The sequence below is a fragment of the Xenopus laevis genome, chromosome 2L (assembly GCF_017654675.1).
Source record: "Xenopus laevis strain J_2021 chromosome 2L, Xenopus_laevis_v10.1, whole genome shotgun sequence".
In the NCBI taxonomy this organism is placed as follows: domain Eukaryota; kingdom Metazoa; phylum Chordata; class Amphibia; order Anura; family Pipidae; genus Xenopus; species Xenopus laevis.
In genome coordinates, this window is record NC_054373.1 from 182,219,574 (window position 1) to 182,363,752 (window position 144,179).

At 42.1% G+C, this 144,179-nt stretch overlaps 4 protein-coding genes across 6 annotated transcripts; all 4 read left to right on the forward strand.

Moving 5' to 3' along the window:
• Window positions 1-2,752: 2,752 nt before the first annotated feature.
• LOC108705143 (putative gustatory receptor clone PTE03) lies at window positions 2,753-3,881 on the forward strand. The gene has a single exon (XM_018241942.2). It carries the CDS (start codon window positions 2,949-2,951, stop codon window positions 3,879-3,881), a length of 933 nt encoding a protein of 310 aa, XP_018097431.2. The 5' UTR covers window positions 2,753-2,948.
• Window positions 3,882-12,658: 8,777 nt separating this feature from the next.
• Window positions 12,659-13,633, forward strand: LOC108705144 (olfactory receptor 142-like). Its single transcript, XM_041581340.1, has one exon. The coding sequence runs from the start codon at window positions 12,659-12,661 to the stop codon at window positions 13,631-13,633; it is 975 nt and encodes a 324-aa protein (XP_041437274.1).
• Window positions 13,634-19,958: 6,325 nt separating this feature from the next.
• On the forward strand, window positions 19,959-20,891 carry LOC108705145 (olfactory receptor 52D1-like). The gene has a single exon (XM_018241945.2). The coding sequence runs from the start codon at window positions 19,959-19,961 to the stop codon at window positions 20,889-20,891; it is 933 nt and encodes a 310-aa protein (XP_018097434.2).
• Window positions 20,892-36,023: 15,132 nt separating this feature from the next.
• slco2b1.L (solute carrier organic anion transporter family member 2B1 L homeolog) lies at window positions 36,024-96,121 on the forward strand. 3 transcript variants are annotated; one of them, XM_041581118.1, is made up of 16 exons: window positions 36,024-36,503; window positions 41,389-41,537; window positions 52,611-52,711; window positions 66,690-66,827; window positions 68,731-68,893; window positions 71,407-71,628; window positions 72,170-72,268; window positions 74,229-74,359; window positions 82,915-83,017; window positions 86,075-86,239; window positions 87,039-87,237; window positions 88,091-88,250; window positions 90,808-90,968; window positions 91,055-91,119; window positions 93,923-94,043; window positions 95,609-96,120. In XM_041581118.1, exons 2-16 carry the CDS (start codon window positions 41,534-41,536, stop codon window positions 95,763-95,765), a joined length of 1,989 nt encoding a protein of 662 aa, XP_041437052.1. In that variant the 5' UTR covers window positions 36,024-36,503; window positions 41,389-41,533; the 3' UTR covers window positions 95,766-96,120.
• Window positions 96,122-144,179: the final 48,058 nt, after the last annotated feature.

The window sequence follows — 144,179 nt, forward strand, 5'->3', positions numbered from 1 at the left end:
AATCTCTGCAAATCGCTAGAGTGAAATTCCACCACTCTCCATTAATTTCTATGGGATTTTTAAAAGAGTATTTAACAATGGGCGAAAGTGAAAGTTCAGTGTTTGATAAATATGCCTTTCGAAATGAATGGAGAGTGGCAGAATTTCACTCTAGCGATTTGTGGAGATTTCTAACTTCACTCTTTCATAAATATACCCCCATGTGTCAAGTTTGGTATCCCAAAGCCCGGAACAAACGCCAAGGTCCTGGTAATGGCTCATGCTTCTGCCTATAACATATACCTTTAACGTCAGGAAGACTCCTGCGCTACTGGGATGCCGCCAGGTCTTAAAGTGAGAGAACCAAGGTCTGGGCAGATAAGGGAACCAGAATGTGTGACAGTAGGAACGGGGTAAGTAAGTAAGCGTAGTCATGAAATACACCAAGGTCAATAACCAGTCAGCACAGTACAGAATCTGAATCCAAAAGAGTAGTCAGTAACAGGCAAAGGTCAGTTCAGGCATTGATAAAGTGGTGGTCAAGGACAGGCAGAGGCCAAGGAACAAAGGGGCAAATTCACTAAGACGCGAAGCGCCGAACGCTAGCGTTAGTTCGCTAGCATTTGGCATTTTCGTTACTGCGCAAATTCACTAACGCACGCTGGCGTAGTTTCGCTAGTGTTACTTCGCACCCTTACGCCTGGCGAATTTTCGCTAGCGAAGTAACTACGCAAATTCACTAACGCGCGCAGTGTAGTGAACGCTACCTTTTACGCTAGACTTCCTTCGCCACCTCAGACCTGGCGAAGCGCAATAGAGTAGATAGGGATTGCTTCAAAAAAAGTCAAAATTTTTTCTAAGTCCCAAAAAACGCTGGCGTGTTTTCTACATGATGGGTGATAGGCTGAAAAAGATCGAAAAAATTTTTGGGGCTCCCCTCCTTCCCCCCTACATTTCCTGACTCATGGCAACTTACCTAGACAGTGGGCACATGTGTAGGGCAAAATCAAATTTTTATTTGATGTTTTGAAGCTTTTCTAGCCATTTGTAGTGCTGATACGTGTTCCTCCATTGAAATTTGAATTTCGCGCCGTATGCAAATTAGCCTTCGCTAGCGTAACTTCGCTTTACATAGCGAATCAACGCTAGCGCAACTTTGCAAACTTACGCTACCCCTGTGCGCAACTTCAGATTTTAGTGAATTTGCGGAGCGCTGGCGACAATTCGCCTGGCGAAGTGCGGCGAAGTTGCGCCTGGCGCAACTTCGATTCTTAGTGAATTTGCCCCAAAGAATCCGATTAGAAGGGCATCCAAGAACGATCTAGAATAGACTTACATTGGGCAATGAAAAAATGGACAAGGTGCCTTTAACTAATTGAATTTCATGCCAAGCAGAATGACATCAGACGCCACAAGCCGAATAAAAGGACAAATGCACCAAAACACGATCTCGACTAAATGGAAGAATGCGTGTGTCCCGCGAGCAGAGCAGCAGGCATCCCTGCCGCCCCACTAGATCACCAGGTATCGTTGCAGCATGTCTTCTTTATAACTCAACAATGCCTCCATAGAACCCATAACACCCCCCCCATACCATTCATCATTCCTTGCAGAGACCTGTAGCTAACATGAAGCATTGGTTTGCTCTACAGGGAATTATAGAAAGTAAAGTGGTACGTCCTCCTCATACAGCATAATAGAGGGATATTGGAGCTGACTCCAGGGACAGGGAAATATACATAGAAGTAGATTGGCAGAAACAATGATATTACATAAAAATGTAAGGACTAAGCTAAGAGGTGATAGTGGTGCACACGTGAGAACATTATAAGGGAAAACACCTCTCGGGTCTTAGGACTTGGGTGACCATCCCTGTTCCACTTTTAAGCAATGAGGATTTATCCTCTCTGTTCCACACATTTGCTAAATATATCTTTTTAGGATCAGTCTCCTTAACCCCAACACTGATAAGCCCAATGCCAAATGTCTTTTTCGGGCACATATTTAACAAAATTACATGAGTGCTACATAGAATAGAGCCTTTTTGTGCTCCGTGACATCATGTCTAAAATGATATGTCTGAATCAAACAGCAGAAATAACATTTAAATAATGAGGCAAATGATTCCCTGAAGATTAAAATAAACAAACAACATCATAATGATACTAATCATTGCAGGTGATGGACTCCCATGGCATAATCAAGATTGGTATAAAAAGAGTCCTACAATGCTACAAACATCAGCAGTAAGAACGGATTCCCAGGGTGAGTAGGTGACCTTTGCAGATGGAATACAATTATTGTTTTGTCTCGTTCCTTATCTCCTGGAAGCATAGCTGCTAACAGGTTCCAGGGAAGAGAGCCTTGTGCCATGTGAATCCACATCATGGACACAGAGACTTGGAAAATCATGCCGGGATTAATATCAGTGCCACATTCATGAATTCATTGTTTGATGTTTTAATTGGGTGGTAAAGGGATAAAATGTTACCCAATAGTTTAGGCAAGAACAAGTATCCAGGAGAGATAAGTCTAAAGCAACTGGACTTGTTGAGTCATCTTGACAAGGGTTCACCACTCATCCAAGTGGCTTTACCACCTACATGTCTCCCGCAACCTTAAACATAATCTAAACTTTATGTGATCAGAGGCAGCATCATGGATATACAAATGGGTGGAAGAGATAGCAGGCTGTCTAAGTTTTACATGGGACACTACAAACTATATTACTATGCAAAGCATGTCTGTGCATGTGTCTCTGGTTTGATAAGTCTTCTTCGCCATTATCAAGAGGTTCAGGGGACTGTTGTTGAATGATACGTTTTGAGCACCTGTTTGTCACCTATGAAGGAGCCTAAAAACTTTGAGTGAAGCTGGTATCAGCTCCGTAGGATCCAATGTGTGGCAGAACTCTTATGAGTGATAAACTCTAAACTGATTTATATTTTTTCCTCAACACAGAAACAATTATGCAAAATTCCACATACTTCAGCCCTTCTGTGATGACCCTTGGTTTTGGAGAATTGACCTCAATGAGATATATGTACTTGACCTTGGTGGTATGGGGATACCTCTCAACTGTACTATCCAACGTTTCAGTCATTGTTTTGATCATTTTACATAAGGAATTACAGGAGCCCATGTATATCTTCATATGTGCTTTGTGTTTCAATGGACTTTATGGCAGCCTTGCCTTCTACCCCAGTCTTTTCATAAATCTACTTCAGAAAGTCCAAACCATTTCCTACAGCAGCTGCATACTACAAGTGTTTGCCATTCATACCTATGGAGGGTGCGAGATGACCTTGCTGGCTGTCATGGCGTTGGATCGCTATGTTTGCATCTGTAATCCTCTGAGATATAACAGTATCATGTCTTCAGCCATGGTGTATAAACTCATTTTAGCTGCATGGTCCTACTCATTCATCCATATGACTATATCTATTATGCTCACAGTCAGGCTTCCACTCTGTGACTCGGCCATTCTGAAGATCTACTGTGACAACTGGTCAGTGGTGAGACTCTCCTGCATAGATACCACCTTGAACAACATATTTGGCATGGTGGGTATAATTACATTGATGGGGGTGATGCCATCCCTCGTCTTTATCTCCTACATAGCAATTCTGAGAGCATGTGTGAAGTCTTCAAAGGACTTCAGAGCCAAAGCCTTAAAGACCTGCGCCCCTCACCTCATTACTATTACAAACTTCATCATTGACGTGCTCTTTGAGCTATTCCTCTACCGTTTCACACCGACTGCCATACCTTATGCGCTGAGGGTCTTCATGTCGGTGCATTTTCTTGTGGCGCCACCACTTCTTAACCCTCTGATTTACGGTTTAAAATTAACGGAAATTAGGATCAAAATAATCCAGCAGGTTAAAGGGCATTTTAGATAATATAAAGGCAATAGGTCATGAGAATTCCAGTGCAGAAAAATAACAAGGACAGTGGAACTTTTTATATAATCAGTTCTCCATAGGAAACCTTCTGAAATGTTTCACCACTTTCCATCTGCCTAGTATAGATTGTTACCAATATATAAAATTTCAAGGACAAATACAGACTAATCCATATGAGAACCTGCCATCCCCTCAGTTACACATTGCCCCTGTTTGAAAGACCTAAAAATATGTCAGTTAGATGGGTCCTTGATCCACCTCCCCTATAGATGTAGGGTTGTCCATTTTTAATGATTCACTAAACATGTTGAGGTTCTCATTGCAGGTTGAGGAGGTTCCATGATTTCAACAACCTGTCTAAGTTATATATTTGTTTCCACCCTCATTCTAGTGTATCATATCTTCCAAGACTGCCCTACGAAGAAACTGGTAGAAGGAGTTTCTGTGGATACGTTAAAGGAGTTTAGCACTTAGAGTTGCCAAATGTTAGGCACCCCCAAGTGAATGTATTTACTTACCTGAACACCCGGGCCGGTGCTCCTATCAGCAGAGAACTGCACCGGCACGGGGTTATTCCGGGGAGCACCACAGATCGCTCTGCTTCCAGTTTCTTCTTTCTTCGTGAGGCTACGCACATGCATTAAAGTGAAAAACTTTAACTAAAAAGTTGACTTTTTCATTCTACTGCGCATGCGTTGGCACCTGGAAATTTGAAGAAAGAAGAAGCCAGAAGAGGATCGCTCCGTGGTGCTCGCTGGTGCAGGTGCAGTTTTCTGCTGATAGTAGCACCGCCTTGGGTTTCAGGTAAGTAAATACATTCACTTGGATGTGCCTTACATTTGGCACCCGCAAGTGCTAAACGAATTTCCTTTTCCTTTAAGGCCTTCCACCCTCACTCACTGCTACCTCATGTTGAACTATAAATACTTATTGCTGATTGGTTACTATAGGCCACTTCTTTTTCAGCTTGGGATAGCAGGAGGAAACAATATACCCCACAAGACATAGACACACCTTGACCCACCAGATTTGAAAAGGCTCATCTATTATTACGCAAGAGATGAATCTTGTTTTCTCACATCAGCAGCTGAATTAATTGGGGGGATTTTTTACTTTTACTAAACCAACATTAATATGAATTGCTTTCTGTGTTTCAGCTTGTTGCTTTAGCCAAAGGTAACCAAGAAACTAATGAATTTTGTGGGAATTTCCTGCAATTAATAAGGTGCTACGTACTAGTCAATAACAGTAAATGTAAAATGTAAATAAGCAAGGTCCATATTTGTCTGTTTTATATTCTGCTTGGAATTTTGGAATCACACGATGGATCTTTCCCATGTGGGCTTCTATAAAATGTGTTTCATAAATTCAACACCTCTTAAAAGTTAAAAGACCTGTAAAACACGTGTCTATCAAGTTCAACTTTTGCCCAAGTGTTTAGTCTACACCATGGATAATACTGGATGGTGCTTTTTAGAGCTTCCCTTTCTGTCTGCTTAAAAGGCATTTTCGTTTGCTCTATAAATGGCCAGGGTCCTTATAGCAGGATCAGTATAACTTAAGGCTAAAACAGGGATACTGGCTGGTCCATTCATTGGTCCCTAAGCCTTTTGATTACAATGGAAACCTGTGGAAATCAGTTGGGATAGGATCAATGCTTCAGTGAGTCGCCTTACAGGGTTCTAACCTCCCAGATTTATTTTATGAAAAGCAAGCGAGACTGGCTATATATCAAGAGAGGAAACACACGTTTTTATACAGGTGTGTGTATACAACAAGTGATTGAGAATAACAATTAAAAAAACAATGAATGAATAAATGTTTCATTATGACACATTATAGACAGTAGCCTGGAGGGGCATGGCACTGACCCAAACACATTGCCGCCATCCAGGCTCCTGATAAAGCATGGACTGTCCATGTGTCATGTTCCGTATCCCAAAGCCCATAACAAACGCCATGGTCCCGGTAATGGCTCACGCTTCTGCCCATAACAGCCACCTTTCACGTCAGGAGAAGCCCTACACTACTGGGATGCCTCCAGGCCTTCAAGTGAGAGAACCAAGGTGAGAGTTCTGGGCAGGTCATGGAACACACCAAAGTTAATAACCATTCAGCGCAGTACAGAATCAGAATCCAGAAGAGTAGCCAGTAAGGGGCAAAGGCAAGTTCAGGGGAGCCGAATAAAAAGATATGTGCGATATGAATGAGAGTAAACAGTAGAGATGTCGCGAACTGTTCGCCGGCGAACTTGTTCGCGCGAACATCGGGTGTTCGCGCTCGCCGGAAGTTCGCGAACGTCGCGCGACGTTCGCCATTTTGGGTTCGCCATTGTTGGCGCTTTTTTTTGCCCTCTCACCCCAGACCAGCAGGTACATGGCAGCCAATCAGGAAGCTCTCCCCTGGACCACTCCCCTTCCCTATAAAAACCGAAGCCCTGCAGCGTTTTTTCACTCTGCCTGTGTGTGCTGAAGAGATAGTGTAGGGAGAGAGCTGCTGCCTGTTAGTGATTTCAGGGACAGTTGAAAGTTTGCTGGCTAGTAATCGTTTTGATACTGCTCTGTTATTGGAGGGACAGAAGTCTGCAGGGGTTTGAGGGACATTTAAGCTTAGGTAGCTTTGCTGGCTAGTAATCTACCTTCTACTGCAGTGCTCTGTATGTAGCTGCAGTGGGCAGCTGTCCTGCTTCTGATCTCATCTGCTGACTGCTGCAATAACAGTAGTCCTTGTAAGGACTGCTTTTATTTATTTTTTTGTTGTTTTACTACTACTACTACTACTACTACTATAAGAGCCCAGTGCTATTAGTCTAGCAGTGTTGGGGAGTGGGACTGGTGTGCTAATCTGCTGCTCCTAGTAGTTCAGCAGCACCAACTTTAATTTTTTTTTTTTAATATTCATTTTTTTTTTATTTTACTTTTTTTTATTTTACTACCGCTGTAGTAGTGTATAAGTTGACCTTTTAGGCATTATTTGCCCTGTAGGCATTATTTGCACACTGTTTTCTTCAACCCGCCATCGAGCTGTGTGACCTTGTTCACATTCTGTCTAAATATCCATAATATTACCGTCTCCAGAAAAAACACCGGAGTCACTTTTTTCAAGCAGCCATAATATATTTTACGTAATCCGTATCCACCGCTGTAGTAGTGTATACGTTGGCCTTGTAGGCATTATTTGCACACTGTTTTCTTCAACCCGCCATCGAGCTGTGTGACCTTGTTCCCATTCTGTCTAAATATCCATAATATTACCGTCTCCAGAAAAAACACCGGAGTCACTTTTTTCAAGCAGCATTCATATATTTTACGTAATCCGTATCCACCGCTGTAGTAGTGTATACGTTGGCCTTGTAGGCATTATTTGCACACTGTTTTCTTCAACCCGCCATCGAGCTGTGTGACCTTGTTCCCATTCTGTCTAAATATCCATAATATTACCGTCTCCAGAAAAAACACCGGAGTCACTTTTTTCAAGCAGCCATAATATATTTTACGTAATGGCGAAAAATGACTATTTTCAGCATTTATATGGCATATTTTTTCTGGCAACTGTGCTTCAGTGGCTGCGTCCAAAAAAACTGGGCAAACAATGCCTACAAGGTCAACGTATGGCAGTTGTTTAAAGAGAACAGTAGATTACTAGCCAGCAAAGCTACCTAAGCTAAAATGTCCCTCAAATCCCTGCAGACTTCTGTCCCTCCAATACAGAGCAGTATCAAGCAGATTACTAGCCAGCAAACTTACTATCATCTGTCCCTGAAATCACTAACAGCTCTCCCCCTACACTATCTCTTCCAAGCACACACAGGCAGATTTTTCAGATACATTTTTGCCCTTGATCCCCCTCTGGCATGCCACTGTCCAGGTCGTTGCACCCTTTAAACAACTTTAAAATCATTTTTCTGGCCAGAAATGTCTTTTCTAGATGTTAAAGTTCGCCTTCCCATTGAAGTCTATGGGGTTCGCGAACCGTTCGCGAACCGCTCGCGTTTTTGCGCAAGTTCGCGAATATGTTCGCGAACTTTTTTTCCGACGTTCGCTACATCCCTAGTAAACAGAAGGACCCATGAGGAGAGCAGCAGGTGTCCTCGCCGCCCCACTAGACCACCAGGTATTGTGTATTCGACCATTGTGGAGTCCACTGTGGACTCCACAATGGGTCCGTAGAAGCCATCACACACCCATTCCATTCATCATTTCTTTCAGAGAATCATTGGTTTGCACTACAAGGAATTATAGAAACTAAACATAAAGCACCTTATTCCCATAAAATTGCCTTTATTTCGAACACATGGCAAGACATAGTCTGAAGTCTGACATAGTAAGTTAGGTTGAAAAAAGACACACGTCCTTCAAGTTCAACCTTTTAACTTTCTTTAACCTGCCTAACTGTCAGTTGATCCAGAGGAAGGCAAATAAAACCCCATCTGAAGCCTCTCCAATTTGCCTCAGAGGGGGGAAAAATTCCTTTCAGACTCCAAAATGGCAATGGGACCAGTCCCTGGATCAACTTGTACTATGAGCTATCTCCCATATCCCTGTATTCCCTCACTTGCTAAACACCATCCAACCCCTTCTTATACCTATCTAATGTATCAGCCTGTACCACTGATTCAGGGAGACAATTCCACATCTTCACAGCTCTCACTGTAACAAACCCCTTCCCAATATTTAGGCGGAACTTCTTTTCTTCTAATCGGAATGGGTGACCTTGTGTCAGCTGGAAAGACCTACTGGTAAATAAATCATTAGAGAGATTATTATATGATCCCCTTATATATTTATACATAGTTATCATATCACCCATTAGGCACCTCTTCTCCCCAATTTGGCCAGTCTTTAATAACTTTCATAGATTTTCAATACCTTTTACCAGCTTAGTTGCCCTTCTCTGTACCCTCTCTAATACAATAATGTCCTGTTTGAGTGATGGAGACCAAAACTGTACGGCATATTCTAGATGAGGCCTTACCAGTGCTCTATACAGTGGAAGAATGACCCCCTCCTCCCGTGAATCTCTGCCCCTTTTAAAGCAGCTCAAGACCTTGTTTGGCCTTGATGCTGCTGACTGGCATTGGCATTGCTGTCCATTATCACAAGGACTCCATAATGGATTTGCCTAGTGCAGTCCCATTAAGGGTATAAGTGGATATTTTTACATCCCAATTTATCAACATTGAATCTCATTTGCCACTTAGCTGCCCAGATTGCCAGTTTGTCAAGATCGTGTTGCAAGTGTCACATCCTGGATGGAAATTATTGGGCTGATAATTTTGTGTCATCTGCAAACACTGATACATTACTTAAAATACCCTCCCCTGAGTCATTAATGAACAAGTTAAATAAAAGTGGACCCAATACTGAGCCCTGGGGGACCCCACTAAGAACCTTACTCCAAGTAGAGAATGTCCCATTAACAACCACCCTCTGTACCCGATCCTGTAGCCAGTTTCCTATCCACGTGCAAACAACTTCATTAAGCCCAACAGACCTTTGTTTAGAAAGCAGTCGTTTGTGGGGCACAGTATCAAACGCTTTGGCAAAATCCAAATAGATCACATCTACTGCCCCCCACTGTCCAGCATCTTACTTACCTCATCATAAAAAACAATCAAATATGTCTGACATGACCTATACTTCATAAAGCCATGCTGATTGCTGCTCATAATGCCATTCACTAGGACAACATTTTGAATGTGATCCCTTAACAAGCCTTCAAATAATTTGCCCACCATGGATGTCAAATGTATAGGCCTATAATTGCCAGGCTGAGATCATAATCCCTTTTTAAATATTGGAATAACATCAGCTTTTCTCCAATCCATAGTTACCATACCAGATGAAAGCGAATCTGAGAAAATCAGAAATATGGGCTGGTCTAAAACTGAACTAAGTTCTTTTAGAACCCGGGGGTGTATGCCATCAGGCACTGGAGCTTTGTTTACATTAATTTTTATTAAAGATTTATGGATCATATCCTGAGTCAGCCACTGTCTAGATTGAGCTGAGCAATCAGTGCAGCTATGAAGTGAACCTGGGAACTGAGACTCCTCTATTGTATACACCAAAAAAAAGAACTGTCCTTAAGAGGGATATAAATGAGTTGGAGAGAGTGCAGAGACGTGCAACTAAATTGGTTAGAGGGAGGGAAGAGTTAAATTATGAGGGTAGACTGTCAAGGTTGGGGTTGTTTTCTCTGGAAAAAAGGTGCTTGTGAGGGGACATGATTACACTTTACAAGTACATTAGAGGACATTATAGACAAATAGCAGGGGACCTTTTTACCCATAAAGAGAATCACGTACCAGAGGCCTCCCCTTCAGACTAGAAGAAAAGAACTTTCATTTAAAGGAACAGAGTAGGGGGTTCATCACAGTCAGGACAGTGAGGTTGTGGAATGCACTGCCGGGTGATGTTGTGATGCTGATTCAGTTAATGACTATAAGAGGGACTTGGATGATTTTTTGGACAGACATAATATCAAAGGCTATTGTGATACTAAGCTCTATAGTTAGTATAGATATGGGTATATATAATTTAATTAAAAGTAGGGAGGGGTGTGTGTATGGATGCTGGGTTTTCATTTGGAGGGTTGAACTTGATGAACTTTGTCTTTTTTCAACCCAATTTAACTACAGTATGTAACTATGTAACATTTGCCTTTTCTCATTTGCCTTTTCAGGAGCAACACTCTCAACCTGCATCTTTTTACTATTAATATATTTAAAAAAAACTTTTTTGGGGTTAGTCTTAGCCTCCACCGCAAATCACTCTTCATTTCCTTTCTTTGCCTTCCAAATTGCTGTTTTATGACATTTATTATAGTGTTTATATTCATTAAATGCAGCTTCTTTCCCAACAGACTTGTAGTTTTTAAATGCCTTTTCCCTTCTTTGCCCACTATCTCATCTAACTTGTTTTCCACTGAATCTTTTACTGAACCCACCCCCCATGCCTAGTTTAAAATCTCCTCCAACCCTTTTTTGCCATCTTCTCCCCCAATACAGCTGCACCATCCTCATTGAGGTGCAGCCCATCCCTAGCAAAGAGCCTGTAGCCGACTGAAAATTCACCCCAGTTCTCCAAAAACCTCAAACCCTCCTCCCTACATCTCTCAGCCACACATTAATCTCCCTAAGCTGCCGCTGTCTTCTTAGCGTTGCTTGTGGCACAGGTAAGGTCTCTGAGAAAATTACCTTGGAAGTCCTTGCCCTCAACTTTACAAGTTTTTAAAATTGTTCTTGAGGACTTCACCACCTCCTCTAACTTTGTCATTTGTACCTCCCAATAATCTGTCCACTCGTTCAACCACATGCCGAACCCTAGTACCAGGCAAGCAGCAGACTGTACAGCATGAAGGGTCTTTACGGCAGATTACCCTTTCCACCTTTCTAATAATTAAATCCCGAATAACTAGAACCTGCCTTTCCTTCTTTGCACTCCCCCCACCACCCGTATTAGAGACACTGCCCCCCCCAGGGTGCTCTTGGAGTCAGTCTGCTCCATACACTCCAGTTCAGAGTTTTCCTCCCAACATCTTCAGCCGAAATGGTGAATTTGTTAATTTGGACAATCTGTGGACCAGCCCCCTACCCTTCTTCCCCTCCTGACTGTAACAAACCTTCCTTTATTAGCCTCCACTGCTCCTTCTCCAAGAGCAGACTGAAACATTGCTGTAATCCAAGGTTTTGTCATGTGTTCGAAATAAAGGCAATTTATGGGAATAAGGTGCTAAATGTTTACTTTCTACGGTCACTGGAATGGATCATGGCCATTAGTGGTAATTACTCCTCATACAGCATAATAGAGGAATATTGAAGCTGACTCCAGGGACACGGAATTATAGAAGTTTATTGGTAGAAACTATGATGATAAATAAAAATGTAAGGACTAAGCTAAGAGGTGATATTGGTGCACACATGAGCAAATTATATGGGAATATGACTCTCAGGTCTTGGGTGCAATTGTGACCATCCTTGAAGTTCCACTTCTGAGCACTGAGGATATACCATCCCTGTTCCAAACTTTTTGTAAATGTATCTTTTTAGCATCGGTCTCTTTAACCCCAACACTGATTTTCTCAATGCCAAATGTCTTTTTCAGGCACATATTTAACAAAATTACATGAGTGCTACATAGCATAGAGCTTTTTATGCTCTGTGACATCATGCCTAAAATGATATGTCTGAATCAAACATCAGAAATAACATTCAAATAATGAGGCAAATTATTCCCTGAAGAGTAAAATAAACAAAAAACATCATAATGATACTAATCAATGCCGGTGATGGACTCCCATGGCATAACCATGGCTGGTATAAAAAGAGTCCTGCAGTGCCACATACATCAGCAGTAAGAACTGATTCCAGGGTGAGTAGGTGACCTTTGCAGATGGAATACACTTATTGTATTGTCTCCTTCCTTATCTTCTGGAAGGATAGCTGCTAACAGATCCCAGAGCAGGGCAGCTTTTTATTTGGGACACTACAAACTATTTGTGTGTGTGTGTGTGTGTCTCTGGTTTTATAAGTCTTCTTCACCATTATCAAGAGGTTATGGGGACTATTGTTAAATGATAAGTTTTGAGCACCCTGTTTGTTATATATGGATAAGCCTAAAAACTGTAAAGTAACAGTAAAACTGGTATCAACTCCGTAGAATCCAAGGTGTGTTAGAAATCTTATAAAGAAAAGGTTGACAGTGACAATTTCCATGCTTACAAGTGATAGATCTAAACTGATTTACATTGTTTTCTCCAACACAGACACAATTATGAAAAATTCTTCATATCTCAGCCCTTCTGTGATGACCCTTGGTTTTGGAGAATTGACCTCAATGAGATATATGTACTTGGCCTTGGTGGTATGGGGATACCTCTCAACTGTACTATCCAACGTCTCAGTCATTCTTGTGATCATCATACATAAGGAATTACAGGAGCCCATGTATATCTTCATATGTGCTTTGTGTTTCAATGGACTCTATGGCAGCCTTGCCTTCTACCCCAGTCTCTTCATAAATCTACTTCAGAAAGTCCAAACCATTTCCTACAGCAGCTGCATACTACAAGTGTTTGCCATTCATACCTATGGAGGGTGCGAGATGACCTTGCTGGCTGTCATGGCGTTGGATCGCTATGTTTGCATCTGTAATCCTCTGAGATATAACAGTATCATGTCTTCAGCCATGGTGTATAAACTCATTTTAGCTGCATGGTCCTACCCATTCATCCTTAACACTATACATATTATGCTTACAGTCAGGCTTCCGCTGTGCGACTCGGCAATTCTGAAGATCTACTGTGACAACTGGTCAGTGGTCAGACTCTCCTGCATAGATACCACCTTGAACAATACATTTGGCATGGTGGCTATAATTGCACTGTTGGTGGTGATGCCATCCCTCATCTTTATCTCCTACATAGCAATTCTGAGAGCATGTGTGAAGTCTTCAAAGGACTTCAGAGCCAAAGCCTTAAAGACCTGCGCCCCTCACCTCATTACTATTACAATCTTCATTGTTGGCGTGCTCTTTGAGCTATTCCTCTACCGTTTCACACCGACTGCCATACCTTATGCGCTGAGGGTCTTCATGTCAGTGCATTTTCTTGTGGCGCCACCACTTCTTAACCCTCTGATTTATGGTTTAAAATTAACGGAAATTAGGATCAAAATAATCCAGCAGGTAAAGGGACATTTCAGAGAAAATATTAAGGCAATAGATCATGAGAATTCCAGTGCAAAATAACAGCAAGGGCAGTGAACCTTTTAATATAATCTGTTCTCCAGAGGAAAGTCTTCTGAAATGTTTCACCACTTTCCATCTGTTACCAATATATAACATTTCAAGGATAAATACAGACTATTCCATATAAAAACCTGCCATCCCCTCAGTTGCACATAACCCCTGTTTGAAAGACCTAGAAATATGTCAGTTAAATGGGTCCTTAACCCACCTCCCCTATAGATGTAGGGTTGTCTATTTTTAATGATTCACTAAGCATGTTGAGGTTCTCATTGCAGGTTGAGGAGGTTCCATGATTTCAACAAACTGTCTGAGTTATACATTTGTTTCCACCCTCATTCTGCTGTATCATATCTTCCAAGACTGCCCTAAGAAGAAACTGGTAGAATATTTATTTATTTAAATATGGTAAGGGCCCTATGGAGTTTCTGTGGATACGTTAAAGGAGAAGGAAAGTTGTTTATCACTTGGGGTTGGCAAATGTTAGGCACCCCCAAGTGAATGTAGTTACTTACCTGAAACCCCTGGCCAGCATGCATGGTTCTTTGTAGAGCTTCCCTTTCTGTCTGCTTATAAGGCATTTTGGTTTGCTCTATAAAAGGCCGGGGTCCAAATAGCAGGATCAGTATAACTTAAGGCTAAAACAGGGATACTGGCTGGTCCATTCATTGGTCCATAAGCCTTTTGATTGCAATGGGAAACTGTAATTAGCAGTAGTGATATGGAGCACATGGTGATTAGGAAAAGTAAAGCCTTCTTTATTGAAAATCCTTAAAATCATCAGTACATCAGTACATTATGTGGATATGACTTCTACCCCACACTTGCGCGTTTCGTGGCGTCTCGCCATCCGAGGAAGTGGCGAGACGCCACGAAACGCGTCAAGTGTGGGGTAGAAGTCATATCCACATAATGTACTGATGTACTGATGATTTTAAGGATTTTCAATAAAGAAGGATTTTCTTTTCCTAATCACCATGTGCTCCATATCACTACTGCTAATTACATATCTAATACGTCTGGATCCGCGGACGTTTTTTATGTTGCCGCACAGGTGTTGTTATGGACCCGTGGGACAGAAGTGGGTGAGTGCAAGCAATTTGAGTTCCTACAATGGGATAGGATCAATGCTTAAAATAAACATAAAGCACCTTAAAATAGCCTTTGTTTCGAACACATGGCAAGACATAGTCTGAAGTCTGACATAGAAAGTAAGGTTGAAAAAAGACACACGTCCATCAAGTTACACCTTTTAAGTTTTTTTAACCTGCCTAACTGCCAGTTGATCCAGAGGAAGGCAAAAACCCTTAGCTGAAGCCTCACCAATTTGCCTCAGAGGGGGAAAAAAATCATTCCTGACTCCAAAATGGCAATGGGACCAGTCCCTGGATCAACTTATACTATGAGCTATCTCCCATAACCCTGTATTCCCTCACTTGCTAAACACCATCCAACCCCTTCTTATACCTATCTAATGTATCAGCCTGTACCACTGATTCAGGGAGACAATTCCACATCTTCACAGCTCTCACTGTCACTTCCCAATATTTAGCTGGAACCTCTTTTCCTCACGTGTCAGCAGTAAAGACCTACTGTTAAATAAAGCATTAGAGAGATTATTATATGATCCCCTTATATATTTATACATAGTTATATCACCAATTAAGCGCCTCTTCTCCAGCGTGAACATCCACAACTTGGCCAGTCTTTCCTCATAGCTAAGATTTTCGCTTTACCAGCTTAGTTGCCATTCTCTGTATCCTCTCTAATACAGTAATGTCCTGTTTGAGTGATGGAGACCAAAACTGTACGGCATATTCTAGATGGGGCCTTACCAGTGCTCTATACAGTGGGAGAATGAGCCCCTCCTCCTGTGACTCTCTGCCCCTTTTAATACAGCTCAAGACCTTATTTGCCCTTGATGCTGCTGACTGGCATTGCTTGCTACAGACAAGTTTATCATCTTCAAGGACTCCAAGCTCCGTCTCCATTATGGATTTGCCTAGTACAGTCCCATTAAGGGTATAAGTGACTTAGCTGCCCAGATTGCCAGTTAGTCAAGATCCTGTTGCAAGTGCCAAATCCTGGATGGAATTAATTGGGCTGGATAGTCATCTGCAAACACTGATACATTACTATCCATGTGCAAACGACTTCATTAAGCCCAACAGACCTTAGTTTAGAAAGCAGCCGTATGTATGAGAAAATCAGAAATAGGGGCTGGTCTAAAACTGAACTAAACTCTCTTAGAACCTGGGAGTGTATGCCATCAGGCCCTGGAGCTTTGTTTACATAAATTTTTATTAAAGCTTTATTGATCATATTCTGAGTCAACCACTGACTAGATTGAGCTGAGCAGCTGTAAAGTGAGCCTGGGAACTCAGACTCCTCTATTGTATACACTGAAGAAAAGAACTGATTACAACACCCTCCCCTAAGTCATTAATGAACAAGTTAAATAAAAGTGGACCTAATACTGAGCCCTGGGGGACCCGACTAAGAACCTTACTCCAAGTAGAGAATGTCCCATTAACAACCACCCTCTGTACCCGATCCTGTAGCCAGTTTCCTATCCACGTGCAAACGACTTCATTAAGCCCAACAGACCTTAGTTTAGAAAGCAGCCGTATGTGGGGCACAGTGTCAAACGCTTTGGCAAAATCGAAATAGATCACATCTACTGCCCCCCACTGTCCAGCATCTTACTTACCTCATCATAAAAATCAATCAAATTAGTCTGACATGACCTATCCTTCATAAAGCCATGCTGATTGCTGCTCATAATGCCATTCAATAGGACAACATTTTGAATGTGATCCCTTAACAAGCCTTAAATTATTTGCCCACCACAGATGTCAGATTTACTGGCCTATAATTGCCAGGCTGAGATCGTAATCCCTTTTTAAATATTGGAATGACATCAGCTTTACTCCAATCCATAGGTACCATACCAGATGAAAGCAATTCTGAGAAAATCAGAAATAGGGACTGGTCTAAAACTGAACTAAACTCTCTTAGAACCCGGGAGTGTATGCCATCAGGCCCTGGAGCTTTGTTTACATAAATTTTTATTAAAGCTTTATTCATCATATTCTGAGTCAACCACTGACTAGATTGAGCTGAGCAGCTGTAAAGTGAGCCTGGGAACTCAGACTCCTCTATTGTATACACTGAAGAAAATAACTGATTTAGCACATTTGCCTTTTCTGTATCTGTTACAACCACACTGGTACCATTATTTAATGGAGCAACACTCTAAACTTGCATCTTTTTACTATTAATATATTTAAAAAACTTTTTGGGGTTAGTCTTAGCCTCAGCCTCAATGCACTCTTCATTTCTTTTCTTTGCCTTCTGGATTGCTGTTTTACAACATTTATTATAGTGTTTATATTCATTAAATGCAGCTTCTTTCCCAACAGACTTGCAGTTTTTAAATGCCTTTCTCTTCTTTCCTATTCTTCTTCTTTACTTCTATATTAAGCCACATAGGATGATTCTCAGAGCTTCTACATTTACTCCTTAAGGAAATAAATTGAAAACAGTAATGATTTAATATAATTTTAATTGACAACCATTTCTGTATTTTTAGCTGAAAACTTAATGACCCAATCAATGCTCTGAAGGGCAGCCCTCAAGGCACTAAAATTAGCTTTTCTGAAATTCATGGTTTTTGTTGCCCCAGTGTATAATTGTTTTTTGCACCAGACAATAAATGATATAACATTATGGTCACTATTACCCAAGGGTTCAATGACATTTAATATAAGTTCTGGGTCATTAGAGATCACTAAATCCAGAATAGCATTTTTTCTGGTTGGCTCCTCAACAACCTGTGCCATAAAATTGTCATGTAACAGTTTATAAACTTGTTCCCATTAACTGATCTGGCAGTACTGTTGCTCCAGTCAATTTCTGGGTAATTAAAATCCCCCATTATCATTACTTTACCCAAACTAGCAGCCTTTTCTATTTGCATCAGGAGCTTCGCCTCCTGCTCCTCACTTACATTAGGGGGTCTATAGCATACGCCTACAATTAATTTGCTGGACTCTTTACAATTGGTGAAGAACTCCACCCATAAGACTTCTGCCCCCTCATTTTCTAACATAACCTCCTCCTTTATATAAGCTTTTAAATCCTGCCTAAGTCTCTAGGAAACAAAGTATAGCCACTGATATTAACTGCCCAGTCATGCGACTCATTCAGCCATGTTTTGGCCACACCAATCACATCATATTTACCTCCACCACCAGCACCTCCAGCTCTCCCAGGCTCCTTGCATTTGCAAACATACATTTAATACTGGTACCACACTGAATAAATGACATGTGCTCCTCCCTATCCTTAACAGTACCCCCAACCAAATCCCCTCCCCTATTTTCCCTTCCTTTGCCCACTATCTCATCTAACCTGTCTTCCACTGAATCTTTTACTGAACCCATCCCCCCATGCCCATTTTAAAATCCAACCCAATCCTCCAACCCTTTTTGCCATCTTCTCCCCCTAAACAGCCCATCCCTAGCAAAGAGCCTGTAGCAAACTGAGAGATCAGCCCAGTTCTCCAAAAACCCAAAACCCTCCTCCCTACACCAATCTCCCAGCCACTCGTTAATCTCCCTAAGCTCCCGCTGTCTTCATAGCGTTGCTCGTGGCACAGGTAATATCTCTGAGAAAATTACCTTGGAAGTCCTCGCCCTCAACTTTACAAGTTTTTTAAAATTGTTCCTGAGGACTTCACCACCTCCTCTAACTTGGTCATTGGTACCTATGTGTACCAAGACTCCCGGGTCTTCCCCAGCCCCTCCCAATAATTTATGGGAATAAGGTGCTAAATGTTTACTTTCTACGGTCACTGGAATGGATCATGGCCATTAGTGGTAATTACTCCTCATACAGCATAATAGAGGGATATTGAAGCTGACTCCATGGACATGGAATTATAGACGTTTATTGGCAGAAACTATGATGATAAATAAAAATGTAAGGACTAAGCTAAGAGGTGATATTGGTGCACACATGAGCACATTATATGGGAATATGCCTTTCAGGTCTGGGGTGCAATTACGACCATCCTTGAAGTTCCACTTCTGAGCACTGAGGATTTAGCATCCCTGTTCCACACTTTTTGTAAATGTATCTTTTTAGCATCGGTCTCTTTAACCCCAACACTGATTTTCTCAGTCTTTTTCAGGCACATATTCAACAAAATGACATAAGTACTACAGATGAAGCCACTTGGATTTGTGAGATAAATGCGTTATGACTCATGGTTAATTGAAGAAACTGCGTTATCTAAAGTCATCTTAACTCATTTAATGCATTTAACCTTTCCATTAGCATACCAAAGCACCATTGTGAACAATGGTGAATGCTTTAATTAGATGGGATGTTGTGACTCAGTTTTCTGTGTTAAATGAGATAAATGGGATATCTGTGTTTAGATATTCTGTGTCAAACAGACAAACCAAAGTGGCTGCATCTGTACATAGCATAGAGCCTTTTTGTGCACTGTGTCATTATATCTAATATGATATCTCTGATTCAAACATCAGAAATAACACTATGAGGCAAATTATTCCCTGAAGAGTAAAATAAACAAAAAACATCATAATGATACTAATCATTGCCGGTGATGGACTCCCATGGCATAACCAAGGCTGGTATAAAAAGAGTCCTGCAGTGCCACATACATCAGCAGTAAGAACTGATTCCAGGGTGAGTAGGTGACCTTTGCAGATGGAATACACGTATTGTATTGTCTCCTTCCTTATCTCCTGGAAGGATAGCTGCTAACAGATGCCAAAGCAGAGAGCCTTGTGCCGTGTGAATCCATTTCGTGGACACATCATTCCAGGATTACTATCTGTGCCATATTCATTAATTCATTGTTTAATGTTTTAATTGGGTGGTAAATGGATATAATGTGACCCAATAGAATAGACAAGAGCAAGTGTCGAGCAGATAAAAGTCTAAAGCAACTAGACTTGTTGAGTCATTAGGGTTTCACCACTTGGCTTAACCACTTACATCTCTCCCATAATCTTAAACATTATCTAAACTTTATGTGATCAGAGGCAGCATTATGGATATACAAGATGAGTGGAGATAGCAGGGCAGCTTTTTATTTGGGACACTACAAACTATGTGCACCCTGTTTGTTATATATGGAGAAGCCTAAAAACTGTGAGTAAAGCTGGTATCAGCTCTGTAGAATCCAAGGTGTGGTAGAAATCTTATAAAGAAAAGGTTGATAGTGACAATTTCCATGCTTACAAGTGATAGATCTAAACTGATTTACATGTTTTTCTCCAACACAGACACAATTATGAAAAATTCTTCATATCTCAGCCCTTCTGTGATGACCCTTGGTTTTGGAGAACTGACCTCAATGAGATATATGTACTTGACCTTGGTGGTATGGGGATACCTCTCAACTGTACTATCCAATGTCTCCGTCATTATTGTGATCATTTTACATAAGGAATTACAGGAGCCCATGTATATCTTCATATGTGCTTTGTGTTTCAATGGACTCTATGGCAGCCTTGCCTTCTACCCCAGTCTCTTCATAAATCTACTTCAGAAAGTCCAAACCATTTCCTACAGCAGCTGCATACTACAAGTGCTTGCCATTCATACCTATGGAGGGTGCGAGATAACCTTGCTGGCTGTCATGGCGTTGGATCGCTATGTTTGCATCTGTAATCCTCTGAGATATAACAGTATCATGTCTTCAGCCATGGTGTATAAACTCATTGTAGCTGCATGGTCCTACTCATTCATCCTTAACACTATACCTATTATGCTTACAGTCAGGCTTCCGCTGTGTGACTCAACAATTCTGAAGATCTACTGTGACAACTGGTCAGTGGTGAGACTCTCCTGCATAGATACCACCTTGAACAACATATTTGGCATGGTGGCTATAATTGCATTGATGGTGGTGATGCCATCCCTCATCTTTATCTCCTACATAGCAATTCTGAGAGCATGTGTGAAGTCTTCAAAGGACTTCAGAGCCAAAGCCTTAAAGACCTGCGCCCCTCACCTCATTACTATTACAAACTTCATCATTGACGTGCTCTTTGAGCTATTCCTCTACCGTTTCACACCGACTGCCATACCTTATGCGCTGAGGGTCTTCATGTCGTTGCATTTTCTTGTGGCGCCACCACTTCTTAACCCTCTGATTTACGGTTTTAAATTAACGGAAATTAGGATCAAAATAATCCAACAGGTTAAAGGGCATTTTAGATAATATTAAGGCAATAGGTTATGAGAATTCCAGTGCAGAAAAAGAGCAAGGGCAGTGAACCTTTTTATATAATCAGTTCTCCAGAGGAAACCTGAAATGTTTCACCACTTTCCATCTGACTAGTATAGATTGTTAACAATATATAACATTTCACGGACAAATACAGACTGTCCCACATAAAAACCTGCCATTCCCTTTAGTTGAACATAGCCCTTGTTTAAAAGACCTAAAAATATGGGTCCTTGACCCACCTCCCTCATAGATGTAGGGTTGTCCATTTTTAATGATTCACTAAACATGTTGAGGTGAACCTTGTTTTCTCACATTGGCAGCTCTATTAATTGGGGGGATTTTTTACTTTTACTAAACCACCAGTAATATGAATTGCTTCTTGTCTTTCAGCTGGTTGCTTTAGCCAAAGGGAACCAAGAAACTAATGAATTTCGTGGGAATTTCCTGCAAATAATAAGGCAAAGCACCAACCCAGCCATTATTGAGGTGCTACTTACCTGACAAGAACAGTAAAAATTACATAAGCATGGAACAAGATCCATATTTGTCTGCCCCCCCTCCCAGTTCTATAATTATTAGAGATGCACCAAATCCAGGATTAGGTTCGGGATTTGGCCTTTTTTTCAGGAGGATTCAGATTTCCCCGAATCCAAGTGCCTGGCTGAACCAAATCCAAAAAGTCATGTGACTTTCCTTCACACAAACAAAAAAACAAAAAAAATTTTTTTAACCATATGTGCAGTTCCCGGTTTCCCCTTCATCTCCCTAATTTAGTATTCATCCAAATCTTTCACCAAGGATTTTGGATTTGGATGAATCTTTCACAAGGGATTTGGGATTTGCCAACATCTTAAAATAGTGGATTCGGTGCATCCCTAATAATTATTAACAATAACAGTGATCTACCGTTTTGTGTAAATATTGCATCAGTTGAGGCTGCAGATATTTAGATGTTTGGAAAAGAACTACATTGTTCATTAAAGTAGAGCAGAAAGGATATAAGATTGAGCAAAAGATAAGGAAATTGGAGCGCTTAGAAACATGTGGATCTTATAGTTAATTCTAAAGACCAACAGGGAACTGGTTTCTTCTCTAGCACTACAACCCATCCTATTGGAATGACTAACCCCCCATCTTTGTCAACATATATTTGGGTTTGTGGCACCAAAAATCTATTTAGAAGCAAAATATCCTTTTCTATAAATCCATTGATGCTTCTGCCTTGTTGTGATGTCATTCTTGTCTTTGTTTTTGTTAGGCAGAGACCTGCCCTGGGATATCTTGTCAATAGTTTGTTCAACTTGCCCATAAAACCATAATAACTCTACTATACCAGGACCCAGTTGTGAGGTATCCATCATAAAGTGAGTTTGTCAGCAGAAAATGCCACCTTAGTGATGTCCTAACCATTGACATCACACCCTACTCTCCAACATTGACTAGGCCCTACTGTTTTCTGCACAGTGTAATGGCTTACTGGAAGCTGATGCATGTCCCTTCATTACGTTCAGGTGAATTGAGCCTAGTTTGGGTCATGGTTATAAATTGTTTTTGTGTTCCTTATTGGGCAGAGGTCATGATATGGAGAGCAGAAACACAAGATCATCTCTTCTTAGCCCTTGTCATGTTATGTAGACGCTAATCCAAATTTAGTCCAGCTACTGTATGCCCAACTACACCACTTTAATGAGTCAGAAACCTCTCTTTTATAGAGGGATAACCCTACTATCCTTCACTTTGTCCTCTATGTATTCAGTAAAGGGGATCTAGACACTGTTGATCAATCACACACAACATATTTTCAAGGGTCAACCCATTCTGGGAGCTGTAGTTCAGAATAAAGCTCAATGAAACTTTTCACCAGTTCTCCAGTTCCAGGGACCGCATTAAATGGAAAAGAACTGGGATTCTCCAATGTGAATTCCAGTAGATCTGTTTCATCTGTAGAAATAAGTCAAATCAACCGGACATTCTGCGTTTTCCTTGAAGACATTTCACCAGTCATCCAACTGGCTTTCTCAGTTCAGAATGACTAGTAGCATAATTTGTTTATCATAATCAGCCAGGATATCATGAAGTTAGGTGTTGATTGTATTAGCATAATTGGAGCTTTGACCATCCAGGGAGATTTGCCAAAACAGCATTGTATGTGGCAGACAATCGGTGTCGCAACTCCCCCCCCCCCGCCTCTATTAAAAGTTTTTTCATATATGGCTTCTTTAACTACTCTCCCGGTCTAGAATCTGGACTTGCCAGTTTTGGCAGAGGAGCTGACTCTTCTGTGCTGTGCCATACGCTGGTGTAACTGTTGTATGGTTTCCCCCACATACAAATCAGAGCACGCCTCACTGCACTCCATACACTATGTTACTCTTCTTGTGCTTTGGGGTTGGGTGAACCAGTTGCTGCCTCCAACACCCCAGCTACATACAGTATGGGAGAACCAAGTTCTTTTTCCTGTCCTGTTTTCAACCTTCACCGGTACTCTTGGTCTTATTGCTTCTATTTCTAACGGTTTTAAAAAAGGCCCAATCTGGATACCCATACATCTTCAGGGCCCCTCTGAGATGTTCCATAACTTTAAACTTAGGGGATCTTGTCTGCTCTGTGATGTAGAGTTCTCATAACCGACATCTATTATCTGCCACATACAATGCTGTTTTGGCACGTCTCCCTGGAAGGTTTAATAACACATCAAAGCTCCAATCTTGCTAATAGGATCAACACCTAATGACCTAATTTAATGACATCATTGCTGATTATGATAAACAGATTATGCTGATTGGAGCATGACTTAACTTTCCTGGGTGAGTATTTATTCCAGAAAAGATCTTATTTACAAGTCATTCTGAATTGAGAAAGCCAGTTGGATGACTGGTGAAACCTCTTCAAGAAAAATGCAGCAAGTCCAGTTGATTTGACTTATTTCTACAGATATACCGTGACCTGGATGAACGAGAATCTTCACAAACACAGATCTGTTTAAATCTGGCTCCATGTTCCTGCAACTGGAGCTGGAAGGCTTGAACCCCTCCTAATGTTTCATTCCAATGTCATAACAATAACAATAATCTCCCTATGTAACAGCAAAGCTGCCTGACATAGTAACAGCATTCTCATTGGCCAATTCTCTTGCATTTATAATTATAATTTGTTCATCTACTACGGGGTGCAGTGGGAGGGTTTTTTAGAGGGTTCACTTCCCCTTTAATATATCAGAGCACCATTGGGAACAAACTGTACATTTACTGCCATTCATTATTGTACAGATCGTGATATGGTTTATAAATAGTGATGGGCGAATTTGCGCGTTTCGCCGGAAAATTTGGGAATTTCGCGCGAAATTCGCGGAATGGCAAAAAATTATCGAAACTGCGTCGGCGTCTCGTTTTTGACGCTGGCAAATTTTTTCGGGCGAATTTTCGTGGGCGTTTCAAGAATTTATTCGTTGGTGGCGAATCGTGCAAATTCGCCGCGAATTCGCATCTGGCGAATAAATTCGCCCATCACTATTTATAAAACCTTTTATAAAATGTTACATATCTCATTTAAATTTTGGAGTCCAGTAAATAAATATCTGGGAGGTCGAGCAGTGGGAAATGGGGTGTAATGTCTGATGTTCAGAAATCCTTTCTGGATTATAAGAACTTTAGTAATGCAGCACGGCTGAACTATTCCCCAAATCATTCTTTCTGCCTCGCCATCCGGGAGGAAATAATTGAGCTATAAAGCTGGAGAAACGCTGAGAGAGGCGCATAACTTTGCCTTTATTTCTGCAGAACTCAGCAGAACATAAATCCTGCCAACGAATGTAAGTGGGAAATGGTCTGTTCTTGTCGAGCAGCTCATTTGCCAAGAATCCGGCACAGGCAGAAAGCAAAAGGCTGTAATTTAGCCATTCCGGGTGCAGAACAGTGAGCTCGAAACTTATTGTTCATAAAGTCCATTAGAGTCTGACTGATACAATCCCGACACTGGACATTTTTCCGTAGCTGTGTTTGTTTTTACTGCTGATTATTGCAGCTTTCTGAGGCATAAAATACATTTGAAAGAAACTAGAGACAAAATATTGGGTGATTTTCTACAACATTCAGTCATTTTTATTTCAGTCCTACTCTACATTTCGTTGTTTGTTTTACCTCATTGATTTGGATAGGATTTTTTTTTTCTTCGGTTTAAAAGGGGAACAAATAGTTTCCAAAAAATACATGCGACTGTCTGATCATTTTAATGAAAAGCCTCATTAGATCTGCTCTTTCCGGCTCAAGTCAACAATGGGGGGGGGGGGGATTTCCCCTTTAAGAAGAATTCAATTTGGAGGCACAAGATCATTAAATCAGAAAATTCACTTGACTTCCATCTCTCAAAGTGGAATCTTCATTTCATTCACCCCTAAGAGTTATTTGGAGTTTCTAGTCTTTTCTGACTTAAATACCAGCCTCAATGGCAGCCATTGCTCCAGGAATGGGGCTTCTGTATGTTCTCCCTTTTATAAGTTTCCTCCTACTTCTCTGACCCAGAACATACAGTACCTATAGGGCAGGGGTTGCCCAGAGTTCTTTAACGAGGGATAGACTTTAAAGGATAGTTGATATCCCATTAAGATCTACCAGTGTAATGTCAGGCTGCTATTACTGCTCTATGGAAATCAAGCAAATACACATGTTTAAAGGACAAGTAAATTGGATTCACTGGTCTGGTGCTCCGTTCAGGAATATAAAATCAGGGGGGAATAACTATAAGAGGGCTGTCTTATGACTTACCTTTCCTGTGGGAGCTTATCCAAGCCACATGCCCGAGAATAGAGTGAGATGGAAGTGTAACAACAAGTGTAACTTTTGGGCAGGGTGGCAATGGGCTAGCGGGACACCAGGAAAAAGCCCAGTAGACCCCAGCCCTCTTGTGCTCCACTGACCCAGACCCACCTGAAACTATGGGTGACCAGGGCCACCATCAGGGGGGCAGAGGGGTTACATTTGTACCAGGCCTAAAGGGGAGCACGGCTGTGCTGCACTTTTTAATTAGCCGGGTCCCCCTTGACTGTGCCAAACACTCGAAAAGCTGAAGTCCCGATAACCCAAAGCGATGAAGACCCAAAGCCGTGAAGGGAGCTGAAGCCGTGAAAAGACCCTAAGTTGAAGTCCTGAAGTTGTGAAAAAACCAGAGTGGGCTGGGAACTGGGGCCTAGAATATGTTATTGTACGGGGCCCTGTGATTTCTGATGGCAGCCCTGTTGGTGACTGCCCCTCCTAATTGCAGCTGAAACACAAAACAGGTGCTCGTGTGTGTGTGTGGGAGGGGGTGCAGCATCAGAGAAGGACCTGGTGACTCTGGCCGAGGCCCCGGGGTTGGTGTGGGGGCCCCTGACTTTTCCTTCCGATTGCAGCTGCAACACAGAATAGATACATGCAGGGGAGGAAGATGCAGCAATGGAGGAGAACCTGATGATTGCGACAGGGGGGATTTGTATGGGAGCCCCTGAGGTGGCAGCCCCAGTGGGCCCTGGACCCTCTCCAGTTTAATGCTGCTTTTCGGTGCCCTCGATCTACAGAGCCAAACCAAGAGATATGGGTGCCCAAGACCAACTGGCACTAACCTCCCACCACAACTGTCCACCCACAACCCTCTGCCCACTTGTTCACTGCCACCACCCCTTTATTCTCTGCAACCCAATGTAACGGTTGGCACCCTAAATCTAGAACCAATGCCAAGCACCCTGGTCTCGGCTCGTGCGTCTGCCTTGGCCTTGGGAGGAGCCCTCAGCTACTCAGATGCGCCAGGTCTTAAACCGAGAGGTCCAAGTCGTGGGGTTCTATATAAGCAGAGGGGCACAACTGTTTTGGGCTGAAGGTCACAGTACAAGGCGTTAGACAGAATCAAAGTCAGAACAGGCCAGGTCGAGGCAGGCAGAGATCAAACGTAATCAGGCAGGCAAGGGTCAAACCAGGTAGTCAATCAAAGGGTTAAGCAGGATCTGAGTCGAATATCAGGCAAGGGTCAGGATTCAGAAGTCAGGATTGTCAAATAGCCAGGCAGGGTCACAACAGGGATTCAAAAACAGATCAGGAAACAGGAATCAAATAGCACAAGGCTCAGGAGCACCAGGAAACAAGATCCTATCACGGACACTGACAAACACAATCTGCCACTATTAATATGTTTTTATTAATTTTTGCACCACTGTGCGCCGGCGTCATCACGCCAGCGTGAGTGCGTCTACAAACCCAAAAGGAAATTTGTGCTGAGGAAGATTGAGGACGCGGTGGGTGTCCCCGCCGACCCCCTTGAACCACTGGACCACCAGGGAGGTGAGACCTCACACCCACCCATTTGTTACCAGCCCCCCATCCCCAGTGCTACATACAGGGGGCTAAGACTGAATAACTGTGTTTTATTGGAATCAAGCACATCGCCCTGTTGCACCCCTCAATCAGTAACTGTCTCTCTGTTTGGACTGTGGGCTAAATGATAACCCAAGTCTAAATATTGGTGCCATTGCCAGACTGAGAAACCAACAAACTGAGATGCGTGAGAAGCCGCTGGTGTAACTAAAACACTCAGGGATAAAATAAATTAGGGAAACCAGTATAACCAGATCTCTATTTTGTTTCCAGCCCAGGAACCATTGCCAAATTTGAGAAACCAGTTTGACCAGTGGGAAATGATTGTACGGAAATGGCACATGAACGTGAGACATTAGTCTCTTTCACCGATAAATCAACTGATGGTTTGATTCAGTGTCAGACTCATTAGTGGTGCTTCTAATTCTCTCCCATTCCTTTGAATGTTTTTTTACTTACAGCACCAACAGCACCAACAGCACCTACAGCACCTACAGCACCTACAGCACCCCATTCTAACACCCTCAGTACTGTTTGGCCACCGTGACTTTGGGTGAGGAGCTTCCCTTAGTAACAGATGTAATTAGAATGGAAAGAGGAAAACAAGGAAGGGATCAGTGATCATCAATAGGACAAAACAGAAGATGAGGGTGGGCAGTGGTGGATCAGACCCTTTATACCTGTTTTGTTACCACGTGTGTCACAACTTTGTCCTGATTTGTCATAGTGACAATAGTGGAAGGGAGTCATCTGGAGTGGCCCTGTGACATTATCACACACATTGGGGAGTTGGCCAAAGTCTTTTGGGAGGAGAAGGTAGATCTTCTAGAAATAACCCCTGCAAACTGCCCAATCAACTAATATGGAAATCTTCCCATCTTCCTTTAGTTTTCTGGTTAAACCTGGTTTAAACTCACCCTTCTAAATTGAAAGGTTTAATTTAGGAAAAGTGTTTTTTAAACGTTGCACCTTTTGTACAATTACATTGGGTACAATAACATAGGGTACAATTACATTGGGTACAATTACATTGGGTACAATAACATTGGGTACAATTACATTGGGTACAATAACATTGAGTACAATTACATTGAGTACAATTACATTGGGTACAATAACATTGGGTACAATTACATTGGGCACAATAACATTGGGTACAATAACATAGGGTACAATTACATTGGGTACAATTACATTGGGTACAATAACATAGGGTACAATTACATTGGGTACAATTACATTGGGTACAATAACATAGGGCACAATTACATTGGGCACAATAACATTGGGTACAATAACATAGGGTACAATTACATTGGGTACAATTACATTGGGTACAATAACATTGGGTACAATTACATTGGGTACAATAACATTGGGTACAATTACATTGGGTACAATTACATTGGGTACACTGGGTGGGCGATGTGTCCCTTGACATGTCCCTAGTTTTTAAGTTATTCACAGTGTTGGACTGGGCTGGTAGGCCCTGGCCTTAAAGGGCCCCACCAAAAAAGTATTGCCTCCCCCACCCAGATAGTCCCCTCTCTCTCAACTATAGCCACAAAGTCCCCCAGCTCTCCCCACAATAACCAAGGTGAGACTGGGGCATCGTCGGACTCGGTCGGTGGGACACCAGAAAAAAAAACGGTGGACCCCAGCCCTCGTGGGCCCTGCTGGCCCAGACCAATTCCACATAGTGTGACCTCCACCCCCTCCGCTCCTGACCTCCACCCAACTCCTCCTGGTTGCCCCGTCCCTCTGCATCTTGCCCCGCCCACTCCGCCCTCTTGCTCCACCTGCTCCACCCACTTGTCCCGCCCACAAATGAGCCCAACGTAGGTATGCACCGCAAGGGGGGCGGGAGAGGGCAGAGGGGGCCTGCTACTGGTGAGGCAATGGTGGACCCTGACCCCCCCCCCAGTCCGACCCTGGATTGAGGCTTCCGGAGCCATTAGGACTGAAAATTCAAGGGTCCTCCACAGGGTAGGACTGGGTAAAAACCCAGAGGACTAAGGCCCTTGTGCTCCCTGCCAGCCAGACCTGCACCTGTTTTCATCCCACACTGACCCCTGATCTCCCCCCTTCAGCCCCAATCATGCTGCAACTATAGGACAGGTATGAGCGGGGGTCTGAGGGGGGTTGTGCTTGAGGCGGGAAGTCTGTTACAGCAGAGGCAGGGAGCCCAGTTGGGGCCCCTGTGGTGGAAGCCCCAGCAGTTTGACACTGGTCCTCCTCCCAACATCCAACCTTGCACAGCTACTCCCTGCACCATGTGAGCTACTCCCTGCATCATGTGAGCTACTCCCTGCATCATGTGAGCTACTCCCTGCATCATGTGAGCTACTCCCTGCACCATGTGAGCTACTCCCTGCATCATGTTAGCTACTCCCTGCACCATGTGAGCTACTCCCTGCACCTAGCAATGCTACAGGCACAGTACCAAGTACATCTGGAACAGTAAATACATGTTCACTCCAATGGACTCCAACTGACCCAAAACTTAGAGCCCATATATTAAGTATGTGCGTCATAAAGGGGTGCAAGCCATAATGTGCCAGTAACAGAGAAAATGAGAAATAAAGGGCTCTGGGAGTCCAATGAGTCAGATGTGCCTATATATTGGTATTGCAGGAGTTAACAATGACACCAATAGTGGGAGTGATGCTGCAGAGTAATAACAGGGAGTCCCCCATATACACACACATATATATTCTATACATTTATCTTCTTTTCTCTTTACTTGTTGACGTTGGAAAGCAAAGGGCTGAATAAGAGTCCTGAGTGTAATAACCTGTGTATAATCTAATAACTGTGTATAATCTAATAGCTGTGTATAGTCTAATAACTGTGTATAATATAATAAATGTGACGCCAAGGAGAAGCTGGAGGAAAGAAGTTAAAGGAGGATAAGGAAGATAAATGAATTTGGGAATGAGGGAGGAGGAGGATTAGGAGAAAAGGACAGGTACAAATGAGAGGGGTTCAGGCTTCCCCCAGTAATGGGGATACAGGTGCTATTTAAGGAAGTCTATGAATCATGAGTGAAACGGCAGAGGACTCCGATGAGACGTCATTAAGGGAAAAGAGAATAATCCAACAAGGTCACAATGTGTAGAAATCTAATAGAGAAGCCCCTTGGGATCCACTGTATTCTGGAAAAAGTTACCTTGTCTCATAGTTACATAGTTACATAGTTACATAGTTAAATTGGGTTGAAAAAAGACAAAGTCCATCAAGTTCAACCCCTCCAAATGAAAACCCAGCATCCCTACACACACCCCTCCCTACTTTTAATTAAAATTCTATATACCCATACCTATATTAACTATAGAGTTTAGTATCACAATAGCCTTTAATATTATGTCTGTCCAAAAAATCATCCAAGCCATTCTTAAAGGCATTAACTGAATCAGCCATCACAACATCACCCGGCAGTGCATTCCACAACCTCACTGTCCTGACTGTGAAGAACCCTCTACGTTGCTTCAAATGAAAGTTCTTTTCTTCTAGTCTAAAGGGGTGGCCTCTGGTACGGTGATCCACTTTATGGGTAAAAAGGTCCCCTGCCTATTTGTCTATAATGTCCTCTAATGTACTTGTAAAGTGTAATCATGTCCCCTCGCAAGCGCCTTTTTTCCAGAGAAAACAACCCCAACCTTGACAGTCTACCCTCATAATTTAAGTCTTCCGTCCCTCTAACCAATTTAGTTGCACGTCTCTGCACTCTCTCCAGCTCATTTATATCCCTCTTAAGGACTGGAGTCCAAAACTGAACTGCATACTCCAGATGAGGCCTTACCAGGGACCTATAAAGAGGCATAATTATGTTTTCATCCCTTGAGTTAATGCCCTTTTTTATGCAAGACAGAACTTTATTTGCTTTAGTAGCCACAGAATGACACTGCCCAGAATTAGACAACGTGTTATCTACAAAGACCCCTAGATCCTTTTCATTTAAGGAAACTCCCAACACATTGCCATTTAGTGTATAACTTGCATTTATATTATTTTTGCCAAAGTGCATAACCTTGCATTTATCAACATTGAACCTCATTTTCCAGTTTGCTGCCCAGTTTTCCAGTTTAGACAGATCACTTTGCAAAGTGGCAGCATCCTGCATGGAACCTATAGTTCTGCACAATTTAGTATCATCTGCAAAAATAGAAACAGTACTTTCAATGGCCACCTCCAGGTCATTAATAAACAAGTTGAAAAGCAAGGGACCTAGTACAGAGCCCTGCGGTACTCCACTAACAACACTGGTCCAATTAGAAAATGTTCCATTTACCACCACTCTTTGTAGTCTATCTTTTAGCCAGTTCGCTATCCAGGTACAAATACTATGTTCCAGGCCAACATTCCTTAATTTAACCAGTAACCTTTTGTGTGGCACTGTATCAAATGCTTTAGCAAAGTCTAAGTAAATCACATCCACTGCCATCCCAGAATCGAGGTCTCTACTTACATTCTCGTAAAAAGAAATTAAGTTAGTCTGGCAAGATCTATTACGCATAAAACCATGCTGGCACAAACTCATAGTATTATGATTTGCTATGAAGTCCAGTATCTTATCCTTTATTAACCCTTCGAAAAGCTTTCCTAATACTGACGTCAGACTAACTGGCCTATAGTTTTGAGGCTGAGAACGGGATCCTTTTTTGAATAGAGGCACCACATTAGCAATTCGCCAGTCTCTTGGCACAATACCAGATCTCAATGAATCCTGAAAAATTAAGTAAAGAGGTTTGGCAATCACAGAGCTAAGCTCGCTAATTACCCTGGGATGAATACCATCTGGCCCTGGACCTTTGTTAATCTTAACCTGTTCAAGTCTCTTTTGAATTTCTTCTTGTGTGAACCATGCATCATTAGTTGTATTACTAGAATTGGGAGTGTTAAGAAGGAAACCTTCACTTACTGGTTCTTCATTTGTGTAAACAGATGAAAAATACGAGTTCAGAATCTGCGCTTTTATTTTGTCTTCATCAACCAGCTGATCCCCCTCTGATAGTAAGGGTCCCACCCCTTCCTGCTTCATTTTTTTACTATTGACATATTTAAAAAATAATTTGGGATTTTTTTTACTGCTTGCTGCAATATCCTTTTCTATAGCAATTTTAGCTTGCCTTATAGCTTCTTTGCATGATTTATTGGCCTCCTTGTACCTTATAAATGTTTCGGCTGTACCAGCTAACTTGAAAGCCTTAAAAGCACGTCTTTTCTTACCCACCTCAACACCAACGCTTCTATTGAACCAAACAGGTTTTGCTTTGCAACGACGTTCCTTGCTTACAAGTGGAATATACTGACAAGTATATTTATTAAGCAGCATTTTAAAGACTTCCCATTTTTGTTCTGTGTTTAACCCTGTGAAAAGCATTTCCCACTTAATATGTTGCAGAGATGCCCTTATACTGTCAAAGTTTGCACGTCTGAAATTTAGTGTTTTAGTTACTCCCTTATAGAATTGCTTCTGCAACAGAATCTCAAAGGAGACCATGTTATGATCACTATTCCCTAAATGCTCACCCACACAAATGTTAGAGATGAGTTCAGTATTGTTAGTTATTACAAGGTCCAAAAGAGAGTTATTCCTAGTAGGTTCTTGAACGAGCTGGAATAAAAAGTTGTCATGTTCTGCTGAGAGATTCCCTCTCCTTAAAGGAGAATGAAAGGCTTAGTGCAATTGGGGTTGATAAATGTTAAGCACCCCGAAGTGCACCAAGCCTTTCCTTCTCCCTTTAAAGGGCACCTATTCCATTAAATGTATTTCCCCCACCAGAGCTTCAAGCTAAAAGTATTATTTAATTGCACCCCACACCGGGAGGGAATGATGGCCATGTTGGGGACACACATGCACCTAAGGCTCTGCTAGTCTGCTCCTTTTAAATGATAGTTGCCCTTTAACTAGGAATTGTGCAGAGAAATAAATCCACATTATGTAACTTCCACTACAAGTTGCACAAGAGGCACTGACATCAGCACATTTGTTTTTGGTAAAATCATGTTTATGTTGTGGAGACATTCCTCCTGTAGTTGTGTCAGAGAGAGGGGGGTCACTTCCAGCATGCAGCTTAAATAACAGCATCAGCATTAATTCATTTTGTGCAAGTCAGTTCCACTATTGATGTAAACCACAAAGGGACTGATCATAACAAGGTTACAGAGATATAGAAACATTGGGGTGTCACCCTGCTATAGTTCCAGGGGTACCCAGGGTACAAATAAGCACTCACCCCAAATCTCCCCCTAACTGAACTTCAGGCTGGCCCCCTCAGCTCATAACAAGGTTACAGATATATAGAAACATTGGGGTGTCACCCTGCTATAGTTCCAGGGGTACCCAGGGTACAAATAAGCACTCACCCCAAATCTCCCCCTAACTGACCTTCAGACTGGGCCCCCTTAGCTCATAACAAGGTTACAGATATATAGAAACATTGGGGTGTCACCCTGCTATAGTTCCAGGGGTACCCAGGGTACAAATAAGCACTCACCCCAAATCTCCTCCTAACTGACCTTCAGACTGGGCCCCCTTAGCTCATAACAAGGTTACAGATATATAGAAACATTGGGGTGTCACCCTGCTATAGTTCCAGGGGTACCCAGGGCACAAATAATCACTCACCCCAAATCTCCTCCTAACTGACCTTCAGACTGTGCCCCTTTAGCTCATAACAAGGTTACAGATATATAGAAACATTGGGGTGTCACCCTGCTATAGTTCCAGGGGTACCCAGGTCACAAATAAGCACTCACCCCAAATCTCCCCCTAACTGACCTTCAGACTGTGCCCCTTTAGCTCATAACAAGGTTACAGATATATAGAAACATTGGGGTGTCACCCTGCTATAGTTCCAGGGGTACCCAGGGTACAAAAAAAACACTCACCCCAAATCTCCCCCTAACTGACCTTCAGACTGGGCCCCCTTAGCTCATAACAAGGTTACAGATATATAGAAACATTGCGGGTGTCACCCTGCTATAGTTCCAGGGGTACCCAGGGTACAAATAAAGCACTCACCCCAAATCTCCCCCTAACTGACCTTCAGACTGGGCCCCCTTAGCTCATAACAAGGTTACAGATATATAGAAACATTGGGGTGTCACCCTGCTATAGTTCCAGGGGTACCCAGGGTACAAATAAGCACTCACCCCAAATCTCCCCCTAACTGACCTTCAGACTGGGCCCCCTTAGCTCATAACAAGGTTACAGATATATAGAAACATTGGGGTGTCACCCTGCTATAGTTCCAGGGGTACCCAGGGTACAAATAAGCACTCACCCCAAATCTCCCCCTAACTGACCTTCAGACTGGGCCCCCTTAGCCCATAACAAGGTTACAGATATATAGAAACATTGGGGGGTGTTTGTGCTAGGCTGCACTCTATAATAAAGGGGCAGGTGGGGGGACTCTCTGCAGGGACTGCTGGATTGTCATTGTGGGGCTCCATACAGAAGGCAACAAGCCCGGCAGGCACCAGTGATTAATTAAATTAACTCTTCCATCTCCCTATTATCTTCCTGCTCTGGATCTGTCTCTTTTACAGTGAGTGACGGTGGGTTGCAATACCTCTCTTATTCACCAGATGGCGCTCTCTTTCTCTCTCTGTTTCTGATTACATATGTCTGTATATTGTATTATATAGTACCATCAGATTGCCACAGCACTTAATTGAGATTCATATTAGTATTTTCCCTCTCTTCTAGGGTCCATTTTAGCAGGAGCCAATTAACTTGCCGGTATATAATTAGGGTGCTGGAGGAACCCATAGAAAACCCAGACAGACACGAGGAGAACATACACAGATAGTGCCCAAGCTGGAATTGAACTCAGGACACCAGTGATGAGAGGTAGAAATGCTAATGACAGAACCATTGTGCTACTTAGTGTTGGCCTCTGATATATGTGAATCTTAATAACTACATATAATTCTCATCCCAGTTTAATAATGTTCCCTGTATTTTGAGGGGACATAGGGGCTGGATTAGCCACTGGGCACTTGCCTTGGGTTCACCTATTTTTAGGGGCCCAGTCCGGTTGCTTTGCCTTCTTGCTAAGATGTTCCAAATGTCGGAGCAACACTACTTGCCCAGGTTGCTCCTCAGTCGGCTCCTATTGTCTGTGCCACCTGTGGCCTTTCCGTTGCCCCATCTGTTCCTCCAAGGCTGCCTGTCTATGTTGCTAAATTGCTAAAGCTTAACAAAATGTTCATTCTCATTTGGCTGCAAAAAAAAAGGGTCTGGGACTCTCTGACTGGGTCTGGGAGGGAGTGAGGACAGGCTGCAGGACCAAAACAGTATCTACTACACTCTAGTCATCTCATCATTTCTCCAGTAATCTTACCGGCATGTCTGGGGTTAATGGGGTGCTCATCTGCCATTAATGCAGTGATCTTACTGGCAACTCTGGGGTTAATGGAATGCTTGTGGGCAATTAATTCACACAGACACACAGACACACACACACACACACACACAGACACACACACACACACACACACACACACACACACACACACACACAGACACAGACACACACACAGACACACACACAGACTCACACACACACAGACACACACACAGACACACACACAGACTCACAGACTCACAGACACACAGACACACACACACACACAGACACACACACACACAGACACACAGACACACAGACACACACACAGACTCACAGACACACACACACACACACAGACTCACAGACACACACACACACACACACAGACACACACACAGACTCACAGACACACACAGACACACACACACAGACTCACAGACACACACACACATGTATATTATTGCACCTATAATATGAGTGCTTTTAAAGTTTGTGCACTAATGAAAGGAGAGATTTGATTCGCTGTCATGAGGTAACACTCCAGTTTAGCCCCAGATAATAATACTAATACTAATAGTAATAATACTGCCCACAGGGACAGTATTAAGCCCATGTTTATGTGGTTTGGTGCCAGTCACCGGACTCACAAAGTGTCGGCTTGTTCCATATTGAGTCGCACACAAAGCACAAATAGACACACACAGCAGCCTGGGGAGGATATAAAAGAAAAAAGCTCCAGTCTGTATCACACCCACGGGTGCCGTGTAATGATCTGCTCCACTCCTGCACTGCCGGCTCCTCCTCACTCAATGAAAAGGGAAACTTAACTTTCACTTCAGAGTTCAGGGCAGCAGGGAGTTAGTGACGGGAGATCCCGGGAGTCTCTAAGGAAACCGCAGACTGTGAGTATCACTGACACTGAGACTTGAACCATCACATGTGGATCCCCAGTAGATCCTGGGCCCTGTGTATGGAGTCATCTCAATACATTTTGTCAGTCTTGTATTTGTCTGACTGTTTTTTTATATTCTCTGCACTCCTGAAACAAGAGCTGCTACATTGTTTCAGTAGTCAAAACCAGTGACAGACAATAGCAATGAGAGTTACACATAACTATAAACCCACTGAGGAATAAATGGATATTGTGCATAGAATGAGATTTTCTATTACTCCCCTTTAAAAAATGTTACTTATCTATTTTTACCTTTTAATTAATATGTGTGTGTCTTCCTGCTATTCTGCTTATTCTACTTTCATGCAATCTGACAATTAAAGGGGAAGTATAGTATCTTTTTACAATTAATAAACTTTTTTGCAGTTAGTCTTAGCCTCAGCTGCAATGCGCTCCTCATTTCCTATCTTTGCCTTCCGGATTGCTGTTTTACAACATTCTGTCCCTTTTTAAATGCCTTTCTCTTCTTTCCTATTAAAGGAACAGTAACACCAAAAAATGTTTTAAAGTAATGAAAATATCATATATTTTTGCCCTGCACTGGTAAAACAGATTTGTTTGCTTCAGAAACACTACATTAGTTAATATAAACAAGCTGCTGTGTAGCAATGGCAGAAATTGAAAAAAGTCTATATGGCACAGGTTAAATAGTGGATAACAGATAACATTATGTTCTGCAGAGTTTATCTGCTCTGTAACTTGAGTCTTTTCTCTTTTGAATAGCTACACAGCAGCTTGTTTATATAAACTATAGTAGTACTTATCTGTTATCTACTGTGTATCCTGTGCTTGAATGGCTGCCCCCATGGCTACACAGCAGCTTGTTTATATAAACTATAGTAGTACTTATCTGTTATCTACTGTGTATCCTGTGCTTGAATGGCTGCCCCCATGGCTACACAGCAGCTTGTTTATATAAACTGTAGTAGTACTTATCTGTTATCTACTGTGTATCCTGTGCTTGAACCGCTGCCCCCATGGCTACACAGCAGCTTGTTTATATAAACTATAGTAGTATTTATCTGTTATCTACTGTATATACTGTGCTTGAATAGCTGCACCCATGGCTACACAGCAGCTTGTTTATATAAACTATAGTAGTACTTATCTGTTATCTATTGTGTATTCTGTGCTTGAATGGCTGCCCCCATTGCTACACAGCAGCTTGTTTATATAAACTATAGTAGTACTTATCTGTTATCTACTGTGTATCCTGTGCTTGAATGGCTGCCCCCATGGCTACCCACAGCTTGTTTATATAAACTATAGTAGTACTTATCTGTTATCTACTGTGTATCCTGTGCTTGAATGGCTGTCCCCATGGCTACACAGCAGCTTGTTTATATAAACTATAGTAGTACTTATCTGTTATCTACTGTGTATCCTGTGCTTGAATGGCTGCCCCCATGGCTACACAGCAGCTTGTTTATATAAACTATAGTAGTACTTATCTGTTATCTACTGTGTATCCTCTGCTTGAATGGCTGCCCCCATGGCTACACAGCAGCTTGTTTGTGTAAACAATAGAGTTTTTGCACACTGCATTATATTTCTATTACTTTAAAACAATTTCACTTTTTGATGTTACTGGTTCTTTAAATTCTTTACTTTAAGCCTCATAGGGGGATTCTTAGTACTTTTAGATTTACTCCTTAAGGGAATAAATTGAGAACAGTAACAATTTAATATCAGTTTAAATGACAACCATTGCTGTTCTGTGTTTTAGCAGAAAACATAATGCCCAATCCACAGTATGCTCTGAAGTGCAAATGTTCTGTAAGACTAAATATGTATTATTATTGCTACTTTTTATTACTCTTCTTTCTATTGAGGCCTCTCCTATTCATGTTCCAGTCTCTTATTTAAATTGATGCATGGTTGCTAGGGGAATTTGGACTTGAAATTGCAAACTATAGAACCGGTCAAAAAGCACAAATAATAAAAAATGAAAACGAATTGCAAATTATCTCAAAGCTGAACGATCCATTTAAATCCCTGCCATAAAGCAAGGTGGGGATGCAGCTCGAAAGAATACAGACACAAACATATGAGTAATTAGTAACTACAATTATTTGGAACCAATCTTTTTTTAGCCGTTTTCTACATTGTTGTCTACATACATTGTTACAGCTCAGAGTCAATGTGATTCGTACCCCTCTGTCACCCTGAGGCAGCTTTTGTGCTGCCCCCCATCTCACCTTGGGGTCCACATTGCTGGTGCAGAGAGTACATGTGATCTCTGCATTAAAAGTGCTGAATATCCGGTTCAAAATTTGGCATGTAAAGGGATCCTGTCATCGGAAAACATGTTTTTTTCAAAATGAATCAGTTAATAGTGCTACTCCAGCAGAATTCTGCACTGAATCCATTTCTCAAAAGAGTAAACAGATTTTTTTATATTCAATTTTGAAATCTGACATGGGGCTAGACATATTGTCAATTTCCCAGCTGCCCCTGGTCATGTGACTTGTGCCTGCACTTTAGGAGAGAAATGCTTTCTGGCAGGCTGCTGTTTTTCCTTCTCAATGTAACTGAATGTGTCTCAGTGGGACATGGGGTTTTTACTATTGAGTGTTGTTCTTAGATCTACCAGGCAGCTGTTATCTTGTGTTAGGGAGCTGTTATCTGGTTACCTTCCCATTGTTCTTTTGTTTGGCTGCTGGGGGGGAGGGAGGGGGTGATATCACTCCAACTTGCAGTAAAGCAGTAAAGAGTGACTGAAGTTTATCAGAGCACAAGTCACATGACTTGGGCAGCTGGGAAATTGACAATATGTCTAGTCTCATGTCAGATTTCAAAACTGAATATAAAAAAACCTGTTTGCTCTTTTGAGAAATGGATTTCAGTGCAGAATTCTGCTGGAGCAGCACTATTAACTGATTCATTTTAAAAACATTTTTTTTCCCATGACAGTATCCCTTTAAAGTTACCAAGAGCAGCTTTCTGGCCACTACTTTCCACCCTCCCTCTCTAAGGGCTCTTACTCACGCGCGTTTTTACCTGCGCTCCCCTGCAGCATGTTGCGTCTCAACCTGCGTTCAGCGCCTACACGCGCCTGTGTGAGTACAGCCCCATTTGAAATAATGAAATGCGTCTATTCCTGAACGCCGAAAAACGGAACGCAGGGGAGCGCAGGTAAAAACGCGCGTGAGTAAGAGCCCTAATTGCCCCACCTCAATTGCCCCAAATGCACCTGACTCCCCCCCTAGTCCCAGTCTTGTCACAAAGTTTCCTCTGGTTCTGGTCAATATTTCCCCAAACTCTGTTGCGCTTCCCGTTTCAGTATCATTATCCAAGCCTTTGTAGCAAACATCAAACAGTAGGATTTTCTGGTAGACTAACTATGGTCCAATCGGATCACCCTGAAAATGGTCTGCCATGGCTCTCCCGTGTGGCGCAATAGTAAATCACAGTTTGGCAAATGATCAGCCACACAGGTCGTTACACAATGTAGGGCTACACTGAATCCTCTTTTTTGGAATCCTGATTCTTTAACGCAGGATTGGGCCAAATATGAATCCCAATTTGCATATGTAAATTAGCTTTCTGGTTGAATTTGAAATTGTTGTATCCAGCTCGTGCAACAATTTTTGTGCTCTTTAAAGGGTTTGGATTCAGTCCGGCTGGGCACTTGGATTCGCCCAAATCGGAATCCTGTTGATAAACTGTCAGATTAAATCCCAAACTGAATCCTGGATTGGCTAATAGATTGAGCTGTAAGTGCACATTGCACTGCTCAGTATAAACAGCATATGCCTTGATTGTATCCATGCTGCACTCTAAAGGCCCCCATACACGGGCAGATATAAACTGCCGACAGATGAAGTCGGCAGTTTATTGGGCGGTGTATGGACCCTCCAATAGGCTTTCCTGATCTATTTCTGGGCAAAAGTCAGCCAGATGTGGATTGGGCAGGTTTAAATCTCATTGAATTGAGGACCACATCAGTTTATTGAATCGGCCCTTCATCCACCCATATTTTTCTCATTGTGATCCGATTGTTGGGCCCTAGGGCTCACAATTGGATCAGCCTGATATCGTCCACCTCTGCTTGCTTGGCAACGTCTCCAAACAAGCGGATCTCCCTATGTATGGGCAGCTATACACGACATGAGACGGGGAAGTGAAAGCCCCTCGACACATCACACGTTTCCCCTTTGGACGTTTCCTTCTTTTTTTTCTCCCATTTATCTTTCTACTGAATATTATTTGGCAACAACAACAAAAAAAAAAAGTGAGAGCAAAGAGAAACATCTGTTTTTAAGAAAGACTAAAAATATAAATTCCCATCAAATTATTTCGGTGATAAGGGGAATAAGCAAAACAAATGAAAGGTCATTTGTCTACTCTGCAGGAAAAGGGGTAAATATCGGGGTTTCACTGATCTTTCATAAAGGAGCCGCAGTGACCATTACCATGGTTAGACATCTGGCAGAGAAAGGGTTAAGGATTTTATGAATTTCCCAGGGAAAGTCTTTGGAGCAGCAGTATAACTACACCAGCAGGCTGGCAGGGAGTGCTGGGAGTTGTAGTCTGACTACATGTTGAAAGTCACCCAAGTTTCTGCATTTTCAGCTGAAAGTGTTTTTGTTTTGTTCACACAATTTAACGTTTACATCCTACGTTTTGCTGAAACAATTGGACCAGAGGACATTTACTATCACTGGCTTCACCCATTCACAGCTCATGGTCTCTGGGTGCTTGGCTGAAGATGTTGGGGTTCTGGTGACCTTGAATGTATTGATATCCACACACTGATCCTTTATTGAGTTACGGGGGGCTGAATACATTCTTGTATCTATCTCTGTTCTAACCATCTGTTTATTCATTTTTAGGGTCTACAATATGCGTATGCCTCTTCTGCAGGAGGATATATCTCAAGGCATCAAGACATTGATCTGCTGGGAGACATGAGGACTCCAACCATAGGAACATAATCCTGTACAGCGCCTCCAGCAGGACATTCTCTAGATTACAGTCATGGGTGAGTAAATGGGTGTTCACCTTTAAATTAACTGTCAGTATGATGTAGAGAGGGATATTCTGAGACATTTGCATTTGGTTTTCATTTTTTATTATTTGTGGTTTTTGAGTTATTTAGCTTTTTATTCAGCAGCTCTCAGGTTTGCAATTTCAGCCATTTGGTTGCTAGGGTCCAAATTCCTATAGCAACTATGCACTGATTTGAATAAGATACTGGAATATGAACAGGAGAGGCCTGAATAGAAAGATGAGCAATAAAAAGTAGCAATAACAATACTTGTAGCCTTCCAGAGCATTTGTTTTTTTAGATGGGGTCAGTGACCCCCATTTGAAAGCTGAAAAGAGTCAGAAGAGAAAGGCAAATCATTCAAAACCAAAATTCAAAAAATTTTGGCTGCGGCATAGCTGGCAGAGAGAACTGGTAGAGAGAGGTGGCAGACTGAGGTGGTAGGGAGAGATGGCAGGGGGAGGTGACAGAGAGAGGTGGCAGGGAGAGGTGGCAGACTGAGGTGGTAGGGAGAGATGGCAGGGAGAGGTGGCAGAAAGAGGTGGCAGGGAGAGGTGGCAGAGAGAGGTGGCAGAAAGAGGTGGCAGGGAGAGGTGGCAGGGAGATGTGGCAGGGAGAGATGACAGAGAGAGGTGGCAGGGAGAGGTGGCAGAGAGAGGTGACAGTGAGATGTGGCAGGGAGAGGTGGCAGGGAGAGGTGACAGTGAGATGTGGCAGAGAGAGGTGGCAGGGAGAGGTGGCAGGGAGAGGTGACAGTGAGAGGTGGCAGAGAGAGGTGGCAGGGAGAGGTGGCAGAGAGAGGTGGCAGAGAGAGGTGACAGTGAGATGTGGCAGAGAGAGGTGGCAGGGAGAGGTGGCAGGGAGAGGTGACAGTGAGATGTGGCAGAGAGAGGTGGCAGGGAGAGGTAGCAGGGAGAGGTGACAGTAAGAGGTGGCAGAGAGAGGTGGCAGGGAGAGGTAGCAGGCTTGGGTGGCCGGGGGGGGGAGGTTAAGCTTAGTAATTAAGTGAATAAACAATTTAATAACTCAAAAACAACAAGCAAAACGTATTTGACAGTCTGAATTATTGAACCACAACATTTTGGAAGCATGATTTACAGCTATAAAAATCCTGCTTTTAGATTCCATTTATAGCCCGGACCACAAACTGCTGGTTTCCCCCAGGAGAAGCCAAAAAAAAGAGCAGACTGGGTTCTGTCGGTTCCAGCTAAAAAGCTGCACTGATTCCATTAGAGCATATGGGCTTTGCTATAAACAGTTTAGAAAAAGGAACATTGGTTCAGAATGAAGTTATTGGGCCTTAAATGAACATTATAAAGGTTTCTTTACATCTCTGAAAACCTTGTAATAGAAATCTGTTACTGATGCAAAGTCACATACTGGCTGCTGCCCCCCCCCCCCACTAGAAATGAATTAGGGTCCTAATGATCCTCTCTATGAGTAATGTATGATGAGACTATTTTTGGATGTTATTGGGACAGAGTGGAAAAGCTTATTGGCTTAGCAGTGGTTGGGACTATCAGGGTCAGACCGGGCTGGTGGAACAGCTGGAAGAAAAACCTGGTGGGCCCCAGCTCTTGTGGGGCAGGGGGTGGGCGGATGACTTTGGGGACTGGTTGATGATGTCGCGTGGGTGGGTGAATGATGTCGGGGGGGGGAGGGTGGATGATGTTGGTGGCGGAACTGGGCCTTAAGGGGTGGGGCAGATGACAACAGGGGTGGGGCTGATGACAGCAATTGGCTGATTGCCATGTCATAAACGTCAATGGTTTGGAAATCGAGACAGTTTTCACCCGGACAGCCAAAAACAGGGCTGCCCGGGTGAAATCTAGACAGAATCCATCCCTACCCTGAGGGGGTATATCCAGTGGCCCTGGACCTCCAGTCCGACTCTGGGGAGTATAGATGGATTTTGCAACCAACAGCTCCCTTTGTGATCTTAATATATATATACAGCTCAGTATAAATGCAGCCCGAAAATCAGCCAATCACTGGCTCCTGTGTGTGCTAAGGAGTCACTGTGCCAGATGGGGTGCAGCCCCACAATGTGGATTTTGGTGCAGAAACCCATGAGCATGCATATGTAGGGACCTATAGGATCTTCAAGGCTCCTATAGCTTTAAATCCCTACCCTTCTCCTTTATTTGCATAACCAGTAGTTTTTGGCCAAAGAGTGTAATGACCACTTCCTGAGAGTGAGATAGACAGATTATATAGAAAGAGCAGTTGTGTGCTCCATCAAGGATAATAGCAGGGAGTAGCTTCCCACAAGGCTTCCTTGTTTGCCTTTAGTGAAGGGACCACAGCGGATAGGGTGTTAGGCTAGACTTCTTCTCCCTAACTACTCCACTGGATGAGATCAGGAACACTTAAAGGTGTATTGCCTGAGGGAATTGATGTACACTTGACTATTTGACTTATGGGAGTGACATCTGTGATTTGCTGTATCATCCTCCTCTATCCGCCCTCCTCTGTGATTTGTTAAACCTGTGGTCACTTGTATTTTGCTCTTTGTACAATAAACCATCCACTCTGTTTTCATCATAAGAACCGCCTGGCGTCCAATATCTTACCTATTTTATGTACAATAGCCTGTGTGTTGTAGTTCCACTACACCTATTTGGGATACTTCCACTTAACAAAGGCCCTGCTCCTGATGTGTGAGTCCAATGTAACCCATGCTCATTACCATTAGCTGGACATTAACTATCTGTGGTCTGAAAAGCCCAGATTAGCATTACACATCTTTGCACCAAAACACACACAAGGCCATACAGTGTTGACTTTTGGGCGGCCCACTGGCTCATTCAACAGAACACAGTGACCCCATGGTCTCCTTCTTCCCACCCACCATCCTGATTTCCCTTAAATATGATTTTCAATCCCCTGAGATAAAACCAGGGCATACAATCCTGTAAATAACTGGAGCGAGCCCTAACTGGAAGGGGATTCGTTGCTAAAACACAAAACAACAAAACCAATGAAATAACAAAGAAAATGTGGGGGCATTAAAGTCAAGTGTTTCCATTGAAGACGGGGTTCAGGACAGGCTCATAAAATCTCCCAGAGCATGACGGCTCATTACTAAACACAACAGCGGTTGCAAAATACTGCAGAGCAGTGACTAATTCTCTTTAAACTGGAACTCTAGGCTCTTCTTTGTTCCCATTTGTGGTTTTGCCTTTAAATCTCAGCTAGGAACTTCCTGTTATTAGCCCATAAGTAAATGCCAGAAGACATGAAACGCGTGAGGGCTTCCTTTTTGCACATGTTTACAGAACAACATTTATTTTAGTTTAGCCTGTTCATGAGTTTTCTTGTAAGGAAGGGCATTGTACCCTGTAACCTTAAGGTTTTACTAGAACCAGGGACACAAACAGCCCCAGCCCTTTATTCCTCCACCACCGAACTTGTTATTATGCTTTTAGGCTGGTACTGACTTCTGGCATCCTCCAGAACCAGACATTTGCATCAAATGGTGAGAAGCCATATAACCCTACAGAGGACACTTTTCCACTGCTTCAGGGTCTAATGGCAGCAAACTTTACACCACGTCATCCAAAGCTTGGCATTGAGGCTGGTCATTGGACACACAAAACTGCTGCATCTGAGAACATGTGTTTTTAGGACAGGTATCTGGAAGACCAAAAATCTAGGTTGGGATATTTTTGGCCAGATAATATATTAAGCATCAACCTAGTGCTATACAATTTATGTAGGGTAAATAGATGCAGAACAGGCAGTATCCATTCCATCACACACTACACATAATGCCCAATGGCACTTAAGGTAACAGGTTAGGGTTCCTTGTACAAGTTGGGTTGCTTGTTCTGAATGATTATCTCAGATTATATCAGATTGTGGTCATTCACAATATTTGGACAATTGAAGGTGTCCATAGATAACTAGATGTTGATAGTTTGGAAGACCACAATCCCATCAATGGCTCATCACTCTTGGGTTTATCATTACATGGAGGACCAAATCGGAAAGAATATAGTTCTATGAATGGTCAGCTTTAGCCAAGAACTTTCAAACTAGAAAACCAAATCTATCATGTACAGAGTCCCTTCAGTTGACCATATGCTTATAGTCCACCCTCTTTGGCAAGTCACCAACAGCTATCAGTTCAGTTTGAACGATTTATGTGCATTCAGGTCAAGAGCCAAATCACATGGGTCAGTTAGAAGACCTTTCGAGATGATACTATCTAAAGACAGCCATAGTCCATATGGACCAATAATCTATTGACTCATTGAGTCAATCAGACTATATCCATGTGGTTGGGTAGCTAGAATCCAACACCTCTTGGCTGAACATCATTCCACTGATGGGTAATCCGACCCTGTATGTACCAAACAAACAGTAACTGCTGTCATTGATCTATTGACACTAATGGAATTCCTCTTTGTCTCTATTACTACTAGGCAGTCAGCATTCAATGAAAGGAACACAATGGATGAGGGTGGGTGATCACTCAAGGAAAATCCCTTTGGGCTGACATGATTTTTCTCTATTTACTGTGGGGGATTGTGTTTTGGGAACCCCTGGGGAGTTAATCTTACCCACATGGCCTTTCAGTCAACTGATTAGGAACATTTACATCATTTTCTTCTTTAATCTGGAAAGAAATCAATTGGTTAATGAAATACACCACCATTGTGTGTGAGCTGCGCTGATCCAACCTTCATTGCAGCCTTTGAGAATTATGTGAAATGAAAATACAGACAATTTTGCCATGATTTCTTCTGAATAGGTGCACTGGATATAATTCACGTAGGTGCATATGGTGTGGGGAATTTTGTGAGCCTTGAATGATCTTGTCATGTTCAAAACCTGGTCAAATGAGCTCTCTACAAGCCCATGTTTGTTACCATTTACCTTTCATTGGTTTCTGTACAGGATTCCTTCCATTGGTCAATGAATGTCATGCATCCATGGGCCCCTCTATAGACTTGTCCCCATTGGATTATGTACATTTTTTTTCCCATTGGCTAGTGTACAGCCTTTCTTACAAGGGCATCTCTATAGAATTGATCCTCCTGACCCCTTTACAGATTTTCCCCCATCAGGTCCTATACAAGCATGCTCCCATGCTCCCATTAGCTCCTATATAGGCTTGCTCCTATTAATCCCTCTACAGACTGGCTCCTGTTTAGAGCTTTAGCTCCTATATAGGCGTGCTCCTATTAATCCCTCTACAGACTGGCTCCTGTTTAGACTAGCTTCCATGAAGGTCCCCAAACTTGGGTCTGTACCCTCTGGAGGTAGTGACAGAGAGGCTCAGCCTGAAGTCCAGTTATATAGAGAATGACTTTTGCTCTCCTAGATAGACTTGAAAGCCCAACTTGGAGGACAGTTAGGGTGATATTAGGGGTGAATATGCATTTGCTGCCCTTAATATTCTATGACTGAATGATTGATATGCCAAAATTTTCCTATATTTATAGTAATTTCATGGGTTGAGGGAATGAAGACCAAAAGGTTGACATTCAAGTGAGGCTTGAACTGAAAAGCCTTGGGTCTACAGGTTTAGTGATCCCATTGTCATATGTATCCCATGATCCTGTTATCCTGACCTGTTATAAAACACCTTAGGTAACAACCATAAAACCTAACTGGAATGTGAAGAACTTTATGTTACTCTTAAAAAACCTCCTACTCGTGGACAAAAATATCTTTTAAAAATACCATATGGCATTTTCATTAGATAGAATCCAGGTATAATATCAAGGTAGCAATAAAGGTTCACTGGAGAGCAGTATTTTCCAGTGATTTATTTAAAGGGATACTGTCATCGGAAAACATGTTTTTTTCAAAACATATCAGATAATAGTGCTACTCCAACAGAATTCTGCACTGAAATCCATTTCTCAAAAGAGCAAACTGATTTTTTTATATTCAATTTTGAAATCTGACATGGGGCTAGACATTTTGTCAATTTCCCAGCTGCCCCAAGTCATGTGACTTGTGCCTCCACTTTAGGAGAGAAATGCTTTTTTTCCTTCTCAATGTAACTGAATGTGTCTCAGTGGGACATGGGTTTTTACTATTGAGTGTTGTTCTTAGATCTACCAGGCAGCTGTTATCTTGTGTTAGGGCTATTCCACACGGGGAGATAGCCACGCGTTGCGGTCGCGGCGACAAAGCGCCGCGCCAGTCGCCCGCGACCAGCACAGGCGACAGTTTTGTATGGGCGCCTATGTAAAAACGCCTGTGCTAACCACACGAGGCGATGCGCTTTTCAACAGTCGCCTGAAAATGCCTCGCCAGGCTTTTTCAGGCGACTGTTGAAAAGCGCATCGCCTCGTGTGGTTAGCACAGGCGTTTTTACATAGGCGCCCATACAAAACTATCGCCTGCGCCGGTCGCGGCGACTGGGCGCGGCGCTTTGTCGCCGCGACGCAAACGCGTGGCTATCTCCCGTGTGGACTAGCCCTTAGGGAGCTGTTATCTGGTTACCTTCCCATTGTTCTTTTGTTTGGCTGCTGGGGGGGGAAAAAGGGAGGGGGGTGATATCACTCCAACTTGCAGTACAGCAGTAAAGAGTGATTGAAGTTTATTAGAGCACAAGTCACATGACTTGGGGCAGCTGGGAAATTGACAATATGTCTAGCCCCATGTCAGATTTCAAAATTGAATATAAAAAAATCTGTTTGCTCTTTTGAGAAATGGATTTCAGTGCAGAATTCTGCTGGAGCAGCACTATTAACCGATTCATTTTGAAAAATGTTTTTTTCCCATGACAGTATCCCTTTAAGGTTACAAGGCAACTTGAAAATACTTCTCTCCAGTGAACCTTTATTCCTACATGATACATCTTCTGAAAGTGGCGAAACCAGAGCACAGTTTGATTGAGCAGCAGACAACATTGCACATGGTTTGTGGATTCAAATACTTTATTATTTTGGACATTATACTATCAAGGTAACCTTTATATTGGGTCAGGTATAGAATTTATTGATGGTGTTGGGATTGTTGGAGTCGCAGGCCATTCATTACCCGCTCACCTGAGCACGGAGCTGTGCGACCACATTGATTATGTTCCTTTAGTTTCCCTCTCATTGTACAACTTTGCTTTGTTCTCTTTATATCAGTTTCATTTTTATTCCCCAGAATGGGAGTCTTTCCCTTTGGCTGATTAGTTCCAGAGATGCAATCTGCATAAGATAAACTGCCCCTATCACCATAACAATGGAATCACCTCTCCCTGGCTTGAACCTTTAAAAACCTGCCCCCTCCTCACTGTAGAGCCATGAATCCAACTGCCGACTTGGTGTGACTGTCATTTAATTCCGTGTGTGCAACTCAGCACTTTCCTTTGTTCCTTTGCTTAAATGACATATTCAGATTTATTAGTCCCAGGCACCAAATCTCCAGCCATTTGATACATTAATGTTCATAACAGTCACACATTGACCATGTCCCCTCTCCCAGCCATCGGCTTGTGTCCCGGGGAGGGGAGGGATGCACTGGAGAATGTAGGTATGAATGTGGTGGGTCTGGTTTAGTCTCTGTCTTAAGGTTACAAATCCTCAAAGAAATGACAAAGACAGAGCTGGGACCTTTCATAAGAGGAGCTGCTGCCTCTGGTCTCCTCACTCTGATTAATGAGCCACTGAGTGACCAGCCGGTAAGATTGTTATTTTATCTGCCCCCTTGGCACATGGATCTGTATAACAGAACATTCTGTCCCAGTGGCTGCACAGATCCTATCTGATCCCCATTGTAAGCAGCAGTCCTGTCCTGCTTTATGGCAGCTGAGATTCTAGCTATCTGTATAACAGAGCATTCTGTCCCAGTGGCTGCACAGATCCTATCTGATCCCCATTGTAAGCAACAGTCCTGTCCTGCTTTATGGCAGTTGAGATTCTAGCTATCTGTATAACAGAACATTCTGTCCCAGTGGCTGCACAGATCCTCTCTGATCCCCATTGCAAGCAGCAGTCCTGTCCTGCTTTATGGCAGCTGAGATTCTAGCTATCTGTATAACAGATCATTCTGTCCACATGGCTGCACAGATCTACAGTTAATAGGGTATACAATCCCCCAGCAAAAGTGACAATTTGTTTTATATTTCTGCAGTACTTTCAGGTTCAGCTTGAAGAGAACTTTACATTTAATATAAAGGGTATTTATATTATAACAGGTATTAAAACCCTTTATAAAATAATTTCAGTTACAAGAGATTGGCCTTTCTGGCCTTATATAAAAACTCATTCTATTCCCATAATCCAATCCAATTGAATTGTTCCATATTTACATACACGCTGCAATCTGTTGAACTGATATATATATTACATTATTAATTAGTGCCACACTTTTATTAATGTTCTAAGACTTTCTACCTTTTATTAAAGAAACATTTTGTTCTCTTTGTCTCTGCCAATTGCTCAACATCTGGGAACAGAAGCTCCACTGTGGTCTGAGCAATTTGTTTGTAACTTCCATGCTGATCCCCAGTGTAATTAGAAATGGATCAGATGTGCTGTGTAATAGTACAGGAGGGCGACCACACAGGGAACGGACACTTTCATTGTGATATGGAATTATTTCACTTAAATGACTGCTAAGAGTCATCTTATTGGCCACTAGCCACCTGTAGTTGTAATGGGGTCCACCAGCACCAAATAGCCCTCCTGTCTCATCACCATTTCCTACTGTACCAATGTTACTCTACGGTCTCCATCTTGTCTTATGACTCCATCTTGCCCTACAGTCTTCATCTTACCTTAGTGTCTCATTTTTGTTCTTCTCTGACCATATAGCCCTACTGCCTCATCTTGTCCTGTTGACACCATTATGTCCTACTATCTCCATCTTGTCCTACTGTCTCCATCTTGTCCTACTGTCTTCATCTTGTCCTACTGTCTCCATCTCACTCTACTGTCTCCATCTTGTCCTACTGTCTTCATCTTGTCCTACTGTCTCCATCTCACTCTACCTTCTCCATCTTGTCCTTCTGTCTTCATCTTGTCCTACTGTCTCTCTCTTGTTGTATGACTCCATCTTGCACAACAGTCTTCATATTACCATAGTGTCTCAATCTAGTTCTTCTCTAACCAAATAACTCTACTGTCTCATCTTGCCCTGTTGACACCATCTTATCCTACAGTCACCATTGGGTTTTAGTCTCTCAATCTTGTCTCACTGCCTCCATCTTGTCCTAATGTCCTATTTAACTATATGAATAAACTGTAGGAAATCTGAGTGCAATTGGATCATGTGATATTTTGTACCTGAAAAATCTGAGAACTCCAGAAACAACAGCTGCAAGACTTTTGTTTCTCAGAACAACTGGACCAATCCTCTCAGTACAAACTGTCTGCTCTCAAACTCCATATAAACAGGTTTATTCTCCCCAGAGCCTTTATTGTACCGTAAATCTGACACCAGTTCATCAGTTTTATGATGAAACCTTGTCTAGGGTCAATATTTCACAGTTGATAATGAATAAAACTCAGTGCTGAGATTTACACAACTTCATTGTTAGATAAGAAACAAGTCAGCAAAGCACCTTTGAGACCAGTCATTTTTATCTGTTTTCTAGAATTTAGATAATCCTGGGCTACTGAGTACTGTGGAGGTTTAAAGCAGCAATATAGCACCTTCCTCTGCATCAGTGTAAGAAATGGGCCTTGTGATGAACTTTTTGCCTATTATTTTAATTACAATATATATATTCTTTATACTGGGGTGACTGTCAACCCAATGTTTCTATATATCTGTAACCTTGTTATGAGCTAAGGGGCCCAGTCTGAAGGTCAGTTAGGGGGAGATTTGGGGTGAGTGTTTATTTGTACCCTGGGTACCCCTGGAACTATAGCAGGGTGACTGTTACCCCAATGTTTCTATATATCTGTAACCTTGTTATGAGCTAAGGGGACCCAGTCTGAAGGTCAGTTAGGGGGAGATTTGGGGTGAGTGCTTATTTATACCCTGGGTACCCCTGGAACTATAGCAGCGTGACTGTTACCCCAATGTTTCTATATATCTGTAACCTTGTTATGAGCTAAGGGGGCCCAGTCTGAAGGTCAGTTAGGGGGAGATTTGGAGTGACTGCTTATTTGTACCCTGGCTACCCCTGGAACTATAGCAGGGTGATACTCCAATGTTTCTATATATCTGTAACCTTGTTATGAGCTAAGGGGGCCCAGTCTGAAGGTCAGTTAGGGGGAGATTTGGGGTGAGTGTTTATTTGTGCCCTGGGTACCCCTGGAACTATAGCAGGGTGACTGTTACCCCAATGTTTCTATATATCTGTAACCTTGTTATGAGCTAAGGGGGCCCAGTCTGAAGGTCAATTAGGGGGAGATTTGGGGTGAGTGTTTATTTGTGCCCTGGGTACCCCTGGAACTATAGCAGGGTGACACCCCAATGTTTCTGTATATCTGTAACCTTGTTATGAGCTAAGGGGGCCCAGTCTAAAGGTCAGTTAGGGGGAGATTTTGGGTGAGTGTTTATTTGTGCCCTGGGTACCCCTGGAACTATAGCAGGGTGACTGTTGCACTGCTTTGTACACATACATGTATATGTTCTTCAGTAAAAAGGTAAACCCTTTTCTAGTTCCTTCTGTTATAGTCAGACTGTGCAGAATGATAATGGGAATTTATAAAAGAGAGTTATAAAGGGAGAAGAAAAAAAAACATAAATAAATTAGACTGTAAGATGTAAGGGAAGTGATGGTTAATAAAGAGAAATCTGGAGGTTGTAAATCCTGTTCTACAAAAACATTCAGAAGAATACAAAGAAGAGAGAATGGCAAATCCCATACAAGAACCTGTTGAAGACGCCAATACTTCATTGGGAGTAAGTAGAATAATTGTGTGCTTAGGTATCAGAAACAAATGGGTCAAATCAAAACAGTTACTGATGACTGATTCAAATAGGTTCCAATATTCAATGCAAATAAACCTAAACATTGCCGTGCCTCCTGCAGGTCGGCCATGGGAAGACATATCTTATCTATTGTATTTCTCACACTCACAGTCTCTCAGTAGTAACTAACAAGCTTGGTAAACATCCTTTATATTGTCATTGTCTAATCTTCCCTTGCTCTACTCACAGGGATATACCGAGAGATCACCATGACCACAAGCGCAGACAACGAGCGCGAGGATCCAAATCCGAAATCGACACGCTGCTGTCATCCATTCAATAACATTAAGGTAAGAAAACTCAACTATGATGACTTCTTGTCACATCCTTATCCAAAAGAACTTCAAAGGGGCTGATAAAATTAATTACCAGTCCCCCCACTAGTCCCCGATAATGAGCTGCTCAATGGTTGCAACTTGGAGAAGGGAGGGGGTTGTCAGGTTAATTTAGGGCTCATTATAAATACACAGATGAATGCTTTGCATCACTATATGCAGACTATAATAAAGTGTTATAAATAAATCATCATTTTTTTATGTCAACATTTAATCCTCGCTTTATGCACAGCATTTTCTTCAGCTTTATAAATATGCCCCGGGGGAAACGTTTAGAGACGTTTCTTAATAACTTTAATATTAAATTATATCTGTTGGGTCTGAGCAAATACGATCACAGTCCTTTTAGAAATTTGTATGTAAATATTAGTTCCCTGAGAGCGAGTGCTGTTTGTATTCATTCTGCTGGGCTATAAAAACCTAATTCTATTCAAGGGCAATATCATAAAGGAAGGTGCTTGAACCCGTGCACCTTGCCTATAGCGCTGGCGTCTGGTAAAAAAAGTTTAAAAGGCCAGTGCTTTTTAAAAGAAACACAAAAGTATTCACTTAAACCTCCTACATATTCCTGTTCGGTTCTTGTGAGAAGGGTTTCTTTGGATCTCTAGAATTTTCCAGTCTCTTTGAAGTGCGAAGCATTGGGTTTGGGATACTTTTTGTCCAACTGTTAACAGTTATTATGATGGTAGGGTGTTTTGTTTTGTTATTGAGTTTTGCTGTATCCATACAATTTAATATTATTTAACTTGATGGAAGATGAGGAGCTTAGACAATTATGGAGTGGAACAGGGAGAGATGTCTAGAAAGGGACAGAAAGAGCAAGAATCACGGTTTCAAGAGTAGACTTTTTGGTCAAATAGAGCGCTTCCATTCTGGGACAATACCATTTAAGAAAACATGCAAGGGGCTCCATCATCATTAGGTCATTTACTCACACCTGACCTCTAAGACAGTGGCCAATTTCTATTTTGAGAGGGACAGTTGAGATGGGACTTGAACCTGGTCAGGGGTTGGGCTACTTTTGAAGGTTCTTCATTGCTACAATGCTTAGCCAATGTTCATTATAATCAACTGAGGATGAACCAATATGGAGTAGTTTACCCAGGATGTCTAGCAGGTAGCTCCCCAAACACCACTCTCAACCAACAGGTCTAATGCAAGTGTTCCCAACCCTTTGTACCCATGAGCCACACTCATATGTAAAAACTGAGAGCCATACAAGGAAGAAAACATTTCCTTGGTGATGCCAAATATGGTACATTAATTGATAGACCCATTTGGACTGCTGGCCTGCAGGAGTATATATGCCTCCATATTTAAGTCAGGAATTCCAAAGTGGGCATTTACTATGAGGTCACTGGGAGCAACATCAGTAGGAGAGCAACATGTTGCTCAAGAGCCATTGTTTGGGGATCATTGGTCTAATGTGTTGTGACTTGGTCATAAGATAGATGGTGAGAAGTTCTCCATGGTTGGAGAGTGTCATAAAGAGCCACAGGAATCCTTATCTGTTACATTACCAGGGTGTGTCTGATTGGAGGCTTTGTTAATATTAAGGAAGTTTATGCGTGCAGAGGCTTTTAAAACTCTGCTTCTTATAATAAATAAACCTGAACATTTCTGAATACTGTGATTTCAGTTCAGTGTTGGACTGGCCCACCGGCATACCAGGAAAACTCCCGGTGGGCCCAGGTGTTTGTGGGTCCTTGAACTGCTAAACATTTGGCCTATTTCATGACCATTCCCTATTTCTTTGAGAACAAAGAGGCTAAATAGATGGGATAATAGATTAAAGTATGTAAAGAAAAGAGACTAGGAGATTAGAGGTTGAGGAGAAGAAAAATAATAGTTCTGAAAATGGGCCCCTGATCTATGATTCTTTGTTGGGGCCCTGGTCTAAGGTTTTTGGGTGGGCCCCTGGTGTCCCAGTCCGACACTGTTTCAGTTCCATTCATGCATGGTGTCTCAACCTGCAGAAATGGTTGGCGCCCTGAAGCTCAGTGCAATGTCATCCAATTTATCTGTCCTTGTTCTTTTCTTACATCACCAATCGTTCCTTCAGTTTCTCCTACAATGGAGTATCATCTTCTCCCCTACCTCTTTCTGTTGGAGTTCCTCAAGGCTCTGTCCTGGGACCATTACTATTCTTCCTCTTTACTTCCTCCCTCGGCAAATTTATCAACTCGTATGGTTTCCACTACCACCTCTATGCTGACGATACTCAGATCTATCTCTGATCTCCTGATCTCAACCCAGAACTCCTAACTTGCGTCTCCTCCTGCCTGTCCGCTATCTCTACCAGGATGTCGCAACGATACCTTAAATTAAACCTCTCTAAAACTGAAATGGTTCTCTTTCCTCCAACTAACACCAGTAACATCCCATAAGTATCCATCATAGCTAACAATTCCACTATCACCCCCTCTCCCCAGGCCCTGTGCCTTGGGGTTATCCTAGATTCTGCCCTGTCATTCACTCCTCATATCCAGTCACTTATTAAATCATGTCACTTCCACCTAAGGAACATCTCCAAAATACGATCATTTATCACCCAAGAATCTGCCAAAATTCTTATTCACTCTCTCATCATATCACGTCTAGACTACTGTAACTCTCTTTTAATTGGCCTTCCCCTCCAGAGACTGTCACCTCTCCAGTCCATAATGAACACTGCTGCGAGGCTCATACACCTCAGCTACCGCTCCTCCTCTGCCTCGCCATTCTGTCAATCCCTGCACTGGCTTCCGTTACCTTTCAGAATCAAATTCAAATTAAAGACACTGACTTTCAAAGCACTTCATAACTCTGCCCCACCCTACATCTCTGAACTCATCTCTATATACTCACCCAACCGCTTACTACGCTCCTCTATTGACCTGCTACTCAACTCTTCTCTCATTACCTCCTCACATGCTCGCATTCAAGACTTTGCAAAGGCTGCACCCCTCCTCTGGAACTCTCTCCCACGGTCTGTCCTACTTTCTCCCAACCTTTCTGCTTTCAAGAAATCTCTTAAAACGCACTTCTTTCGAGAAGCCTCCCCTCACTCTGCTTAACTACCAAACGCAACACCACATACAGTACCACATTTCTCACCCACTTAATTTGATCTTGCCCACTCCCACACCTTGTGTATTACTCCCTTCCCTTTAGACTGTATGCCTATGCATAGGGCCTTCCTCACCTTTTTGTACCTGTATTGATTGTGATGTATGTAACTCCATATGTTCTATGTATATAATTCATGTGATTTAGTTGTATAATCACATTTACTTTACAGAGCTACGCAATATGTTGGCGCTATATAAATACATGTTGATAAATAAATAATAATAATTTATTTGCTTGTAACGGGCCGATGATCAATGTATTGACCAATACAACACATATTTCTAGGGATAATGATGTCATTATGTCACTTTTTAGGCAGATGTGTCAACTACTGTATTTCCAAATATTCCTGAATATTGAGCTTATTGTAGATGGCATGGTTAATCATTTTATCCACAACAAAAAATATCAGTATAACTGTCTACATCAATAAGGCACCCAAGAGCAAAAAAAAATGGAAAATGAAGTCTTTATTTATTAATAAAACACCCATTGACTCCAACGCATTTGGTGCATGCCAAAAAATAACCTCAAAGTGCCTCTTTTCCATCTTCTTTTCAAGATAATTTTGACTCATATTGATCATACAGAGTTTTTCCAGAATTACCTTGATCTTCAGGCTTCCCAATGACAAGTTCCATCCATTCCTTTCTTCCTCCTTTCTCTTCAACTCTTCTGATCCTCCTTGTCTCTTCCAGTGAACTGCGTGTTCTCATATTTCCAAGATAAGACAGTTTCAGTCTCGCCATTGCGCTGCAAGTGGAAGGTCAGGTTTGATCTAGTCAAGGATTAATTGCTGTGTTTTCCGTGCCAAGTACCATGGTATTTGCAAAAAGTCTTTGACACTCCAGTGTTCAAGGGCATTAAAACATTCTCTGTCCTTCTTCTCCATTGTCTAGACAGTCTTATAGTTTCCTATTCCTACTATTATTCCTGAAATTTTTGTCTGAGCTCTGTAATATTAATATTAATGAGGAACAGAATAAACCAAGACACAACTAAAGCCGAAAATAAAATTTAGGAAGGAGTTTGAAACTGTGTATCCACAGGATATTTAATCACCTATGGGTTATAAATTTCCAAAATCCAATTACAGAATTACCTGGGACTCTTTATATTTGTGTGTGAAAACAGAATAAATATTGATTTGGGACCAGTCTAATTACAAGTTTAACAAACCCAGATGGAAAACATAAAAGAAATAGAAAGTACAGAGCAATTTTAAAGGTATTCTTCAAAAGCAAGCTCACAATATTTATGAGGATATTCAGATATATTTGTGGACAAGATGTGCATGTTTTTGGCCTGAAAACCGGCAGTGAAAAGTCGTATTTGTGCCGATATAAGATGCAGACAGACTAATTCAGCAGCTTATTTGCAGTATATGAGGCCCGCTGATGGGCCTCCCCTGATCGATATCTGGCCTTTAAAAATCCCTTCAGATCGAGGACCGCATTTGTTCATTGATGCAGCCCTCAGTCCGACTGCCTGTACTCTCAGCATTGTGATCGGATCAGCCCTATATTTCCCACCGAACAAGTGGATCTCTGTGTGTATGGCCATCTGGGTGAAATGATACATGTGCCACTGGCTTAAGATATAGGTATAGGACATGGGGCAAAAAAGGCAGGTCTTGGTACTGGGCCATATTGGACTAATTCAGTCATTTTACAATGACGCAATGATACGATCGTGATAAAGACCTATTACGACCTGTAGGGAGAGGATGGTATCAATGACTCAATGGGAATTTCAAACCTGTCCAACAGATATCTGGCTGTATTTTTTTCCCCTAGGAGTCAATAAGCTGCCAAAATGGTCTGGCATTGCCAGTCAGCATATTTGTGACTATCTTAGGTCACACAGAGTGGCCCAACTTGATAGAGCTAGCTTATGTAGAGTTCCAGACATGGATAGGACGGTCGAGGAGCTGGTTATGGTGGATATGGTGGTTATGGATACCAGCATGTGGTGTCATTTTGACACTTTGTTGTCAGACTGACACTTCTCTTGAAGAAGGGGTGTGTGTATGGGGCTGGGTTTTCATTTGGAGGGGTTGAACTTGATGGACTTTCTCTTTTTTCAACCCAATTTCAACCTAATTTAATGTTACTATGTAACTATATAAATATGTAACTTCTTCCTCTGGGAAAGACAATTTTCACATCCTACTTTTTATAGTAGACTAAAGTTGGCCATACATGGGCTGGCATAACCAGTCATCTTGGCTCTCCAGGCTGAGTCAGCAGCTTATTAGTCTATGTATGGGGGCCTTCGCAACTGACTGTCCAATTGATCTCTATCTGCAAATTCTCCAAATATCTCTACATAGGAGGCCAGTGCATTGTGATCAGACCATGGAGCCAGGGACCAAAAGATCATTCCAATTTGGTTTTCTCAGTCAGATTGGCTCAGTTGGAAACCATCTGACTTAACAAAGGGGGTCGCAAACTATGGGCAGGGTGTAACTTCACAGGAAGCAGACCCTGCAACTGCAGAGGATCCAGGAGAAACAGGGGGGCCCATAAGCCCCTAAATTATTAGAAATGAGTCACCTCTGGACATTTTGGGTGCTCTACAATTAATTTGCACTGGGAATCCCAAACATCTAATATGGGTAACATCTAATTAGTATTGTATGTAAGGACAGATAAATCTACTGTTTTGACAAGACCCTCAATGGAAGTCGAAATAAAAATAAGGACATGTATTCTGTTCCAGAGATAATTGTTCTGTTTCCAACGCTTTTTTCTCAGTTGTATGTCTAAATTGTCAAAAGTTAAAGTTGCCTTCAAAAAATCAATCTAGTGCAATAGAACTTAATGTACGACATGTTCTGCCCAGAGGCCTGCTGAGATGTCGGCTTCGTATCTTCCTTAAAGATTATCATTAAATCAGACTGCCAGGGAACGGAATCACTATGAACTGTCTGTTATTACTCTTATTTGTTTCATTAATAGGCATAATGAACGGTGAATTACAATGTGATGGCCATGGACAAATAATAAACAATAGGGAATCTGAGGGGTTCCTCACATCTAGGTGTTTTTTACCTTCACAAATTGAGTTATACCATGTGACACACATTCTATAAATATAATAATGGGGAAGTGGATGGGACAGTACAAGAGTTGTTGCTCATATTGTATGACTTAATACAGAAAGATGGGGATGGAACCCGTTTAATACAGCAACTTCACTCCTAAATAATCTGCTAAATAGCAATTTGGAACCTGTTGAAGTGAAGGAATCCTCAGAGTGTCCAGAAGGGCCCCTCCTGATCCCCAGACCAAAGCAGCTTCAGAAACAACATCATCATTATCATCGTGTCAGCTGACAGCAATGGGGCATATCAGGGAGCATCAGACTCTTGACTGGAAGCTCATTAGATGAGTGAACCATATCCAGAAGCAAAATGTAGACTTGTTAGTTCTAATCTTTCCAACCCCTTGTTATCCAGATACTGGAACATCATTCTGCAGACTCTCCCGACTACCAGTGATACATTGGGCACAATATGCTGAGCCCATAAGCAATTGTTTCCTGGATAATGAGAGATTTTTATAGGTGTTTACTGTGCTGTTGATATTGGGTGCTGCTGTCGCCTACTGGCCAAGTCAATAGAGGGGATACTGAGGGCTGAATGGAGTTCCATTATGGACAGTGATGGTGTGATTGATACATGCATCCCATTTGCTGTCAAAAAGACATATTTAGGAAGATTTATCAAAGAATGTGTTGGTTTTGTTCATTTCCGTTACAAATGGTGATTTTGCAGCAGAAGTTGGAAATAAATTTAGTTTTTGGGTGTTTTTCACGAGCATCTATTTACTAAAGTATTTTTGTAACTGATTTTGCAGCTGATTTACAAACAAAGCGCCATGTGCAAAATACAGTTTCCAGGTGCAAAAAAGCCTTGTTTTGTTTTAGGCACAATGCAGTCCCCCCCCCCAAAAAAAAAAAATCCAGAATTGCAGACACACACCAAGTAGTTTATGTGTAACTTGCTCAGGGCAGGATTGGGCCAGTGGGACAGTGTGAGACAACCCAGTGAGCCCAAGACCTCAAGGGCCAAGCCTACCCAAGCCACTCTCCCTTCCTCGTCTCCTCTCTCCCAAAAGAGGCACCCGGGGGATGCCAGGGGACACATTGCACTGGGGGGGGGGTCTGTGCAGACGTTGGGAGGGGGCTCTTCAGGTTGTAGCACGGCAGGCCCCAGACACCCCAGTCCAACAATGAACTTGCTGGTGTTCCTGCTGCACCTGTATGGGCACAAATTAGAGGCCACTTTCATGAATCGGGTGCAAGTTTTAGCAGGTGACTCCAGATTTGATTTTCATGGTGTGAGCCAGTTGCTTCCATTGGCACAGTTTACTTACGGGGCCCTGGAATTGCCGACAGCTCTAGGGGTGCAGCAGTTCTGGGGTTCCCCAGTGTAAAGTCATTAGGGCAGGCAGAAGGGGAACATTGAAACTGAAGTTGCCAGGATCATGCGTGGGTCATTCGTGGGCACAAGTACTAATTGTCTTTGTCCATTCGGTGAGTGATGCAGAAGCCCCCTACACTGGCACAGTTTCTCCTTAAGAGCATTTGCATGTGTGTGTGTGTGTGTGTGTCTGTCCGTGTGTAAGGGTAGAACTACACAGGCGTTTTGACATCTGATACCTCCTGTTGCGACACAACATGTGGAATCGCAGGCGTCACGTTGGTTGCGCCGAATCTAAGGTAAGTAATAGAAATGTCGGACGTTGTCTCCGCATGCATCTGACACAACACGATGAAGATACAACATGCAAGGTTCGCATCCGTCAGTCGCGTCGCATCAGATGCACGCTGAGACTACGTCAAACATTTCTATTACTTACTTTAGATTCGGCGCTTGTGTTGGAACGGAAGGTATTGGATGTCAAAATGCCTGTGTTGTTCAACCCTAAGGGGCAGATTTATCAAGGGTCAAAATTTATTTTAAAAAAAATCAAAGTTTTTTTTTTGTCCGAATAGGTCAGTTTTCAATCGAATAGGTCGGTTTTCAAACAAATTCAAATCGTACCAATTGAAGTCCACCAATTGACTCCAAATAGCTTCTACGAGATCCCCCATAGGCTAAAACAGCAATTCGGCAGGTTTTCGATGGTGAATGGTCGAAGTCAAATTTTTAAATAGACAGTACATGATAAATTTCGAAATTCTACTTTTCACATTTTTCGAATCAAATTTGAACTATTCCCTAGTCGAAGTACACAAAAATTAGCTGAAAGTTTGAATTTTCACTTCGACCTTTGGTAAATCTGCCCCTAAGTGTTGCACAAGCCACATCCAACCACAACCAGCTGGAATTCAAACTCTGACGCACACACAATGTTGATGAATTGACACATTTCCATGTCATCATTAGCAGAATCCCTTCATTTCCAAATGACAGGCCCCTCCCTGTGCAACATTTATACTCACTATATTCACTGGCGTTAAACAAGAGGCCACTTATCCTTCCCCAACACAAATTCCACTTCAGCCATATGAAAGGAAAAGCTGACGATTTCCTTGGGAATTCAGTTCTAGTGATATATTAGTGCATTGGCCAAAGCTCTTACTGAGTGACACTGGGGGTGTTGGGTGATTTTGAAGGTACTGACCAACTGCAACTTAGTACAAGGTGAGGCCACAGACAACGCCATTAGTAAAGCCCAGAGTAAATCTGTTTGGGGGCACTGATAGCACTAAAGCTAAAGTTAATCTGTTAACTGCGGGGCCACCATCAGTCATCATGGGACCCCATTTTTCTAAGTTAGCAGAGCCTACCCCCCCATCACATGCAGAGACACGACCCTAATCCACAGTAAACAGTCCCCAATTATGCCAAACTCCACCCACAATCTGAACAAACTCCACCTACTCCTGCACAAGACCCCTCCTCTTCCATAATCTACAACTTGCTCTTTTCCATCTTGGGTTCCCCTCTGCCATGTGGCTCCTTACTACAATACCCCCTGTACCCCCCGATGGTGGCCCTGGTTAACTGCCCCAAAATTCTGGTTAGATCAACAAGCAAACAGTCATTGATTAATCTTTTGTCATTGGCCAAGCTTTGGAAAATGGTTGGTCATTGGTAAGTTTGGAGGTGGATTTGCAATGATCAGAGTGATTATCTGTCATACAGAATGTTTGGATACTGGGGTTTTCTGGATAAGGGGAGACCACAGCCCTTTAGCAGTAATGATCTGTGTCTCCAAAGATGCCCCAGTAGCTCCCCATCTTCTTTTCTGCTGATTCACTGCACATGCTCTGTGCTGCTGTCAGTTACTGAGCTTAGGGAGCCACTCACAATATACAGTACACATAGAATAGAAATGTCACAATATACTGTATATGTACAATATAACATTCATACAAATAATTCAGATTTACATAACATGGCAGCATAGAAATCAATACAGTTTGCGTCCAGGGCCGCCATCAGGGGGGGATGGGGGACAAGTGTCCCGGACCCGGGCATGAATGGGGGCCCGACAGTACTGCAGTTTGAAAAAATCCGGGCCCCCCTTGCGAGTGGCGAAGCCGTGCATGCGGCCAGCCGAACAGCCGAAATGTGGAAGTGCCGAGAACAGCCAAAGCCACTAAAACTGTCGAAGCCCAACTCCCGAATCGGCGAAAAGACCCAATGTCACGAAAGTAGGCGAAGTTGAACACCAATGTGGGTTTTTTGGTTTTCTTTAATCCCCTGGCCACCAATGTATTATTTTAATATTCTATAGGCCCCTGGCACCAATATTCTTTTTCAAAATGTTTTTTGGGGCCCCACATTTTTTGCAACTTGTAAGGGGGGCCCTGGCACCAATGTTTTTTTTTTAACTTATAAGGGGGCCCTGACCATCAATAACTTTTTATAACTTGTGTGGGGGGGGTTTACTTTTTTAGCGCTGATGTCTGTGTGGTCTTTGGGCTGGATGGAGTGGGGCTTGGGTGGAATCTGGGGTGGGGCTTGGGCGCTAGTGTGGGCGGGGCCCAGGGGACCCTGAAAATATTGCTGTACTGGGCCCTGTGATTTCTAATGGTGGCCCTGTTTGCGTCAGAATATAATAATTATTCCTATAGCATCTGCTTCTATAACAAACAAACCTAATTTTCTGCTGATGATCTGCCACTATCCCTAAGGTTAGCTTCCCAACAGCAGCTCAGAGTACACTGAGCATGTGCAGTGCCGCTGACACTCCTAACAGAATCCAAGATGGTGACCCCCAGTGCACAGCTATGTAGGCCTGGATCATTACTGCTATAGAGATGCTCAACCTTGAGGCTGGTGCAGTAAGTTCAGAATATAAAACATGGTATTTCTAGCCATATTCATTTTTAGGGTTTAGTTCTCCTTTAAGGCTACTAAAAACAATGGAAAAAAAAGATACATTTCTTTTGCCATTAACTCTGATTGATAACAAGGCAACAAACAAATTAGGCCTCATGGTCACAGAGGGCATATGATGACACAGAAGCGAGGGAACATATTGCAGGATAGTTGCACATGTCAGCCTCCGTGTATCAGCCGTGTTAATGCAACGTGTAGTAACTGAAAGCAGGGAAAGAACATGTATTTCTGCTCTAAACAAGTGAAAATGATTTCCCTAAAGAATCAGCGATTATCACCAACTTGCACAGAAAGAGAGTAAGATGCAACAATTGTTCGGGTCTAGTAACCCATAGCAACCAATCAGGTGAGCGTGTTTACAAACAGGTGACCACTAGTAAACGCAACCTGCCGAAGGGCCACTGTGGGTCACAAGATTGGTCAAAAACTGCATTTTTACTGCATTTTTAGTGCTTTATTGGGTTTTCTTCCGGTACTGCGGTCTTCTCCCTCACCCCAAATACACACAGACAGATTAATTGGCTCTCGATAAAATAGACTTTCATGTATAAAGGATACATGGGACCTTTGATTGTAAGCTCCATTGGGTCAGGGATTGTGAATAATCTCTCTAAGGTGAATATGTCAGCACTTTATAGGATAATAATCAGCGCCAGAGACGAGAGCTGAACGATTGGGCTTTATAGAGGAGATAAAATAAGGCAACGACTAATTAAATAACGAGCAGATCATGTGACTAATCAGGTTTATAGGAAATACAATCAGTGTCGGGCGTCTTCAATCCACTAAATTTATATTAAAATGCAAATTCGTGGTGCTGATTCAGCTGCTCAGAGATAATTACAAGGGTTTTATAACGATCTCCTTTATGTTTCATCAGCTTAAATGTGTAATAGGAATTCCTTTTAGTGGGACAGAATATTATATCAATTATTATATGATTATTACTCATTAATTCCTGCTCTATCTCTGTAACCTCTTATTTTCAACCCAAGGGGATTAATGTGAAGTTGCCTCTCCCTTTGCTGCTATAACTAAAAAAGAACTAAAAACTTCCCCTAGCATTGATTAGAATAATAGACTGGAATATGAATAGGAGAGGCCTGAATAGAAAGATGAGTAATAAAAAGTAATAATAACAATACATTTGTAGCCTTACAGAGCATTTGTTTTTTAGATGGGGTCAGTGACCCCCATTTGAAAGCTGGAAAGAGTCAGAAGAAAAGCTTTAAAAAAGAAAAAAATGAAGACCAATTGAAAAGCTGCTTAGAATTGGTCATTCCACTGTTGGACTGGGCTGGCGGGACCCTGGGAAAAGACCTGGTGGGCCCCTCTGGCCCAGTCCTTGTTCAGAAGCGGCTTTCAACCTCCCTTTCTTGCCCCCGGCGTGGCTGAAAGAAAAAGAAGGGAGGCACGGGGGGCCGGAAGGTTAGGTTGCAGTTCGGGGAGGGGGGCCAGAGGGAACTTTGCATCTGGGGTGGGGGGCCCCGAGTAGGGTTGCCACCTCACCCCTTTAAAACTGAACACATGTGGAATCCACAGCATGCATGGCTATTGGCTAATAAACAATTAATTTAGATGCATGATGTATGGCTGCACAGAAATCAGTTTAGTCTGCAGCATGCATCTAAATGAATTGCTAATTAACCATGCAGGCTGTGGATTTTATATTCCAGTTTTAAAAGGGTGAGGTGGCAACCCTGGCCGTGAGGCAGCAGCAGCCTGCAGAAATAATGCAGTGTATGCAAGGGGTGAGAGTAGAATCACATGGATGAATAAATATCTCTTCTGTTTTGGGTTTCACAGTATCCAAAAGTGCAAGATCATTGTAGGTGATTTAAACACCAGCAAAGGAAGGGGTTATTTTCCATAAAGCCTTCTAGCAGATTCCATTAATAGTGATGGGCGAATCTGTGCCGAAAAATTCGTGAATTAACCACGAAAATTTGAGAAACGCATTAAAGACAACGGGCGTCAAAATAATTTTGACAGGCAGCAATTTTGACGCAAGCGACAATTCTGAATTAGTGTCTGGCGAATTTATTCGCTCATCACTCTCCATTAATACACAGATATTTGCAGGGCAGATGCATTAATTTGTCTTCATTTATGGGTTATAAGTCGCAGTGTGCAGGTGCCAAAAGCCAATGTGGGCAGTACCGCAGTAAATGGAGTTGCTATAAAGCACGAAATAATAAAATGAGGAGGAGATACTCACAGTCCCTCCTAGTCCACAGGTGCATATCCATAAGAGTCCCTCCAAAAATCAGTCAGAGGAAGTAAAAAGTACAAAATGTTTTTTAGGATATAGTAGACAGCAGCCTAACGTGTTTTGTGCCTGTTGGGGCACTTACTTATCAGTCAGAGGTAGTAAAAAGTACAAAATGTTTATTATGTTTATTAGGACTTACTGTAGTAGACGGCGGCCTAACGCGTTTCGTGCCTGTTGGGGGCACTTACTTATATCAGTCAGAGGTAGTAAAGAGTACAAAAGTTAATTAGGACATAGTAGACAGTGGCCCAATGCGTTTAGGCACTTATTTCTATCAGTAAGTGCCCCAACAAGCACAAAACGCGTTAGGCCGCTGTCTACTATGTCCTAATAAACATTTTGTACTTTTTACTACCTCTGACTGGTTTTAGGAGGGACTCACAATTATTGTTGTTCTCTGCAGTGAGAGCCAATAGGAAAGGAGCAAACGTGGGGCAAAGGATTGTGCAGGGAGTTGATGGTGCCGGCGCCAGATGCACTTATTTGAGTAGGATCAGAGAAGGGGGTGTCGAATGCATCTGGGTGAATTGGGGTCTTATATTTCCTAAATGAAAGGTGTAATTCTTGTTTTCCTCCATTTGGTTCAATAGAATGTCTTTTTTCAGCCTTAGCTTCTATGTAACTGTTTCAGGCAGGGGATGCTGGGAGATCTTTAGGAAGAGTTTAAAGGGGTTGTTCAAAATTCACTGTTAGTATGATGTACAGTAGGCATTGACATTCTGAGACACCTTGCTATTGGTCTGCTTTTTTATTTTTATGTGGGTTTTCAGTTATTTTGTTTTTTATTTTCCCAGTAGCTCTCTAGTTTGGTATTTCAGCAGCTATCTGGTTGCTAGGGTCTTATTTGCCCTAGCAACCAGGCAGTGGTTTGAAAAAAGACAGCATCGCAGAAATAGTTTTTTGGCTGCTGGGGTCAGTGACCCCCCGCTATTTGAAAGCTGAACAGAGACATGAGAGGCAGGAAAATAATTCAGAAACTATAAACAATTAATCATGAAGGCCAATTGCAAACTTGCTGGGAATAGGACATTCAATAATATAAACCACTCCCTGGACCTGACGGATATATTGCGGGACCCTGGGGATGGTAATTACAGCTGGAGGGCCCCAGTTGGAGCTGTAGTTGAATATTCTAATAAAAAAGACAAGGAATTATAAGAAATGTACAATATCTATTGTTTCTCCCTCAGGTGTTTGTGCTGTGCCACGGCTTCCTCCAGCTCTCCCAGCTCCTGCTCTCCGGGTACCTGCGCAGCTCCATCTCCACAATTGAGAAACGCTTCGGGATTTCCAGCCAGACTTCCGGAATTCTCTCTTCCTTTAACGAGGTACAAATTTGAATGTGCCGCGGTGCTTTCAGGGCTTCCTGTTGTCTGGCTATAATATTCACTCACTCCCCATCTGCAGTGTCTATCATGTAGGGAGGAATGTATAGGAACTAGTAGGGCACTTTTTCTTTGGAGGGGAGGGGACAAGTGATGGGTGAATTTCCTGCGAAATTCATGAAACGGCGAAAAATTAGCGAAACTCGAATTTCGATGCCCGTGTCAATTTTGACGCCGCCGTCAATGGGGAAGTCAATGGGCTTCCGAATAATGTTGACGTGCAACGGTTTTGACGGACGACAAATTTTTTTTTGACCCATCAATTTTTCGATTGTTCAAAGAAATTCGCCGCAAATTCACGCCTGGCGAATGTATTCGCCCATCACTAGTGGGGAGTGGGAAACTTGTGGAAGGCCACTAATGGATATAAAAATTAGGCCAAGGATAAACAGAAACTGTCATAAGAAACCTGGGGGGGGGGGCACATTGCAGAACTAGAGAATCTTAAAGGGATACTGTCATGGGAATTTTTTTTTCAAAAATCAGTTAATAGTGCTGCTCCAGCAGAATTCTGCACTGAAGTCAGTTTCTCAAAAGAACAAACAGATTTTGTTATATTTAATTTTGAAATCTTGACACAGGGCTAGATATTGTCGGTTTCCCGGCTGCCCCCAGTCATGTGACTTGTGCTCTGATAAACTTCAGTCACACTTTACTGCTATACTACAAGTTGGAGTGATATCACCCCCCTCCCTCCCTGCCCCCAGCAGCCTAACAACTAGGGATGCACTGAATCCACTATTTTGGATTAGGCCAAACCCCCGAATCCTTTGCGAAAGATTCACCCGAATACCGAACTGAATCTGAATCCTAAATTGTATATGCAAATTAGGGGTGGGAAGGGGAAAACTTATTTTACTTCCTTATTTTGTGACAAAAAGTCACGCAATTTCCCTCTCCACTCCTAACTTGCATATGTAAATTAGGATTCATATTCGGTTTAATAATTCTGCTGAAAAAGGCCAAATCCTGGCCGAATCATGGATTTGGTGCATCCCTACTAACAACAGAACAATGGGAAGGTAACCAGATAACAGCTCCCTAACACAAGATAACAGCTGCCTGGTAGATCTAAGAACAGCACTCAATAGTAAAATCCAGGTCCCACTGAGACACATTCAGTTACATTGAGTAGGAGAAACAACAGCCTGCCAGAAAGCAGTTCCATCCTAAAGTGCTGGCTCTTTCTGAAAGCACATGACCAGGCAAAATGACATGAGATGCACCTACACACCAATATTACAACTAAATACACTTGTTGGTTCAGGAATGACATTTTATATTGTAGAGAGAATTATTTGCAGTGTAAACAGTGTCATTTAGAGATAAAAAAATACATCATAAAAATCATGACAGAATCCCATAATCTAGAGTGACAAAGCCTTCCCATACACTCGGTTATTTTATATATATATATATATATATATATATATATATATATATATATATATATATATATATATATATATATATATATATATATATATATATATATATTATATCAGCTGATGAACAGCTTGTTCAGGGTCTTGTGACAAAATCTGCTCAGTGGAGCTGCACCTTTAAATTAACCGTTAGTATGATGTAGAGAGGGATATTCTGAGATAGAATAGAAAGATGAGGAATAAAAAATAACAATACATTTGTAGCCTTACAGAGCATTTGTTTTTTAGATGGGGTCAGTGACCCCCATTTGAAAGCTGGAAAGAGTCAGAAGAAGAAGGCAAATAATTAAAAAACTCTAAAATAACTAAAAATAATAATCACCCTGTTAAAGACAATGGTGTTAAATTGCCTGGAGCAGTGAGTAATACAATCTAATACTTCCTATTGCTTCTCCCTGCAGATAGGCAACACTGTGCTGATCGTGTTTGTCAGTTACTTCGGGAGTCGGGTGCACAGACCCCGCTTTATCGGCGTTGGAGCTCTGATCGTCTGCACGGCCGGGTTCCTCATGTCTCTGCCGCACTTTATTATGGGGGCTTATGAGTATGACAAGTCTGTGGCAAGTACGTTGCTTTGTGGGAGTTTCATGTGCAGGAAAGTATCACTGCGGGTGCAACATTGTATTAAACTGGAAGTGTTACAATAGACAATGGGGGAAATGGCTGGGCATAGACTAAGAGGTTATCTGAAAAAAAGGCATTACTTTGATCAACCCATAGCAACCAATCAGCAGGCAGCATTTATTGGTCACCTGTTTAAAAGCAAAAATAATATTGGCTGTCCTAGTTAACTGCTCCTGGGCAGTTTTTTTTATTACATTTGCAATGAGCTGACATGAGCCCCACATCACAATGTTTTATGGTGGGCAGTTTTGGGTGTTTAAAAACAGGTCACATCAATCCATACACAGAAAGATTCATTTGTTTGGTGGGTTCATAGATGAAGGAATTTTTGCCTAATTTTGCCCAAGGGTCACCAATGAGGGGGAGGGGATGCCAAGATGCAGTCAAGGGCACCATGGTAGAGGGAGGCCTGAAATTGAAAGGCACAGGTAGTGATGGGGGTGGGCCTTGCAGTGTAGGGGTGGACTTCAGAGGATCATGGGAGGAGTTTCGTTGTAATTGGGGAGTAAACCGAATGGACGTGAAGAGTATTTCTTTCATTGGGGACCCATTAAACTTATTGGCAGGGCCCACCACCCAAGGGGTAAGCTAATAATTATGGCTGCCAGGGGAGGGCCCTGCTTATACTTGTATGGAGCCCCATTATTAGTGACGGCAGCCAGCACACAGGCAGTCGGCTAAATCAGACTCCGCCCATCCAGGAGAGGATCTTATAGACAGTCCTTGGAAGAAGGGTCAAACTCAGGGTCGGACTGGGGGGCCAGGGCCCACTGGGACTGCTGTCCAGGGCCCACTCTGTCCCCTACTATGACGCGTATGCATTAAGGTTAGAATACGACTATCAGGAGAGGGGGCCTGGCCCATGACACCGTTTTTTTCCCGGTGTCCCACTGGGCCAGTCTGACCCTGATTAAACCTGCTCTTACCATTCCCCAACCAGTCCCTAATTAGCCAGACAGTCATTTTGGCCCCACATAAGGGTCAATAAGCTTCTGACTGAGTAGAGTGGTTGAGTTAGCAGCCAATGAAAGCCCCCGTATGGCCAGATTGCCTATAATACACATTGATCTTGCCTGTGTGGCCATTATTGTTCCTGATTTGGCAGTGATCTATTTAAAAGATGGTTCACCATTAAACGGGTGGTTCACCTTTAAGGTAACTTTCAGAATGTTAAAAAAATGGCCAATTCTAAGCAACTTTTCAAATGGGTTTCATTATTTACTTTTTATAGTTTAGTAGTTATTTGCCTTCTTCTTCTCTAAAAAAACAAATGCTCTGTAAGGCTACAAATGTATTGTTATTACTACTTTTTATTCCTTATCTTTCTATTCAGGCCTCTCCTATTCATATTCCAGTCTCTTATTCAAATCAGTGCATGGTTGCTAGGGGAATTTGGACCCTAGCTACCAGATTGCTTAAATGCAAATTGAGGAGCTGCTGAATAAAAAGCTAAATAAGTCAAAAACCTTAAATAATAAAAAATGAAAACCAATTGCAAATTGTCTCATAATATCCCTCTCTATATCATACCAACAGTTAATTTAAAGGTGAACAGCCCCTTTAAATCACATTTAGTATGACAGGAGATAGTGATATTATGAGACAATTTGCAATTGATTTTCATTTTTTATTACTTGTAGTTTTTTGATTTATTTAGCTTTTTATTCAGCACCTCTCCAGTTTGCAATTTCAGCCATCTGGTTGCTAGGGTCCTCATACACTAGCAACTGTGCATTGATTTGAATAAGAGACTGGAATATAAATAGGAGAGACCTGAATAGAAAGTGGAGTAATAAAAAGTAACAATAGCAAACCATTTCTGGCCTTACAGAGCAATTGTTTTTTAGATGGGGTCGATGACCCCCATGTGCATGCTGGAAAGAATCAGAAGAAGAAGGAATATGATTAAAAAACTATAAGCAATGAAGACCAATTGAAAAGTTCCTTAGAATTAGCTATTCTATAACATACTAAAAGTTGACTTAAAGGTGAACCACCCCCTTTAAAGGGGATATTCACCCAAACAAAGAAAATGTAAGTTTAAGCAATTGTCCATGACACATTTTGCCGGTCTGTCTGAAATGACTTCAGCTACATTGTTTCAAGAGCAGAAACAGCAGTGCAGAGAATAACAAACAAGGAAAACAAGGAAACATGGGCTGCTTTAGGGTAGGAATACACAAACGATTCCGGCGCGATCCGTCACCCTGCGACAAAACGCATGCAACGTGTAGTCTTGTCGCGTCGGATCAACACTGCGACACTGTGCGACAATTCTGTCTCTTACCTTTTTTTTGTCGGCTTTTTTGCGGTTTGTCGCAACGCGTCGGATCGAGCCCTGAATCTTTCGTGCAGTCCTACCCTTAGATAACAATATTTTTCCAATGATAAATCCATGTTCCAACTGGCACCGACCCCCACAGCAGTTACAACTGAACCTTTTCTATTCCCAGGTCTTTACAGCAACGTCACAGACATTTGCCAGTCCCATGGACCAATCAGAAGTCTTGACAATGACAAATGCGAGGAGAGTGTCCAGAAGGAGAATAAGAATGTTCTGTTTATTCTGTTCCTGGGGCAGATTCTGCTTGGCGTCGGCAGTGTGCCCATTCAGCCATTCGGCATTTCCTACATCGATGACTTTGCCAATAAAAGAAACTCTCCCCTTTATATTGGTAAGAACCAAAACTGCTGCGGAACCTCTTCCAAGGCTGGAACCCCTCCCCCCTCCACTTGACTGGTTATTGGGGTTCATAAGGGACCTGATATTCAAGCAAAGCAACTGCAGAAAGGACAAAGTTATAGGAAAAGAGATTGGGATGTGGGGGATTCATGAACTGGATTGTGCCATGTACAGTACAGAGGCTTTAAGGTGGTACCCTGATATAGTGAAGGTGTTTTAGAACTACATCTCCCAGCTGAAAACATAAATCCCATAGAGGGCTCTGTGCCCTGACTAAAATGATTTCTATTTATATATACAGTATATATATATATATATATATATATATATATATATATATATATATATATATTTTTTTTTTTTTATATTATTATTATTATTATTATTTTTTTTTTTTCCAGTGTTTCATTTGAGCCCCTGCTTGGTTGCCAGGGGCAGTGACCTTAGCAACATGACAGTTGAAATGCCAGGAAACAATGTAATTAAATGAAAAAGGCAGTGCAGAGTGATTAAGAGGGTTTTCCTTGTTGCAGGGATCCTGTTTGCGGTGAGCTTAATGGGGCCAGGAGTGGCGTTTATTCTGGGATCTGCCATGCTGCGCTACTATGTTGACATTGACAAGCTCTCTGCTGGTGAGTCCGACCCAGTGAACTTTCCACTTGAGCAGCTATATGTGCCCTGAGCTTCTCACTCAACACAAACAGCAGGTCAGCGGGGCCCCCGAACTGCCTCCACCTACCTGCCAGGGGCTCCCGAGTTCACTGCTGTTATTAGCCCAGCAAGGAGACCCCCAGAGCAGCACATTAATCCCTGCTAATCTATTATATAAACAGCTGCTTGGCTTCTGGGGGGAATTCTAAGGAAATATATATATATATATATATATATATATATATATATATATATATATATATATATATATATATATATTGGCTCAAAAGAAGCTAGCACACACAGGACTTATGGAGAAAAAAGGTTTTTATTTTAACAGAAAAAAACTAACGTTTCGGAAGGCTTTGACTTTGAGAAAGGCTAGGGACCTAGCCGAAACGTTAGTTTTTTTCTGTTAAAATAAAAACCTTTTTTACTCCATAAGTCCTGTGTGGTGCTAGCTTCTTTTGAGCCATTGTAAATACTAATACATAGCTCTGCACCCAGGGACCTTATACCAGTATACGTGCTGTGCTGGCATTTCCAGTTCTATATATATATATATATATATATATATATATATATATATATATATATATATATATATATATATATATATATATATATATATATATATATATATATATATATATATATATATATATATATAGTCCACGAAAAAGCAGCACTCACGATAAATAATATAACTTGCCTGGGTGCAGTATCAAAAATGTTTCGATATACAACCAACAGAAGGGATCCGCACTCACAGGTCTTAGGTAAAAAGTGCGAAAGGCCTCGGAGGAGGCCGAAAACATTAGGCTTACATCTTTGCAATAAAACTTCTTTATTTTTTACCTAAGACCTGTGAGTGCGGATCCCTTCAGTTGGTTGATATATATATATATATATATATATATATATATATATATATATATATATATATATATATATATATATATATATATAAGTCCGAAAACCATGAGTGCACACTGGGGTTTACTTGCAAATATAATTTTATTTAGTTACATTAAAAACAGGTCAACGTTTATCAAGACGATAAAGGTCCTGGGCTTGGACCGAAACGTTGACCTGTTTTTAATGTAACTAAATAAAATTATAATTTTAAGTAAACCCCAGTGTGCACTCATGCTTCTATATATATATATATATATATATATATATATATATATTTATATATATATATATATATATATATATATATATATATATATATATATATATATATATATATATATATAGTGAATAAAGTACCCCCTGTTGTAAAATATAAGGATATTATAAGTTACCGAGGAGTTTCATGACCATATAAAAGTACGAGGCCGGAGGCTGAGTGTTTTTATACAGGTCATGGAACTCCGAGGTAACTTCTAATATCCTTATATTTTACAACAGGGGGTACCAAATAGAAAGATGAGTAATAAAAAGTAGCAATGACAATAGATTTGTAACCTTACATTTTTCTTTTTTATAAAAAATTAAGGCCAATGGAAAAGTTGCTTAGAATGAACTGTTACACCATTGGTTCCATAGCGCCCAGCACCCACTCATGTTTCCCCCCTCACAGTCACTTTCTGTTTATTAGTGAGGGGGAAGCCAACCCCACCCCTTGCCTAGGACTGCAGAAAGGGTAGTTACCGTGGCAACCTATGCCCAAACAGGACCACAGAATGACCAGTGTTGAAATATCAGTACTAAGTATTCAGATAAAATATACAATAGTGTTCAGTATTAAGGGCTGGTAACTAATGGCTGCCCTGGATGCCCCCTTCCCTGACCCCTTTTTCTGCCCATTTACCCCACCTGCCCATTTACCCCACCTGCCCATTTTGCTACCCTGTGATGTCATCACCCCACCCCAAGTGACATCATGATGGTGCCATGCTGGGCAGTTGTTTGACTGTATGATCTCTTTTGCAGATGAAATCACACTCACACCCAAGGACCCCCGCTGGATTGGAGCTTGGTGGCTTGGCTACTTGGTGGCGGGAAGTGTTGTTGCCATCGCTTCGATACCCTACTTTATATTTCCAAGAGAAATGCCAAAACAGGTATGGGTATTCTTCTGTAATGTCCTTATAGATGTGATAGATATGGACTGTCCTAGAGTCTCACCCCACACTCACCTGCAACCCAGAGTTCCACCGGGGATAGTAGGGTCCACAATCCTTGAGGCAATTTAATAAAATTCAGAAATGTTATTGTTTGCATCTTGATTTGTTTCCCTTGATGTCACCCTGCAGGGGCATTCTATGACTGTAGCCATCCTATCACTTACTGCAGCTCTCTTTTTATGGGATTGACTTCCACTGCAATTCTCTGCCTACTGTAGGGTCCAAATCCAAATATGGCCTCCTATCTCAGGCTTCTAATGGGGCCTCCCATCTCAGACTTCTATTGGTTCTTCCTATCTCAGGCTTCTAATGGGGCCTCCTATCTAAGGCTTCTAATGGGGCCTCCTATCTCAGGCTTCTAATGGGGACCCCTATCTCAGGCTTCTAAAGGGGCCTCCTAGCTCAGGCTTCTAAAGGGGCCTCCTATCTCAGACTTCAAATGGTTCCTCCTATCTCAAGCTTATAATGGGGTGTCTTGTCTCAAGCTTATAATGGTGCCTCCTATCTCAGGCTTCCTGCCTCATGCTTCTGATGGGGCCTCCTGTATCAGGCTTCTAATGGGACCTCCTATCTCCGATTTCTTAGTGAGCCTCCTAACTCAGACTTCTAATGGTTCCTTCTATCTTGGGCTTCTAATGGGGCCTCCTATCTCAGGCTTCCAATGAGGCCTTCTGGCTCTTCAGAAACCACCAAACCCTTCACAGTGTGGCAGAATTACAACTACTAGGTCAATTTCCTTGATTAGGCCAGTTCTGTTCAACTTAATCATATAGTGGTACAGTTATTCACTATAATACAAATTTAAGGGCTAGATTATAATGAAATGAAGTATACAGTCATATGAAAAAGTTTGGGAACCCCTCTCAATTCTTTGGAGTTTTGTTTTTCATTGGCTGAGCTTTCAAAGTAGCAACTTCCTTTTAATATATAACATGCCTTATGGAAACAGTAGTATTTCAGCAGTGACATAAAGTTTATAGGATTAACAGAATATATGAAATATAACAAAATTAGACAGGTACATAAATTTGGGCACCCCAATAGAGATATTACATCTATACTTAGTTGAGCCTCCTTTTGCCTCTAGATGCCTGCTATAGCCTTTGATGAGTATCTGGATTCTGGATGTGGGTATTTTTGATCATTCATCCATACAAAATCTCTCCAGTTCAGTTAAATTTGATGGCTGCCGAGCATGGTTCAAATTATCCCATAGATTTTCCATGATATTCAAGTCGGGGGACTCCAGAATATTGTACTTGTCCCTCTGCATAAATGCCTTTATAGATTTCCAGGTGTGTTTAGGGTCATTGTCTTGTTGGAATATCCAACCCCTGCACCTTAACTTCAACTTTGTGACTGATGCTTGAACATTATCCTGAAGAATTTGTTGATATGGGGTTGAATTCATCCGACCCTCGACTTTAACAAGGGCCCCAGTAGTCCCTGAACTAGCCACACAGCCCCACAGCATGATGGGACCTCCACCAAATGTGACAGTAGGTAGCAGGTGTTTTTTGCTTGGAATGCGGTGTTCTTCTTCCGCCATGAAAAGCGCTTTTTGTTATGACCAAATAACTACATTGTTGTCTCATCAGCCCAAAGCACTTAGGCTTGTCTAAATGAGCTTTTCCATACAACAAGCGACTCTGTTTGTGTTTGTGTGAGTGCAGAAAGGGCTTCTTTCTCATCCCCCTGCCATACACATGTTCTTTGTGCAAATTGTGCTGAATTGTAGAACGATGTACAGATACACCATCTGCAGCAAGATGTTCTTGCAGGTCTTTGGAGATGATCTTTGGGTTGTCTGTAACATTCTCACAATCCTCCGCATATACCGCTCCTGTATTTTTCTTGGCCTGTCAGACCTGGGTTTTACAGCAACTGTGCCTGTGGCCTTCCATTTCCTGATTACATTCCTTACAGTTGAAACTGACAGTTTAAACCTCTGAGATAGCTTTTTGTAGCCTTCCCCTAAGCCATGATACTGAACAATCTTTGTTTTCAGATCTTTTGAGAGTTACTTTGAGGATCCCATGCTGTCACTCTTCAGAGGAGAGTCAAACAGAAGCACAATTTGCAATTGGCCACCTTAAATACCCTTTGACACCTACCTATGAAGTTCAAGGATTAACAAATTAATCCAACCAATATGGTGTTGCCAGTAGTCAGTATTGAGCAGTTACACGCATTCAAATTAGCAAAATTACAAAATTACCAAATTTTTGCACAGCCAGTTTTTCACATTTGATTTAATTTCATACAACTGAATACTGTTTCACTAAAAATCTTTGTTCAGAAAACACCCCAGTACTCAGATGTTCCGGGGAAATGAAAGACATACCACTGTTATCTTTTTTGTTGAAAGTGGAGTAAATTATTATGCAGGCGGAGAGGGGTTCCCAAACTTTTTCATATGACTGTATATAATACAAAAAAATAATAATAATAATAATAAATAAAAAAACTAGGACAGTTATGGGGACCATAAACATTTTTTTTTAGAAGAGTTATATCCTTCCAATGAACCTCCAGCTGAACAGCACTGGTCACTACAGGAATTGCCCACAGTATGGAAGATTAACTCCTTTTATTTCTAACAGTAGCCTGCAGGTTTTCCATGCAATGACTCAGTTAGACTTCAAGCTCCTCATATTGATATAAATGTGTGAGTTTTCCTGCAAATAAATAGATAAAGCTGTAAGTTGCTGGCAGTCTCATTAGTCAGTAACGTCAGCTATTTCCCAAACTCTCCATCTCGAGTGCAGGATCGATTCCGGGGACCGAGACCCTCAGTGATTTAACAACCTAATTTCATGTAATGTTTCAATTGATCAATTTATCCTACGGAAGAATCTGTCTTATAAATCAATAGATCATTAAGGATTCTCTCCGCTAAACTGCATCTTAAATGGAAAAAACCTTCTGCCCTGTCAGACATGTTATAACTCCACTGCATGCTCTTCTGCCTAAATCTCCAATAGATACTAAATATATCCTTCATTTTCTTATAACCCACATAGATGGATATATAATTGCATGCAGAGTCGGCAGTCGGCATGCAGAGTCGGGGGGTAGTTTTCTCTGCTGGGAGTCATGAGGTTTCAGTGGTCTGTCAGTTATATTTAGTAGGTTACTTGTGCCGCATGGAGCTTAAGGGGAGCGTGACTGGGGGCAGTGGGTTCCAGATTTTGGGAGGCTGCTAATAGGGAACTTACTTACAAACTGCTGATGTCGGCACTTTCAGTCAGCACCCGGCGTGATCCTTGCACGGACAGAATAAGAATGTAAACAGGCTCAGTTTAAAGGACCAGAGTAATAACTTGTTATACTGTAAATGACAGTTTGTTTGCTCCATATAAATAGGGGGCTTTCATGAGAACTCATTCAACATCTATCATAAATGCAGACGCCATTTTTCACAGGTGAATTGTGGGCCCAGTGTGCACAGTTGGGTTCCAGTGGTTTATTCAGGGCCGCCATCAGGGGGGCACAAGGGGTACTGCTGTACCAGGCCGGGTCTAAAGGGGGCACGGCAGTGCTCCACTTTTTGAAATAGCCGGGTCCCCGTTGACAGGCCCGAAGTCCCAAGTCCCAAGTCCCAAAGAGCCGAAGTCCCAAAGAGCCGAAGTCCCAAAGAGCCGAAGTCCCAAAGAGCCGAAGTCCCAAAGAGCCGAAGTCCCAAAGAGCCGAAGTACCAAAGAGCCGAAGTCCCAAAGAGCCGAAGTCCCAAAAGAGCAGAAGTCCCAATGAGCAGAACCCCGAAGCCATGAACAGAGCCAAAGCAGAGAAAAGACCCGAAGTTGAAGCCCTAAAGCCGCAAAAAGATCCGAAGCGTCGAAATGAGTCGGAAGTTGAGTTCCCAAAGCTGCGAAAGGTGCCAAAGATCCAAAGCCACGGGTTTACCAATGTGTTATTTTTGGTTTTTCATTAAGCCCCTGGCCACCAATGTATTATTTTAATACTCTACAGGCCCCTGCCACCAATGTTTTTAAAAAAAATATTCTGTGGGGGCCCCAATGTTTCTTTTTAACTTGTAAGGGGGGCAATGGTGCCAATGTTTTTTTTAACTTATAGGGGGCCCTGGTCTCCAATTATTTTTTTTTAACTTGTAGGGGGGGCCTGGCCATCAATAGATTTTTATAACGTGTGTGTGTGGGGGGGGGAGTTTGCCGTTTTTAGCGCTGATGTCTGTGTGGCCTTTTTACTGTGGTGTGGAGTGGGCGGGATATGGGATGGGGCTTGGTGGTACGGGGTGGACTGGGCCCAGGGGGCCCACAAAATTTAGTTGTATGGGGCCCCGTGATTTCTAATGGCATCCCTGGGTTTATTAAATAGCAATAGGCAATTTCACTTCAACTACATCCCTACAGTAGCTCTTTGGATTAATCATACTTGGGCTCCAGCGCAGTGGCGGACTACTGGGGGGTGCAGGAGGTGCTACCAGGGCCACACCCCCTCAGGCCCACTGGTGGTTTGCACGAACACGAATTCGAATAAAAAATCTCTTCCAGAGGGGGGTGGCATGGTCTGCACTCGGCCCTGTGCCCCTAGTTACATTACTGCTCAACCTTATAGGACTTTTTATATATGAACTTAAATCCCTATTCTATTGGATATCTCACCCAGAGTACTGACCCAATGATACTTCTACAAGCAGCTCATAATAGCCCACATTATCATATGCTTCTCAATTATATGACATCCACTTGGCCCAGTCTGGGTTCCTCTGAGCTTTTCTACCCCACCCCACTTTCATGGAACTGTGTGTGTTCTGGGGTATTATACATGGAATTGGCACTGTATTTATCTGCTGTGTGTTCTGGGGTATTATACATGGAATTGGCTCTGTATTTATCTGCTGTGTGTTCTGGGGTATTATACATGGAATTGGCACTGTATTTATCTGCTGTGTGTTCTGGGGTATTATACATGGAATTGGCACTGTATTTATCTGCTGTGTGTTCTGGGTATTATACATGGAATTGGCACTGTATTTATCTGCTGTATGTTCTGGGTATTATACATGGAATTGGCTCTGTATTTATCTGCTGTGTGTTCTGGGTATTATACATGGAATTGGCTCTGTATTTATCTGCTGTGTGTTCTGGGGTATTATACATGGAATTGGCACTGTATTTATCTGCCGTGTGTTCTGGGGTATTATACATGGAATTGGCACTGTATTTATCTGCTGTGTGTTCTGGGGTATTATACATGGAATTGGCACTGTATTTATCTGCCGTGTGTTCTGGGGTATTATACATGGAATTGGCACTGTATTTATCCTGCTGTGTGTTCTGGGGTATTATACATGGAATTGGCACTGTATTTATCTGCTGTGTGTTCTGGGGTATTATACATGGAATTGGCTCTGTATTTATCTGCTGTGTGTTCTGGGGTATTATACATGGAATTGGCACTGTATTTATCTGCCGTGTGTTCTGGGGTATTATACATGGAATTGGCACTGTATTTATCTGCTGTGTGTTCTGGGGTATTATACATGGAATTGGCACTGTATTTATCTGCCGTGTGTTCTGGGGTATTATACATGGAATTGGCACTGTATTTATCTGCCGTGTGTTCTGGGGTATTATACATGGAATTGGCACTGTATTTATCTGCTGTGTGTTCTGGGGTATTATACATGGAATTGGCACTGTATTTATCTGCTGTGTGTTCTGGGGTATTATACATGGAATTGGCACTGTATTTATCTGCTGTGTGTTCTGGGGTATTATACATGGAATTGGCACTGTATTTATCTGCTGTGTGTTCTGGGTATTATACATGGAATTGGCACTGTATTTATCTGCTGTGTGTTCTGGGGTATTATACATGGAATTGGCACTGTATTTATCTGCTGTGTGTTCTGGGGTATTATACATGGAATTGGCTCTGTATTTATCTGCTGTGTGTTCTGGGGTATTATACATGGAATTGGCTCTGTATTTATCTGCTGTGTGTTCTGGGGTATTATACATGGAATTGGCACTGTATTTATCTGCTGTGTGTTCTGGGGTATTATACATGGAATTGGCACTGTATTTATCTGCTGTGTGTTCTGGGGTATTATACATGGAATTGGCACTGTATTTATCCGGTGTGTTCTGGGGTATTATACATGGAATTGGCACTGTATTTATCTGCTGTGTGTTCTGGGGTATTATACATGGAATTGGCACTGTATTTATCTGCTGTGTGTTCTGGGGTATTATACATGGAATTGGCTCAATATTTTTCCTGCTGTGTGTTCTGGGGTATTATACATGGAAGTGTCACTGTATTTATCCCCCCATGTGTTCCCCCCTCTTCCTGTAACTGTTACTTTGGAGCTCTTTTTATTTTCACATAAAAGTGCTGGCACCTTGATCTTAGCCGTATTTATCCTCTTCCCGTGGGCGCAGTCTCCCCAGACAATTTACTGTATTTTTTTTCCTTTCTGTGCTGAAGGCAAATCCATTTCCAAATAATCTGACAGGAGAATGTATCTCTCAGCACAAACCTGTGAATATTGAATAATTTATAGTGACCTTGGCTGTGTTTGTATATACAGTATTGTACTCGCTTGCACCAACCTCATCTCACTACAAACTCAGTGATGGATCAGCTGGGTTTATTTTACTCTGGTTTCCAATAAATTGCTGGGACCCAAAAAGGAACTTTGTACTTGATGATTTTAAAATGGATATATATATATATATATATGTTTATGAAACTGCTTCTCCGTTAATTTCTGTCCTTTTTTCCCCTATTTTTTTCAGTATCATACTGAAAAAAATATGGAAAAAATACATCTGGGAAAAGTTTCCCATAATGACACATTTATATTAACAGTGAAATAAAAGAATGAATGCCGCAGGATTGTAGCACAGTTAAAGGAGTAGACTGTAATATTACCGATTTCCAGATCCTACAGTGAATAAATAGTGTCTGTTATTCTTCCCCTTTATCTGCCGGATCAGAGATTCCATCCCATCATGTTTAAATCCATCAGGTGAAACAAGGATTAAAGGAGAATCCAAGTGCACAACAAAGAATTTGTCATTTTACAAACAAATCACTTTGTAAAAGGCAGCAAATTATAAATAATCTTTTGTTTTGGCATTTCAAAAGATGGTTCCGACTTTAAAGCACAGTCTTCGGCTCAAACATGTGGTACATGGTGCAACAAGGTCCAGTCCATCGTTCTATATGATAATATTCAATTCTTTGATGACAAATGTTGGTCGTTAAATCTTGATAATGTTGTACAAAGCTGGATAGCACCTTGTGTGATGCCAAGTATTAGATGGAGTGGAATAAAGGGCAATGCCATTGGATTCTGGAGATGTGGAAACGTTCTCTGCAGGGATAAATGGCATTTCACCATCTGGCAGAAAAGTTAGGGGTTGGCAGGTGCCAGGAGTCACTCCCTGCCGAAATAGATAATGCCAACAGTAATGTCTGAAGGAGGAGGAATAATGGGCTTGGGCTGTTTCCATGGTTTGGACTGGGTCAGAATGGGCTGGTGGGACACCGGGAAGAAAATGCGGCAGGTCCATGGTCCTCATCGGGCCGCTACTGGCACAGATCCGATTTGACCTGCCTGTGAGTCGGCGCTCTCTGATCTCTCCCTGACTGATGCAAGAAAAGCAGGTACTTGCTGGTTGGGGACAGAGAGGGAAGTGGCTAGAGAAAGGTTGCAGACGGCTAGCGAGGGGACCCTGAAGTTGGAGGAGGGGTCAGCTTCCCCTGATGTAGCAGCCCTGCAGGGCCCAGACCCAACAGTCCAATACTGGGCTTGGGCCCCTTAAAGCTACGGGGTACAATGACATTTCTAACAATTAGGTACCTTTGTGGAACAGTTTGGGGGTTGGAGCTTTTTTATTTTGTCACAATAATACCCCATGCACAAAGCCAGCTCCCTACAGAATGGGTTGACTGAGATGGGAAGAACCTGACTGCACACAACTCTGATCCAACCCAACTGAACCCCTGTGGGATCCATTAGAACCTCAACTGTAAAACAGTTCCGCAACATCAGTGGCCAACCTCACTAATGCTCTTTTGGCTGAATGAAAAAGAAACTCCCAGCAACAACTCCCAGCAACAATGTTCCAACGTCTAGTGGGAACCTGACCAGAAGAGTAGGACATGGCTTTAGATGGACGCAGGGAATTTAACAACAGCTGATACCCCACATCATTTACTAACACTGAGCTAATTTGCATCAGGGTCATGAGCCACAGTGACCAACCAGGATTTAGCATTGATCTACCAACTGTAAATGCAATAATAAAAGTTTTGTTTCTGCCACAGAGTCTCTGTACAAGTTTATCATTTAGGGACCATGTTATAGTAATAAACTGTATTAAATGGTATTTTTTAAGTGCATTTTACATTAACAATTCGTTACAACCCATCAGTGGTGACATCAACCAGTATTGGCTCAGGATTTCCTTCAATTGCTCTTTTATTTTTAGTGTTTGCATTTTATTTCCATTCAGGGTCCCAGTGAGACTCCAGAGGAGCCAAAGCTCAGCCTGATGGATGAGGTCAAAAATAAAACAGAAGAAAAAGAGAAGCTGACGCTCTCCCAGTTCGTTAAAGGTGGGTCCTGAGCTTGGTGGGTCATTTCATAGGACTTTCTATTCCCATCCAGTAGGTGGCACTATACTTGTGATGTCTATGGGAAAATATAGAGACAGCTTATGGGCCACATGGTGGACATGCCCGATATATATATTTGGATGGATAGATTAGAGATAGATAGATAGATAGATAGATAGATAGATAGATAGATAGATAGATAGATAGATAGATAGATAGATAGATAGAAAGAGCGAGAGAGGAAGAATGAAAAAGAGAGCGATATAGAGAGAGATGATAGGTAGATAGATAGACAAACATACAGACAGATAGAGAGAGAGAGAAAGAGAGAGAGAGAGAGAGAGAGAGAGATGATAGTTGCATAGACAGATAGATGATAGATAGATAGATAGATAGATAGATAGATAGATAGATAGATAGATAGATAGATAGATAGATAGATAGATAGATGATAGATAGATAGATAGATAGATAGATAGATAGATGATAGATAGATAGATAGATAGATAGATAGATAGATAGATAGATAGATAGATAGATAGATAGATAGATAATAAATAGATAGATAGATAGATAGATAGATAGATAGATAGATAGATAGATAGATAGATAGATGATAGATAGATAGATGATAGATAGATAGAGAGAGAGAGAGAGAGAGAGAGAGAGAGAGAGAAGAGAGAAGAGAGATATTAGAGATTAGTACAATTATGGGGCCCTTATCCAACAACCTTGCAAAGTAAGGGTTCTTGCTCACATTCAGGCTGGGAGCTATTGGGAGGCATATGGGTCTGAAGGTTTTCTGCATCCCTGCAAACATCTCCAGGTGAACCCATTGGGAATGTCACTTTCAGCAGAATTCAATTTATCTTTGTTTGATTCCTTAACTGCAGCTTCTCTGTACCCCCATGTAACGCCTGTATAACACAGAGACGAGGGAGATAATGAGAGTGAGAGGCTGCGTGGAGCAGGGAAAGAAAGTCCCTCTGGTGCTCTGGATAAACACTTTATAGATCAGACTGTCTGATGTGCAACAGAGTAACTTCTGGGCCCTGGAATGAGATTTGGCAGCAAATAAAGTGCTTTCTGTCTGATCTTCATCTTTCTGAAATCCCCACAGAAATTCATAATCCACCAGTAGCCTAACTTGTTTCTTGGGGGTAAAGTTTGCCAGCGAGCAGCTCTGGGTTAGCTGCCAACTAAAGCTTTATTCTCTAATCCTGCCCTGCCCATACAATTCATAGAGCAAATAATACAGAAATATAGTGTCCCTATATATTAGGTACCTATCTAGTGCTACCAATCCCTATTTCTGTAGGGAAATGAGAGAGAGCAGACAGTAACCCTTCCAACACTTTCCTCTTGTCTCTATATATTAGGTACCTATCTAGTGTTATCAATCCCTATTTCTGAAGGGAAATGAGAGCAGAGCAGTCAGTAACCCTTCCAACACTTTCCTCTTGTCTCTATATATTAGGTACCTATCTAGTGTTACCAATCCCTATTTCTGTAGGGAAATGAGAGAGAGCAGGCAGTAACCCTTCCAACACTTTCTTCTTTTCTCTATATATTAGGTACCTATCTAGTGTTACCAATCCCTATTTCTGTAGGGAAATGAGAGAGAGCAGACAGTAACCCTTCCAACACTTTCCTCTTGTCTCTATATATTAGGTACCTATCTAGTGCTACCAATCCCTATTTCTGTAGGGAAATGAGAGAGAGCAGACAGTAACCCTTCCAACACTTTCCTCTTTTCTCTATATATTAGGTACCTATCTAGTGTTACCAATCCCTATTTCTGTAGGGAAATGAGAGAGAGCAGACAGTAACCCTTCCAACACTTTCTTCTTTTCTCTATATATTAGGTACCTATCTAGTGCTACCAATCCCTATTTCTGTAGGGAAATGAGAGAGAGCAGACAGTAACCCTTCCAACACTCTCCTCTTGTCTCTATATATTAGGTACCTATCTAGTGTTACCAATCCCTATTTCTGTAGGGAAATGAGAGAGAGCAGACAGTAACCCTTCCAACACTTTCCTCTTGTCTCTATATATTAGGTACCTATCTAGTGCTACCCTATCCCTATTTCTGTAGGGAAATGAGAGAGAGCAGACAGTAACCCTTCCAACACTCTCCTCTTGTCTCTATATATTAGGTACCTATCTAGTGTTACCAATCCCTATTTCTGTAGGGAAATGAGAGAGAGCAGACAGTAACCCTTCCAACACTTTCCTCTTGTCTCTATATATTAGGTACCTATCTAGTGCTACCAATCCCTATTTGATATTAAGTCAGACATCTCTGACCCACAAAGCAGACATGCTGAAGGTTACCTCTGCACATACTGAATGTCCTTGTGCTGCTTCCTAAAGCAATTCCATGTGCCGAGCTCATCAGAGTTCTGACACTCCAGATGCCACTGATATTTACTGAAGCCCCTCGGGGAGAGATGTGAGAACACATTGTGATTGTTTTAGCAACTTTAGCGCCTGCTAATGGGTATCACTTGGACCGTTTTTGATACAGAGTCCGTCACTGTAAAAATTTTACTTTACGCCTGCCTTGTGCTGAGCCACGGGACTGGGGTGCAAAGAGTTAGAAAGGCTGGCGGATCAGCGGATCGATCCCTTAGGAAATGAGTCCTACGTGGCCCAGTCCAGATTTGTTTTCCTCTGTCACTGCAGTAATAGGCAGCTTGAGAGCCTTGGAATGGGACTCTAGACAGTGCCCCTGAAATTCTGGCCATATGATTAGTTTTATGTATTTCCTTTTTATAGGCTAAAAATAGTCAATAAAATGTTGGGGCACAAAGGTGACCTCTGAACCTCAAAACTGAGCTTAACTATCCCCCAGACTCAAGAATCCCACATCCAACCTTCATTCCTTCACACTGTATCCAAGCTCTCTAGGGCCCTATGAGACCATTTAGACCAGCTATGCTATCACACGGAACAATGCCATGTTCTAGGCAAGTCTTCTTCTGTTCTCCTAGAGTCCCAACATCAGCCAGTGGGTATATCATAAAAGTTAAATGCTCTATTCTCTTCTCTTTCAGTATTTCCTAAGGTTCTATTCCGGACAGTGAAAAATCCAGTCTTCATCCTTGTTGTTCTTGCCCAAGCCAATGTGTCGGCCATGGCATGTGGACTGGCGACATTCATGGCTAAGTTCCTGGAGAGGCAATTCTCTGTCACAGCCTCTTTTGCTAACCTCTTAATGGGTAAGTGATTTCACCAAAAGAGGTGTCTGGCCAAGGGACTTCAGTTTCCTTTAATTAACCAGCCTGATGATTGTTCAGATGAGAAAGTTCTTCTCCAAGACTCCATTTAAGACCCTGTAAGCCTATACCCACCATTGGGGTTTGTCGAGCCAGTCAATAGCAATGAAATTGGTCAATGTAAAAGTAACCTAATGGCAGATATAGGGCTTTCTAACTGGCATGAACTTCATATAGCCATAACAAGCAACCGTCATATTGATGACATACATAGATATAACACCATAATGTGAAATAACTGTGCATGAGACCAGGTCCTTCTATATGTGACTCCTGAGTTAATAAGGTATTTAACGTCCTGGTGGAATATTTAGGGTCAAAGATGGCCAATGTTCTACCTACCCTGGATAGAAGACTGCAAAAGATAGAGATTTGTTGGATGCAGGTCTGGAAGGAGGTACAGTGAGGAAGTTCCAACTGACAAATAGTTGGCTACCATGAATAAAAGAAGTCATCTTGGTGACTGCAAAAGATGGTGGGTTTGTTGGGTGCAGGTCTGGAAGGAGGTACATTAAGGAAGGTCCAATTGGCAAATAGTTGGTTCCCATGGGTAATAGAAATGTTCTTAGTGACTGTAAGAGTGGCTGGTTTGGAAGGAAATACAGTGAGGATGATGGAACTGAGCCATATTAGGAGAAAGATCCATACTGGGGATCTGGCAAAATTGAGTCCATAGGGTTCCAACAAAGGATAAGTAAGGAGGGTGTGGGCAAATTCATCACATGACATTTTATGCTTTTAGGGTCTGCTAACATTCCGGCCGCAATGTCTGGCATTGTGTTGGGAGGAATAATAATGAAGAGATACCGCTTGACTCCCAAACAGTGTGCATTGATGTGCGTCATTGGGTTGGTAGCCTGCATTTTCACCGCCAGTCCTTTGCTTTTCATTGGATGCTCCACACAGCATTTTGCAAGTCCACATAATGACCAACAGGACAGGTAAATGTGACCCCCCCCTGAAGATATGTTCCTCATAATCATCCCCTAGAGCAGGGGTCCTCAGCCTTTTTCAAAAAAGAGTTGGGGAGCAACACAAGCAGGAAAAATGTTTCTGGGTGGTGCCAAATTATGGATGTGATTGACTATTGGTAGCCCTATATGGACTGGCAGCCAAGCCTGGAATTCAAAAATAAGCACCTGTTCTGCGGCCACTGGATGCAACATACAAGAGGTTGGGGAGCAACATGTTGCTCACGAGCTACTAGTTGGGGATCACTGTCCTAGAGTTACTCTACACCAGCGATGCCCAACCATTGGCTCCTGAGCCAACATGTTGCTCCCCAACCCCTTGTATGTTGCATCCAGTGGCCCCAGAACAGGTGCTTATGTTTGAATTTCTGACTTGGAGTCAAGTTTTGGTTGACTAAAGACCATGTTTACTGTTCTAGTCTTTTTGCTTGGTGGGACATTTTATCCATATTGACACATCAGGCCATTGGCCATTGCTAATTCCACCAAGATTTGGTTTGTTGGCCAAATGCTAAAAGTGATTTTTTGGTTGGTGGTTGACTTCATACAGTATGTGGCCATTTTAGCACTTGGATATGCCCATCCTGCCCTTCATTTGTTACAGTTGAGTATCCTCCTATTGCCCCCAGTTGCTCTAGAATAAGGATTCTCCACCAGCTGCCTTTCCCTTCTGACTCTTGCTTTTCACCATTCACCAGTGGTGATTTTTTACTTTGTCTTCATGGGATTGCATGGGGCTCCGTTTATAGGTACCCCCTTTCCCCATATATTGAGGGGTGGGAGGAGGCTGCTAATAATGATGTTCTGTATTGTTGGTTCTCAGTTCTGGAATATGGCAGAACGTGAGAGAATGTAGCAGTGACTGCCAATGTTCCAGTACGGCCTTTAACCCTGTGTGTGGCGCAGATGGGGTAGAATACATCTCTCCGTGTTATGCCGGCTGCAGAGTTGTACACTTTGGGGAGTCGGCAAATGAAGTGCTGGTAAGTAGAATATTATAAAAACACAGAAGTATATATTCCACCAGATTCTATTTTTATTTGTTAATGTAGTTATCCCTCTCTGCGTGACTAGTTCAGATATTCTGCCACATTGTAAAAGGAGCCTGAACCAGCCATGCAGAGGTTATAAACTGTCAGAAACATATATGTCAACATGTAAAGGGTTAAACGCTCCATTTATTTATTTAATATATCTCAGCCGTCCTGCTTTATGGCAGCTGAGATTCTAGCTATCTGTATAACAGAACATTCTGTCCCAGTGGCTGCACAGATCCTATCTGATCCCCATTGTAAGCAGCAGTCCTGTCCTGCTTTATGGCAGCTGAGATTCTAGCTATCTGTATAACAGAGCATTCTGTCCCAGTGGCTGCACAGATCCTATCTGATCCCCATTGTAAGCAACAGTCCTGTCCTGCTTTATGGCAGCTGAGATTCTAGCTATCTGTATAACAGAGCATTCTGTCCCAGTGGCTGCACAGATCTTATCTGATCCTCATTGTAAGCAGCAGTTCTGTCCTGCTTTATGGCTGAGATTCTAACTATCTGTATAACAGAGCATTCTGTCCCAGTGGCTGCACAGATCCTATCTGATCCCCATTGTAAGCAACAGTCCTGTCCTGCTTTATGGCAGCTGAGATTCTAGCTATCTGTATAACAGAACATTCTGTCCCAGTGGCTGCACAGATCCTATCTGATCCCCATTGTAAGCAGCAGTCCTGTCCTGCTTTATGGCAGCTGAGATTCTAGCTATCTGTATAACAGAGCATTCTGTCCCAGTGGCTGCACAGATCCTATCTGATCCCCATTGTAAGCAACAGTCCTGTCCTGCTTTATGGCAGCTGAGATTCTAGCTATCTGTATAACAGAGCATTCTGTCCCAGTGGCTGCACAGATCCTATCTGATCCCCATTGTAAGCAGCAGTCCTGTCCTGCTTTATGGCAGCTGAGATTCTAGCTATCTGTATAACAGAACATTCTGTCCCAGTGGCTGCACAGATCCTATCTGATCCCCATTGTAAGCAGCAGTCCTGTCCTGCTTTATGGCAGCTGAGATTCTAGCTATCTGTATAACAGAGCATTCTGTCCCAGTGGCTGCACAGATCTTATCTGATCCTCATTGTAAGCAGCAGTTCTGTCCTGCTTTATGGCTGAGATTCTAGCTATCTGTATAACAGAGCATTCTGTCCCAGTGGCTGCACAGATCCTATCTGATCCCCATTGTAAGCAACAGTCCTGTCCTGCTTTATGGCAGCTGAGATTCTAGCTATCTGTATAACAGAGCATTCTGTTCCAGTGGCTGCACAGATCCTATCTGATCCCCATTGTAAGCAGCAGTCCTGTCCTGCTTTATGGCAGCTGAGATTCTAGCTATCTGTATAACAGAGCATTCTGTCCCAGTGGCTGCACAGATCCTATCTGATCCCCATTGTAAGCTGCAGTCCTGTCCTGCTTTATGGCAGCTGAGATTCTAGCTATGGTATATAGTGGAAAATACTGTGTAACAGGTGGATAGGTCAGGGTTTTCCTAAACCTTCCCTTGGGTTACTATCCATTGGTTTTGGTACCCGGGCAAGGGGTCCAACTCCCAGCAACTCCCGATAGGCACGATATCAATAGATTCTTTATCCACAGGTGGGGCCCTCGCTTATGGTATAGAGGAAGGGATTACCACATGGTATAAGCACACACAGTATTCACTGTTGATCAATTAAACTTTGAGCGCCAGTGGTTCTTTAAAACAGCAGAACATTTATTGGTGGCGGTACACTTCTCAATACTCACATATTCAAGATGAATGCTCAGATGTTACACTTCATGAACAAGTAGTGGCAGCAGGTCATTTACACAAATGTATTACTCACAGATACAGTCTGATCCTTTGTTAGTCAGCTTTGTGAATTGAGCCGCCTTTCCTGCCTTTGGTGCACATTCCCCATTGAAGGCGACCTCACAGCTGGTTTCCACTCCAAGAATCTCTCTATCCCTGAGCTTAACTACTTGAGTCCCTAACCTGGCGGCAATGTCACCGCAGGGTGCTAACCCTTCACTAACTCCTCGTTGGAGCCTTGGCTGCTCACTAACTTTCCTGAAACTATCTGTCACTCCTAGAGTGACCTATTATAGTTTCTGACCTGACACTGACTAACTGCTATACTGAGGCCTACTTCCACGTGCATACCATTTGGAAAAGCTGTGCTGACCACCATCCCCCTCTTCTATTTGGCCTACTTCCACCTCAGCCCAAGCAGCACAACCCACTTCCAATGGTGCACTGGACAGAGACAGAACACATGGCAACATCCCTTTTTATAACCTCTAGGGAGCTACTCCCTCTCCCCTATGGGAAAAAGGACCCAGCCTAGCTGGCCAACACTTTCACTGGGGCATGAAAAACCTTCACGCTTTTCTATAGTGACATCTACTGGCCAGTCACTGAACTGCCAACAGAAAACATTCACATAGGAAAAATGAATCAAAGCACATAAAGGTTAGAAAAAAACGTTACCCTCCTGCATTTGTATATGTTTATTCCCCACAGAATTACACGGGGTGCAGTTGTATCCCTGCAGGCAGTACAGCCAAACCCGGCTCGTGTGGCACTGGGTGTTTCCATCTGTTCAAGGTATTTATGGCGCTCTTGTGCCTGGCTGGGGGACTGGCTAGTATGGCTCAGACTCCGTCCTTCATGCTCATCATCAGGTAAGGAGAGAACAGGATACTCCAGCATTGTAGTATTAATACCCCTGGTGCAGTCAAACCCTTACACTTTCCCTTTGCGTTTCTAGGAGTGTGAAACCTACGGACAAGTCACTGGCTATTGGAATACAGCTTATGCTTCTGAGGATTCTGGGTAAGATTTCATAATGCAGTTATGGGACCTGTTATCCAGAATGCTCGGGACCTGCGGTTTTCCAGATAATGGATCTTTCCATAATTTGATTCGTCATACCTTAAGTCTACTAGAAAATCATATAAACATGAAATAAAGCCAATAGGCTGGTTTTGCTTCCAATAAGGATTAATTATATCTTAGTTGGGATCAAGTACAAGCTACTGTTTTATTATTAAACAGAAAAAGGAAATTATTTTTGAAATGGATTAAAAATAGAGTCTATGAAAGACAGCCTTTCTGTAATTCAGAGCTGTGTGGATAACAGGTTTCCAGACAATGGATCCCATACCCGTATCCCTATTTCTTGGTATTTAATGAATCTGGCACAAAAGCATACCTCCTAACTGTGCCGTTTTTCGGGATACAGTCCTGATTTTGACAGCTCAACCCGCAGTCCCTGATTGTTACTAAAATGTCCCAAAGTAAGGGGTATATTTATCAAAGATAGAGATCGCCACTGTCCTCTACAGTGAAATTCCGCCTCTCTCCATTCATTTCAATGGGATTTTCAAAGGCATATTTATCAAAGGATGAACTTTCACTTTTTACGCTTTTTAAATTCCAATCTCTAACTTCATTCTTGGATCAATATACCCATTTCTCTTTGATCTCCTGCATTGAACAGACAGAAAACGATACAAAGTTTCTAACTCAATCGGCTTTTGGCAGAATAGCCCAAAAATTTAACAATTTAAGATAAGCAAAGAGACAATTGTATCAATTTAAGATAAGCAGGTCTCTTGGGGAAACTGTGACTTGCAGCTTAAAGGGCAATTCACCTTCATTAGCAAAACTGTAAACAGAAATATGTTCAAACTTTGATAATCTGCCAAATTTTGTAAAATGAAAATGGTAATTAGGGGGTGTGGCCACAAAACAGGCGTGGTTGAAAATGTTCCCTGCACTGCGTGCAGCAAATCTTTTTGTCCCTCTTTCTATTTCCAAAATGTTGGGAGATATGCTAAAGTACATGAAACAGAAGTTGTTCCCCAGGGCAGAATAGCTGGTCTGTCCACATGTATGAAAGGAAAACTGTCAGTCAGAGGGTGTGGTCAGTTAGATAGGCTTTGTGTCATGGGATTGCTTGATGCACACTATGCCCATGGGTGCAGGCGATTGCCATAGAAGTAAATGGTTGGAGTCACCCACTGAGCCAAATCATACAAACTCCCCAATGGTCCTGATTTAGGGCTACATTCCTCAGTTACCCCCCCCCAAAAAGACTAAAAGTGGGAGGGGAGATTAGTGGATTGTGCTGAGCCTGTTCACACATTCAAAGATTTTATTAAAAGTAATAATAATAATAATAAAAAATAATTTAAATAATAAATAAATATACAGAGAATATAGCAACATAACCTACTGTCATAGGAAACATTTTTTTTTTTTAAATGAATCGGTTAATAGTGCTGCTCCAGTACCGAAATCCATTTCTCAAAAGAGCAAACAGATTTTTTTATATTCAATTTTGAAATCTGACATGGGGCTAGACATATTGTCAATTTCCCAGCTTCCCCAAGTCATGTGACTTGTGCGCTGATAAATTCCAATCACTCTTTACTGCTGTACTGCAAGTTGGAGTGTTATCACCCCCCTCCCTTTTCCCCCCCAGCAGCCAAACAAAAGAACAATGGGAAGGTAACCAGATAACAGCTCCCTAACACAAGATAACAGCTGCCTGGTAGATCTAAGAACAACACTCAATAGTAAAAACCCATGTCTCACTGAGACACATTCAGTTACATTGAGAAGGAAAAACAGCAGCCTGCCAGAAAGCATTTCTCTCCTAAAGTGCAGGCACAAGTCACATGACTGGGGGCAGCTGGGAAATTGACAAAATGTCTAGCACCATGTCAGATTTCAAAATTGAATATAAAAAAATCTGTTTGCTCTTTTGAGAAATAGATTTCAGTGCAGAATTCTGCTGGAGCAGCACTATTAACTGGTTCATTTTGGAAAAAAATTTTTTCCCATGACAGTATCCCTTTAAATTAACTGTTAGTATGATGTAGAGAGGGATATTCTGAGACAATTTGCAATTGGTTTTCATTTTTTTATTATTTGTGGTTATTGAGGGGCACATTTACTATGGGTCGAATGGTGGAATAGTCAAACGATTTTTAGTTTGAATTGTTCGATTCGAAGTCGTAGTCAAAGTTCGAAGTAGCCAATTAGATGGTCGGAGTAGTCAAAAAAATACTTCGAAATTCGAAGTATTTTTTATTCTAATCCTTCCCTCGAGCTTAGTAAATGTGACCCATAGCTTTTTATTGAGCAGCTCTCCAACCAGGCATCTGGTTGCTACGGTTCCAATTCCCCTAGCAACCATGTGCTGATTTGAATAAGAGACTGGAACATGAATGGGAAAGGTCTGAATAGAGAGATGAGGAATAAAAAGTAGCATTAAATATAAATCTGAAGCCTTACAAAGCATTTACTTTTGAGATGGTGTCAGTGACCCCTATTTGAAAGCTGGCTGGAGGCAAAAGACCAGGAGAAATAACTCAAAAACAATTATATAAATAATGAAGACCAATTGCAAACTTGAACATGCTATAACATGCTAAAAGCTACCGCAAAGCTGTAGCATCCCTTTAATATTGTACATAATTAAACCTCTGAGGATTCTGGGAGTTGTAGTTTCACAATCAGTTGCTCTCACCCCCATTCCCAGAGCAACTCATTCCTACAGGATTACTATGAATAAATCTATGTGTATCTACATGAAATAACTGAATTCACTGGCCATTTCTCCCCCCAGCTTGGCTCCCGGGCCCCGTAATGTACGGCAGTGTGATTGACAGCACCTGTATCCTCTGGGGGCGGAAGTGCGGCAAGAAAACTTCCTGTCTGTATTATGATAATAATCACCTGAGACAAAGGTAATTGGCCGGTGCTTTGGTTCTGTCAGTAGGATTCCTCTGATTCGCTGAATTCAACATGTCGAAGGAATAGAAACTCCATTTGTTGGTAATAGGACTTAGATTGTAAGCTCTGCTCCTTCCTTCTATGTCTCATTCTGTGTCGCAGACCCTGTTGCTGCAGGGGGGCTGAGATTCTAAGGGGTGACCCGTGACACACGTGAAATTGCGATTGACCCACAATTTCGAAGGGGGAAGGTATGACCAAAAATCTATTGTGGGGGGCGGACCCTTGAAGTTTCTCTTACTGCATCCTTAAAGAAATGGTTCACCTTTAAAGGAGAACTAAAGCCTAACTAAAGAAGTAGGTAGAAATGTTGTACATGATGTTTTGTGCCCAAGGCAACCACAGCCCTTTAGCAGTAAAGATCTGTGTCTCCAAAGATGCCCCAGTAGCTCCCCATCTTCTTTTCTGCTGATTCACTGCACATGCTCTGTGCTGCTGTCACTTACTGAGCTTAGGGAGCCACTCACAATATACAGTACACATAGAATAGAAATGTCACAATATAAGGCTGATTAGTAATTAATAAACATAATTACTACATGGCAGCACAGAAACCAGTGCAATTAGCATCAGAATTGAATAATCAGCAAACCTGTAGCATCAGCTTATATTACAGCCAGGGAAGCTCATTTTCTGCTGGATAATTAGTGACGAGCCCTAAGCTTAGCTTCTCAACAGCCAATCAGAGCCCACTGAGCATGTGAGTGTCACAGACACTTTCCAAGATGGTGACCCCCTGTGACAAGTTTGAAGTCCTTGATCATTGCTGCTATTGACAAGCTCAAACTTTAGCCTCGTGCAATAAGTTCACTATATAAAATAGGAAATTTTTAGCCACGTTCATTTTTAGAGTTGAGTTCTCCTTTAAGTTAAGTTTTAGTATGTTATTGAATGGCTAATTCTTAGCAACTTTTCAATTGGTCTTAATTTTTTAAAATAGTTTTTACAATTATTTGCTTTTTTTTTTTCTTTTTCTCTTTCCTGCTTCGAAATGGGGGTCACAGACCCATCTAACAGATGCTTTGTTTGTTGTTGCTAATTTTTATTACTCATCCTTCTATGCAACAGACCCTGTCCTATTCATCTTCCAGTCTCTTATTCATATCAGTGCATGGTTGTTGGGTTAAACTGGACCCTAGCAACCAGATGGCTGAAATTGTAAACTGGGGAGCTGCCAAATAAAAAGCTAAATAAGTAAAAAACCACAAATAATAAAAAATGAAAACCAATTGCAAATTGTCTCAGAATATCACTCTCTACATCATTAAGTTAATTTAAAGGTGAACAACCCCTTTACTCTCGGTAACTATATATATAAAATTAGACAAGAGCTGCCGTATAGTTTCCCCTAGTACAGTATAAAGGTGGAGTTGCTTCTCTTTCTTTCTGTACATGTTTGGGAATGTTCCATATTCATTTCACTCTGATACATGTTTGGGGGTCCCACGGGGGCCCCTAGCATCCCCTTGTATCTATAAAATGTATTATTCCCCAGTAACCTGCTGTTTCCCTACTCCAGGTACATCGGGCTACAAATCCTCTTTGAAATCATGGCGCTGATATTCTTCATTGCCCTTTTCTTTGTCTTACGGCGAAGAGAAAATAAAACCGTGGACCAATCAGCAGCAGGGAACCCGGAGACGCACGCTCTGACACAAGAAGGTGCAAATGCCTAAGACGACGCATACGGAGAGATGTAGTTGCACCGGGAGCTGACGTAATCACAGCCCAAGATGGCTTCTTGCGTTGGCCGCCATGTTGCGCCTGTTGACTCAGGAGATATTGACTCGGCAGCTTCCGTTAAGATAAGCTACAGATGTACTTCCAGACCTGAGTGGCCAGTGAAATTCCCTAACAATGTGACCTGTTGGGCCCCCCAGTAACAGGGCCACATTCATAACCCAGACTTATAATGCACTGACTGTTAGTGGAAGGTTGCACTTATTTGTATAATAAGTGGGATTTTGTATTGATAATTACTGGGAATACTTTGCCTTTAAATGTCTTTTCGTAAAGAGCAAATATTTGCTGGTTCTGGTGGGCCGTGTCTTTATTCCGTATGGATCAGTTATATCATAGATGCATTTTGTGCAGCACCGACCTCAACGCTGGGTGATTGGAACATTTATATATTTATATGCCAACTCCTTTCTACTGGGCTAATAATAAAGGATGTGGCTCAACGTCTTCAGAACCACAAAGTATTCCAGGGTAAGTGGAACTCAGAGAAGGTCAAGAAACGAAGGTCTCCTCTGCTCGTTCTTCTGTACCCACAAGCACCAAATGACTTGTTATCCCCTGGGGTGTTAGAGCAAGTGTTAGAGGACATCAGAGGAACTTTCTTGACATACTCCCTCTTGCATTGCCTGATACTCCTGGGCTTGAATTAGCCCCGCCTACTGGCCAGATTTCTGTATGTCATCCAGTCTGTTATAAGGCAGGGCATTAAGTCTCTAGTGTTTTGCAACCAGTGGGGCAGTAAGTAAAGGGGGTGGACAGCCTGAAGGTCAGTTATGGTGGATTGATGCCCCCAGACATGGAGCTGTGTGCTGTGGAATGGTCTTGGCTTGGTCAATCATGGGTGGACTAATTGGGGAGTTGCTAAGGCTGATCAGGGGAATTGCTATGTATGTGAGGGGTATTTTTCGTTTTTTTTATTTTCAATGGGGCCCTGTTTTACTTTTTGGAATAGCCAACCACCCAGGTGACCAATGTGGGCTAATTATCAGGGCCCTGCTAAGTTAGTAATTTCTCAGTGGTTACTGATCGTGGCCGTGGCAGAGGGTACAACAAAATATAGGGCTAAAATAAGGTGGTTTATGGTGTCTTGTAACCAACGCAATACTAATATATATATATATGCACTCAGAGGACCTTTTGTAGTTGACTATATGTATTTTGTGGTCACACCCTCATTGCACCCCTGCCTAATGGTTTTAAAAAATAGTGGTGAGCACAACTTTCCCTTGTTATATATATAGACATAATATCAAAGGCTATTGTGATACTAAACTCTATAGTTAGTATAGATATGGGTATATAGAATTTAATTAAAAGTAGGGAGGGGTGTGTGTATGGGGCTGGGTTTTCATTTGGAGGGGTTGAACTTGATGGACTTTGTCTTTTTTCAACCGGATTTAACTATGTAACTATATAAATACAAGAGATCCTCTGCACTCAACCCATTATCAATTAAGGACATTGAGTCATTTTGTGCCTTAAGCTACTAATGCCTTACCCTTTAAATAAAACAGGGAATGGACACATCAGCATCTGAAATATGACATGAAAAACCTTATATGACTTCACTTACTGAAGAATTCTCAATACAGGGCATTTGCCCACTGGGGGTTTTAGCAAATCCAATTTACAAATTATATATTCCTGAGAATGAATTAAAGTGAGAAATTATTTGCGTGACATCCAGGCAAAAAATTAGGAAGAGTTTTAACATTTTGATACATTTGCCCTTAAGGAAGAGCAGTTACCCCAAAATATCCTGGGCGTGTAACTGGCTATGGATAACCAAGCCCAGGTATGTGAGCTCATGGGAATAGGATATCGCTGCAGGCCTGCGGAATTCTCCTGTGTGATGCCGACGCATTTTGCATATTTTTTGTACTTTTAGCTCTTTTGTTAATGGGGCTACAGTTAATTATGCTTCATTTGCATACATGTAAGGTTAGACACATTGGGAAGAAACAATATAGCAAATATCTTGTTCAGCCTCCCCCATAGACAGGGCCCGGAACTAGGGGGAAGGCAGAAGAGGCACCTGCCTAGGGTGCAAAGATGTGGGGGTAGAGTTGCCACCTGGCCGGTATTTTACCGGCCTAGCCGGTAAAACACCTGCCAAGGCCGGGGCTGGTATTACAAATTTACCGGCAATGCAGTTGCCAGTAATTTGTAATACCCTTCAAAAAAAGCCCCTGGCCTGCCCCCAATTCGCACAGAACTTACCTTATTTCCAGCGCTGTGGACATTGCTGTGATGTTGCTCTGCCCCTTTTGCGGCACACCACGTAGCTCCGCCCCATTTTGCATCACGGACCGCCCCCTTTTGGTGCCCGCCCCCCACTGGCCGGTAATATTTTTCAATAAAGGTGGCAACCCTATGTGGGGGTGCTGGGCAGTTACTTGTTCAAAGGTTTTCTGCCTACCCCTAGTCCCCTAGTCTGGGTGGTTTGCTTCCCTGCTGCTCTCACCTCCCTCCGCTCTTCTCCCCCTCCCTCCCATCACTCTCCCCTCCCTCTGTCACTTCCTCCCTCCCCTTCCCTGCCTTTCCCTTCTCCTTCGTTACCCTCCCTTCTCTTCTTATGGTGCATTCGCATTTGCACACGCACATGGGGGGTGGGGTAGACAACGGGTGCCTAGGGCACCCTGTTGGCTTGGCCCAGCCCTGCCCATAAAAAAAGTCCCAGCAGCAGTCTAAGCAATAATGCTCAGTGTCAGGCAGTGGATACAACGGCTACTAACATCTGTTACAATAGGAGTATTGACAATGGTTAGACTTCCCTTTAAACAGGGAGATTATTTTGGGGTACAAATATACAAAGATACCATTCTGAAAGGACAGATAAGTTTATAAATGGAAAATATTAGGGGAAGAGGCTTCAGAAAGGCTTTGCCATAATGATTGTTAAAAAGGGGCCTTTGAGGAGACATCATCATCAATGAGAGTAAATGAACCCAAGGCTGCTGTATGGATCTCTGAATCTATATAAATAGGGTCATCCTTGGGCAGTTTGGTTACCATTCTAACCTAACATCAAATATTCTTGACCTATTGACTGCTAACCCATAATGCACGACTGACCCTGTGACTACCATACAGAAGAGCCCATGATAATGTTAGTTTAGCAATTATCATTTACTCGCTATATCAGCCCAGACCCCTGTACTCTCTATGTATTCTGCTCATGGCTGTGCCCCCCGCTCTCCCTCCTGTATTATTGGGGAGGCTAATGAAGTGTGACAGAAGATTAGTTGTTCCAGCTTTAAAGAAACCTAAATGCTTTTCCTTTGATCTCAAACCGCCCGTAGAATTGGGCCGGAGAAGTTGCTGAATGATTTAAAAGATTGATTTTAGTTATTACCTTTTCTCTCCTTTAATCTATTTCCCTATGGATCTTCTCTTCGTCGTGATGTATTTTATGCCTTTCATTTGTTATTTTCCTAAAGCCTCATCCATCCTCTCTGTTGGCTCTCATTGATTTTATGTTCTCCTTCAATGCTTTCTATTCGTCTGGCCGGAAATAGCCTTCCATTCTGAGCTTAGATCTTATTCTGTTCCAGTGCTCTTTTCTAGGAGTGTTTCTATATAATAACAACATGTAGGGACAGAATAAATATCCCCAGCACTTTAGCTAAAAAGGGATCCCTTTTTTTGGTGAACACATTACCAGACAAAGACCATAGTATCCATGTTGGCCTAAAAGAGTTGGAGAGGTTGGGCAAAGAAAGCTGATGTTTGGAGCAATTTAGTAATGTAGTTAATAGATGTGATATTGAGAGTAGTTTGGCCTTTCTTGACCCTTGCATAGGACTGAAATGACTCCCCTCTATTATTAAAATCTGTTTCTGCCCTTAAGATCATCCCAAAGGTCAAAATAGATCTGCAATGGGTATCTTTGCACAGATGGACCTATGCTATCTCATTGCGGTTTAATGTAACAGGAACCTGATGTGGCCAACTGTTGGGCATGTATGTTCTTCACTCTGAGCCCTTCCAAACTCTCTACACAAGGGTATATAAAGATACCAAAGTGCTCAGTCTTCCTGGGTTGTCTAGATATAAATGGTTAAATAAAACTGTGAGGGTGAGAGGTGGAAAAGTCTTCTATTTTGCACTTCTGAGATCTTCTATTAGCATACAACAATTGTCCTTGGTCAGTGGAGGCAACACAAACATTTAGCAACAGTAATTTCAGCAGACACATTGACAGCAGAATTATAATTTCACTATGAAAATTGGTGAGCAAGGTGGAGGAGGCCTCAGTAAAAACAGACGTACAAGACAGAGACCAGGACTAGATTGTTGGGGAAGATAGAGGCAGTAGGGTAATACAGAAACAGTAGGGCAGGATGGAGACTGAAGGGCAAGATGGAGACAGTAGGATGAGATAGTGACAGTAGCACAAATGGAGATAGTACGACAAGATGGAAACAGTAGGGTAAAATGAAGACAAACTGATGAGGTTGGGTCAGTAGGACAAGATGAGGACAGTAGGCTGAGATTTAGACAGAAGGACCAGATGGAGACAGTAAGATAGTGACAGTATGGAAAGATGGTGACAGTAGAGCATTGTGGTCATAGCAGATGGGCAAGAAAAAACGATTGCAAAATTGTAACAATAAGGTGACTGGCAGTTGTAAAATAAGATGGTGACATTTGGGTAAAATAATCTAGAATATGCCATACAGTTTTGTTCTCCATCACTCAAACAGGACATTATTGTATTAGAGAGGGTACAGAGAAGGGCAACTAAGCTGGTAAAAGTTATGGAAAATCTTAGCTATGAGGAAAAACTGGCCAAATTGGGGATGTTCACTCTGGAGAAGAGGCGCTTAAGGGGTGATATGATAACTATGTATAAATATATAAGGGGATCATATGATAATCTCTCTAATGATTTATTTACCAGTAGGTCTTTCCAGCTGACACAAGGTCACCCATTCCGATCAGAAGAAAAGAGGTTCCAGCTAAATATTGGGAAGGGGTTTGTTACAGTGAGAGCTGTGAAGATGTGGAATTGTCTCCCTGAATCAGTGGTACAGGCTGATACATTAGATAGGTATAAGAAGGGGTTGGATGGTGTTTAGCAAGTGAGGGAATACAGGGATATGGGAGATAGCTCATAGTACAAGTTGATCCAGGGACTGGTCCCATTGCATTTTGGAGTCAGGAAGGAATTTTTACCCTCTGAGGCAAATTGGAGAGATTTCAGATGGGGTTTTTTTGCCTTCCTCTGGCAGTTAGGCAGGTTATATATAGACTTAAGGTTGGGCTGGATGGACGTGTGTCTTTTTTCAACCTAACTTACTATGTCTTACTATAATAGTAATGGGACAAGATGGGGACAGTAGAGTAATAAGGAGACAGTTGGGTGGCAATGATGTCACTTTAAACCCTAATCATAGGGATCTTTGCTGTACGACTGAATTCCCTTACGAGGATACGGAGACAATCACCTCACAATATGATCTCATTATAAATCCAACCTCGTTAGGCCCTGCTGCTGCTGCTTTGCATGAAGAGCTCAACTGCCTCTTCTCTTTAATCAAGACAGAGCTGGGTTCATCGCAGACTGTTAGCAACTGGCAGAATTAATTGGGAGCTCGTTAGCGCCAGCTTCTCCTGCCTCGTTCTCATTTAGGGAAGTAATTTGGCCCTTGTTCTGTTTCCTCAGCTCATTATTATTTTACATCCCGTATGTTGTGAATGGTTTTAAAGATAAAGTAAAATATGAAAGTACTGAGTGAGTTCCAGGCACCTGTTTCCTCTGCCTCAGATGAGCTTCCTTTTCTTTACAAGACAACAGGCACGGTGCAGATTAAGGGCAGACTAATCTCCTCAAACTGCCCTCCCTCCGGCGATTTACATACTAGCCGGCGGGAGGGCAGTTAGAGGAGATTAGTAGGAGATGGTACTCAGAGCGCTTCGTTTTCCAGTCGCCCGAAGTTGTCTCGCGAGCAGGGATGGGCGAATTTCTCCCGATTTTGCTTTTACGAATTATCAGCAAAATTCACGAAACGGCAAAAAAGTTGTGAAAAAAAAAATCGCAAAAAACGAAATAGATGTCAGTGTCGATTGCGTCAATTTTGATGTTGGAGTTAAAGTCAATGGGCGTCTGAATAGTGTTGACACCCGGCGATTTTGACACAAGCGATTTTTCGGACGTGAGTCCAAAATCTTTTGACGCAGGCGAATTTTCCCCAGAAAATTTTAGCGGGAGATTCGCAAATGTATTCGCCGCAAATTAGTGACAGGCGATTTTATTCGCCCATCATTACTCACGAGTGCCATCCCGCCGGCGATTTTTATTCTAGCTGGCAGGAAGGCAGTTCAGAGAGATTAGTTGCCCGAAGAAGATTAAATGCTCAGGTTAGGGAGCAGCAGGGTAGTTAAGGAGAACCCTCTACCATATTGGGGCTAAAGACCCATCCGTGTTTGAAAATATGGCCTGTATCTCTTTAAGTCAACTTGCTATTTCCTTAAGGAATTGTTCCCTCTTGAGTTAACCTTTAGTATGATGTAGAGAGGGATATTCTGAGACAAATTGCAATTAGTTTTCATTTTTTATTTGTGGTTTTTGACTTATTTAGCTTTTTATTCAGCAGCTCTCCAGTTTGCAGTTTCAGCCATCTGGTTGCTAGGGTCCAAATTCCCCTATCAACCTTGCATTTGTATAAATAAGAGTCTGGAATATGAATAGGAGAGGGACCGAATAGAAAGACGAGCAATAAAAAGTAGCGATAACAGTACATTTGTAGCCTTACAAAGCATTTGTTTTGTTAGATGGGGTCAGTGACCCCTATTTGAAAGCTGGAAAGAGTCAGAAAAAAAGGCAGATAATTAAAAAACTAAATAACGAAGACAAATTGAAAAGTGGCTTAGAATTAGCTATTCTAGAACATATTAAAAATTAACTTAAAGGCAAACCACCCCTTTAAGAATGTGTTCTGCAAGGGAAACTTCCCCTTTAAAGGAATTTAGCATAGTTTCTTGGTTCCAGAGGGGTAGGGCACCTCGTTATTTTAAGGAGTCTCAGTGAGCACCTCAGAGATTCAAGGGCTCTGACAGGCACCGTCTGTTCTCACTACCTGATCTCACTGCGGTGACGATTTTAATCGTAAGTACCAGAACCAATAACAAGGTACTGACCCAGACTCCAGTGTCCCCCAAGTCTGCACCAAGTCAGTGTCATTGAGAATGAACATTTTATAGTGTCAATGAGGTCAAGGAGGAACGTTCCTTTCAAGCTCCGTTAATGCAGTGATAAAGCACCAAAAGAGACCCGTCCCATTACTCTGTAATTAAAAAGAAAAAAAGGAAAACGAAAACCAGTTAATTATGCATTCAAATGGCACCAGTGCTCGTTAAGACTCATTTATCTGCTTGTTCCAAACGTTACTTGTTTTTTAATTAAAAGTTTGTGGGAATGGAAGTTTGGTGCATTAAAAAGTCCCATTATAGACCTGAGTTTGTGTTAACCCATTCACTGCCAGAGACCGGGAGCCCACCTTCGTCCTTTTAAATCAGACACGTATATCATCCACTTCTGTCTATTCTATAACAATTAGAATTTCATGCAGGATGGCAGCATAGGTATTCCCCTGTCAGTACCACATTTCTCACCCACTTAAATCGACCTTGCCCACTCCCACACCTTGTGTATTACTCCCTTCCCTTTAGAGTGTAAGCTCTTTCTGCATAGGGCCTTCCTCACCTTTTGTACCAGTATTGGTTAACCAGTAGCGATCCTATAGGGGGACGGGCCCTGGTGCGTGATGCGCAGCCGGGCCCTCAGGGGTGCTTCGCCAATGAGGCAAGTTGAGGCTGTCGCCTCAGGCGGCAGCGCCTCACGAGGTACAAGGGGCAGAAAAAATGCTCCTCCTGGTACTTTAAGAGCGAATTTCCGGGGGAGGGGAGCAGCAGCATCTGCTGCTGCCTCAGGCGGCGGAGGGGCCAGGATCGCCCCTGCGGGCCCTGCCCCCCTCCGTGCGGCCGCATTTGGCCACATTTTCAGCGGCGAACGGACTGCCGGGGGGCCCTGAGGGGGTGCGGGCCCTAGCCACTGTATGTAACTCCATATGTTCTATGTATGTAATTCATGTGATTTGGTTGTATAATCACATTTACTTTACAGCGCTGCAAAATATGCTGGTGCTATATAAATACATGTTGATAAAAATTCCCCTGTACTAAGCACAATTCAGCAGGAACAGTCCCTAAGTTTGCTCATAGTCTGTACAGAGAGATCCCATAAAACTATGGCAGCATAGGTATTCCCTGTACTAAACACAATTCAGCAGGAACAGCCCCTAAGTTTGCTCATAGTCTGTACAGAGAGATCCCATAAAACTATGGCAGCATAGGTATTCCTCTGTACTAAGCACAATTCAGCAGGAACAGTCCCTAAGTTTGCTCATAGTCTGTACAGAGAGATCCCATAAAACTATGACAGCATAGGTATTCCCCTGTACTAAGCACAATTCAGCAGGAACAGACCCTAAATTTGCTCATAGTCTGTACAGAGAGATCCCATAAAACTATGGCAGCATAGGTATTCCCTGTACTAAGCACAATTCAGCAGGAACAGCCCCTAGGTTTGCTCATAGTCTGTACAGAGAGATCCCATAAAACTATGGCAGCATAGGTATTCCCTGTACTAAGCACAATTCAGCAGGAACAGTCCCCTAAGTTTGCTCATAGTCTGTACAGAGAGATCCCATAAAACTATGGCAGCATAGGTATTCCCTGTACTAAGCACAATTCAGCAGGTACAGCCCCTAAGTTTGCTCATAGTCTGTACAGAGAGATCCCATAAAACTATGGCAGCATAGGTATCCTCTGTACTAAGCACAATTCAGCAGGAACAGCCCCTAAATTTGCTCATAGTCTGTATTGAAATATAACATAGATTCCAATTATTTGAATTACATGAGATGAAAATTATGCTAATTAACACGTTTTCTGATTAATGTGAATTTACTTTATATGTAACGCTCCAAAAACACAGGGCAACTCTGAAAAGCCCAGTTATTTCCAGGCGTTGGGTTTATGGGTTTAACAGACTTTATTACCCCAATACATCAGCTCGTCGCTCTGAGCAGCGGCTGCAATTGTGCCAGATAAGCATCTTCCCCATTCTGACTCTGAAGGTTGTAGTTAAAGGATAGCGACTGTAAGGGGTAGATTTATTAAGGTTTGAATGGTAAATTAAAATTCTAATTTATGAATTTTTTTTGTATCAAAAAGCAGCAACTCGAATGTAAGTTTGAATGTGAGATTTATCACACCTCGACCATGGAAACAGTTCTAAGTCGAATATTCGCCACCTAAAACCTGCCGAGTTCATGTACAAGTCAATGGCAGAGGTCTGTTAAACAATTTGAATATGTTGATTGCCGTCCTGACATCTGAGTTTTTTTTGGAGGAAAATTTGATTCAAATTCAATTTGAATTTTCGGGTTGGGACTATTCAATTGGATATTAGACTTTGAGTTTTTTCTGATATCCCGGCCAAGTTATTCGCCCAAACAGTGCTCTGAAGGTTTGGGTTAATTAACCTAATTAAAGATATTTTCTACACAGTTTCCTTCCACTATTGTACTCCATGTATAATACCCCAGAACACACAGCAGATAAATACAGTGCCAATTCCATGTATAATACCCCAGAACACACAGCAGATAAATACAGTGCCAATTCCATGTATAATACCCCAGAACACACAGCAGATAAATACAGGGCCAATTCCATGTATAATACCCCAGAACACACAGCAGTATAAATACAGTGCCAATTCCATGTATAATACCCCAGAACACACAGCAGATAAATACAGTGCCAATTCCATGTATAATACCCCAGAACACACAGCAGATAAATACAGTGCCAATTCCATGTATAATACCCCAGAACACACAGCAGATAAATACAGAGTCAATTCCATGTATAATACCCCAGAACATACAGCAGGATAAATACAGTGCCAATTCCATGTATAATACCCCAGAACACACAGCAGATAAATACAGTGCCAATTCCATGTATAATACCCCAGAACACACAGCAGATAAATACAGTGCCAATTCCATGTATAATACCCCAGAACACACAGCAGATAAATACAGTGCCAATTCCATGTATAATACCCCAGAACACACAGCAGATAAATACAGAGTCAATTCCATGTATAATACCCCAGAACATACAGCAGGATAAATACAGGGCCAATTCCATGTATAATAACCCAGAACACACAGCAGATAAATACAGTGCCAATTCCATGTATAATACCCCAGAACACACAGCAGATAAATACAGGGCCAATTCCATGTATAATAACCCAGAACACACAGCAGATAAATACAGTGCCAATTCCATGTATAATACCCCAGAACACACAGCAGATAAATACAGTTCCAATTCCATGTATAATACCCCAGAATACACAGCAGATAAATACAGAGTCAATTCCATGTATAATACCCCAGAACACACAGCAGATAAATACAGTGCCAATTCCATGTATAATACCCCAGAACACACAGCAGATAAATACAGTGCCAATTCCATGTATAATACCCCAGAACACACAGCAGATAAATACAGTGCCAATTCCATGTATAATACCCCAGAACACACAGCAGATAAATACAGTGCCAATTCCATGTATAATACCCCAGAACACACAGCAGATAAATACAGAGTCAATTCCATGTATAATACCCCAGAACATACAGCAGGATAAATACAGTGCCAATTCCATGTATAATACCCCAGAACACACAGCAGATAAATACAGTGCCAATTCCATGTATAATACCCCAGAACACACAGCAGATAAATACAGTGCCAATTCCATGTATAATACCCCAGAACACACAGCAGATAAATACAGGGCCAATTCCATGTATAATACCCCAGAACACACAGCAGATAAATACAGGGCCAATTCCATGTATAATACCCCAGAACACACAGCAGATAAATACAGTTCCAATTCCATGTATAATACCCCAGAATACACAGCAGATAAATACAGAGCCAATTCTATGTATAATACCCCAGAACACAGGCTCCCTCTTTCTTTCTCTCTTTCTTTCTTTCTTTCTTTCTTTCTTTCTTTCTTTCTTTCTTTCTTTCTTTCTTTCTTTCTTTCTTTCTTTCTTTCTTTCTTTCTTTCTTTCTCTCTTTCTTTCTTTCTTTCTTTCTTTCTTTCTCTCTTTCTTTCTTTCTTTCTTTCTTTCTTTCTTTCTTTGTCTTTTTTTTCTGTACAATTGGTATATATTGTAACTTTATGCCTTGGAAATAAATAAAAATGTAAATAAAAAGAAATAATAACGGTTTACGGATAGGGATGGGCGAATTTGACCCGTTTCGTTTCACCAAAAATTTGCCACCTGCGAAATGTCGCCAACGGCCATTAAAGTCGGCGTCCAAAAATATTGTCGCGCAACGCCATACAAGTCTATGGGAGTCATTTTTGCCGCGAAACATGGCAAGAAATTTCGCCCATCCCTATTTACGGAGGTTTGGCCTTTTTTAAAATCTACCAAAGAGCCAAATCAATGGTTTCACCTGTATTTTTAAACTCCTAACAAGCTCAAAATCCTGAAATTCAAAGAAGTCTGAATCTTTCCCAATTACTTTCCTTTTTCTTGGTCCCTGATGGCTGAAAGTAGACTCATGAAAATCTTCAACAAGGTGATTTAAGACTTTTATAGTATGTTCTAAAGTTTCTCAGTTTCACGCATCATTAACATAAGTTCTGGTCATTGACCTTCCAAATATAGGAATATATTCAGGTTATTTTGTTCTCCACAAAGTTCTCAATTTGAAGTCTTTTCAAGGTCCGACCATGATCCACCCATATAAATCAGACTAATCATGACAACTCCGGACAGGGTGACTAATGGTTACTCATTTTATGCCAAATTTCCATTATGAGCTAATCTCTTTAATGTTTTATATGAATAAGAATCTGGAGATGGGTCGGATCTGGAAATAGGAAAATGACATCTCTCATCGCTCGCACCCGCTGCATGAAGTCATGATTAAAGATAATGTATTGTGCTTTTAATTAAACTCATAATACCATAATTAAAAATGTAATTGTCTGCTGCTGATTAATGAAGATGAAAAATAATAACTATCACTTAAATATAGCAAATTGATGGGGATTTAAGGGAATAACGGGCTTGATATATCCACGGCAATGAAGGCAGTAATAACCTATTAATATATAAACTCGAGGTATCGTTCATTTATATTTCCTCACAGTCAGACGCCCCTGAGATAACAGAGCCTGTCAGGTATGGACAATAGCAAATACTAGATTTAATTAAATATAATAAAATCTATATTGAAATAAAATTGAAAAATAAAATGATATTTAGAAAATAAAAACATAATATATATATATATATAAACTTCGCAATAGACCAGCACTCCGTTAGAATTTCAAATCAAAATGTGTTTATTTAAACATCACTATCGTGTCCAACATTTCAGCCCACATTTTATAAAATAAAATCAATATTTGAGTAAATAAGATCAAATCTATATTTGAAAAAATAAAATAAAGGAATAAAATCAATTTTTGAGAAAATAAAATCGATATTTGAGAAAACAAGATCAAATCTATATTTGAGAAAATAAAATAAAGAAATAAGGAATAAAATCAATTTTTGGGAAAATAAAATAAAGTAAAACCTAAATTTAAATAAAATCGAAAAAAAATAAAAATAATAAATATTTAGAAAAACATCTAATAATCATTGACAAATCAAAGATTAAAATACATTTTTGAAAACATAAAATACAATCAATATTTGAGAATATAAGATCAAATCTATATTTGAGAAAATAAAATAAAAAGAACAAAATCAATTTTTTAGTAAAATAAAAAAAAAAAATCCAGTATTTGAAGAAATAAGATCAAACCTATATTTGATCAACTAAATTTAAAAGTAAATCCGTATTTGGGAAAATAAACGAATAAAACCTTTATTTAGGAACATTAAAGAATAAAATCCATATTTGAGAACATAAAATCCAAGAATAACGTACTAAATAAATTAGAAAAATAAGTTTAGAAAAATAAAAGCATGAAATCTATCATTATGGACCCAAAAGGAGTGTGACGTATCCCGAACCGAGAACAAACCCCAAGGTCCTGGTCACGGCTCACTGTCCTGCTTATAACAACCGCCTTTTGCTTTGGGTGGAGCCCTCCACTACTCGGATGCCACCAGGTCTTAATGTGAGAGGACCATGTAGAGAGTTCTGGGCAAGCAAGGGAACTGTATGTACAGGAACAGAGAATTGGAGCGTGGTTGTAGAACCAGCGGAGTCGATACCAAAATGGGCAGCACAGTACAAAATTGTAAGACAAGCGTGATCGCTGTCACAAGCCAGGTCAGAATACCAAAGAAGCAGGTTTAAGACAGGATCCGAGAGAATGGTCGAAGTTCAGGCAAGGGTCAGGACAGGCGGCAGACAAGGCAGGAACAGGGTCAGGCAAGGTCAAACATGAATGAAAGACACTATCAATCTCACCTAGGAACTACCAAAATAGACCTACATTGGACAATGAGTAAAAGGCGCAATAACATCATATGTGCCGCTTCAAACCAGGAAGCGAGCGCACAGTTACTCTCTTAGAACGCGTATCGGTGCGCAGCAAGGAGACACGGCAGGCGTCCCCGTCGCACCCCCGCTAGCCCACCAAGGTAAGTCCTTACATGACCTCTGATACAGGAAAAGGACAGATGAATTTGGGACCTAACTTGGCAGAAGGGACTTTTAAAATAACGTTTATAGAAGACAACCAAACCCTATCACCAACTTCACCAAGTCAGGTAAGTTTTCCGGTGTCTATCAGAGACTCTTTTTCCGGCAGCAACTGCTGAAGATAGAGAGTCTTGGACCCCTTGTCAAATCTTAAAAAATGATCAACTAAAGTGTTGACAGCTGGAATATCAGAGGAAAGATCAGGAAAAGGAGAACAATCTAGGGTGTTGACCAAACACAGTAAAAAATGGAGATTCTCCTCTGGCTGAGTGAGTAGCGTTATTATATGCAAACTCGACCCAGTGAAGAAAATCGGCTCAAAGAGACTGATTATTGGAAACATAGCATCTAAGAAACTGCTCCAGTGATTGATTTGTTCTCTCTGTCTGTTTGTGGGTGATAAGCCAAGGAGCAGGACAAATCAGTACCCATAAGGGAGGGGTTCCCAAACTTTTTGCAATAAGGGCCAGATTTGGTGAGGTGAAAATTAGTGGGGGCCGACCATTTAGCCCAATATTCTTTGAACCATTAACATTAAATTACAGGAGTAATTGTAGCAGTAATATTTGGGCACATTAGTGAAATGATCTGCCACTTGGTCGATACTGCTGTCTGTGAGCTGAAGGTGTTAGTAATAGACACGTACTGGCACATAGTGACGCCATACTTCTTTAGTTTACTTTACTGGCACATCAGTACGTCTATTGACACCTTCAGCCCTAAAGAAATATGCCAAAACAACGCGTCTCTACGTGCCAGTAAGTGGCAGATCATTTCACCAATGTGCCTTAATATTACTGCTATGGGATTCCTGATCGCACTGTGCTGGGGGTCCTCATTATTATTCATTTCATAATGGAGGCTAAGGGCCAGTGTAAATTCGAAAATGGGCCGCAATTGGCTCCCGGGCCACACTTTGGACATGCCTGCCATAAGGGAACAAAAACCCACCAAAATTTGCATACAAACTGAACTCCCCTATTGGAAACAATCTTCAACAGGGCCCCATGAAACTTAAATATGTTAGATAAGAAATGTTCTGCAAGAAATTTAGCAGAGGGAAGGGAGGGCAGGGACATGGTCTACCACCACCCAGATGACTGTACAACCCTTAGAGGCAATTCTACAATGAAATCCATGGATATATGGGTCGATGGCCTTTCAGGAATAAAATGGGAAGTGACTATAGCAGTCCCTGAGGTAAAGACTTGGACAGTTTTACACACTGGCAAACTGGGCAGGACTCAATATAATTACCAACATCCTGGCTCAGGGTGGGCCACCAGAGAGTGTGAGATACAAGGGAGCAAGTCTTATTGCAACCTTAGAGTCATGAGCTTCAAGCAAAACCACCTCATAAAGGCTCTGGGGAACAAACAATTTACCAGGAGGAACATTGGAATATACATTAACTTGGGCTTCAGTCAAAGAAGCATACTTCAGAACCTTTCTGGGACTGGAAACAAAACTTGTGGACAAAACATCTGCTTTGGCATTCTTCTCCCCCGGCCTATAAGTAATGATGAAGTTAAAGTGATGAAAAATAAAACTCACCTGGCCTGTTGGGGATTTAAGCGCTTAGTAGATTCAATATATAATAGGTTCTTATGATCCATGAACACAGAAACCACATGCTAATCATCCTCCAAAATATGTCTCCACTCTTTGAATGGCTAGCAACTCCCTGTTAACGATATCATAATTAACCTCTGCAGAGGAAAAAATTTTTAGAGAAGAAAGGATGGATCTTACCAGCTAACAGGGTGTCGGTGCGATAGGATTGCTCCGGCTCCAAACTCAGAAGCATTCCCTTCAGCTATAAAGGGCAAAGAAGAATCAGGATGCTGGAGTACCGGAGCTGAAATAAAAGTTTTCAACAGACCAAAGGCCTCTATGGCCTCAGCAGACCACATAGTGGGATCTGCCCCTTTATGTGTCAGGGCAGTAATTAGGGAAACCAGAGTAGAGAAATCCTTTATTAATTGCCGAATCACAAAAATCTTTGGATGGCCCATAATGAAAGTGGTTGTGCCCAATTTAGAATGGCCTGAACCTTAGTTGGTTCCATTTCTAGGCCTCTTTGGGAAATAATGTGCCCCAGAAAATGTACCTCAAAAACTAATTTTACGAGCTTGGAGTAAAGCGGTTTTGTCTTAACCTGGAACTCCTGGAAGACGGCTGGGGCATTACATAGACCGACGTGCATTACTAAGTACTCATAATGCCCATCCTGGGTGTTAAATGTAGTCTTCCATTTGTCCCCTTCCCTTATTCTGATTAAATTATAAGTGCCCCTCAGATCCAATTTGGAAAAAATGGTGGCACCTTTAACTCTGTGAAAGAGTTCGGAGATCATGGTATTGGGATAACGATTCTTTACCGTGATCTTATTTAGCCCCCTATAATCAATACATGGTCTAAGGCCCCATTCTTTTCTTTTAGACAAGAAAAGAACCCAGCAGGGGAAGAAGGTCTTAACCCTCTATCCAAATTCTAAATTATATACTCTTCCATGGCCTGTGATTCAGGCCTAGAAAGCTGATAAGTTCTACCCTTAGGAGGAGAGGAACCGGGTATTAAATCGATAGCACAATCATAGGGCCTATGTGATGGAAGGGTCTCAGCCGCCTTTTTTGAAAAGACGTCAGAAAAAGAGTCATAAAGAGGAGGTAATGATTCTAGGGAAGTTGCAGCTGATGTATAGGAACACTTAAACACGAAGACTCACAGGATGTACTCCAATGGAGTATTTTACCAGTGAGACAGTCAACCTGGGGATAATGTTCTTGCAACCAGGGAAGACCTAAGATTACCGGAGTCTGAGGGCACACAAAGACATAGAAGAAAATTAGCTTGTAATTATTATCTAGGGACTGATACATAAGTCCGGACTTGAAAGATAACAACCCACTACATAGGGAACTACCATTAATGGCCACAAGTCTGAGAGAGGGGACTAGCCGCCCCATGGGTATCCGTATGTGCGTGCAAAGGTGATATCTAAAAATTACCAGCTGCCCCCAGAATCAACAAAGGCAAAACACCTTTATCACAATTTAAGTAGACTGGGTGCAATATTTGAGAAGATAAAATTGGTTGGGGAGTAGAAATGGCAGAACACAAACAGAACTCCCCAGACCTGCTCAGGTTCTGCCGTTTCCGGGCCTCTTGGGACAAGTGTCGCAGGAATGTCCTTAATTCCCACAGTATAGGCATAAACCATAAGCCTGCCTACGACCCTTCTCATCAGTAGACAAATGGGTTGAACCGAATTGCATAGGTTCCTCAGAGGATCTAGAGGCAGAAGGAGAGGATTCAGGGGCTAAAGCTGGAGATACGGAAGAAAAGGCAGTTACAGCTGCTACCTCTTGACGTCTCTCCCTATGCTTCCTATCTTTCTGGATAGCTAGATGGATAAGGGAGTTGAGGGAAAACTGTGCAGGAAAATTAACAAGGTTATGCTTGATAGCCACGGCCTGACCCACCCTGAACTGACTTCTTAAAGCTGTATCATTCCAGCCCATCTCTACTGCCCAATGGTGGAACTCTGTACAATAATCCTTGACCTGTCTCTTGCCTTGCCTGAGGTTGCACATGGATGCATCATCAAACGTGGTTTGGTCAGGATCATCATAGATGATGGCCATTGTCTTGAAGAAGGCATTTAACAAGAAACGAGCTGGGTCACTTGGAGACAGAGTAAAAGCTCAAAGCTGATGGTGTCCTGCAGCAAAGTGATTTTAAAATTAACTCAACTTCTTGGGGAAGGGGATCTTTTGCTCCACAAAGGGATTACCCATAGGAGAAGGTAGCGGTCTGCTTGCCTGGACTGGAGTTGGCACAGAAGCAATAGATTGCTGCTGAACTTGATCCCAGTCACACCCCCACTAGCTTACCAGGGTAAGTCCTTACAAGGAGATATTACTTCAATTCTTACTTGCCAGGGAACTTTACAAATTTTATAAAGTTATGCAATTTTTCACCAGGCTTAACATACAAATTGAGATTTTCTTTTCATGTATTTTTTTTTACCTGTATCCACAAGTAAACCTGGCATCTCCTTACACTGGGGACCAATTTGATGCCCTTGCACACAAGGCATTGTGGGAGGAGGTGGCGCTTCTCTAAGCTATTGCTTTGGTCAGCTTTATGAGTGGAGTTTAAAAGGGGCAGGGAAACACCACTACTGTTGGAGGGCTTTGAGTCTTCTTGTCCCTGATATTTAGAACAGTAAGACCAGCCCAGGGTGATACTTGGTAGCCACCTTCAACCCCTTCATCAATTGTCCATTGACATCCCCCGGCTACACCTCTTCCTCTTTCTTCCTTCAGATCCTCAGCCAGATCTCTTCTGCAATTTCATCTGAAATCTTCTCAGCACTCAGCACCATTCTTCCTACAGTACGTCTCCTCTATAATGTATTGGCTGCTCAGATCTGTAAGTAAGAGGTTCACTTCTGCTTTTCACTTTTTGGGTAACGCCCCCCCTCCCCAGCCGTGAGACATAACAGTTCCATCCAAGTCTGAATATTGCTTTATAATTGCCTTAAGTCTGGCTAATTAACTCTGCAGAGCGGATTGCAAAGGTTGTTGCATAACAGGTTTGTACTCATTAAAATGGAAATGTGCTGCAGGATGGAGAGATAACATGTGCTCGGAGGCTCTTGGAAGTGCGTTTCATGGTGTCTGCTTAAAGAAACAATATTTACTTTGAATTCTTTTTCTGTTACAATTTAAGAATGACCTGGTGGATCTCATAGCAAACATGAGGAGCTGCAAAATGAAGGGCACTCCTGGAAGTCCCCGGGGGCCCCCTCCCGACCTCTAAGCGATGCGCGCATGCACTAAAAAGGCCACCCTGTGAGACAACAGCTGGTCAGCAGGGGGAGTAGGTCTGGGCTGGCAGGGGACCACCAGTTTTTTTCCCGGTGTCCCGCCAACCCATTCCGACTCTGTACCGGAGTATGGGAAAACAAAGATGAATATTCACAGTTTTTGGAACACAATAACTCATCTACTTTACATGTATAAGCCTTCACTTGTATCTTGGATGTAGCAGCATTACAGTTGGAGGGCAGGAGCAGTTTATATTGTGGTGTTAGCTGTGTGGCGTCCCAAAGTAGTTACAGAAGAAAACTCTTTTCATGACTTGAGGGACAACTGGATATAAAAAACCAATGTAGGGGGAGAGTAAGCAGGCACATCCATGAAGGACAGCTGAAGCAAACTTGGCTTTGTCATTATATGATGCATAACATGGAGTTAAGCAAATAAAAATGATCTACTGACTTGGCAGGACCAGGCCAGGGGTGGTGTGATGTTGTGCAAGTTGGGATGGTACAGTGTAGGGAGTACAACAATTTTATATCCCTCCCTGCATGAAGTAGGAAGAACCTTAGTCAACTCTCTAGATAAAGTTGGCTTCGTCTGTACAGTCTTTTAGGAACATCACTGAGAAGGAAGGAGTGGGCAGGTATATTTAGGTACACATAGGTCATTAAGTTACAAGACAATGCTAGTTGACCTATGCAAATGCATAAAACAAGCTGTAAGTAACACTTGGGTTATACCAACATCTGCCATGGGTAGGATTAGAATGTATGTTGGACCTACTGATTAAAGACCTTTGTAGCCTTGGCTCTGGCCACATTAGCTAAGGTTCTAAGATCCTACCCAGTTGATCCTACAATGCTGCCTAGTTCCCCATAGCAGTTTGGAATGCTGTTTCTTACTTATTCAAGAGCCTTTTTCAACTAAATTAGGAAAGTGTATTACTGCCATTATGAAGTTCTGTTACTAAAGCTTAAGGGCTGGTGGCTTGTCCTACACCAAGCTCAAGCAGTAAGTATTGGGGGCCAATCTGTACTCAAGGTCAACAAGAGTCAGAAGAGTTTGTGAACATCTTGTCAGAACTGTAGTGATTTGTACCCTAAGGTGAATTAAATACAGTGGAACCCCCTAAAATGAAAACACCAGGGCCCTTGGAAATGTTGGGGGCCATTACAATGACTTACATTCTGGTGACGGGCTTTGACTTGGAAATCCTCCTTTTGAAGTTCTTTTCGGTGATACAATTGTTTTATGTGATTTCATTTTCCATTCTGGTCTGTAATGACTGTTGGTGATATAGAAGCTTTTCTCTTGGCAGCTTTTATGGCATTTATTTATTTCTAGATACAGTCACAGAGGTACAGTAAGTAGTTATTAAATCTCACTCTCCTCAGCTATAAATTATGACCCTGCTCTCTATGCGCTGAGCTGTAACTGGAAATCTCCCCACTCATTTATAGAAACCGGCAAAGAAATTTCAGGTTTGACCTTAGCACAAGAAGATGAGTCCAGAGATTTCTCCCTCTGCAGTAAGTTATCTGTGTGTCGCTTGTAGACTTACTCTCCCTCCCGGGGTATTGTCTTGCACTGACGGGAGTCTCTTCTGGGGATAGTTAAAGTTCAGCAACAGCTCTGAGTTTTAAAACCCATTTTCGCTGTGCAGAATGCAAGTGTAGGTTGGCAATGCAAAGAATGAAACATATTTTAAAGCTATATGAAGATGGATCATCTGTTAATTGGACCCTTATTTAACATAGTAATATACAATTATTTCCACAGTGTTTCAGTAACATTGAACAATAGTGAAACATTGATGTCATCATTTCTGTTTTGCCCAATAAAATCATTCTCCTATAGGAAATGAAGGTGCTTCCCCAGCTTGAGGTGTTAATTCAGATTTAGTTCACTATATTCCCAAAAGAAAACTGCCAGTTCAACAACCATTCAACCACAAGAACATTAGTGAGGATAAACTGATGTTGGGGATCAGGCTCACAAACAAGGTTCCCATTCATCCCACATGGGTTTAGTTGGGTTGGGGGTCAGAGTTCTGTGCAGTCAGATTCTTCCCAGCTCAGCAAACAAATTTGTATGGACATGACTTTGTTCATGGGGGAATTATTGTGCTGAAACAGAAAAGTCCCCCCCCCCAAGCTGCTCCACAGAGTAGGAAGCATGGCATTTTTAGGAATGGCATTGTACCCTGTAGCCATAAAAATTAATATGGTTAAAAATGTCATATTTTATATAGTGAACTTATTGCACGAGACTAAAGTTTGAGCTTGTCAATAGCAGCAATGATCCAGGACTTCAAACTTGTCACAGGGGGTCACCATCTTGGAAAGTGTCTGTGACACTCACATGCTCAGTGGGCTCTGATTGGCTGTTGAGAAGCTAAGCTTAGGGCTCGTCACTAATTATCCAGCAGAAAATGAGCTTCCCTGGCTGTAATATAAGCTGATGCTACAGGTTTGCTGATTATTAAATTCTGATGCTAATTGCACTGGTTTCTGTAGTAATTATCTGTATTAATTTTCAATCAGCCTTATATTGTGACATTTCTATTCTATGTGTACTGTATATTGTGAGTGGGTCCCTAAGCTCAGTTAGTGACGACAGCACAGAGCATGTGCAGTGAATCAGTGGAAATGACACCCATAGACTTGTATGGCATTCATGCAGCAAAAAAAAAGGCATGCGGCAAAAAAATGTTGAAGCCCATAGACTTTAATGGGTGTCTGCAGGCGGCAAATTTTTGGCAAAGCGAAACGGGTCAAATTTGCCCAAGTCAGATATATTAAACACATATGTTCAAGCTTTCCCTACTGTCTCCATCTTGTTCTACTGTCTTCTCTTACTGTCTCCATCTTGTCCCACGGTCTCTACCTTGCCCTACTGTCTCCATCTTGCCCTACTGTCTCCATCTTGTCCCACTGTCTCCATCTTTTCCCACTGTCTCCATCTTGTCCCACTGTCTCCATCTTGTCCCACTGTCTCCATCTTGTCATACCGTCTCCTAATGTCTCCATTTTGCCCTGCTGTCTCCATCTTGCCCTGCTGTCTCCATCTTGTCCCGCTGTCTCCATCTTTTCCAACTGTCTCCATCTTGTCCCACTGTCTCCATCTTGTCCCACTGTCTCCATCTTGTCCCACTGTCTCCATCTTGTCCCACTGTCTCCATCTTGTCCCACTGTCTCCATCTTGTCATACCGTCTCCTAATGTCTTCATCTTGTATTACTGTCTCCATCTTGTATTACTGTCTCCATCTTGTATTACTGTCTTCATCTTGTATTACTGTCTTACTGTCTCCATCTTGACCTACTGTCTCCATCTGTCATGCCCAGTAGCCCAAACCCCACATTGGAATGGCCAGAAGGGCCACAGGGTTAATATTCAAAGTATAAACTAGGAGGGAGTAGACTGGTAAGGAGACTAGAAGGATACTTGCAGTAAGCCAACCTAAAGTAAATGAGTTCCATAGTATTGAAACAGGCAGGATGATGAAAAGAACAATTTACTGGCTCAGGAGTTTCAACGTTAAACAAAAGTCCAGGAACAGGCATATATTAGCCAAAAAGGGAAACAAGAACAAGAACTGGGAATACCAGCATGGGAGAGAGTCCTGGAACAGGGTCAGACTGGAACTAGGAAATCAGGAACGTAGACTGGATGTCCAGCAGGTATGAAGAACTATGAACTGGCAGGGAGGGAAGCTAGTTCATGATTTAAATAACAGCCCTCTACTGGGAGTTAATTAGGAATAGGCGGCACCTGCCGGCTAACGCAGAGCAGTATAATTAACAGAGCCAGGGCTAACCATAGAACCTCAGAACAGGGTAAGCCTGTACCTCTAATCTGCCTAATAGTGAAGAGGTAAGGCAACAGGCTACAATACATAGGGTTCCTGGTTCCCTATACCATCTTGTTCTACTTTCTTCATCTTACCCTTCTGTCTCCATCTTGTCTTACGGTCTCCATCTTTCCCTACAGTTACCCTCTTGTCCCACTGTAGAAATGATTCTCTGTTGTCTCCATTTAGGTGCAACTCTTCTAGGAGGGGGGTACTGTTCATGTTTGTCTTTATGCTTTGCTCAAAAGTCTATGAGTGACCCCCTACATGTCTCTCTACCTGATCCATCTGACTGAAGAACTGTAATCATGTAGCTGATTCAGGCTCAATCCATTGATATGGCCTCATAGACAGTGAAATAAGCAGAGAAATAAGCAGAGAAATAAGCAGAGAAATAAGCAGAGAAATAAGCAGAGCTGTGGTCTTACTGTTGTTCTTCTTCTGGTTTTCCTACACTAAGGAATAAGGTGAGACATTGTACAACCAACTTGTGTGTCAAAAGGACTAGCTCCCTTTAACTCTTACTCTAATGTAGATAATGGGATTAGATGACTGTTTTGCAGATTTTACTGGTTTTAGAATAAATTTTTATTCATGAATAGGTTCATGACAAAAAAGGAAAAACACTCCAATTAGTTAATAGGCATTATTCCCCCCTCCTTGATGCAATTATATTGGTGGAACCAGGGCTGGTCTGTTATTAGAGAGGGAGGGGGCACTGGCGATTTTCCAATCAATGTAGAAGAATGACCATGTGTGATTGGATTATCGCAATTCTTCTGTGAATTTAGGACGTGGGAGGATAATTTTATTTATTGATATACTTATTTACTGGTATTTATATAATTCCATAATCAGTCCATGCCCCAGTGATCTTACAATCTAAGGTCCCTATCACATTTCCATCAGTCCCTGCCCCAGTGAGTTTACAATCTAAGGCCCCGATCAGATTCCCATCAGTCCCTGCCCCAGTGAGCTTACAATCTAAGGCCCCAATCACATTCTCATCAGTCCCTGCCCCAGTGTGCTTACAATCTAAGGTCCCTATCACATTCCCATGAGTCCCTGCCCCAGAGGAGTTTACAATTTAAGATCCCTATCACATTCCCATCATTCTCTGCCCCAGTGAGCTTACAATCAAAGGCCCCTATCACATTCCCATGAGTCCCTGCCCCAGAAGAGTTTACAATCTAAGGTCCTTATCACATTCCCATCAGTCTCTGCCCCAGAGGAGCTTACAATCTAAGGTCCCTATCACATTCCCATCATTCTCTGCCCCAGTGAGCTTACAATCAAAGGCCCCTATCACATTCCCATCATTCTCTGCCCCAGTGAGTTTACAATCTAAGGTCCCTATCACATTCCCATCATTCCCTGCCCCAGTGAGTTTACAATCTAAGGCCCCAATCACATTCCCATCAGTCCCTGCCCCAGTGAGTTTACAATCTAAGGCCCCTATCACAATCTCATCAGTTCCTGCCCCAGTGTGCTTACAATCTAAGGTCCCTATCACATTCCCATGAGTCCCTACCCCAGAGGAGCTTACAATCTAAGGTCCCTATCACATTCCCATCATTCTCTGCCCCAGTGAGCTTACAATCTAAGGTCCCTATCACATTCCCATCATTCTCTGCCCCAGTGAGCTTACAATCTAAGGTCCCTATCACATTCCCATCAGTCCCTGCCCCAGTGAGTTCACAATCTAAGGTCCTTATCACATTCTCATCAGCCGCTGCCTCAGAGGAGCTTACAATCTAAGGTCTGAATCTCAGTCACACACAGTCGGATCAGTTTCATTCATTGTTTCATTGTTTCAATATTTAGAACCAGCAGTGCAGAGAATATAAACAGCCAGACAGACACTGCTTTCAATAGCAATTACATTACATATAACTATTAACTCAGCGAGAAACATTAAATACAATTGACGTTCAGTATGAGGCAGAGGGGGAACAGCCCAAATTTTTCTGTTGTCACTGCCGGAGCGACTGCTTAGTTGTATTTAACACAAGCCTGAATTTTGCCATCATTAAACCTTCCATAAGTAGCCGCAGTCCTTTCCGCTGCAAACCCACAGAGTCATTAAGTGGCTTCATCCCTATCCGACCAGCGCTAATGTTTCCATCATATCAAGGGCACGTGGAAGGTTCTAGAAATGGAACTGCGGTGCTTTTATGGTGTCCGTGTTTCAGGTGAGCTGATATAAAGCCAAGCACATGGGAAAGGGTTTCATATCCATTTTCCATTTCAGTTGTAACTAAGTAGAAGCTTTTAGGAAGCTTGAGATTCTCTGTGGATTGAGGGTCAGGAGTTACGGGAAAGTGTAATATAGATTCTTTTCCATTTCATTATATGTATAATGGCAGAACTAATGTTGCCTTTATAAAGGGATCTCAACACAGAATGTTCTGTTATACAGATAGCTAGAATCTCAGCTGCCATAAAGCAGGACAGGACTGCTGCTTACAATGGGGATCAGATAGGATCTGTGCAGCCACTGGGACAGAATGTTCTGTTATACAGAGAGCTAGAATCTCAGCTGCCATAAAGCAGGACAGGACTGCTGCTTACAATGGGGATCAGATAGGATCTGTGCAGCCACTGGGACAGAATGTTCTGTTATACAGAGAGCTAGAATCTCAGCTGCCATAAAGCAGGACAGGACTGCTGCTTACAATGGGGATCAGATACGATCTGTGCAGCCACTGGGACAGAATGTTCTGTTATACAGATAGCTAGAATCTCAGCCATAAAGCAGGACAGGACTGCTGCTTACAATGAGGATCAGATAGGATCTGTGCAGCCACTGGGACAGAATGCTCTGTTATACAGATAGCTAGAATCTCAGCTGCCATAAAGCAGGACAGAACTGCTGCTTACAATGGGGATCGGATAGGATCTGTGCAGCCACTGGGACAGAATGTTCTGTTATACAGATAGCTAGAATCTCAGCTGCCATAAAGCAGGACAGGACTGCTGCTTACAATGGGGATCAGATAGGATCTGTGCAGCCACTGGGACAGAATGTTCTGTTATACAGATAGCTAGAATCTCAGCTGCCATAAAGCAGGACAGGACTGCTGCTTACAATGGGGATCAGATAGGATCTGTGCAGCCACTGGGACAGAATGTTCTGTTATACAGATAGCTAGAATCTCAGCTGCCATAAAGCAGGACAGGACTGCTGCTTACAATGAGGATCAGATAGGATCTGTGCAGCCACTGGGACAGAATGCTCTGTTATACAGATAGCTAGAATCTCAGCTGCCATAAAGCAGGACAGAACTGCTGCTTAAAACTCAGATCCATTGAAATTGTGACCGAATGTATAAGATATTGGGCCCGGGCTTTTGTATGTAAATGTGTATGTTTAGTGTATACAACCTCTCATTGTACAATGCTGCAAATTATGTTGGCACTTTATAAATACTTCATAATAAGAAGAACTGGAATGCCACATTATAATCAGCAGCATAGGTATTCCCTGTACTAAGCACAATTCAGCAGGAACAGCCCCTAAGTTTGCTCATAGTCTGTACAGAGAGATTCCATAAAACTATGGCAGCATAGGTATTCCCTGTACTAAGCACAATTCAGCAGGAACAGCCCCTAAGTTTGCTCATAGTCTGTACAGAGAGATCCCATAAAACATGGCATCATAGGTATTCCCTGTACCATTAGGTTAGTGAGGGCCCAGTTTGTGATGGGCAGGGTGTTTGTATATAGGGATTAGGGACAAGCACCAAGAAACAATAGTAATGGCAACCTCTCCTCTCCAGACAAAAACTGTAGTGCCACTAGGGGGTGCTATGAGCAATAACAGGGCAGTGGGTATGTGTAAATAGATTCCTCTCATCAGCATGTTCTCTGTATATTCTATAGAAATATTGCCATTCCCTTTGTTCTCCACTTACACTATTTTTTTGCTTTATGTTTTTAATTAAGAAGTGGCAGATAAAAACTGCCCTAGATTTGATCTCAAGAGAACCTGACCCCACCGGGAGATTTGCTGCTGCTCTGCCTCATTTCTTCCCTGTTTCGCACCCTGATATCATTTCTCCTGCTGCTACTGAAGTCACAATGCTGGGCTTGGGGAGGGGCAAAACAACCAAACAGCTGGATGAAATTAGCAGTGACTCCAAGTCTCCTCCATGATTTAAAGCTAATAGTTCATTATTACTTGTGGGATTGATTCATTATGGGACACTGAGCAATCAGCAAACTTACGGGCTGTTCCTGCTGAATTGTGCTTAGTACAGGGGAATACCTATGCTGTCATAGTTTTATGGGATCTCTCTGTACAGACTATGAGCAAATTTAGGGACTGTTCCTGCTGAATTGTGCTTAGTACAGGGGAATACCTATGCTGCCATAGTTTTATGTGATCTCTCTGTACAGACTATGAGCAAACTTAGGAACTGTTCCTGCTGAATTGTGCTTAGTACAGGGCAGGGGTGCTTCGCCAATGAGGCGAGTTGAGGCTGTCGCCTCAGACGGCAGCGCCCTACTAGGTACCAGGGGCAGCAAAAATGCTGCTCCTGGTACTTTAAGAGCGAATTTCCGCCTCAGGCGGAGGAGGGGCCAGGATCGCCCCTGGTACAGGGAATACCTATGATGCCATGTTTTATGGGATCTCTCTGTACAGACTATGAGCAAACTTAGGGGACTGTTCCTGCTGAATTGTGCTTAGTACAGGGAATACCAATGCTGCCATAGTTTTATGGGATCTCTCTGTACAGACTATGAGCAAACTTAGGGGCTGTTCCTGCTGAATTGTGCTTAGTACAGGGAATACCTATGCTGCCATAGTTTTATGGGATCTCTGTATAGTGTGAGGATGATGGACAGACAGACAGAGAGACAGAGGGAAGGGGAGAGAGTGAATAAAAGGGATAGAAGTGATACAGTTAAAGGGTAATTATTCAGGGTGACTATCCCTTTGTTAGATAATTGCTCGTTAGACAGAGCTAATTGAGAGAGTAAATAAATCTCAGAGGCTCTTGTTATTTCTGCTTTCTCAGAGCTGTGTGAAGCCATTGTTGAACTGTGTGTTACTGCAGGTGATGAATAATTCAGGGATGTTCTGTGTGTTGCGACTCTGATACATTTCTCCCCCCTGTGTGTGAGTACAAAGCGTCTCTGCCCGTCACATCTCATTATGTGGGTGACACCCCCCCCTCTTCTCAAGGAGGAGACATCCTGGGTGCAAATAATAAAGCTCCTCTGCACCCAATCCAAGGTTGTGTGAGGATCACAGCGCAGCAACGACCGCACTCATTAGAGGCCCAGTCGCACTTTTACACTAAATATTTATTTGTTGGAATTCTTAAAATACCAATAAAAGTATTTTTTTTAATTAAATTTTTAGGTGCTAAATAAAGAGCTGTCATAAGACCTCAATTGCTCCCTGCTGGGTAATGTGCAAAATATTTTTTCTGCAATTTGCACCTGTACTAATCACAGTTCAGCAGGAATAGCCCACAAGTGCTCACGTGACAATGTTGTAGTTCTGCTGGGTGGTGCAAGCAGATTGTGACCAATTTCAGTGCTGGAGGGAATGGCGCATCCCAGGGCCTCAGTTGGGTCATCTAGGCCAGCGATCCCCAACCTTTTTTGGCCCGAGGACCGGTGTAGAGCATGGACCAAGGGAGGCGGTCAGAAGGGGTGAGAGGTGGTTGGGAGGGGTCAGGAGGGGGTAGGGAGGGGTTGGCGTTCAATTTGTTGCTCCGGAATCCAATTTGGCGGCCCAGTTAAAGACTGTATGTGGCCTGGTACTGGCCCAAAGCCCGGGACCCCTGATCTAGGCCTCATGGTGCTTCTGCAAGAAGGGAGGAGTCTTTGCTATGCACAAAGCAATACATGTCATTGGCTGAGATGACCGTATAACAGACCAATGAAAAAGTTTATTTCAAACAAGGGTCCCTCCCCCAAATGGCTAAAGGTTTTGTAAAGAGGGGATGAGAGTTTCCCACTTGTGAATGGTTGGTCCGGGGAGAGCTTTGGGGTTTCTTCTGTGGTCAGATAGGGCTAGGGTCGTCACCTTTTTTTGTAGAAAACAGGCAGGGTGTGGGCTAGTGACATAGGGGGGCAGGCCGTGATGTCAGGGGGGGTGGGATGTGTGATGTTGTGGGTGGGGTGGGACTGATGACGTGGCGATCAGCAATTGGTTGATCGCCATGTCATTCACTTCAATGTCCTTTGCGGATTTCCTAAAATCCAGACAGGAATTTATCAACCGGGCAACCCTTCTAAAAACTGGGCTGTCCGGGTTAAATACAGGCACTAGGATAGGTAGCAACCCTAGACAGGGCTGTCCTTTGAGCCCTCTGCTTTATGTATTTGCCATTGATCCCCTCATTAGACAGATAGAGGGCAATGCATTGGTGGGGGTTTCTCTGTCTCCTGGGAGGGCCCTGAAGGTTCTCGCTTATGCAGACGATGTCACAGTAGTCGTATCTAGTGGGGAGGAGGCAGAGACTGTGACAAGTATGCTAAGGGACTACAAGAGGGCCTCCGGGTCCTTGATTAACCAGAATAAGTGTGAAACTTTCTGGATGGGGAAGGCAGATCCTGCCTTCAGTCTCCTGGATGTCTTCCCAGAGGCCCAGCCCAAAATTAAAATTCTTGGCATTGAATTTGATCATGGTGATTACACCAAGCAAAACTGGGAGTGAAAATTGGAAACCACATCAATTCTGGTGAACCGGTGGAAAGGGTTGAAATATACTCTCAGAGAAAGGGTGGATCTCATCAAAACCTACCTGATTCCAATCTTTCTCTATCTTAGCCACGTGTACCTGTTGCCAGAGGCTTTCTATGTTAAGAGCAAAGCTCTCTTCTTCCAACTGTTATGGGAGAATAAGACAAACCTCGTCAAAAGGCATGTTACCTACCTACAAAGGAAGGAGGGGGGTCTTGGTATGGTAAACCCAGTTGTGTTCTTTGTGAACACCTTTATTAAGTACAACTACAACAACCTTCTTTTTGAGAAGCTTCCTTTGTGGGTGGAGATATTCATAGTTTGGGTCCTTCCTTATCTTGAGTGCTGGCAGAGAGGTGGCTTTGTAAAGAGCATGCGTGCTCCTCATGGTGCTCTCCCACCTGATGTTGTAGTGAGTCTGAAGGTGATGAGGTGTGTGTCTGTTGAGGAGATAAGGGCTTCTCCCAGAAGGGGATCACAGACTCTGAATGTCCAGATGAAGTGTTGAGATCAGAGCTCCCTTTAGTCAACTCCCCAAGGGTCCCCGCAAAGTTTAAGGAATCTGGTGCTCCTTCCACAGGAAGCTCTATGTTAATGACAATCTGAAGTACAGATGTACTGATGACCGTGATTGCCCATGGGAGGAATGTTCTGAGTGGAAACAATGGACCACTTCTTACTTCAGTGCCCCTTTAACATAAATGTCTACAAACAAGTCTCTGCTGCTTTGGGCATTCCTTGCCTCTCTGGTTGTAGTTATCAGGAGTGGGCCTATGGGACATTCAAGCGGCACAGGGGTTATGATTTGGGCACTCTGTTCTTAGTCAGCTCTGTTGTCTGCTTTTATACCTGGAGTGCATGGTGCAAGGTTTCTCTGAGGGGTGAAGTCCTCCCCTGTCCAGTGGCGGTGGAAATGATACTGGGGGAGCTCGGGAAGATACGTTCTTTGGAGAGACAAAGGATGGATGAAGCAAGGTGGAAGGGTCTATGGAGAGACATTCAGTTTGACCCAACATTGCTTGCTAATTCTGATGTCTCTTTGGTAAGTGAGCAATTTTGTTTCACCCGTGTAGATTTTTGATATTTTTGTATCTTTCTGTTGGGGCTCATATGCTTATAGATGAGTGGCCCAATCTTATTTCTTCAGACTGCCTACTTTGGATGCTGTGCAACTAAACCTCCTTTCATGTAAGCCTAATTACAGCTTTCCATATGATATAAACTAATTCACTTGGCGGCCCAAGTGACCCTGATATGCCCCCAGCTGTTTATATATTTGTGTGCAGAACTGCAGAAATAAATACAACAAAAAAGACCATTCACAACTTGGCATGGGATGTCAGTGTCAGCTACTATAAGTTATGGGTTAGCCCAGGGATTCCCAACCTTTTGAACCCCTGAGCAATGAGCTAGTGGTTGGGGATCACTGGGTTAGACTGTTGCTTCCCCAACACCAAATGTCCAGGTAGGGAAGGCTTAATAATGCTAGGATGACCAGGAATGATAGGGTTAAATGCAGGAACACTGGGGTAGTGAAATAATTAATAGGCAAAGGAGGCATCTAAAGTAATTTAGGAGAATAGCTATTTTGTATTGTGGAAGCTGATCTTGAAATCTATTTGCGATGAGACCCTGATATTATTGGATGAATGACTGAAATACAGATATTTTCATATATTTTCAGCATTGTTATGAGCTGAGAGATGCCCTGACCAAATTCTAGACCTCAACTGGGGGTCTGAATAAAAAGAGTCTGGAAATCTCTGTAGGTAGGAGGTACCTTCTCTTAGGGTCCCTCAAAAGAAGTTCTGGAGAAGTTCTGGTTGAGGAAGGTGCCACCATACCTTATAAACATGGTGAGGGGAGAAAATAAAGGGTAGCGAGAAGTTTCGTTCTGAACAAAGTGATACATTTCTATTATGGTTAAAGTTTTATCAATTGGAACAATGAAAATGTTTTCCCTAAATAGCCCCCTAAGTGATTTGCAGATAGGGTGGAGCTGACAGATATCTCTTGGATAACAAGTGGATTTGACCTTTTACAATACCCAATACCAACTCTTTGTTCTCATCTTACTTCTGCTTCTCTTTCCCCGTCTCCAAATGATTTCTGCAGCTCGATGGCCCAATCCAATTACAGGTGCAGGTCTCAGGGGGCCCATCTAATCCACCTTCATGATTAAAAGCAGCCGCCAGCTCAGCTTTCCTTTCCGCCCTGACAAAAGGCATTCCCTTAATGGATCTCCTTTCTCTTCTAAGTTGGTTCTTCACCTCTGTGTCATAACGATCAATTAAGGTCACATGAAGGTCCTTCTCCTACCAGAGCTCAATGCTGTGGCTTATAGAGAACTTCATTGTGTTTATTTACATCCTATTCTTTTCTGCTGCAATATTATAATTATACAAACAGTAAAGGGTAACTTGACCTAAATTTGTTTCTGTACTTCAGGGACGGCTATGGGGACTTGTACTCGGACATCTGTTCTCCACCAAAATTCGAATCAATAGATTCAGAAACAATTGGGTAAGTGGTTGAGCAACAGTCTTGGGACCCATTAAGTGGTTACTTAACTTATTTCCACTTAATCACATGGAGACAGGGTTAAAATGGGCCAGTGGGACATTGGGAAAAAAGCTGCTGGGCCCTGGCCCTTGTGGGCCCTGCTAACCCAAACTCGCTTCCTTCTAAAATCTTGTGTGCTGCCCCCTTGACCTTTTGCCTTTTGCCCAAGAAAAGGAATTGGGATGCGCCATAGGGGGTTGCAGTTGGACTGGGGGGGGGCTTGCAGTAGACCCCCCCAGTCCAACGATGCATGGAGAACTAGCAGGGTGGCCACATGTGCCCCAATATAGGTGGGCAGTTCAAGGGATTTGGCCGGACACCAAGCAACTGTCCAGTCAGACTTCTCCATCATCAGTCTGACTGGACAATTGCTTGGTGTCCGGCCAATGAAGACATTCCAAATGAAAAAAAATCCATTGCCAATGAGACATCTGTGTTCCTTTTTGTATTGGGTTATTAAAGGAGAACTAAACCCACTGGTGATTTGTTAAATTGGCCATAAGACCTGCCCATTTGTCAACTAAATGTGTGAACCTCAGCAACTAAATGTGCTATAAGGCTGATCCAATCATTGCCTGGGACCAAATGTTTGGATTTCAGTTGAGGACCATCCTCACCAGACTGGAATAAAAAGGACATTGGTTGGCAGGTTGTCAGTAGACCCCATACATGGGCTGAATTAGCATTGGCCTGTAGAGGGACAGCTTTAGCCCCACTTCCAGTGACATTTTCCTACTACTGGCATCCACAGCATCATTTTGGATTTAAAGGCTTATTGCTGATTGGTGGTTAAGTTTTACAGGACAGAGTATACATAGCTTACTATTTAAGTCAAGTGACTAAGGGACACATTAGCATTAGGCCAACATTTCCCATGATTCCAAATACCCCACCCCACGCTTAACAATACATTGTACCCCCAATGGGAATCATTAATGGAGTCACAGATCCACTCCTTGAAGCATTGAGGCTCCTACCTGTACAGACACAGCCATAAATCTGCCCCTGACAGCCATTTATATTGCCGTTATGTTGCTAACTTGCCTATATACATGCTGAGAAATGTTCTTTATGGTACCCCTCTTTAGATTGTAAGCTCTTATGGTTAGAACTTTCTGAAACCATTATTTATTATAAATGATTGTAAAGAACAGTGTAACTTGCTGCCCGGTCTGCTCTATACATAGATGATGATGATGATTATAATGATGGTATAATGAAAGGAAAAGGAATGGGGGGGAGGGGTGTGATTTGTACATGCAGGTGCCACTTAGGGAATGTCTGGCATTGGCTTCAAGGTACTGATACAAGACTGACTCTATTACTACAGGGTGTCCGTGAGTTACCCATTGACCAGTGAGTTGGAGAAGATCATTCCTCCTCCTGGTGTGGAATAACTATAGGGTTATGGGGTACCCCTCTTTCCCCCCCCCCATCATGCTAAAAACCTACCATCACAGTGCAATAACACCTGCATAGCTATATAACTTTTGTCAGGGTTTACAAGGCATGCAATTCAGCCAATCACTGACTACCGCATCATAACCCTGAACCATGACATCACCAGCCCCTAAATGTATTCACCCCTGCTCCAATGTCATCAGCCCCACCCCTGCCATCACCCACCCCCCTGTCCAGTCCTTCTATCAAACAAAGGTGGCAGCCCCCGAAGGGACCAGCCTCACACTGGGCTCCTGACTGGTGCCCCATTTCCACAGGACATGGAGGTTCCATCACTATTCCTGAAATCCTGAAAACCTTAATTTAACTAAATTGCTTACTCCTGTCTCATGGGCACTCTGGACATGGACACAGCTTAGCATGCCCCTAACTTACAATGGAATTCTGGGTAAAAAGCTTGTGATGTGGGTACGAAACACACAAAAATTGCACATTGCACCATTCGTTTAATATATACAGTTATTAAAGGGGAAGACGAGCATCAGAGACAGTGCCACATTAAGGAGACCCACCAGTCACTTCTCCATGTGCATCAGTCAGAGAACTTTCCATTAGATTTCAAGCTGTGTTTGGGGGACCATTAGCCTAACAAATATATTTACCAAAAAATGGAGATGAAAAAACATAATAATGTTTTATTGGAATTTACTGGGTTTTTTTAGCGATATCTAAATTTAGCTGCTGTTTAATTCTCTGCGCTTCTCATTATCTGCACCTGCTTTTGTTTGTACTTTCCCATAGTCCCCCCCAACCAACATCTGTTGCCTCTATATTTAAGGAAAATACATAATGGCAAAAGGACAGTTTCTCAAACCCACTCGGATAAAATCACCGGATCTCTGTTCTGCTACCGCCATCTGTTTCCCAGCTAGGAAAACACCATTGTCCACGTAAGGATCCTAAACACGGAATATAATATAGATCATACATTTATATGTAGGACACAAAATCCTCTACTGTGAAATGGAAATATTCTAGCATAATGAATTCTTGTATATAGTTATACAGGGAACTCTGAGTATCACTCATGTATTATAAGGGATAATGTACCCCCTACTGTAAATGATAAGGATATTAGAAGTCACTGAGGGGTTGTTCTGTGACCATATAAAGGCACAAGGCTGCAGGCTGAGTTATACAGGGAACTCTGAGTATCACTCATGTATTATAAGGTATAATGTACCCCCTACTGTAAATGATAAGGATATTAGAAGTCACTGAGGGGTTGTTCTGTGACCATATAAAGGCACAAGGCTGCAGGCTGAGTTATACAGGGAACTCTGAGTATCACTCATGTATTATAAGGGATAATGTACCCCCTACTGTAAATGATAAGGATATTAGAAGTCACTGAGGGGTTGTTCTGTGACCATATAAAGGCACAAAGCTGCAGGCTGAGTTATACAGGGAACTCTGAGTATCACTCATGTATTATAAGGTATAATGTACCCCCTACTGTAAATGATAAGGATATTAGAAGTCACTGAGGGGTTGTTCTGTGACCATATAAAGGCACAAGGCTGCAGGCTGAGTTATACAGGGAACTCTGAGTATCACTCATGTATTATAAGGGATAATGTACCCCCTACTGTAAATGATAAGGATATTAGAAGTCACTGAGGGGTTGTTCTGTGACCATATAAAGGCACAAGGCTGCAGGCTGAGTGTACATATGGACAGAGCATGACATCTAAACAAAAGAAATAGGCACTGTGTCTATATGATAGCAGCCTATATATCTATAACCCATAATCGGATCTGAATGTACCTCCTTCCTCTCGACTTTTCAACCTCCTCTCCACTTGTGCTTTCAGATGTGCCTCTGGATATACAGTGACTCATTAATCTTTCCATATAGAATCTCTTTATTACAAACAAGCCAATATATAGATGAGCCAGTCAGGAAACAGGTTCCCATCATATGCTAAATATAACAGCTGATATCAGAGGTAAAGTAAGACAGTCTCATTAAAAGATCATTACTGTATCTATATTTGGAAAACTGAACTTTGTCTTCCTCTTATTTATTCTCGGCTAACTATAGATTGTAAGCTCCATGGGGGCAGGGACTGATGGGAATGAAATACAATCTCTGTAGAGCACCATGGACTATGTTGGCACTATATAAATAAAGGATAATACGCATAAACTCCCAGTCACTGTACTGTAACAGAATATTATTGTAATGAAGGTCTGTCGAGAAAGAAGAGCAAGTCAGTCAGGATATCCATCATTCTGCCCATACTGTAAATTCCTCCTTTTGACTTCCAGGAAGACAAAATTACCTTCTCTTGTCAAACTCATTTTGGGTTTATTTTTATTTAGCACTGATATAAGGCTAACAAGGGATACTCTTAATGGTCTGAGCTTGTTGGCAGAAATGGACATCTTGGTCATATTCAGATACAATATGACAAAAGGGATAACACCTTCCTGGGTAAAGCTTCCCTTGGAGAACCAGAGTTTGTTTTGGGACCCCTGAGTAGTGATGGGCCAATTTGTCCCGTTTCGCTTCTCCGCGAATTTCGCAAATAACATTGCTGCATCAGAAACTCATCAACAACAGCTCCAAGCATATCTAGGGCAGCAAAAAAGTGCTCAACCTCACCCTAAATGACCCTCTAGTTGGGGTTTCTAACTGTAATGACCTTTCAGTTGACCCACCTGACAGAGCCCTGGGGGAACAGTTGCCTCAGAGGTTTCAAATCTTGGTGGAATTGCCAGCAATGTTTGGCAGAGAAGACATCTTAATGTGTTGAGGATGCTGCCCATCAACACACTGTGCCAAATTGGGATGATTTGATCTTTGACCTGTGGTCCAATGATCAGATGATGCAACCGGCATCCAGAGTGACCCATACACCAACTGATAAGCTGGCAACCTGGACTGGAGGGACCGATTCTTCAGTAATATTGCTCAACCCAACACATTCACTTTAACCACCCCATTGACTCGCTCAAACAGCCCTACCCATTCCCCTGCCCAGATCTGTACGCCACCATTTTCTAGGTCTGCATGCCACCCGAGCTTATCTGCTCTCTAGACTCTATTTCCCTGTAGATTACTTTGTCTTCAATTGCACCCCCCCAACCAATGCCCCTAAAGCCTCTTCTGCCTAGCCCTTGTTCAGGCCCAGGTTAACAATTAATTACAGGTCACACATTGGTGAACATTGTTTACAATGTCTAGAACATAACCAAAATAGAGCATGCCAAGGTATTGACTGAGCCAACCTTGAAGCTAGAGTGTTCTTCCACCTGTCCCATCTCTGAGTCTGAAGAGATAATGACCGTTGACGAGTATTTCTAAGATTATGTTCAGCTTCTTCCCTGCCCATAGGATTTGGAAATGAGGGAAAGATAATGACTTTTCAAGGCTGAGGCCCCTACAATCCCTACAGGACTGTTAAATTGTGTTACCAAAGCCTAAAAGGTTCACTTGGCCAATCAATATTAAGGCCAAACAGAACTATACTTTTTATAGTGACAAATTCTCCTTACACAAGAAACTTGTGCGTCCTACACGATGCAGTTTGTTTTTGTAACACAAAGTAGCCTTTTTATTAATGATTCTAATTATAAAAAACCTGTGATTGAAATGCCGTGACTTCCCCTCTGCCAATTACCAGCATGCACTTCAGTTAATATTTAGCATGAATGGTTGCTTTCCTCTGCTGGTAATGAAAATTAATATTTTATCGCATTCAAATGAAATGCTGAGCAGGAGAATGGATCTGAGACACGTGTTGGGATGTTTAAAAGGCAATATCCACCTGTGTCCAACATGATCCAGACAAAAGGGGCCTGCACTGAAAATGCATTAGGCCCATTCTTTTCTTAGCTTCTTTATTTAATTGATTATAAAGCCTTGGTTTTCATTCTTATGATTTCCTCCTCCCTGTAATTAGAGTAGTTTAAATCAGGCAGCTGGTTCAGCAGCTAAATGTCATACCAATATGTCTTCAGCTAATTCAGGGCACAACCTTAAGCAGAATATGAACATCAGTTCTAAGTTCAGTCTGAACCCGTAGGTCCCTAAATTAGTGTTTTTCCCACCACCACCACAGTACTAACCCAACTCCCACTCCCTAGCATAAGATGCTGAACTTGTAATCTAGTCCTAGTGCTGGCTTGACATCATTCATAGGGTCTACTGTCCTAACAGTGGTCCCCAATCTATGGCTCAGGAGTAACATGTTGCTCATTGACCCCTTGGATGTTGCGCTCGGCCTCAAAGCAGGTGTTTATTTTTATTCCAGGCTTGGAGGCAAGTTTCGGTTGTATAGAAACCAGGTGTACTGCCAAACAGAACCTCATGTAGGCTCCCAGTCCATATAGGGGCAACAAATAGCCAATCACATCCCTTATTTGGCACCCCAGGAACATTTCTCATGCTTGAGATGGTTCCCAACTCTGTTTACATTTGAATGTGACTCAGGTGTAATAAAAAATTAGGTACCCCTGTCATATACAAATGGGGGTCATCTTCTCCTGATGAGATGACTTCTATCTAGGATCTTTATCATCAATGGGTATATTTTTCTATGGTAAAGAGCAACTATGGTTTGAGGAACTAGATTCCACATGCTATACTTTTTGTAGAGCTGACCTTTGGAGTCTATATACTGCAATTATGCCTTGGAAATAACCCAGGTTGGCCTTGAACCATCCTCATGGTAAATTAGCCACAGCAAATTGACCAGTTGAAGTGCTGGCGATGCTGCATTTATTTCCACTTCCCTTGTGTTTTGGGGTCTAGACCAATGTAGACCACTGCAACAGATACAAAAACTGGCCACCTTGAGGATCATTCATATTCATCAAGTAAATACTGTACTTTTCCCAGATATCCTGAGCATTACATGTTTGCTGGAAAAATATCATAAGATTTTACAGAAAGGTCATTGGAACTCTTGAACTGCCTGAAGACCATGTACATCTCATGGTGGGTCTCATTTGGCAGGGGACAATCAAGAGTTTTTGTGATTTTAAGAGGAGCCAGAGAACCATCTCTAAAACTAAAAAGCACATTTTGGCCATGGAGAATTTATGTACTCATCTGTTTTTTGCACTATGCCATACTTTGATAAATACAGATACTGTCTGTTCTGCTGATGTCAAGATTGCAGCCTTTTAAAAATACATGAGCATTCTGGCAATAAACTAGCAATTGCACTATAATCTGTCAATTCTCCCACTTTCTCAGTAGAATGATTGCACTCATCTGTGTGACAGTGCAGAGAATAAAGCCTGTGCATCTCTATGAGTCATTAGGAAGCTGGGCAGATTGATGGCAACTCAAGAAGTGGCCTCATATTAAAAGGATCCTTTGAACAGCTTGATTCAGCGCCGGGCAGGAATATGGACTTCTTTAACCTTGTTGGCCCTGGTATTGATTGATTATGCACAAGCCTCCAGATTCAGCAGTTTACTGAGATGTCAGAAGGTTTTTCATTATCAAAGTACAGGAGGCCTGTGACCCCTTCCAGCCTGAAGAATAAAAATTCTTCCATCAAATGTTAACCTATAAATGTAAGACAAACGATTTGACTGAAGTCTCAATTGTTCTTAGCAAAGCTGTTGGTGATTATGTGATGGTATTAAACTGGTTGCTGGGGTCACTGACCCTAAAACATATTTAAGCAGTTGATCTAAGGCAGGCACAACATCCATAACTTTCCAGGAGTTTTTTTTAATAATGTTTCAGGGCTCAGTCTGCCCAGTCTGCTTTAGTATTTCCTTCAAATTCTATCACAACCCAGTGAGAATGTAATCTTACCCATTAAAAGCAGTTAAGCTACCTTAGCAAACCTCCTTCCAACATCTTATAGAACATGACCAAATTCCATCAGGATTCTTTTGACTGTTTACCACTCTTAAGGGATAGTAAGGGATTCTATAGAGATTCTACAAAGAGTCCTTCAGACCAATGGGTTCAGAAAAGAGGTGACAAAGGTACAGGAAAATTAACATTTTATGTGCTTGGCATGGAGCCTAGTGTTCATAAATGACCCCTACAATGAAATGACCCAAATGAAAATTATGAATATCATGAAAGGTCGCATTCCAAAGACACAGTTTCAATGATGAAAGCAGAGCAGGCAATAACCATTCCTATACCTTCCACATCAATAGAGAAACAATAAAAAAGAGCAGGTATTGTAGGGCAAATATGAAAACAGTATGATTGGATGGTGAAAGTAGGGCAAGATGGAGACAGTAGGACTATATGGAGACGGTAAGACTGAATAAAAATAGTAAGACTAGATGGAGACAGTAGGACAAGATGATGACAGAAAGGTAAGTTTATAACAACAGGGCAAGATGGAGACTGTGGGACAAGATGGAGACAGTAGAACAAGATGATGACAGAAGGGTAAGATTGTAACAGCAGGGACAAGTTGGAGAATGTAGGACAATATGGAGACATTAAGACTGAAAGGAGGCAGTAGGACAAGATGGAGACAGTAGGACAAGACGGAGACAGTAGGACAAGATGGAGACAGTAGAACAAGATGGAGACAGTAGAACAAGATGATGCCAGAAGGGTAGGATTGTAACAGCAGGGCAAGATGGTCTATAAACTCAAGGACTAAGGCCTGATGGCACAGAATGTATTTCCCTTCTTCATATTTTTTAAGACAAATAATTTCCCTGTGCCCCATTAAAGTGGCTGAGAATTAGATGGTTGCCATGTATAAAACCCACTAAGCATTTAATAGGGCAAGAGAGGGAACTCTACTTAAATATGCAAAAAAAGTCATTTTATTGATTGAATTTTTTATGTGCAAAAGGGCACAGCACCATTAGTCGGGATGTTGGTGAGTGTTGCCTTGAAGGCCGATAGGGTTTGTCAAATGAGATTAGAAACAAATAATGTCGCCACTTTGAATTAATTAATGAATTCTTTATTTCTGCAAAGTTGTTTTTTTTTTTTCAATCAGTCAAACACAGTAACTGACACTCGCAGGGGAAAGTTCTGTGCCCGCTGTGCCAACCCAATAAGGAGTTTCTTCTGCTTTACGGCAGGGCTATCCCAGAATTCTGTCATTTCTAGTGGCACGTGCCTCAACGTATCCCTGTCTACATCATACTAAACATTGAATATCCCTTGTCCATGCACTTTCCCTTTAAGTAACTGGTAAACAGCTGCTGCACTAAATGCATATTCTATAATGACATTCCATCATTCTCTGGCCCTTGTGAATTAAATGCACGTCCCTGTTACACAATACAATTCACAATATTTCCTTCTCTGCGCTCTGCTTCCCACCTAGAGGTTCATCTCTTAACTCAATGCCACGCATGAGGAATCATTAATGAAAATCTATTTCACACACCGGAGTCATTATTCATGAGCACAATGATGTGGAACCATTTAAAGTCCCAGTCTCAGATGGATTTAAAGAGGTATAAACCTAAAGAGAGAATACTGGATTTGCTGGTGTCTCGGCAGTTCCCAGTTCATCATAAAAAGGGGTTAGGAGTATGGTGGCCTTGTAGGGAGAATCACTGGTTTGGTTTGGTTGGAGAGAATTTAAGGAGCATGTAGGGAGGATCCCCTAGTCTACTATTCTTTATTCACTGTGCCATGTTCCCATACACGTCTTTTATTGCCTTTTCCTATGAGTCCTGCCATTCTTTGTGTCTTCTTCTTGGTTTTGACCTTCTTCCCTTTTATCTGCTGATCTGCTTCTTTGGCCTTGACTGTCTTCCTGCTTGACCATGTTCTACATCAGGACTGTCCAACTGGCGGCCCACGACCTCCCCTTCTGTGGCCCCCCACCTATCTGCTGTGTTTGCTTACCATGTATAAAATTTAAATGGTATCACTACAGAGATTAACTGGCCCCTGCATTGTTTAAACTTCAAATTCAGACTAATCCCCTGTATTGTTTACATCTGTATTGTTCACACTTGTGACACCTCTATTGTTCACACCCCTAAAGCCTGTACTGTTCACACCTGAGACGCAGACTGAAACTGCCCACATTGTTCACCTGTTTACACTTTATACAAAATGCTAATGGGGCCCCAGCACTGTGTCACTGTATGTAGTGGTCCTGATGGATTTCCCTGTCTCTTGCTCTGTTCTGCCTTCCATATGCTCTGCCTGTGTGTGACATAGTCTGCCTGTGTGTGACATACTCTGCCTGTGTGTGACATACTCTGCCTGTGTGTGACATACTCTGCCTGTGTGTGACATAATCTGCCTCTGTGTGACATATTCTGCCTCTGTGTGACATACTCTGCCTGTGTGTGCCCTGCTCTGCCTCTGTGTGACATACTCTGCCTGTGTGTGACATACTCTGCCTGTGTGTGACATACTCTGCCTGTGTGTGACATACTCTGCCTGTGTGTGACATACTCTGCCTGTGTGTGACATACTCTGCCTCTGTGTGACATATTCTGCCTCTGTGTGACATACTCTACCTGTGTGTGCCCTGCTCTACCTGTGGAACATAAGCCTGGTATTTGTTCTGGGAGTTTGTTAGCATTTTAAAATAAATTATTGTTAGGGGCCCCTAAAGTGTTTAATCATGTGCTGGGGGTGCTGTGTTATCCAAGGAGAAGACGAGGCATATTTAGGGTATATATATATATATATATATATATATATATATATATATATATATATATATATATATATATAAGGGTATATCTTAATATGACAACTTTTTTCACATTGTGATAGTGATATCCCTGCAGTGAGCACCAACCATTTGGTTTTTTGGTGTGCTACCACAATTAATGAGGACATGATCTTGTAGTAACATGGGTGTGGTTTAAAGTAGGTGTGGTTTAAAAAACAGGGAGGGCCAACACTGGCTTCCATAATCGGCCCTCCAGTATGTAGGCCGGAAAAATTTTGGGGCCACAGAAGTTGGACAGCACTGTTCTATATTATCCTTCTACACCTTCATCTTTCCCCTTCTCTTCTGTTTACACATTTAAACATTTGAACACCATTTTGTGTATCTTCTCCTACTTTCTCCCCTTCTCTATGTTCTCTTCTCCATGTTCTGTTCTCCGTCTCTATTTTGCCATTCTGCATGACACTTTTCTCCTTCTATTCCTTTTCACATTACCTCTTTTGTCCCCTTGCCATGATCTCTCCAAAAATAAAACTAGCTTCAACCTATCACAACTCAACATACAAAATATGGGGGGTTGTGGAAGTGCTCTAAAGGCTAAGTTAAAGTATATTTAAGTATAATGGAAGTGCTTCTTACAATGCACATTCCCTGGTCCCATGTCAGTAATTCAGGATAAATGCAAGTGCATGTGTTTACAAAACAGGGGTTTTTAGTTAACATAAAGTTGATAAGTCACCATACCACATCAAGGTAAACCCCATATGGTGGTCACTAACTTGTTTAACTCTGTTCATAATACAAAAAGACTAAAGGTGGCCATACACGGGCCGATAAAAGCTGCCGACAGACCGTGTCGGCAGCTTATTGGCCCAAGTATGGGGCCCCCCGACTGGCTTCACCGAACGAGATCTGGCAGAAAGTCGGCCAGATCTCGATCAGATGAGACGAAAAATCCTGTCGGATCGCGGCCGCATCTATTCGTTGATGCAGTCCCGCGATCCGATCGCCCATTACTATTCGTTAGGATCCGATCGTTGGGCCCTAGGGCCCACGATCGGATCAGCCCGATATTGCCCACCTCAAGGTGGGCATATCGGGGAGAGATCCGCTCGTTTGGCGACATCGCCAAACAAGCGGATCTCTCAGTGTATGGGCACCTTTACTTCTATGCATTATAGCATTACCTGTAATCAGTGTGTCATGAACATTGGTTTCAGTCTGAATGCTAAATCCTCCCCCGCCAGTAAGCGGATTTAAGAGCGAGAGAGATTGCCCAAACCAAAGCCCATATTTAAAAACATAGGACCACCATTAGTTTAAAGGGGAAGTATGGGGTGCTATTAAAAAAACCCTGTTTTGTAAACATATGCACTTGCATTGATACTTAATTACTTATGAAGACAGGGGACCAGGGAAGTGCATTGTAAGTAGCACTTCCATTATACTTAAATATACTTTAACTTAGCCTTTAGAGTGCTTCTACAACCCCCTGAATTTTGTATATCACAACTCAACCCTATCTCCTTAGTTCCCCACACTGGGGCCCCATGCTGTTTTGTGATCTTTCTCTCCATGACACTTGTTTATAAATGGGCCTGTGCAAAAATTAATTCATTATCTTGCAGGAAATAAATTGGTGTTGGTTTGGGAAGGCTTAGACTCCTAATTCATTGATTAAATCCACCCATGAGACTGATGACAACCCTCAGCAAACCTATAGGCACCTAGACTGCTCCCTGGATCCTCCAGCCACCCTTACAGGTTCTGTAATTTGCTCACAGCTCTCAGTGGCTTGTGTCTTGTTGTCTCACCACCCCAAGAACATTACCCTTATGAGAATGGGGGGAAGAGGATAATTCAGAAGTCTGGGAATGGGCATGGACCACATGGCAGGATAACTTTCCTTTATTCACATCAGCACAGTCAGTACATTTCTCTAATATAACGGAGACTCGTAGTATTGAACTGCTACAAACAAACAAAACCTCAGCAGATTTTATAAAAATAAATTAAAAAAAACGAATGAAACCCAAACTGAACTGTTGGCCAAGGTCAAGTTAAACTCTGCTAAACACATCAATTAACATTAATCTGTCGGTCCCATCCCATGTTTGCATTTTTGCTGGTAGTCTGCACATTACACTTGTCAATACAAGAAGCCAAAATGTTTAATTCAATAATCAATACTTTCTCATTATACCGGAATGACCTGAAATGTTCTCTGCCCCTGATAACCTTCATTGTGTAAAGCCATTTGGGTTCCATTATCCTAAATCTTTCTCTCACAATGTCCACAGAATGTAAAAGCAACGGAATACAGAGGGTCTCCAAACACAATGTGTTCCACAGGTTGAAGTGTGGGTACCATGAATGTGTCAGGCAATTAACACTAGGAAACCATTCCCCCTATTCTAATCAAGTTTTCCATGACTTCCAAACTAAGTACTTGGGATTGGCACCAGATATTCTTCGAAGCTTAAATGGGCAATAACATGGGTTCTCCTCGGTGTGGTGGCTTTCTGTCATGTCATGGTTTTCATGGTGCATTTGCTTTATATTTTTAAGGATGCCGCAGACATTCCTTCTTTGCTTAGAGATCTTCAGTTTTCACTTATTATGGATACCTGGTATTTAATTTTTCTACTCTACTAACCTCTTGGTATACAACCATGGCCTACTCTTCATTTGTAGATCTTCTCCATCATCTCTGACCTTTACTTACTTGACTATTCTCTGGTGCTGCTCGTCTAATCCACTGGCTTCAACATCTCCAAATCCAAGAACCTTACTAGGAGATATCTGGACTTGAAGAGGGACAACTACATCTCTTCAAATCCAGATCTCTCCTTTCTCTTCATAGATACAGAATATCAAAGTGAATGACAGAACACTTGGGGGTGCCTAACATTTGACCCCTAAGTGCAGAATGGCTTTTCTTCTCCCTTTTAGGGAGGGAGCAACCAATGACAAATGACGTATCCTTGTACAAGACAATTATGTTGCTCCTTCCTCCTCAGCCTTTAATTCTAATTACACCAACTTTAGCTCATGGTGTCTCCCAAAAACAACAGTCCCTAGTTCCATTGTATTGGAAACACTACGGATAGTTACACACTTAACAACAATATTCAGCCTACAGAGCTTTCTTTATTGGATCTAAATAGGATCACCTGCCCTCAAATGCAACTAGGACACAAAGTCCTCTAAAGCTCAAGTCAAGAAGTTTTGTGGTAGGGGCGGGGGGCCTGGAGGGCCCCCAATCCTATCCTGTAACCAAGAGCATCTTGCAGGGTGCAGGTGTCATTTCCTTGGTCCAACAAGATGATTTCAGAACCATTAGGAGGTGTTTGTATGTATAGGTGGGTTCCCTCTGGGCTTATACAGTTGCCCCTTGTATGTATAAATGTGATAGGGACGTTAGATCCATGTGGATTTTATATATAATTAAAGGTAAATAACTATTTCTTCCTACTCCCAGGCCTGAGCTGCAGGTCGAGATTGATGAGGGACTCAAGTGAAGCTGAGAGACAGTAATTGAAGGTTCCTGGATATCGTTCCAAACTGACATGAGACGCCAATTAAGAATAAAGGGGCTTGAAGAAGAGAAGTCAGATGTTCCTTCTGCAGCATAGACAGTAAATATTACATTACAAAGTCGTTCCTGCTTGATAATAACCAGTGCACTCAGCACAAACCTCTGCAAAGCAAGTCCTATGATTGTGTCCCTTCCCTAATGAGCCATTAAGGGGTTTAGGAGATGCTTTATGGCTGTGAGTCATAGTAATAAGGAAGGCTCTGGTCTGTGTTGTGAGGATTACCTTTAGTAAATTGACCCTAGTGACCCTTTTTTTCCCCTTCTGTTGGTGTCAGGGATAAGAACATAGTCCTACCTACTCAGTTATTCTGGGAGCTGCTGCTGGGAACGTTGGTTCCGACTGCCAAGAAAGAGAATTAGCAAGCTAATAATTTTCAGTCATGGAGCTCGGGACTCGTCTTGCCTGCGGGGGGAACATTTATTCATAGGTTCTGCGCACGGATCTGATGATGGATACCCCGAGCTGCACAGTAACCACCAAGAGCAGACTGAATGGAAACTGCAGACATTAGAGGCTTTTTTTCTTTAATAAAAACTATGAAGACATTTCAGTTTCCTGGAAAATTACATTGTCATTAGTGAGAATCCACAGTGCCCAAAGAGTTTTGTTATGGAACTCATTTGCATGCTGAGATTAAGTGATTAAGGGAACACTCTGCTTTCATTGATCAGTTTCCAATAGTATTTACGTAAAGGGAATATAAAAAGCTGAACGTTATCTCCCCTCTTGATTCTGTGACAGTGTGAGAGCTTGTAGTTTCATTCTTGCCTAAAGCTTCCATTGTCGCCAAATACTTGGGAACAAACTTATTTATAGAAGAAAAACTATGGCAGCATAGGAATTATCCTGTACTAAGCACAATTCAGCAGGAACAGCCCCCTAAGTTTGCTCATAGTCTGTACAGAGAGATCCCATAAAACTATGGCAGCATAGGTATTCCCCTGTACTAAGCACAATTCAGCAGGAACAGTCCCCTAAGTTTGCTCATAGTCTGTACAGAGAGATCCCATAAAACTATGGCAGCATAGGTATTCCTTGTACTAAGCACAATTCAGCTGGAACAGTCCCTAAGTTTGCTCATAGCCTGTACAGAGAGATCACATACAACTATGGCAGCATAGGTATTCCCTGTACTAAGCACAATTCAGCAGGAACAGTCCCCTAAATTTGCTCATAGTCTGTACAGAGAGATCCCATAAAACTATGGCCCATAGGTATTCCCTGTACTAAGCACAATTCAGCTGGAACAGTCCCTAAGTTTGCTCATAGCCTGTACAGAGAGATCACATACAACTATGGCAGCATAGGTATTCCCTGTACTAAGCACAATTCAGCAGGAACAGTCCCCTAAATTTGCTCATAGTCTGTACAGAGAGATCCCATAAAACTATGGCAGCATAGGTATTCCCCTGTACTAAGCACAATTCAGCAGGAACAGTCCCCTAAGTTTGCTCATAGTCTGTACAGAGAGATCCCATAAAACTATGGCAGCATAGGTATTCCTTGTACTAAGCACAATTCAGCTGGAACAGTCCCTAAGTTTGCTCATAGCCTGTACAGAGAGATCACATACAACTATGGCAGCATAGGTATTCCCTGTACTAAGCACAATTCAGCAGGAACAGTCCCCTAAATTTGCTCATAGTCTGTACAGAGAGATCCCATAAAACTATGGCAGCATAGGTATCCCCTGTACTAAGCACAATTCAGCAGGAACAGCCCCCTAAGTTTGCTCATAGTCTGTACAGAGAGATCCCATAAAACTATGGCAGCATAGGTATTCCCTGTACTAAGCACAATTCAGCAGGAACAGTCCCCTAAGTTTGCTCATAGTCTGTACAGAGAGATCCCATAAAACTATGGCAGCATAGGTATTCCCCTGTACTAAGCACAATTCAGCAGGAACAGACCCTAAGTTTGCTCATAGTCTGTACAGAGAGATCCCATAAAACTATGGCAGCATAGGTATCCCCTGTACTAAGCACAATTCAGCAGGAACAGCCCCCTAAGTTTGCTCATAGTCTGTACAGAGAGATCCCATAAAACTATGGCAGCATAGGTATTCCCTGTACTAAGCACAATTCAGCAGGAACAGTCCCCTAAGTTTGCTCATAGTCTGTACAGAGAGATCCCATAAAACTATGGCAGCATAGGTATTCCCCTGTACTAAGCACAATTCAGCAGGAACAGACCCTAAGTTTGCTCATAGTCTGTACAGAGAGATCCCATAAAACTATGGCAGCATAGGTATTCCCCTGTACTAAGCACAATTCAGCAGGAACAGTCCCCTAAGTTTGCTCATAGTCTGTACAGAGAGATCCCATAAAACTATGGCAGCATAGGTATTCCCTGTACTAAGCACAATTCAGCAGGATCAGCCCCTAAGTTTGTAAAGAAAGAATTGTTCAGTGTACCTTCCTAAAAAAGCAATACGTTTTCCGAACGAAAGAGGTGTGATTACCAAAATAATGTGTTATAGAAATGAAAAGAAGTAAAACCCCTCTCTATTCAATTGGCCACCAATTAAAGAAAATTCAAGTATTAGTGCAGCAGTGTCAGAGTTTATTAACAGTTTCGTTAACGGTTACTAACCCAGTGTTGCTTCAATTATTGGGCAGCCATTGCTGGGTTACCCAATAAAGTGCTATGTGCTAGGTGCTAATAATTCATTAGCAATTAAAAATCATGTAACAGGATTAATTAATATTGTGCTATAAAGTGCTAGTGCTTCAAATGAAATTAAGAAGTTAACTTAAATAACCAGGATTAAATTGACCCAGGTGAGATTAAAGTTAATTCATTATTATATATCACACATTAAAATCCATTCATTATAGAAGATTGTAAATAACTGATTAACTGTTAAAAAGTAAACTTTACTAAATTCAGCAGCAATTTTAATGAATTTAGTAAAGTTTACTTTTTAACAGTTAATCAGTTATTTACAATCTTCTATAATGAATGGATTTTAA

Bases quoted from the DNA above. Each gene is read 5' to 3' on its own strand.
- slco2b1.L (XM_041581118.1), top strand. The intron at 52,712-66,689 runs GTAAGAAAACTC...TTTCTCCCTCAG, and splicing joins ATCCATTCAATAACATTAAG to GTGTTTGTGCTGTGCCACGG. The intron at 90,969-91,054 runs GTAAGGAGAGAA...TTGCGTTTCTAG, and splicing joins TCCTTCATGCTCATCATCAG to GAGTGTGAAACCTACGGACA.
- LOC108705145 (XM_018241945.2), top strand. From the start codon at position 19,959: ATGAAAAATTCTTCATATCTCAGCCCTTCTGTGATGACCCTTGGTTTT.
- LOC108705144 (XM_041581340.1), top strand. From the start codon at position 12,659: ATGAAAAATTCTTCATATCTCAGCCCTTCTGTGATGACCCTTGGTTTT.
- LOC108705143 (XM_018241942.2), top strand. From the start codon at position 2,949: ATGCAAAATTCCACATACTTCAGCCCTTCTGTGATGACCCTTGGTTTT.